A 144,179-nucleotide genomic window follows, 5' to 3' on the forward strand; every position below is an offset into this window, starting at 1 on the left:
CATTCAGATATTGAAAAGTCTTCTTTCTCTGTTTTTTATCTCTTCCATTTGTGTTTTGTGTTTTTTCTTTGTTTTTGTTTTGTTTTGTTTTTTGGGGTCCGGTCGTGGGGCCTGAACTCTGGGCCTGGGCACTGTCCCTCAGCTCTTCAGCTCAAGGCTAGCACTCTACCACTTGAGCCACAGCGCCACTTCCGGCTTTTTTCTTTTTGCTTATGTGGTGCTGAGGAATTGAACCCAGGGCCTCATGCATACAAGGCAAGCGCTCTACCACTGAGCCACCTTCCCAGCCCTGTGTTTTGTGTTTTTGACATGTACATATTACACAAATTCAGTCAAACTTTAACCTATTTGATGGATTGATTCTATATCTAAATAGTACTTTAAATTTTCGCAACAGGTGCTGGTGGCTCACGCCTGTAATCCTAGCTACTCAGGAGGCTGAGATCTGAGGGTCACAGTTCAAAGCTAGCACGGGCAGGAAAGTCTGTAAGACTCTTATCTCCAAATAACCACCAGAAAATCAGAAGTGGCTCTGTGCCTCAAGTGGTAGAGCGCCATTTGAGCTGAAGAGCTCAGAGACAGTGCTCAGACTCAGAATTCATGCCCTATGACTGACAAAAGTAAAGTTCCAGGGGAGGTAGAAGGGAAGGGATGGAAGGAGAAAATCAAAGGAAGAGGAAACAATGCTCGATAGGAAATGGACTCATTACCCTACTCATGTAATTAATACCTCTGTACAGTATTTTTACAATAAAAAATATATATGGAAAAAGTTCCAATTATTTATTTATTTATTATTTTTTTATTTTTGCCAGTCATGGGGCCTGAACTCTGGGTCTGGGCGCTATCTCTCAGCTCTTCAGCTCAAGGCTAGCGCTCTACCACTGGAGCCACAGCACCACTTCCAGCTTTTTCTGCTTATGTGGTACTGAGGAATCGAACCCAGGGCCTCATGCATGCAAGGCAAGCACTCTACCACTGAGCTACCTTCCCAGCCCCTAAAGTTCCAATTTTTAATTGCTCACTACTAATATATGAAAAGATGATTGATTTTTGTATGTTAGCCTTGCATCCTTTAATCTTGCTAAGCCTACTTTGTTCTAAAAGTTCTATATATTACTGGCATAGGACCTTTAGCCTGATATTAACTCTACATGCCTTAGAAGTAAGCTATATGGACTTGAATCTTTGAAGAACATGCTAGCCTTAAATTTCTTGTAGATTCCTATCATGAGTTGAAGATTGTTTATGTTTCTATTTTGTTAAGAACTTAAAAAAATCATAATGAATGCATATTTGAGTTTTTAGAGTGCTATTTCTATACCTATTGAAATTATCATGTTTTTCTTAACCTATTGATATGTAATTTTCTACTTGTATTTGCATTCACAAGAAAAGTTTGTCAAGTCTTCAAATATGTTACACACACACATGTGCTCGTGCACGTGTGCGCACGCACACACACACACACACACACACACACACACACACACACACACACACACACACACTTTTGTTTTTGTCAGGCTCCAGGCCACAGTGCCACTTCTTGTTTTCTAAGGTTTTTTTGTTTTGTTTTGTTTTGTTTTCATTGTAGATAAAAGTCTCACCTTCCTGCCTGTGCTGGCTTTGAACTATGATCCTCAGATCTCAGCCTCCAGAGTAGCTAGGATTACAGGCGTGAGCCACTGGCACCTGGCTCATACACACTTTTTTTTTTTTAACAATATTTTTGGCCAGTTCTGGGGCTTGAACTCTGGGTCTGGAAACTGTCCCTCAGTTTCTTTTGCTCAAGGCTAGTACTCTACCATTTGAGCCACTGTTATATAATTTTTAGATTGAATCCTGAAGAATATACAAAAGAGCTCCTAAAATTAGTATTTCCTCTCTCATTCTTGATAGTTGCCATTTTTAATCTTTTCTCCTTTGTTCTATGTTAGTCTGGCTAGAGATTTATCTATATTATTGATCCTCTCCAAAAACCAGAGTTGGTTTCATTGATTCCCCCTACCCCCAAACTTGGGCTGGGAATGTGGCTTAGTGGTAGAGTGCTTTCCTAGAATACATGAAGCCCTGGGTTCAATTCCTCTACCACATGAACAGAAAAGCAAGAAGTGGCACTATGGCTCAAGAGGTGGAGTGCTAACTTTGAGCAAAAGAAACTCAGGGACAGTGTCAACAGGCCCTGAATTCAAGCCCCAGGACTGGCACGCGTGCAAACATGTGCACGCACACATGCACACACACAGACACACACACACAAAAGGAGGAAAGAGGGAGGAAGAGGAAAAGGAAGAAACAAAGATGAAGAAGAAAAGGAATTTATACCGCTGTTAAGCATGTGTGTAAATGTTTTCAGTAAACGTGTGTGTATATGTGTGTGTGTGTGTGTGTGTGTGTGTGTGTGTGTGTGTTGGTTTGAACTCAGGGCCTGCCTAGTAAGGGACAGCTCTCTACAACTTGAATCAAAGTTCCATTTCTGGCCTTTTTGGTGGTTAATTGAAGATAAAAGTCCCACATACTTTCCTCCTTGGGTTGGGTTCAAACTACGATCTTCAGATCTCAGTCTCTTGAGTTGCTAGGATTACAGATTGTGAGCTATTGGTACCTGACTTCAGTAAACTTTTTATTCATCATTCTAGCAGCAAAGAATTATTTAGCATCTCTCCTGTCAGGAGGTCTCAGTCTATTTGAGACAGTAGTCATGCAGATGAACAGACTAAGCAATGAATGTCTGGGGCAATCAGAGAAGGCATCTGGAGAAGGAGGCATTTGAATTGGTGGCTACTACAGAAAGATAGACTCATCCAAACAAGATGAACCGTATAGTGGGAAACGGAGATGACAGTAAGGAAAAGAAGTTTTTGTGGGGATACATAAAAATGGTAGAGAAGAGTCAGCAAGGGATGAGGAAGTTTATCTGTGGTAACAAACCAAGGTCTTTCTTTCTGTTTGACAGTGAGACCTGCGCAGCTCATCCAGGGTCTAACAGGAGCCAGAGTTACAGCAATTAAATTGTCATTTGATTTATTTTTTTGGAAGCCTGTTGGAGTTTCTAGGCCATTTCACCAAGGGCAGGCAGCGATCCATGCAACATTCAAGCAGTGTGAGAAGACAGATCACTCTAGAAGGGGCTCTGTTTACCCACAAACACCTTGACAACTTGCAGTGATGGAAAAGGAGACGCAGGTAAAATGTGGATGGTTTGGCAGCAGCCACTTTGACAATGAGTCTCAGCTCTGTCACCTTCCTTTGTTCTTTTCCTTGTCATGTTTCTGCAGCTCTGTGATTGCTCTGTTTTTTTTGTGAGAATGACACTAAGGCAGGGAGTTTCAAGATATTCCTTTGGGCAGATGACTCTACCCTACCATATGTAACCCAGGTGGTTTAAAATCCAGGCACAAAAAGGAAGAGAAGTAAGGATATTGGGGTTTCTGGAAGGTCTTTGGTGAAACTCCTCCTGTTATTCAAAACTATACTCAGAAGCTGGGCATACAAGTTCTGTAGTAGAACACTTGCCCAGCAAATGTGAAGCCAAAAGTACTAGGCACAAGTCTTATTTGTCCTCATCTATTGCAGTATAATAGTATTCCCAACATTCAATAAAAACAGACTTTTCCTGAGGTTATTTTCATCTTTTCTCTCTCTTTTTAAAATTGTTATATAAAGATGATGTACAGAGGGGTTATAGTTACATAAGTCAGGTAAAGAGTACATTTCATTTTGGGCAGTGTTACCCCTTCCCTCATCTCCCCCCATTTTTCTCTCCCATCAGAACTCACAAGTTGTATAGTTCATTTTCCTTTTTTTTTTTTTTTTTTTTTTGGTTCCGGTCCTGGGGTCTGAACTCTGGACCTGGGCGCTGTCCCTCAGCTCTTCAGCTCAAGGCTAGTGCTCTACCACTTGAACCACAGCGCCACTTCCGGCTTTTTTCTTTTTGCTTATGTGGTGCTGAAGAATCGAACCCAGAGCCTCAGGCATGCAAGGCAAGCACTCTACCACTGAGCCACCTTCCCAGCCCCTTCATTTTCAATATAGTGCCCAGTGAACGCCACTGCTGTGTTGGTTATTTGCATCTTTATGTGATATGAAGTTACTCCTTATGGAAATATAAAATGAAAATGGGAATGGAGGAGAGTACTATGTAGACTAGATGCTTGCCTTTTTTTTTTTGGAAACAGTGTCTCTATAGCCCTTGCTGGCCTGGAACTCATAATCTTCCTGCCAGCTTCAATTTCCCAGGGATTTGTAAGCATGCACTATTATGCTCACTTAGGCTTGCATGTTTTTATTTGCTTAACATTGATTCTAGTGAATATTCTCTCTCTCCCTCCCTCTCTCTCTTTTCCCCCCCTCCCTCCTCTCTCCAGCTGTCCAGGAGTTTGAGTTTAGGGCCTGGTGCTTTGTCATGGAGGCTATTCTATCATTAGAGCCTTACTTCAAACCTTTGGCTTTAGTTATTTTTCAGATAAAATCTTTTTTTTTTTTTTTGCCTGAGGCCAGCCTACCAAGGCATCCCTTAACAAATAGCTAGGATCATAGGTATGCACCACCATACCTGTCTTGTTATTTTGAGATCGTGAGGTCTCACTTTTTTTTAACTCAAAGCTCAATCCTCCCATTTCCATCTTCTATGACTGGGAATTAAACAAATGAGCCACCACAAATAATTTCTTTTAAAATAAGCTTATAAATGGGCATTGGTGGTTCATGGCTGTAATCCTAACTAAAGATGCTCGGTTGAGATTCAAAGCCAGCAAAAAAAAGATTTTTTTTGGGGGGGGGGTTCCTGTTGTGGGGCCTGAACTCTGGGCCTGGGCGCTGTCCCTCAACTCTTCAGCTCAAGGCTAGCACTCTACCACTTGAGCCACAGCGCCACTTCCAGCTTTTTTTTTTCTGCTTATGTGGTGCTGAGGAATCGAACCCAGGGCCTCATGCATACAAGGCAAGCGCTCTACCACTGAGCCACCTTCCCAGCCCTAAAAAAAGATTCTTATCTCCAATTAACCAGCAAAAAACCAGGAGCTATGGCTCAAGGGTTACAATGCCAACCTTAACCAGATAAGCCTAGCCAGGGATCAAGAAACTGAATTCAAGCCCTAGTATTAGCATAATCAATCAACCAATAGTTCAATAGGGTTGAAGATGTAGCTCAGAGGTAGAATTTATGCTTATCAAGGACATTGATTCAATCCTTAACACACACACACATACACAAACATATAAAATGATGAAGTATTTTAAACTATTTTAAAAATTATTATTGTTGTTATTATAAAGGTGATGTACAGAAGGATTACAATTACATGAGTCGGCTAATGAACACATTTTCTTTCATATAGTGTCTTCTGTTCCCTCAATCTCTCCCAGTCCCTCCCTCCTGTCTCCACCCATGAGTTGTATAGTTCACTTTCATCAGGATACAGTGAGCTCTACTGCTGCACTTTTTCACCCTTTTTCCCTCGAGTTCTGTTCCTTTCCCCAACCCTTCCGACAATGTACTCTTGAATATACCATACATAAGGTAAACAAGAGGTCTCTTGCTTCCATATCTTGGAGTTTGTTTCAATAGGTACATTATTTTATATAAATATGAAGAGGCACTTAGCATTATGCCTTTGTATTTCTTAAGAGTATCCTCTTTTGGTCTCTTGTGTGTGAATATCTAGAATCCTGAATAATTTATCATACTGCAAGGTATTTTAGAACTAATTTCCACATATCAGAGAAAACAAATAACCTTTCTTTTTCTGCACAGTTTTAAAATCTTTCTTAAGAAAACAAGCTTCTATTATTTACCATAGCTAAGAAATGAACCAGCGCAGATGCCCCTCAGTAAAGGAATGGATCAAGAAAATGTGGTATATATACACAATGGAATTCTATGCCTCCATCAGAAAGAATGACATTGCCACATTTGTTAGGAAGTGGAAAAACTTGGAAAAAATTATATTAAGTGAAGTAAGCCAGGCCCAAAGAAACATAGGTCCCATGGTTTCCCTTATTTGCAATATCTAGTATATGTATGAGTCAAGCGGAAAAGATCAGATAATGTGATGTTAGGAAAATGAATCCTTAGATATGTATTTTAATGTTTTTTTCCCTTCATGCATTTGTTTCTAATGCATTTATAAGATTATCTCTTTGTAGCTTTGTATGTCCCTCCCCTACAGTATAACCCCTGCTTTCACTATATTTGATGTCAGTATAACTTGTAGAGGAGATGGGGAAAAACAAGTCATTTAAGGATACAGGTGGACCTCTTGCAACAATGAGAAGTACAAGTGGTCATGTCGAAAACGAGCTTTACAATGTTGGTGCGGGGGGGGGGGGAATTGGGGAGGATTGGGTGGGGGGGGTGGGGGAGGAGGCTGGGAAGGGATGTGAAGGGTAAACAAAGGAGGAGGCTGCAATGCTTGCTAAGAAATGTACGCATTAACCTGCCCATGTAATTGTAACCCCTCTGTACAGTGTGTTCACAAAAAATTAAAATTAAAATTAAAAAAAAAGAAAACAAACTTCTGTAGCCAGGCGCCGGTGGCTCACGCCTGTAATCCTAGCTACTTAGGAGGCTGAGATCTGAGGATCATGGTTCAAAGCCAACCCGGGCAGAAAAGTCTGAGACACTGATCTCCAATTAACCACTAGAAAACTGGAAGTGGCACTGTGGCTCTAGACGTAGAGCGCTGACCTTGAGCTGAAGAGTGCAGGGACAATGCCCAGGCGCAGAGTTCAAGTCCCACGACTGACAAAAAAAAAAGAAACAAGCTTCTGTCAAAAGTGTCAAGGAGCATTTGGAATCTTGAGAACAGTTAAAATGAGAGGGAAACATCTTCCTACTTCACTGAGACAAAAACAAAAACAAAACAAAAACAACAACAACAAAAAACCAAAGCCCTTTGGCCTGAAATCATCCAACTTTTAGGTAAACCAGTAAGCATACTTGGATATCTAGAACCCTTATAATTTTGTTGTTATTGGTAGTAGTGGTCTTGGCACTTGAACTCAAGGCCTGGGCACTGTCCTTGAGCTTTTTTGTTCAAAGCTTTTTTGCTCAATCACTTTGAGCCACAGCCCCACTTCCAGGGGTTAGGTTGTTCATTGGCGTGAGCCCCTAGCACCTTGCTAGAACCCTTATCATGATAATGGATTTGGATATTTATTTCCTCATCAGTGTTTATTGAACCCTTCCTGCAGAGCTGAAAAGTGCTAAGCACTGGTTCACTTAGAAATCATCCCTGTTCCAGGTCACTGAATATGAAAAGGCAGTACACTGAGACTGGAGAGTGCTGGGCTCAGTGATCCTCAGACAGAGCCACCGATGACAGAGACTTTGAATGAGTGCAGGGACCAGTGACTAAGGCCCAGGGATCTGTGAAAGTCATGGAGAGAAATAAACTGTCTTCCCTTTCCAAAACAAGAACAAAAAGCACTTAAAGATGTAACAGCAGTGTCTGTTATAAGTCCCTGCTCAGTGTGTCCACACAGTCTCTTTCCACCAGCCTGCTAGAGTTGAAGGGGACTCCACATGCAGGGGCCCTGGGGCTTTTATGCATGGGGACCAGACACAGTTTCTACCCTTTACCTCCTGCCTCAGCTTCTCTGGACACAGGTAATATAGCCCTCATTTAGTGATGGCAACTGAAGCCCAAAGATGCCAAGGACCTCTGCTCCACTCACAAATTACTGAGCAGTAATGATAGAAGTCAAGTTTCACTTTCAACTCAAAGTAAAGTATAGCACTGTTGGCAGCTCCTGAAAAAAGATCAATCACACTACCAGCTCAACCACAACAACCCAAATCATATCTACAAATCAAAGAGCAATATCTCATTGGTCCAACAGCTAGGTCTCTGAAGAAAGTTGCCAGTTACTTAGATCAAGATTACCTTGTGCAAGCTGAGAAGCAGAAGGGTAGATAGATATTATTGACAGTTCTGCTCCTAGACGGGATTTCTCATTTATACAATTACAAGTATTACTGATGTGCCATCAATAAGGGGAATGAGGGAGAAGGAGAATTCCTAGGATAGCAGCTAGGTGTTGTTCCCCCCAGGCTACCCTCCATCCAGCCTAATCACTTTGAAATGAATAGGGCCTGAGGGCCATGCAGTGGAAGATGCAACAAAAATGCAAAAAGAATTTCAAATTTTACTATATTGCTTTTGATATGATATAAAGGGAGGAAAGCCTGGAAAGATAAGAAGGAAGCTTTGGCTTTAAAACTGAATTGACCCATTGTAACAATGAGATTTACAGACACAACCTGGGGGGCAGAGGGAGGAGTTGGGGAGGACTTGGGGATGTGGAGAGGGAAGGGATAGCAGGGGAATAACAAAGAAGGGGGTAATAATGCTTGATAGGAAATGTACTCATTATTCATGTAACTGGAACCCCTCTGTACAGTATCTTTACAATTAAAAAAAAAGACAACTTAGTAACTTTCTACCCAATTAAAAAAAACTGAATGAAAATCTCTGCAGAAGCCTCCTAAATCTGATAAAAGGTTTCTCTTTGCATATATATCATCTATAGAATCTTTTTTCTTTTTCTTTTTTCTTTTTCTTTTTTTTTTTTGGTGAGTCCTGGGGCCTGGGCACTGTCCCTCAGCTCTCAATTCAAGGCTAGCCATCTACCACTTTGAGCCACAGCTCCACTTCTGGCTTTTTTTGCTTACGTGGTGCTAAGGAATTAAACCCAGGGTGTTATGCATGCAAGGCAAGCACTCTACCACTGAGCCACCTTCCCAGCCCCAATAGAACCTTTTGTTTGTCAGTGATGTCCAGAGGAAAGCTGGGATTGAAGGGTTAAGCAGAACTCTGAGAGGTCTAATTAACAAGATGGTGATTTTCAGAAGTAAAGATGTCGCATTTAGATTCTGATACTAAAGAATCTTTAGTGCCTTGAGCTGGGGATGTAGCTCAAGTGAGCACTTACTGAGCATGTGCAAATATCTAGGTTTGAACTCTAGCATCACAAAACAGAAAAAAAAATTCTAGTACCACCAAAAAGGGCAGGGTGGGGGGTAGTGTCTTCAAACAAACCTTTAGAATCCACAGATTTCATGATATTTACTCTTGGAAAGCTTTTAGAAAGCCATGCCTGTGTTGAGCGACTTGAAGTTTAGGAAGGGCAGCTAAAGAATGCTGAATGCCTGAGGACTTTCATTAAGGAATATGGAGGGTCGATTTTCACGAGAGAGGAAGTGAGATGAGAAGTCTGGGGGTGGAAAACAAACACTTCACACTTCAAGGTGGACTAAAATTTCTCCCTTGCCCCCATCCTCTTCTCCCATGACCCCTAAGCCCACGATGCCCCTTAGCTGAAGTATAGATCAAAGAGGACAGGTGACTTGTGACACAAAATGAAACAGCCCAGTTGTTTAGTGATCTCTCTATGCAAAAGGCCAGGTTTTACTCTGCTCATCTGTCAGTATAGGCAGGGAGTTTTCTTTTTAGTCCTGTGGCTTTTGTGTTCCGGTTGGGTTTATGTTACCTAACAGCAAAAGCAGCCAATGGTGGAAAATCTTGGAATGATTCTAATGGGAAAAAAAAATAGCTCTTTATTCTATTGACCTAATACTTTTAATTCAGAATCTAATTCTAAGGCTCAAATTCTAAGTTCAAATTCTAAGGCTCAAAGTTCTTTGCTAGTCCTGGAGCTTGAACTCAGGACTTAGGCACTGTCCTTGAGCTTTTTTGCTTAAGTCTAGCAACACGTGAGCCACAGCTCTAGCTTTCTGGTGGTTAATAGTAGTTAATAAGAGTCTCAAGGTCTTTCTTGCTCAGTCTGGCTTCAAACTGGGTTTCTCAGATCTGAGCCTCCTGAATAGCTAAAATTACAGGTATGAGCCACCTGGGCCTCAAAAAGGTATAGCCCAGGCTGGTCTTGAACTTAGGACCCCCCTGTCTCATTCCTACCACAGCTGGCTGAAGAGATACTGAATATATTTTGCAAGAAACCAAGCCAGGTTCCAGTGGCTCACTCTTGTAATCCTAGCTACTCAGAAAGCTGAGATCTGAAGATTGCAGATCAAAGCCAGTCCAGGCAGGAAAGACTGTGAGAATTATCTCCAATTAAACAACAAAAGGGCAGAAGTGGAGTTGTGACTCAAGTGGTAGAGCACTAGTCTTGAGCACAATAACTCAAGCACAGTGCTAGGCCCTGAGTTCAATCCCCAGGAACTGCACCCAGAAGAGAGAGAGATAGAGAGAGAGAGAGAGAGAGAGAGAGAGACAGACAGAGACAGAGAGACAGAGAGACAGAGAGACAGAGAGAGAGACAGAGAGAGAGAGAGAGAGAGAGAGAGAGGGAGGAAGGAAGGAAAGAAAAAGAGAAAAAAGAAAGGAAGGAAGAAAAGACAAGAAAAAAGGAAAAAGAAAAAAGAAATCTACAAGTCAGTTCAGAGGCAAGGTCAGGCTTGAAAATTCTGCACAGTAGCTGTAGTACCAATTCAGACAAATAATGTAGCTGAAGTCTTCTTTGCATTTTGTAAGACAAAGGTTTGTTACGGTGACATTTGTTTGAAGCACAGGGGGTAAAAAAGTAAAAAGTGCTCTGATGATAAAGCTGATGCATGACAATTTAGTGGAGGACGTGGTATCTTTAGGTACCTGTGTAGAAGGAAGAAAGAGACAAGGAAAGAGAAAGTTTTAAAACGCAGATTGGAGGCATAAAGTTTGCTTCATAAAGGGTCTTTAGAATGTCTTATCTTTGGGGGTCAGTGGACAAGCTTCAAGGGCTAAATGTAAGCTATACAATTTTTCCTTTTTTGTATGTAAATATCATGACTTATTATCAGATTGTAAAATTTTTTTTTACAAAGTTAAAGCTAGGCACTAGTGAACTCACACCTGTAATTGTAGCTACTCAGGAGGCTGAGATCTGAGGCTAGCAGAGGCAAGAAAGTCCTTGAGACTCTTACCTCCAATTAACCACCAAAAGCCAGAAGTGAAGGTATAGTTCCAGTGGTAGCGTGTCAGGTTGAGTGGAAAAAAGCTAAGGAGTTCCCAGACCCTGAATTCAAGACCTAGTACCAACACACACACACACACACACACACACACACACACACACACACACACACACACACACACACACACACACACGACTAGGGAGTAACTTTTTTTTCAAGTATCAAAATTTTAAAATATGTGTCAGTGGGCTCCCTCCCCTTACCTCTTAATAGAAGAAGATGTTGATGTTATTGGTACCTGCCCTCATGTAATAGTTTATCACTGACCTCCCTAATTTAAAATATAAGACTAGTGAATTTGGGGATCATAAGAGTTAATGCCTTGGGCCTTGAGCTGAATTGCTCAGGGACAGCTCCCAGGCCTAGAGCTCAAGCCCCACGACTGACAAAAAAAAAGAGAGAGAGAGAGATCTTTCATGCGATTGTTTCTAACATATTTATAAGATTATGTCTTTGTTGCTTTGTATGTCCCTCCCCCATGGAATAACCCCTGCTTTCACTATATATGATGTTGGTATATGTGGAGGGGAAGGGAAAAAACAAATTGTTAAAACAGGGATACAGGGGAACCCATTGCAACAATGAGATGTACAAGTCATTATGTCGAAAAACGAACTTTACAGCTTTGGTGGGGGGGATGGGTGGGGAGAGGCTGGGAAGGGATGGGAAGGGGAAACAAAGGAGGAGGCTACAAAGCTTGATAAGAAATGTGCTCATTATCTTACCCATGTAATTGTAACCTCTCTGTACAGTATTTTCACAATAAAAAATGCTAAAAAAAAAAAAAAAAAGAGTTAATGTCTTTCTGATGAAGTTTCTACCCACAAGTTGGATATAATGCTGTGTGTGAAGAAGAAAGGGAAATGAGACAATGGAGTGGCTCTAGTGATATAACAGTTTCCCAGCAGCTCTAGTGATATAACAGTTTCCCAGCAAGTATGAGGCTCTGAGAAAGAAATCATATAACAGAGGTTTACATTGTTACAGGTGACTGTGAGACAATATATGCGCACAGACCCCTGTCTTCGGGTAATGGTACAGGCTAATGGTCATGGATATAGTGATGAACCTTCATATTCCAAGTTGGAGTCCTGCCTCTGTTACTGGTAGGTGTGTGATTTTTGGACAGTGACTTGACCCTGCTACTGGTTCAGAGTAAATGCTGAGATGTTTGCTATGGTTCTTGAAAAGCAAGAGGCAAAACAGTGTCCCCAGGAGAAATGGCAGGGCCATTTTAAATCTCTAGTGAATTTTAGGGACTATTAGTAGGTAGAAGAAATCAGATTTAGTAAGTATGAGCACTGCCATCAGCAGCAGGGTTGGGCCTTATAGTTGGATCAGCAGCAGTAGCACTCTGACCAACTGGGTCAGAATAGTACCTTGGATGAGTACGGAGGTGGCATTGACACCAGTCCTCAAGACCCAGTAATGGATTCTGTCAGCAGAACCAAGTGTTTAGTCTGTGTTAGACATTCAGTTTTTCAGTTCTCTAGCTGTGTGAATCAGGGCTCTTGGCTTCAGTGCTATCATCCTAATGATGGGTTGATGAGGGGAGCTCCCTCCTCCACCCTTTTTTGCTACTACTGGAGCTTGAACTCAGGGCATTGAGCTCTCCCTTGTCTTATTTGTTCAAGACTGGTGCTCATGGGGCTGGGAAGGTGGCTCAGTGGTAGAGCGCTTGCCTTGCATGTATGAGGCCCTGGGTTTGATTCCTCAGCACCACATAAGCAAAAAGAAAAAAGCCGGAAGTGGCGCTGAGGCTCAAGTGGTAGAGCGCTAGCCTTGAGCTGAAGAGCTGAGGGACAGCACCCAGGCCCAGAGTTCAGGCCCCACGACCGGACCAAAAAAAAAAAAAAAGACTAGTGCTCTTCCACTTAAGCCACACCCCCACTTCTGTTTTATTTGCTGGTTAATCAGAGATAAGAGTCTCACAGTCTTTCCTGCCTGGGCTGGCTTCCAATCCGGATCCTCAAATCTCAGCCTCCTCATTTGCTAGGATTATAGACATAAGTCACTGGTGCCTGGATGGGGAGCTCCCTTTTAAGCTGTTACAATAAACAAAAGGGGGTGATCCTGGTGTTTTGCGGTATCTGAGCTGAGTGTTAAATGATAGATAGTGAGTCTTTAATACATGGTACTGACCTATGCTCATTTAAAAAAAAATCTGAATGACATACAAAGAACCACTAGGGATGTGCTAACAGATCTCTTTAACAAATGAGTGAGTTGGGGCTCAGAGAATTTGAGATAGTTGATCAGAGTCAGGCTGCTAGAGAGGGACAGATTTTTCTCTAGGGGTCCCCATTGTACTTGCCACACTCCTGGGCTGAGTTGTGTGTGTACATATGTGTGTATGTACATGTGCGTGCGTGCATGTGTGTGTGTGTGTGTGTGTGTATGAAAACAGTCCTATGTGGACTGTTATGGACCCTAAGGGGTCCCAGATTCCTCTAAATTTAAGGTGATAGGGTGGTAGCACACAAGCTTATCTTAGCACCAGGGGTGGAGACATGAATCACTGGGAATGAACAGAGCCAAGGTCTTGGCCTGTGATACAATCCCTGGATAACTCATATCTTATTACATGTACAAAATGGACAGGAAATAGCGGTGTAGTTTGTCTAGTAGCTTCTGAGTGGGATGTGCAGAAATATATGACAATACATTGCACTATATGCCATGTTAATGGGCACAATGATAGATTAGTCAATGTTTGGGTATCTAGTTATGGGAGGGGGTAGCTCTTATATTAGATAAGTGCAAGACAGTGTACCAAGACACAAGTCAAGGGCCACTGCATGCTGTAGTGTAATGCTCTCAGAAGCACACAGAGAAAGATGTTTTCCAGCTATGAGGATTGGAAGTGAGAAAGCCAAAGGTACCTTTGTCTTCCAAAGTATTCCAAGCAGGTTGATTTAGAAGGTAGAGTTTGACTAAGGCATTGTTTGAAGGATGGTTTTATTTTTATGTCTGATGTATATATGTGTGTATATATGTGCATGTATGTATGTGTTTTTTGTGCAGATCCTTGGGCTTGAACTCAGGGCCTGGTCACTGTTCCTGACCTTTTTTAATCAGGTCTAGTGCTCTACCCCTTGAGCTATAACTCTACTTTTGGCTTTTTGGTGGTTAATAAGACAAAAGAGCCTTACTGACTTTCCTGCCCAAGTTGGCTCTGAACCACAATCATCAGATCTCAGCCTTCTGAGTAAGATTATAGGTGTAAGCCACCAGGCACTTGAAGGTTGGTTTAAAAGGAGGAGCCTTAGACCTGAAGAACTCCCCACTCCTTTATGCAGTCATATAGGCTCTGCTTTCCTCATTAACTCAGTCAGGGCCCTCTGACTTAGCAATAAGGGATCTGGCCTTTGAGACACCTCCCTGACCAACAATCCTCTCTCTGTGGTTACTGGTGGTAACAGCCTTACCTTAGGTGGTGTTATGGGTGATATAGCCCTTCCTTTGGCAGCAGGAGTCAGCCTTGTCATTCCAAGAGCTCAGAACTGTCATTTCTGGGGAGGGTTCTGGGTATTATGCTTCACCTGTTCAGATCTCTGGTCTTGGATAAGTATCAGGACACACAGCTGTGAGCAAGAATGCCACTGATCTACCAAACTTTGCTCAACTATTATTGTTCCAGAAATGTATATAGAAATGAATATTTGTAGAAATATTTTCAGAAAATACAAGAACAAAAGAAAGAATACACTTAGGCAAAAAGAATATCTCACAAAAATTCCTCAAGTGACTTTTTTTTTTCCAATAGTGTAGAATTGTCTGCACTATTTCTATTGAAACCTATGTGAAGCCAGTGACTCATGTCCATAATCCTAGCTACTTAGGAGGATGGAATTGAGGCATCCTGGTTGGAAGGCAGAACAGGCAGGGAAGTCAGTGAGACTCAGAAGTGGAATTTTCATGGTACAGCATCATTCTCCAAACTGAGATCTAATGATCACAGTTTGAAGCTAATTGGACAGAAAACATCTCCAATTAACCAGAAGTAGGACTATGTCAAGTAGTAAAGCACTAATTTTTTTTTTTTTGGTCCGTCGTGGGATGCCTGAACTCTGGGCCTGGGCGCTGTCCCTCAGCTCTTCAGCTCAAGGCTAGTGCCCTACCACTTGAACTACAGCTACACTTCTGGCTTTTTTTCTGCTGAGGAATCAAACCCAGGGCCTCATGCATACAAGGCAAGCACCCTACCACTGAGTCACCTTCCCAGCCCTGTAAAGCGCTAATCTTGAGTGGAAAACAACAACGACAACTAAGCAAGAGCATGAGAGCTCCAGTTGCCAGAAGAAAAAGAAAAAAAAATTAAAAAGGAAGCTGAGAAGACTGAGATGTAAACCCACTGGGCCCTGATGACTAGGGGGTTAGAGGTTGGATGCCCCCTCAGGGTAGTAGGGAGCATTGTGGTTCTAACCCTGGGGCATGAATACCTCAGACCTGCTTTTTAAAGGGGACTCTGATTGTAGGGTGGACAATTGAGTGAAGGCTAATTAGAAGGCCATTCATTTGAAACCATTTGCTAAGGTACAAGTATTACAAAAAAAAAAAAATGAAGGTGGCTGGAAAAGGGTAGAGAGTCAAGATCTTCACTGAAGTAAAATGAGGAGGAATTAGTGACTAATTGACTTTGGCTGAAGTGTGACCCCCTTCACAAGGATTAAGACAAGTTTTAGGGAAGTACAGCTCAGCTTTTAACCTGACACATTTGAAAAGAATTACAGTGAACTAAATGTGTGAATATAATTTTAAAATATAAAGGTTCTATTTTGGGGGGTGGGGTGGGGTGACTCTGTGTGTGTGTGTGTGTGTGTGTGTGTGTGTGTGTGTGTGTGTGTGTATTGAACTCAGGGCTTGTGTGTAGTCCCTTAGCCTTTCTAGGGTCTAATACTTGAGTCACTGCTCTACTTCTGGGTGTTTATTTTGTTTGCTTGTTTTGTGATTAATTGGAATTAAGAGTCTCATGGATTTTTCCTATGGGATTGCCTTCAAAAGCTTTGATCTTCAGATCTTAGGTTCCTGAGTAGCTAGGATTACAGGTATGAACAACCAATGGTCTGGCTAGCATTTATTGAACTTGGTGCTTTACAGGTTTTTTTTGAGGGGGGAGGGTCCGGTCGTGGGGCCTGAACTCTGGGCCTAGGTGCTGTCCCTCAACTTTTCAGTTCAAGGCTAGTGCTCTACCACTTGAGCCACAGCGCCACTTCCGGCTTTTTTTTCTTTTTGTTTATGTGGTGCTGAGGAATCGAACCCAGGGCCTCAGGCATGCAAGGCAAGCGCTCTACCACTGAGCCACCTTCCCAGCCCTTTACAGGTTATTTTATTATAAAGCATTCATCATCTTGCAAGGAGGCATTTTATGTGCTTTTTCTGGAAAAGGTAGCAGAGCTAAATAAGCTGCTTGAATTATGGTAATAAATGACAAAGAGCAGAATTGAAGCCTAAGTCTGTATTCTCTGCATGAAGTCAGTGTGCATCCCAAGTCTTGGCTACAGCAAGGAACTGCTTGCTATACAGCAGGCTTTTGTGAATTATTTATAATTCTTTATGTAGTTTTGTGTGATTAAATATAATAAATATTATGTTAATATATTATATATTTATGTTTATTATATAATTAATATGTAATAACACACCTGTGTGTGTGTGTGTGTGTGTGTGTGTGTGTGTGTGTGTGTATGTGTAACTCATTCCAGAGACTGGGAGCCTTCAATGCAGGGTGTATGGGAGATGTTCATTAAATGTGTAGACATAGGAGAGCACAAAATCATGAAAGCTTCCTGGTGTTGTTAGACATAATTATACTCAAGATTTTGTATCTTTTATTTTGCCAGTCCTGGGGCTTGACCTCAGGGCCTAGGCACTGTCCTATAGCTTCTTTTGCTCAAAGCTAACACTCTTAACCTTAGCCTGAGCCATAGCACCACTTCCTACTTTTTCTGTTTATGTGATGTTGAGGAATCAAACCCAGGGCTTCATGCATGCTAGGCAAGCACTCTGCCACTGAGCCACATTCTCAGCCCTATGTGCAAGATTTTGATAGGTAGAATAGGTGAAACTTTTTTTTTCCTATTGGTACTGAGGTTTGAACTCAAGGCCTTCCTACTTGTTAGACAGTCACCACATGGCATTTCTGCTTTGATTATATTTCAGGTAGGGTCTTGATCTTTTTTGTCTGAGCCAGCCTGAACTACAATTCTCCTACTTTATGCCTCTTGAGTAGGTGGGATGACAGATGCATACTACCACACTTTTTTGTTATGATGGCATTTCACTCTTTTTGTCTGAACTGGCCTCAAACCCCAATCCTTTCAATCTCTGACTCCTGTTTAGGATTACAGGCATGGTCTTCCTGTTTGACTGGAAAAACAAAAGTTTACCTTTATGTATGATAAATAAATACATATAGAGGTCTCTGAAGGCTGAATATCTGAGTATGTGTTTAATAATATATGTATAATATAATTATAACATGATTACATATGATATTATATGTGTGTGTGTCAGAGAGAGAGAGCTATTTGGTGTTTTCTGGTAAGGTAATTAGTAAAAGACATCCATGCAACTTTTTCTTAAAGTTCTAAAATTTTCTTTTCTCCGTATTATTGTTATTATTTTGGTATCTTATATCTGATATTGCTTGAAAACACACCAAGGAACCTGTTAAAAATTAACCTTTATTTCTAATTATTTTTTATACCAGTGTGATGGAATAGATGTATGGTCACGACTGTTTTCATTAATATATCACAGGAAGATACAACCAGATATAACGGGTCCTGAAAGGTATGTTCAGGGACAAAATATCACTGAGCCCTTCCTTCATTGTTCCCAGACTTCAGGGTACAAAAGTATACATTAAGCCTGGTGCCAGTGGCTCACGCCTATAAACCTAGCTACTCAGGAGGCTGAGATCTGAGGGTTGCAGTTCAAAACCAGCCTGGGAAGGAACATTTGTGAGACTCTTATCTCCAATTAACTACCAGAAAACTGGAGATGGTGTTGTGGCTTAAGTGGTAGAGCGCTAGCTAGTCTTGAGCTAAAGAGCTGAGGAACAGGGCAGCGTAGGCCCACAATTCAAGCCCCATGACTGACAACCCCCCCACAAAAACCCACAACAAAAGAATACATAAGAGCTTGTTCAAAATGCTGGTCCCATGCTTAGAACGGATGTCTCATACCTATAATTCTGGCTACTAAGGAGGCTGACGTCTGCAAATCATAGAGACTCTTATCTCCAGTTAACCAGCAAAAAGCCAGAAATGGAAGTTAGTGGTAAAGTGCCAGCCTTGAGTGAAAAAGCTAAGGGACAGCAGCCAGCCCCTGAGTTCAAGCTCCCGTACTAGCATGCACAAAAAATGCTGATCCCATGCTTCCCTCCAGCCTTCTCCATCCAGTTATAATTTGGAAGACCTAAATTCTTAGCAGTCTCCTTTTAGGGGCAAGGACCACACCTTAAGATCCACCAATCTACTTTAAAAATGTCTGTGACAAAGAAAAAGTCAGTCTTGGCCTGCCTGATGAGGTATGAGTTGGCTGACCTCCAACTGACTGAGGGCTCTGTCAACGCCATTCCCTGGGAAGACACTCCTGTCCACACTTCATTCCACCAGGGGGACACCAAGGGAGATGCTCTCATAGATTACCCCTGAGCACCAGGTCAGGTGAGGGGAGAATAAGGGTGTGACTTACTGATCATCTTGTCCTTTCAACAGCTAAATGGCCCGACCCAGTACTGACCCTGGATGCGTGTTCCCAAAAAACATTTGAAAGAATTTAAGAAAGTTGACAGAGGAACAAGAGACAAAAATAAGCTCAATGAATATGTTGCAGTGATTGTTGTGCAAGATCTTTTAGAGACCAGGTCCTTTTCAGTCCCAAAGGGCCCCATCGTCCCCGCCATCATCATTGCTATCAATGGTGTCATCAATATTAGCCATCAATAATGACTGTTCACAGAAGGCAGCCTAGATTTATTAAAGAGCAAGAACCCAAGGGCTATTATTTGTCTCTCTGTTTCCAAGCCTTTTGAGCAAAAGGGTTTTATCCAGGCATTTCCAACGGTATCAATTTTTTTTTTTTCGGTCGTAGGTTTGAACTCTGGGCCTGGGCGCTGTCCCTCAGCTTTTCAGCTTAAGTGCTCTATCACTTGAGCCACAGCACCATTTCTGGTTTTCTGATGGATAATTGGAGGTGAGTCTCACAGACTTTCTTGCCCAGGCTGGCTTTGAACTGCAATCCTCAGATCTCAGCCTCCTAAGTAGCTAGGATTACAGGTGTGAGCCACTGGTGCCTGGCTCAAAATTATTATTTTTTTAAAATGTCTTCACAGAAATAATTTCTGTCGTGGTTACAAGCATCTTTTCACAGCAGCTCATCTGAAGATCTAGCTTTTTTTTTTTAAAGAGTTGTTAACATTTCACAATGTACATGGGCTCCTATTTATTTAATCAATTTCTGCCAGTGTAGATTTAGGTTGGTGCAGATTTTTGTGATTTCAAGCAATGCTATTGTGAACTGTGTCACTCCCTGTTATTGCATAAGGCCTTGATATAAGACTGGAAGTACAATTACTAGGGGAAAGGGCATAGCCATTCACATTTTTGGCAGCCATCTCCAACTGCCTTCCAAAAGGCTTTAGAATTTCATACTCTTTGCAATGGTACATGAATCACTACCAGATTCCTCATGTCAGTACTGGAAACTATTTGGGGAGGAAAATATAGCTTTATGATTGGGACTCTTAATAAGTTATCTGTCAGACAGGAGGAATAAAGAAGTAGAAATCATCATTAGGCAGGATTGGGAGTTGTGATTTTTGTGTCTGTCTTGGGCAACATGCATACTTTCTTTATGCTGAGATGTAGTAACAGAGGAAGGAATCTTGTTTTGATCTGTATCATGGTTACAGTGGTCTTGTTTGCTATTGATATCCTGGAAATTATTTACACTCAATGGGAGAATGCCACAGCCCACCGGTGGAGGTCCAAGCTGGGCTACTCATCTCTTTCTTAGGGAATTTCAGGATCTTGTTTAAAGATTGTCTCCTAAATTCCAGCATCTCTCCAGGATCTCTCTTTAGAGATCCATCCTCTTTCTTACCAGCTACACAGAGGCCATTTATGCCCCACTGGCCAGCTAAGGCTGGAGTCCTTCTGTCATTTACTTTAAAGACCCCTAACAAGTCATTTATTGCGACAATTAATTCTATTTATCACTGTGATTGGGCTAAGAGATGCCCAGGTGGCCTGTAAAACACAATTTCTGGTTGTGTCTGTGAGGGTGTTTCCAGAGAAAGTATTTGAAACTGTAGACTGAAAGAGGATTGCCCTTCCTGGTATGAGCAGTCAATGTGTCCAGTCCATGAGGACACAGAATGAAAAAACAGAGAAAGGACAATCTGTCTTTTCTTTGCTTGAGTGGGCCATGCATCTTCTGCCCTTGTACTTTGGAGCTCCTGCATCTGCTACTAAGGCTTTCAGTTAGTCTGAAATACACCATTGATCTCCCTCGTGCTCTAGCTTGCAGGTAGAAAGCTGCTTTTCTATCCATATTATGCATTTCTCCTATACTGACCTATGGAAAGGTTCCTGTTCATCAAATGGTTGACATGTTTAACAACTACTCTTGTTTATGGAGCATGAGGTTCACATTTGGCTCTGGGGTCAGGAAACCTTCACAGATTCAACTCCATTCTATGTAAGCAGGTATTTTTGACCTTATTTCCCCACTTTAGAAGGAAGTAGAGATGTGAGTATAAATAAATCATTTGAAGACAGTTTGTAAGTAGCAGAACTGAGTTCAAGTATAAAATCAGGCCACTCTAATACTCTTCTCAACATTCAGCTTCCCTGTGCATGTCTACATTCCTCAAGCTAGCACTGAAGGTTTTCAATGCCCATGACTACTAGTCTTCTAGCATCACCTTTTTCAAGCAAATAACCAAAGTCAGGATTAAGGAAGGGCTAGTGGCCAGGGATGGGTGGCTCATGCCTATAATCCTAGTTACTCAGGAGGCTGAGATCTGAGAATCGTGGTTCAAAGCTAGCATGTGCAGGAAAGTCTCTGTGAGACTTTTATTCCAATTAACCATCAGAAAACCAGAAGTCGCATTGTGACTGACTACCTTCCCTACCTTCCTTACTCATTCCTCAGTTTCGGCATGGTCTTTGTCTTCTCCCTCACCAATTTGTAAATTATTTGGTGACAGAAATTTTGTATTTCCTCTCTCTCTCCTTTCTCTCTCTCTCTCTCTCTCTCTCTCTCTCTCTCTCTCTCTCTCTCTCTCTCTCTCTCTCTCTGGTGGAATGATTAAAGATGGCAAATACAAGCTGGGCAACAGTGGCTCACACCTATAATCCCACACCTATAATCCTAGCTGCTCAAAAGGTTGAGATCTGAGGATCACTGTTTAAAGCCAGCTCAGGCAGGAAAGTCTATGTATGAGACTCATCTCCAATTAACCAACAAAAAGCCAGAAGTGAAGCTGTGGTTCAAATGGTAGAGCACTAACCTTGAACAAAAGAAGCTCAGGAACGGTTGGGCTCTGAGTTCAAGCCCCAGGACTGGCACCAAAAAACAAAACAAAAACAAACACCAACTAAGTCAAGTTTCTTACCTTTAAACAATTCTTGTATCAAATGGAAAAAACACAGGTGGCTTAGAAGAACACCAAGTTACCTATAGCTGTCTAATCTTTGATAAGGGAGCCAAAAAATAGAATGGAAGAAAGACAGCCTCTTCGGAAAACGGGGCTGACAAAACTGGTTAAACACCTGTAGAAAACTAAAGTTAGATCCTATATATTACCCTGCACCAGAATCAACTCCAAATGGGTCAACGACCTCAAAGTAAAACAGAAACCCTGAAAACAGGAAGGAATAGGAGAAACTCTAGGGCTCCTTGGCACATATATATGTGTGTGTGTGTGTATATATATATATATATATATATATTCAAATTCTATGCTTCCATCAGAAAGAATGACACTGCCCCCATTTGTTAGGAAATGGAAAAACTTGGAAAAAATCATATTAAGTGAAGTAAGCCAGACCCAAAGAAATTTAGGTCCCATGGTTTCCCTTATTTGCAATAATTAGTATACATTTAGGATAATCTTATCATATGGGCAGAAAAGCTCAAAAGCTATGTACATATGACCATACAAGATTATGCTAAATGAAATGAACTCCAAGATATGGACACAAGAGGTTTTTCTTTGTTGTTGTTATTTTTAATATATTATGTAATTTTTTTTGGTTTCTTTTGTATTGTCTTCCTCCTATGGTATATCCCCTGTTGTCACTGTATTTGATTTTGGTACCCTGCATGTTGTATATACGTTTATCTAATTTGGGGTGGGGAAGAGGAATAACAAAAAGTTGAAACAAGGACTCAGGATGATCCATTGCAACAATGGTACAAGACACTATGTTGGAAACAAACTTTACAACTTCTGGGGAGGGAGGAGTGGGGGAGTTGAGGGAGGGAAGTGATAGTAGAAGAACAAAGGAGAGGGTAACAATGTTCAACAAAAAATGAACTCATGTAACTGTAACCCCCCTGTACAGCATCTTTACAATAAAATAAAATTTTTTTAAAACCCGCTAAGTTAAAAATATAAACTTTCAGCTAAAGATAGCAATCTGAACACCTGTTTTGGCTCCACTCTTTCCCAAAACCTGTGTATGTGTGTGTGTGTGTGTGTGTGTGTGTGTGTGTGTGTGTGTGTGTGTGTGTGTGTGCGCGCGCGCCTGTGCACACACCAATTTGGGGGCTTGAACTCAGAGCCTGACTGTCCCTGAGCTGCTTTTGTTCAAGGTTAGTGCTCTACCATTTGAACCACAGCTTCTCCTCTGGCTTTTTGTTGGTTAATTGGAGATAAGAGTCTCATAGACTTTCCTTCCTGAGCTGGCTTTAAACAGTGACCCTCAGATCTCAGCCCCCTGAGCCACTGGCACCCAGCTTGTATTTCCCATCTTTAATTATACTACTACTACTACAACACACAGACACACACACCACAGAATCTACCAACTTGCCTTACTCAACTAAAGCAGTCAATACAAATATCACTTTTTCTCTGTGGTCACTCTTAACATGGTTGCAAGTCACCTATGACCAACCACACACCAAAAATATTAAATCCCAGAAATCCATAGTTCCTAACTTTTAAGTAACTATATAGCATATTATTCGAATCATTCTATTACTAGCTCTTGTTCTGACTCTCCCACTGTGTCTAACTTATAAATTGCTCTTTGTCATAAATCTGATAAAGAGCTTTTGTGCTTAGGATTAAAATATGGTAGACAAGGAGTGACAGCTATGTGCTATGCACACCAATAAGTGTAAACAATAAAGCCCATGGCCCTGGGATCCTGATGTATTTAAACAATTTCACAGGCTTTCTTGATGTTATTTCCTATGTGCTGTGTAAATGCACCCTCGCCCCATAACCATCCTCAATCCAGCTGTGAGTGGCCTGCTGCGTTATTCCTGGAAGACTGGGGTTCAGCTCCCTCTTCTATAAACGCAAGAGGCAACCCTGCAGATCACCAGAGCGTATGGATCCTAAGAATCTCAAGCTTCTTAAAAGTAGATGTCAGGCTCAGCTCTGTCTCTGGGAGATTCTCTCTCTCTCTCTCTCTCTCTCTCTCTCTCTCTCTCTCTCTCTCTCTCTATCTATCTATCTATCTATCTATCTCTCTCTCTCTCTCTCTCTCTCTCTCACACACACACACACACACACACACACAAGGAACTATAGGAATCTGGATATTAGAGTGTTTCCCAGGGGGCCATGAAGCTGAGGGTCACTAAACTGGCCCTGGAGAAACTTTGTGCTAGCTGATGCTTCTGATCTGACCTGAAAAAGGATCAGATCCTGTGTCCTATGTCACCAGGCCCTGTGTGGGGCTGGTGAAGGCATGCTTAAGAGGACACAGAACTCTCTGCAGCACACATTGTCATTTTCAGAGCTGTCCCCTTGAAGGCTAATGACTATGGTGTTGCAGGGTGTCTCACCCCTCCCACAGTACCCTCTACCCAGGTGTCTTCCTCTCTCTGGCCCAACCTGCTACTGTGGCAGAGGCAGGTCCTGAATGAAGTCAAGGATTTGCTTTTGACTGGTTTGTTTGCTTGGATTGTTTATTCTCTCCTGAATGAAGGGGTCTCCATTTCTGCTTGGAGCCTCCTGGCCAAGGGCCCTTTTTGGGGAAGAGTATTTGCTAAACCCTTCCAGGCTCCAGGCTCCCAGAGAGGGGGTGATGCCCTGCTGTGTGAGGAGGGGGCCTTTGTAGTGTCGCCTTGCTGTTTGTGGTTCTGGCTCTAAGGGAAGGGTTGCTCCTAATTAAAGGCGTAAATGCTTTAATCCCTGGCCTGGGGGCTTCCCATGGCGCATTAGCAGTATTAGGAAGGAAATGGATTGTAATCCCTTTAATATAAGCCTGGAGGAACTCGGGGGCTTCTGGTTTGAGAGAAGAATTTCCTCCTGTGATTTAACAATATTAACATGTTGAATTTGCATAGACAGAAAGTTGGGGCCCAGTGCTCTCTCCTTCCAGGCAATAAGGGGTGAAGTGGGAGTCACTCCTGAAGGCTTTGGGGCCTTTTCCAATAACTGTTAAACTCCTAAGGCACAAGGAGGCAAAGCCAAGAAATTGAGGGAGGCATGAGTTTATCCTTCAAGTTTTTACATGTGAGTATTGAAGGAGTAACTATTTTATTAGGGAAATGTAGATTTAGAGGCGAATACCCTCACAATGCTGGTTTAGAGTCTTCACTACATGGTATTATACATTGGTTATTGAATCCTGTTCACACATTTTTATTTTCAGATACTGGGGCTTGACTTTAGGGCCTTGGCACTGTCCCTGAACTTTTTTGCTCAAGGCTCATATTCTACCAGCCTTATACCTTGATCCACAGCTCCACTTGCTGCTCTTTGGTTAAGAGTCTCACAGACTTTCCTGCCTGAGCTAGCTTTGATATCTATCCTCAGATCAGTGGCATGAGCCACAGGAGCCCGGCCACATCTTTTCAAATAACATTTACTTTCCTATAACCATGCTTCTCCGTTCATGTTGGTTTTTATACAGCAGTTTAGTTTCTCTTACCCTACACAATTAGAACCTGAAACTCATGTGTGATTTTGAAACTTGAGGAAATAAAAACAGCCACTGGGGAGTGCTGAAGTGCCAGGATTGTTAGAGACCCCAAGTTCAAGACCGGGCAATATAGCCAGATAGTGTCTCAAAAATCAAAACAGGATTTGCTTTCTGATTTACCTTCTACCTCTTGTAAATATAGGAAAGATACTGCCTTGTATGCTGCTAGAGCAGAGCCCAAGAACCATCAACAACGTAACCCCAAGAACCATCAACAACGTAACCCCAAGAACCATCAACAACGTAACCCCAAGAACCATCAACGTAACTGTCTTGTACTTCAGAAATGCCAGAGGTTTTTTGCACCCTGAAGACTTTCCAACTTATTACAATGTAATATTTTATAGCAATCCATTCCATTAATCTGTTGCAGTGTGAGATGGAGGGAACTTGGGCATGTACAACCTAGCACCTCAACCCCTTCTAGATTCTGGGGCTCCCTGGGGTATAGTAATAAACCTAGTCTTCCAAAGTGTCTGGTTGTCCAGTTGTTCCTGGGGATTATTGAGTTTTGTTGTTACTTGTCACTGGAACCAAGAGATTTCACACACACACACACACACACACACACACACACACACACACACACACACACACACACACACACACACACACACACACACACCAATGCTAGCAAATGTGGCCCCAAAAACCTGCTGGTATAGGCAGGGTATCTTCCCTCCCTCTGCCCTCCTCTACTGTGGCTGGGGCTGGGTTCTGCAGGGCTACACCAAACACCATCTTGAAAAAATGAGACATTGCTCATCCTTCACAGTAGCGTGTGTGTGTGTGTGTGTGTGTGTGTGTGTGTGTGTGTGTGTGTGTGTGTGTGTGTGTGTGTGTGTGTGTGTGTGTGTGTGTGTGTGTGTGTGTGTGTCCTGGGGCTTGAACTCAGGGCCTAGGCACTGTCCTTGAGTTTTTTTGTTTTCTCAATCACTTGAGCCAGCTCCACTTTGGGCTTTTTTTTTTTTTTTTGGTAGTTGATTGGGGATAAATGACTTCTAGACTTTCCTGCCAGGGCTAGCTTCAAACCACGATCCTCAGATCTCAATCTCCTGAGTAGCTAGGATTTTAGGCAGGAGCCACCAGCACTGGGCTCCTGGTAGCCTTTAACACACTCTCTAACCCACCAGCAATGTCACAGTGTCATATGTCTGGAAGGTTCTTCTCTGCCCAGGAGTTGACTTACCCCTTCACTTGGAAGCCCTCAGTTTTCCAGCTGTCCTCATTGTTAGTGAAATGAGCTCCCTTCCCATAGCTTAGTCCACTCCTTCCTCTCTCCACAGCTTAGCATGCCCCCTTCCTAGGCAACCCTAGGCCCATTTAGCAAAGGCAGTAAATAAGCAGCCTCCAACCCTCTTTACCGTAGAGTGACCATCAGGTCTGGGCAGCTGCAGGGCCCCTTATCTAAAACGTGGGCAGCAGCCATAAATCCTAGTCTGCCATGGTGAAGCCCCTGACCCACAGGTCCACACCAGGGTCTCCGCCTCCTAGCCCCTTCTATCGCCTCCTAGCCTCAGTAGGTTATATAGGTCACCTCAGACAACAGCTGGTGCTTCTTCTCCCTTCTCCCTTGTGAGAAGGGGTCTTGCCGGCCCCTTTCCTGGCAATAAACCTGGATGTCTGTGTGGTTCTCTGGCAAAGTCTAATAATCCATCACTCATGGTCACCCTCCCCAGACCTGCCTCTCCCACCTTATCCAGACACCCTGAGGTTCCAATGGCTCACTCCAGACACCTGGGAACTTCTCTGTGTCATGCTCCTGCTGCTTCCTAATGACTAAATCCTGGAGCATCAACTTCCCAAATACCTGAAAAACCCACTTGCTTCTCTTTAGATCTGCTGTCATCTAGCAGATGGTCACAAACACCATGGTCTTCCAGTGACAGTCCTTCTACCTCCTGTGTAACTACTGATGTGCAACATTGTACATAATTGTTGAAATGGGGTCTCTCTAACCTTTTGCTTGGGGCTGGCCTCAAACCAAGATCTCTACTTCCCAAGTAGCTAGGATTTTCAGGTATGTTCCATTATACCTGGACCTATTTTGTCCCTCCCCCCCCTTTTTTTTTTTGCCAGTCACAGGGCCTGAACTCTGGGCCTAGGCACTGTCCCTCAGCTCTTCAGCTCAAGGCTAGTGCTCTACCACTTGAGCCACAGCGCCACTTCCAGCTTTTTCTGCTTATATGGTGCTGAGGAATCAGACCCAAGGGCCTCAGGCATGCAAGGCAAGCACTCTACCACTGAGCCACCTTCCCAGCCCTTGTTCCCCATTTTTAATAGCCATTCTACTACATTGAAAAGAGGATAGAATTTTGACACACAGCTTGAGCCAGCCTCTTGGAGAACAGAGGCCCACAGGAGCTATGGTATAAGGTAAATTCACCTGCTCACCTTGGAAGTCAATCACTGTGCATTTTGTTGACTTCCCTCTCTTGGAAAAGCCTGTGCTATGCAGTCCTGGAAAGCACCTGTACTCGTGCTGAGCAAGATTCCCTTGGCCCAGGTGTGCTGAGACACAGTGGCTCCCTCTGGGAGGAGTAAGCTAGGGCAGGGACAGGGGGAACTGACATGCAGGCGGGCTGGCTGGCCACCTACATCACAATGACCAGGTGATGGCAACAGCCTGTATTGTGCAGACAGGGTCAGAGCTGAGCTGAGAGACAGGGAAGCAGTGTTGCAGTTGCCAATAGAATTCCCAATGCCACGTCCATGGCATCGGCGGCGTCAGAAGTTGGAAGATGAAGAAGATCCTTGTGCCTGGCTAAAAGAAGGGGTAAGTTCTGTTTGTGCGGATATTGGTTCCCAATCCTGGGAGACAAGTAATTGGTGCACACAAAAAAGCAAGGAACACTGGGATCTGCTAACTGGCCACCACTCTGTTGGCCACAACCTGTTAAACACAGTGAGGGCAGGAAGTGTAGTTTCCTGGGAATAAAATGAAATTCCCAACACAAATTAAAAAAATATTGTTTTTATAAAGGTGATATATAGAGGAGTTACAAGTATGTAAGTCAGATAAAGAGTATGTTTCTTTTTGGACAATGTCACCCCTTCCCTCCACCTCTCCCAATTTTCCCCTCCCATTGCCATCCATAATGTCTGGTGAGTACCACTGCTGCATCTGTTCACCCTCTGTCCCTCCATTTCTGTGCCCCTTCCTATTGCTCTCTTGGCACACATATAAGGGTCCTGTACATATGGTACAGGGAGTTCAGGGATTTACATGTGTCTGGGCAGTGAGGCCTAGGACTTCAGGGCAAAGTCTTGCAGTTGTCTTCACCTTGGACATGCATGAGCATGTCTTAATTGTAGGCATGAGCCTACACCTCCTCCAGACAGTGTGATCTCTGGCTCAGGGGAGCCTGTTCTATGCACAGCTCAGCATCATGTCAGTGATCTGACATTGCCATCTTGAAATAGGCCACATGAGAATACTTATACCACTGGACTTGGCAGTTAGAAACTCTGGGTTTGCCAACACCAGTGGTCATTACACACTCACCTACTACTTGCCCTGCTATCTGATTCACCTGTCCAAGGGGTAAACTAATATTTGTGTTCATCCTGCCACCATGCGTTAGGCCCTGTTCACTAGTCATTTGTCCCTGGTGCCTTGGCCTGGATGAAGGTGTAATGTGCAGTGTGGGGACATGGAGAATAAGGGGCTCAGAGGACTGTGGTGGCTGTGCATGGCTGGCCCAGCTGAGAGGAGTCCTGCTTCCTCTCTTTGGGCCAACCCATCTGTCTGTGTAGGGCCTTGATCATGGCACATGTGATGTATTGACACAGGACGGAGGCAAGTTTCTGTCCCTTGTGATCAACTCAGAGTCCAGAAGTCCCAGAAAGCAGTCTTGGGAGAGGGACAGGCATCTGGGGACTCCTTTGCTCACCATTCTCCAATAAAGTTTTTTTGTGTGTGGGTGTGTGCCAGTTCTGAGATGTGAACTCAGGACCTGGGTATTGACCCTGAGGCTTTTTGTTTTTCTTCCTCAAACCACTTGAACCACTGTTCCACTGCTGGCTTTTTGGTCATTAATCAGAGATGAGTCTCATGGACTTTCCTGCTGGGTCTGGCTTTGAATCCCAATCATCAGATCCCAGGTTCCCAAGTAGTTAGATTTACAGGCATGAGCCACCAATTTAGGCTTTGAATGAGGTTTGGTTTTGCTTTGCTAAGTATTTGTAGTATTCTGGAGATTCATTTGCTTAGTTATCTATCCTGCATCTATTAGATACCTACAGTATTCCAGGGACCCATGCTGGGCTATGGGTACTACAGAGATACCTAAGATAAAGTCCTGATCTGATGTACTTCATTAAATCTTTAACCATACACCTCAATAAATGCTGCTTTGGAGGGATACAAAAATCTGTCAAAGCATGGCCATATTCCAATGGCTCACACCTGCAATCCTAGCTACTTAGAAGGCTGAGATATGAGGATTGAGGTTTGAAGCCACCCCAAGCAGCAAAGTCTATGAGACTCTAAATTCCAACTAACCACTAAAAGCCAGAAATGGAGATGTAGTTCAAGTAGTACTGTGCTAACCTTGAGCTCAGGGTCATCAAGACAGCATCCAGGCTTGAGTTCTAGCCTCACAATTGGCAAACAAGAGCAGCAACAACAACAACAAAAACAAAGCAGAGGTGAAATGGTTTAATACTTGGGAAGTAGAGAGTAAAAGAATGACAGAAATGGTTGGGGGAATGGCATTTAATCTGAGTCTTGAAGGATGCATAGGAGTTTGCTAATGGGGTGGAGGGAAATTTGAGTTTCCAACAGGAGATAAGAGCCTGTGCCAAGCAAAGGAAATAGCAGAAGCTGAAGCTGCAGCACACAGGCCAGGAGAGGAGGGATGGAGGAGCAAAAGCCAGACCATGGAGGACTCCTAAAGCCCCAAAGGGGGGCTTTGTCCTGCACAGAATGAGAAGCCATTGAAGGGCTTTAAATGGAAGAATGACAAGTCAGAGCTCTTTCTTTCTTTCTTTCTTTCTTTCTTTCTTTCTTTCTTTCTTTCTTTCTTTCTTTCTTTCTTTCTTTCTTTCTTTTTCTTTCTTCCTTTTCTTCTCCCTTCCTTCCTTCCTTTCTTCCTTCCTTCCTTCCTTCCTTCCTTCCAACAGAACTCAAACTTGGTATCTGATGCTTGCTTTCACTTATTGGCTGCTCTACCACTTGAACCATGCCTCCAACCACACTTTGTGTATTCTCTCTTGTCCTTTAGGTCCATGTAGATCCAGAAATATACCAAAGCTCCTACATGGCAGACTACAAGCCTTTTGGAAAGCAAAAATACTCCAGTGTCACACCACAAGAGGTAAGAAGGCAATCTTCAATTGTCTAGTGAAGTTATCATTATTTTCATGCAGGTATATGCACTTCCTTAAAGAATATATAACTTAGAGCATTGTTTATTTGCTTGTTTGTTTCTTTGTGCTGATACTGGGGCTTGAATTCAAGATATGGTATTCTCATTTGGGATTTCTGCTCAAGACTAGAGTTCTACTACTTGAGTCATGCTTCTAGCCAAACATTTTGCTGATTAATTGGAGATAAGTGTTTCATAGACCTTTCTATTTGGCTAGCTTTGAACTGCCATTCTCAGATCTCAGCTTCCTAAATAATTAGTATTACAAGTGTGAACCACTAGCACCTGATCAGCTTAGAGCTCTGTGTGTGTGTGTACACATGCATGTGTATTAAACATGTACATCAAACAGAAATCATGCACATAAAAGATTGCAAATAAACCAGGTGCAGGCCTCTAACACCTGTAATCCTAGTTGCTTAGGAGGTTGAGATCTGAAGATTGTGGTTCAAAGGGAAGAAAAAACCTGTGAGACTCTTTTTTTCCAATTAACCAGTTAAAACAAAAGTTGGAGCTGTGGCTTAACTGGTAGAGCATCAGCCTTGAGCAAAAAAAACCTAAGGAACAATGTATAGGGCTTAAATTCAAGCCCTAGTACTCTCTCTCTCTCTCTTACACACACACACACACACACACACACACACACACACACACACACACACACACACACACATATACACACAAGCTTGTGCTATGGCTCTTCAAATAAGACACATTCTCAAGTAAAGAGCCACTGTACACCAGGAGTGGCATCCCTAACCATGGGTTTCAACTCAGAGCTTTCTTTTTTTTGGGGGGGGGTCTGGTTGTGGGGCCTGAACTCTGGGCCTGGGTGCTGTCCCTCAGCTCTTCAGCTCAAGGCTAGCACTCTACCACTTGAGCCACAGTGCCACTTCTGGCTTTTTTCTTTTTGCTTATGTGGTGCTGGGGAATCAAACCCAGGGCCTCAGGCATGCAAGGCAAGTGCTCTACCACCTTCCCAGCCCTCAACTCAGAGCTTTCTTAAGTTCTATGGTCACCACCACTGGGAGGTTACTTATGTAACTGGAATCTTGACAACTCCAGACTTGAAATTTTTTTTTTGCAAATTTGGTGGTCATAAAATCTTTTCTTGTAGTCATATTGTTTATTTCACTATTAATTATGAACATTTCTTCCTTATTTATGGAGATATACTGTCTTGTAAAATATCTGTTTCTGTGTTTTGTCTATTTTCTCCATTAGTTTGTTCATCTCCTTCTTATTAATTTGCAGGAATTCTTCAAGTATTCTGGATTTATTTCCCTTAATAGTTATGTGTGTGCATGTGTGTAAGCTGAGATCTAAGGATACCAGCTGGGGCAGAAACGTGTATGAGACTTTTATCTTTTATTAGCCATTAGAAAGCTGAAAGTAGAGCTGTGGTTCAAGTGACAGAGCATCAGTCTTGAGTGAAAAATCTAGGAGACAGTGAACAGTCCCTGAATTTAAGCTCCAATACAAAACATACACACACACACACACACACACACACACACACACACACACACACACACACACACATACACACACACACACACGCACGCACGCACGCACGCATGCATAGATAGCGATAAAGGCAGATGAGCCACAGGCCCCCAGTTAGAAGCACAAATCTATATGTGCTCCATCATGTACCAAATTATTTCTTGTGTTTTTATTATTTATTTATTTATTTATTTATTTTTTGTCGGTCGTGGGGCTTGAACTCTGGGCCTGGGCGCTGTCCCTCAGCTCTTCAGCTCAAGGCGAGCACTCTACCACTTGAGCTACAGCACCACTTCCGGTTTTCTGGTGGTTTATTGGAGATAGGAGTCTCACGATCTCTCCTGCCCGGGCTGGCTTTGAACCGCGATCCTCAGATCTCAGCCTCCTGAGTAGCTAGGATTACAGGTGTGAGCCACCAGCGCCCGGCTTCATGTGTTTTTATTGGGCACATGGGCCATCCATTCCCCACTCCTGGAAGAACACCATCATATAGACTAAAATAATTTGAATATATAAACCAGGTGAAGGAGAAATATATATATATATATATATATATATATATATATTTGTGTGTGTATCTATATCTACATATTGATACAGATAGATCTATATCTATATCCATATACACACATAATATTTCTAAAAAGATTTTTAAATGCCCCACTGGTAACAGTGGCTTGTCCCGGAATCAGGAATCAAAGGAGGAAGGAATAGAATACAGACTGGCTTCTTTTTCCAGTGGGATTGGGGCTTGAACTCAGGGCCTCAGCCAAGTGGGCTATCACTTGAGTTGCACCTCCACCCCTAGACAATACTTCATAGGAATAACCCTTTGGTAGGAGTTTAGTTCCCCCTCAGTTGTGTATATTAATATTCAAATAATTTCAACAACAAGGACATGTGCTCTCTCTTAGAGGTGTCCACGGGAAGGCTCCCCCCACCCCATCACCTCTCTTTTCTGTGTCATTTGTTTTCACAGCAGGCAAAGCTTGACACCCAACTCCGGAACAAGGAATTTTATAGACCTCCCCCACAAATCAACCCAAGGCTGCAGGATGGGTACCCTGCCTTCAAAAGACCCTACATGACCGCCAAGGACCTGGGACTGCCTGGCTTCTTCCCGCCAAAGGACCGTGGGGCCACAGGGGGAGATGACTGCAATCCTGACAGTATCTGTCCTCTCCAGGGCATGGCATTACCGGCCTTAACCACTCCAAGACAACTTAGCCCAGGGGCTGACCTCCAGTACTACCTGAATCCCAAGTACCAGCCTGGCTCAGAAGAGGACAAAGACCACCTTCTCCTGCACAGTTCCAGCCCGCATCACTGGACAGGCAAGGTCCCCTTATTGAATCCTTTGGGACCACCGATGGCATATTACCAGTAGAACCATGAGAACAGCTGGAGAGGACTGTCCCAAGGGCCTGTGGCCATCCCATGCTACTGCCTGCCCTTGGAAAGCAGAGGGAAACCAACAATAAACCCAGCAAGATGTTCTCATGACACCGGGACTGTGGGTGTTCGGCCTCATCCTTGCTTTGCCCTGGGGTGCTGCGTCTTCTCCAAAGAAGGAGGGAGGGGTGTGGGGAAGAAGGGAGAGAGGAAGAGAGGGAGGGAGAAAGGGAGAATCCATAGATACGGAAGCAAGCTTGGCATTCTTCCTCTTAAAATACAATTTTATTGTTATTGTTAAGGTATTCCTAAGTCAGGTAATAAGTACGTTCTTTTCCTTTACCCCTTCCCTCTTCCTTCCTTCCTTCCTTCTTTCCTTCCTTCCTTCCTTCCTTCCTTTCCTTCCTTCCTTCCTTCCTTCCTTCCTTCCTACCTTCCTTCCTTCCTTCCTTCCTTCCTTCCTTCCTTCCTTCCTTCCTTCCTTCCTTCCTGTTTTTCTCCCTTTCTTTTTCTGGACAATGTATTCTTATAAAGTAACAAATGTCAAGCTAGGTCATTCATACCTGTTAATCCTGGCTACTTGGGAGGCTGAGATCTGAGAATCACAGTTTAAAGCCAGGCAGGAAAGTCTGTGAGACTTATCTCCAATGAACTATAAAAAGTGGGAAGCAGAAATGTGGCTCGAGTGGTAGAGTGCCAATCTTGAGTTTTTTCACTCAGAGGGACAGTGACCAGGCCTTGAGTTTAAGCTCCAGTATTGTCACACATTCACACCCTAAAAATCCTAAACTGGGGCTGGGAAGGTGGCTCAGTGGTAGAGCGCTTGCCTTGCATGCCTGAGGCCCTGGGTTCGATTCCCCAGCACCACATAAGCAAAAAGGAAAAAAGCCGGAAGTGGTGCTGTGGCTCAAGTGGTAGAGCGCTAGCCTTGAGCTTAAGAGCTGAGGGACAGCGCCCAGGCCCAGAGTTCAGGCCCATGACCGGAGCCCCCCCCCCCCAAAAAAAATTAAAAACAAAACAAACCAAAAATCCTAAACTGGGGAGGTATGTCAGCGGTAGACTCTTGCCTGGAATATGCAAGACTCTGGGTTTGACCCCCAGCAGTGGGTGGGAGGGGAGAGGGGAAACCATTCCTTTATTCTCCACTATGGATGATAGTATACATACTTTGGTATTATTTCCAATGTGGAATTTTCAAATGTGGAATTATTGTATCCAGGGAAACTAACTTTCAAATTTAGACAGAAACTGATGAAAAAATTTCATTATTCCCCCCCCCCCCCCACACACACATACAACATTTTGGTATGGAATTGTAACCCCTTTATACAAGTACTTAATTTTAAAAAATGAATAGCCCCCAAAGGCATTATGGTTTGTATTTCCAGCCACAGTGTATAGAGAATTCTTTCACTCTGTTTCTACGAATGGGCAAATCTTCAGAACTTTTGCCATGTGTTAGTGGAAAAATGGAATTCCATTGTTGCTTTCATTTGTATGTCCTTGGTGAGCAGTGCACATTGATTTTATTTTGTTCTTTCAAAACAAAAACAAAAACTATCTTGCTTTCAAAAAAATAAAAAAGCAAAACTACAAACCATCTGTGATTTGCCAATTACACCTGTGGTGGATAAATCCTTACAGTCAGCCATCAGCCCTTGTCCTGCTTTGTAAATGGGAGGGTCACAGCATCTCGAGGTTGGGGAGCGAGGGAGTGATTTCTGTGAATGTAAATGACCCAAGACAGAACTTGCTATGCAGCTGGCCCCCCAGAAACCTTTGCCATTGAAATTCACCCAGAAGCTCACCTGCTGGCTGCCCAGCAGGCCTTGGCCCGGGAGGAGCCAAGCCACCCCAGGCGGGATTGGCAATTACCTCCTCTTCACCCCCCCCCACATTTCATTTCCCAAGGGTCTCTCTGAGCTACACGTTCAACATCCCTGGTCTCCACACACAGTGCTCCTGCATCTCTCTCACAAACCCACTTGTTCCCTCCCCACTGCACCTGTTGCTAACTTGTCTTTCCCCCATTACAAAGTCCCTGCCAGGGAAACCAGAGTTCTAGGCCTTTCTACGGTGTCTGTCGTCCCCACGTGGCTGGTCTGAACCTACCTTCTTGAGCCAGGTATTTGCACCAACAAAGCCTGGCGCCACTCCCAACTGGGCAGACTGCCAGATTCCTCATCCCAGCCTAGAAAATGGACACAGCAGCCAGGCATCTTTTTATCTCTCCAGACCCTCGGGCAAGGCTCTGTCCTGGCTTCTAGAGATGTTAAAGGAATGGAGAGGACTCACACTTAGCTACTCTGTTGCCTGGCAAGCTAGGGTCAAAGTCCGGGGAGGAATGCTTCCTGGCCCATGTAGCCCCCCATCTAACAAGGCCCTTCCTTCCCTATGGTTCTTGAATCCTTTAATAATAAGTAACTGTGGTCTTCATTGAAACAAATGCCAGCTTCCACTCTTAACATGCATATTCAAACAACTCCATTTTCGCAGAAACTCATTGTGTGTGTGTGTGTGTGTGTGTGTGTGTGTGTGTAATTGTGTGTGTGTGTGCGTGTGCGTGTGCAAGTATTAGGGCTTGAATACAGAGCCTGAGCATTGCTCTGTACCATTTGAGCCACACTTCCACTTCCAACTTTTTGCTGGTTAATTTTGGAGATGAGAGCTTCATGGACTTTCCTACCCCATAATGTTTAGATCTCAACCTCTTGAGTAGCTTAGAATTACAGATGTGAGGGCTGGGAAGGTGGCTCAGTGGTAGAACGTTTGCCTTGCATGCCTGAGGCCCTGGGTTTGATTCCTCAGCACCACATAAGCAAAAAGAAAAAAAAAAGCTGGAAGTGGAGCTGTGGCTCAAGTGGTAGAGCGCTAGCCTTGAGCTGAAGAGCTGAGGGATAGCGCCCAGGTCCAGAGTTCAGGCCCCAAGTCCGGACCCCCCCCCAAAAAAAAAAAAAAAGAATTACAGATGTGAGCCACCCACCAGGGTCTGGTTTAAACCTTGACTTTTATATGCTACCCGTGCTTCTTTGCCGTTTTTCTTTTTCTTCTTCTTCTTCTTTTTTTTTTTTTTTTTTTTTTTTTGTCAGTTGGGCACTGTCCTTGAGCTCTTCAGCTCAAGGAGAGCCCTCTACCGACTGAGCCACAGCCCACTTCCAGTTTTCTGGTGGTTTATTGGAGATAAGAGTCTCACAGACTTTTCTGCCTGGGCTGGCTTTGAACCGTGATCCTCAGATCTCAGCCTCCTGAGTAGTTAGGATTACAGGCATGAGCCACCAGCGCCCGGCTTGCCCTTTTTCTTTCTTCCTTTCTATCCTTGAACTAAGCCATGGGAACATCCAGAGGTTCTTTCTCTACCTTTTTCTCTGACCCTATCAATCAACCAACCAACCAACCAATCAAGCAGTCATGTGAATAATACAATTGTACACACGTGTGCACCTGTGATTTTATGAGTGCATGCACATATTTGTATAACAATTTAAACCCATAATTATACCACCAAATCCTCACCATAACCCTACTGTATACAGAATTGCTCCTATTTTAGAGTTGAGGGGTTCAAAGTTGTGATTTCAAGTCTCTATTTATTGGCTTCCATGCCAATTTTATCAACATGCCGTTTTATCAACAGTATTTTCAGTAAACAGATTAGAGAGCTAAGGGAAATATGTCAACAAGAAGTAAAGCAGCAGGCTGAGGTTCCAAGGCTCAAAGCTGTCAAGTCACCTGTCACTCCTGGGAAATGCCCTGGAGATGGGAAGGACAGCAGAGCAGTGAGAATTGTTATGTAAATGTGGTGGATGGAAGGATAAGTACATTATTACAAGCTTCCTGTTATGCTGCTGAAGTTGTTTTAATGATTGTATTCTGCTTTCTCATGGGTAAAACAGCAATAAAAATATCTGCTTTGTAGCAGTTAGGCTTAGTAGGACTAAATGAGACCCTGTTATATTCTTCTACAAAGCAGAATACAAATGTGAGATCAATTAAGGTATTCTAAATGATGTTTATTGGTTTTCTTATTTCTTAGTTTATTAATTTAGTATTGGGCTGTGATTGTAACCCAGTGAATTCTTAGTATACATGTGGCCCTGGAGTTAATCTCCAGCATCTATCTGTCTGTCTGTCTGTCTAGCTAGATATATGCATGTATATACATGTATATGTACATATATATATTTATGTATCACAGAAGTATATTAAATCATCAGAAAAGAGTCTGATAACATGGACATGGAGATGCACATCAAATTGAATCTCTTTCCACATCCCCAAGGCAATAAGTACTAATATATATATATATATATATATATATATATATATATATATATATATATACAGTGTGTGTGTGTGTGTGTGTGTGTGTGTGTGTGTGTGTGTGTGTGTGTGTACCAGTCCTGGGTGTGATGATCCCCACCAAAAGTTCAAGGTATCCAAGTTACTATTCACTGGCAGAAACTTCCTTCTATTGTATCCTTGGGAACAAAAATGTGAAATCAGAAAACAGAACAAAATTATTGATAGAGGGAAAAACCTCTTGGTAAAGGGGTCAACCTCAACTCCTTTACATCCTTGCTAAAAAGCAAAAGTCCATCTTTCCCTCACTCAAGTGTGCCAAGCTGTCAGCTTTGCAGTTTACCACAAACTTTGCTGAAGTTACAACCTGGAGGCTTATCACCAGCTACACTGAGTTGCTGTATTAGTCAGGAGCTTATAATAAAAACGTTTCTGTAAAATAGACTAACCCCACCCAAGGTTGAATTTTGACTTCTGTAATCCAAGGATATGTTTTGATGTTTTGTAATCAAGTATCAATAGTGTCAATAGAATTGATAGTATCAGTCATGTTGGCCAAGTCTAGAATATGTTTTGCCTATGCTCTTGTGACTCAAGGCTATGTTTTGCTTCTGTAACCTTGCTTTGGCAAACATCACCTACATGTAACCCCTTCCTATAAAAAACCCCCATGCAAAGCAAAGCTCCAGCTCTGTGAGCTGGAGACCAATGCCATGTGGCTAATAAAAGGCTTCCAGCTAGTTTGGCTGGATATTGGTAATTCCTTTTTGCCGATCATGGGTTTGAGTCCCCCTGGTCATGGGAAGCTGGGATATTTCACTGGGGCTTGAACTTGGGGCCTGAGTGCTGGCTCTGAGCTTCTTTTGTGCTCAAAGCTAGCACTCTACCACTTTGAGCAACAGCCCCACTTCTGGTTTTCTGGTGTTTAATTGGAGGTAAGAGTCTCATGGGCTTTCCTGCCCAGGCTGGCTTTGAACCATGATCCTCAGATCTCAGCCTTCTGAGTAGCTAGGATTATAGGCTTGAGCTACCACCACCTGGCAAGTACAATATTTTGAATGCTTGAAAACTGTGGGGATATCAGTTTAAATGGGTATAGAAGCAGCTGTTTTGTTTGATAGCACATACACTTAAGTTAATATGCATTCTGCTTTCTCAGCTGGCACACTGGCTTTAAGCAGATGCCTAATATTCAGAAGGTGAATGTATTTACCTTTATTCAGCTGTTCTGAGTATGGGTTCTGATGCAAGGTCACTTTTTCTTCTTCAAGACTTTTCAGCACCATTCTCTCTCCCTTTGGGTGGGTTTGTGACCTTTCTGGGTATTGAAAATTCTCCCAGGCTCTGGGAGGCACTGGAGCTATGTACCTACACTACTGCCTTCTTCCTCTTCTTCTTGCCCTTTTTCTTCTTCCTTTGTCTTTTCCTCCCCTTATTATTATTTCTAAATTATTACTTACAGTATGGGGATTGTACCCAGGGACTTGAACATACTGAACAAGCTTTGCATTACTTGAGCTAAGCTAAGGGGCTTAGATGCGCTTTGTCCTTTGGCTACACTTTCAAAGGTAACAGCATTTAGGAAGGCAATGGTTCTTTTCAAACAGGTGGCTTCTTACCATAGCTCCCCCTTCCTGGAAGTCCCTCAAAATTCAACACCATAGAGCAGTAACATGCTGGAAAGCAGACATGCTTAGATGCTTGTCAGAGTTGCCTTTCAGTTCCCTCTGACCTTGTACTCAGTAAAGCCATGGCTTCCTGCTGGGCACCAGTGGCTCACATCTGTAAAACTAGCAACTTAGGAGGCTGAAATCTGAGGATCTTGGTTCAAAGCCCACCCCACATTCTTATTTACAATTAGCCAACAAAACATTGGAAGTGGCGCTATAGCCCAAGTATTAAAGAGTGCCAATCTTGAGCAGAAAAAGCGAAGGGACAGCACTAGGCCCTGAGTTCAAACCTCAGTGCCAGCACATCCCCCTCCCCCCCATACATACCAAAGGAACAAAAAACCTATGACCTCCTCCTCCCTCTTCTAGCCAACCATGTTCCTCTTTTCCCAGGGTGACTTTAAAACCCACTTTTATCACAGAATTCTTGGAAAATTATTGTGTTCTTAAAGGGGACATTTGTCAATCCTCAACCCTCCTTTTGGATTATATGGAAATCCTCACACCTGAAATCCAGGAACCAAGGGATGGGAAGGTGGCTCAGTGGTAGAGCACTTGCCTTGCATGCATGAGGCCCTGGGTTCGGTTCCTCAGCACCACATAAGCAAAAAGAAAAAAAAGCTGGAAGTGGCGCTGTGGCTCAAGAGGTAGAGCGCAAGCCTTGAGCTGAAGAGCTGAGGGACAGAGCCCAGGCCCAGAGTTCAGGCCCCACGACTGGATCCTCCCACCCAAAAAAAAAAAAAAGAAATCCAGGAGCTGTGTTTTCCCCAATGTCTTAGGGAATGTCTTAAACAGATCTATTTCTTCCCATACCCACCATGATAGTCTCTTCTTTACTCCTCCCCAGAAGTCTTAGATATTCTGCAACTTCCCCCAACTTTTCTCAGACCTCTCAAAGCTGAAAAAATTAAAGAAGAGAGCAACTCTGTTGCTTCAGAATGGGAGGAACTGAAGAAGGGTCTAGGGAAACATAAGAGTTGCTGAAAGTGGCTGGCTCACTTAATCACCCTATCTTTAGTGTTTGAAAGTCATCTTCCACACGAGAAATTTAAAAGCAGTTCACAGCAAAAACAGTATGGGATTTTGTGTGGTTGACTTTTGCAATGTGTTATACATTTGAGTCAGTCTCCCATTGATGTGCTTACTGGCCATGATGCATTGGAGGTTTGGACTAGGTTGAAGAAAGTTAACCTCCACCTTCAAACTACTTCTTGTGGGAAAAAGTGGTAATGTGCCACCTGGTGGTACTTACTGTAGTTGCAGGGATGGAATTTCTGTGGGGGAAGTCTTAAAACAGTGCCTTGATAAATTTTTTCCAAGCCTTTCCATTTCCTAACAAATGGGGCAATGTCATTCTTTCTGATGGAGGCATAGAATTCCATTGTGTATATATACCACATTTTCTTGATCCATTCATCTACTGAGGGACATCTGGGTTGGTTCCATAGCTTAGCTATAGTAAATAATGCTGCAATAAACATAGTATATTAAGTAAGCCAAACCCAAAGAAACATAGGTCCCATGGTTTCCCTTATTTGCAATATCTAGTATATGTCTGAGTCAAGCAGAAAAGGTCAGATAAGGTGATGTTAGGAAAGTGAACCCTAAGATATGTATTTTAAATGTTTTTTTCTTTCATGCATTTGTTTCTAATGCAATTATAAGATTATTTCTTTGTTGCTTTGTATGTCCCTCCCCCACAGTATAACCCCTGCTTTGACTGCATTTGATGTCGGTATAATTGGTGGAGGGGAAGGGGAAAAACAAATCGTTTAAATAGGGATACAGGTGGACCCATTGTAACAATGAGAAGTACAAGTCATTATGTCGAAAACGAACTTTACAACTTTGGTGGTGGTGGGGGGGGCGGGGAGGACTGGGTGGGGCTGTGGGGGGAGGATGGGAAGGGATGGGAAGGGGAAACAAAGGAGAAGGCTACAATGCTTGATAAGAAATGTACTCATTATCTTGCCCATGTAATTGTAACCCCTCTGTACAGTATTTTCACAATAAAAAATAAATAAAAATTAAAAAAAAAAACCAGTGCCTTGAAAATCTAGTTTGGGGGAAGAGCTAATGCTCCCAGAGGTGAGATGTATTCTTTGCTGGTACTCTTTTAAACCCCCAAAGACAAGAACCCTGCTGCTTCATGTTTAGGGCACCTGTTCAAGGCGAGTCAGCCAGGGTCAGTTCTCAGGGAACTACTGGGCAGGCAGGTGGAGGAGAAAGTTCAGTTGGCAGAGGCAGTGGCAGTGACATTTTCAACCTCAGCCTGTAGCCTCCTGGGAGAGCAGTGCTAGTCTGGGCTCATGAATGTATATATGAGTTGATCTCTAGTGTCAGGCTACTTCGTCAGGCTATTAAGCAGGTTCTAGTAGCACATAGATAGATGAGGGATAGAAGGGCTGGATTATTAAACTCATCAGAAACCAATCAATTCTACCTGGTTGGGAAGCATTTTTGTTCACTGTTCTTTAAAAGTATGGTGAAGAGCTGGGAAGGTGGCTCAGTGGTAGAGTACTTGCCTTGCATGCATGAGGCCCTGGGTTCGATTCTTCAGCACCACATAAGCAGAAAAAGCTGGAAGTGGCGCTGTGGCTCAAGTGGTAGAGCGCTAGCCTTGAGCTGAAGAGCTGAGGGACAGCACCCAGGCCCAGAGTTCAGGCCCCATCACCGGACCCCCCCCCCCAAAAAAATATGGTGAAATTCACTGGGTGCTGAGTAGTACACTGGAAACAGTTACTCAGAAAGCTGAAATCTGAGGATCCAGTTTGAAGCCAGCTGGGGCAGGAAAGTATATGAGACTTTTATCTCCAATTAACCCCCAGAAAGCCTGAAGTGGAACTGTGGCTCAAATAGTAGTGTGTTATCCTTGAGCAAAAAAGCTCAAGGACAGTACCGAGGCCTTGAGTTTAGAACCCACCCTCCCCCAAAAAAGTATGGGAAAATTCAGTAAGGGAAATCAGGACTTTTTATGTGAGATTTTGTTACTAGTTCAATCTCATTACTTTGTTATCGGTCTATTCTGGTTTTTATCAGTCTATTCTGTATGTCCCAAGATGAGGAAAGATTTCTGTTATCTCATTGAATAGGTTTTTCTATGCCTGTGGTCTTTATTTCTTCACATTCAACTATGCAAATATTTAATCATTAAGAAGTCTTCCCAAGTGGCTCAGTGGTAGAGCACTTGCCTTGCATGCCTGAAGCCCTGGGTTCGATTCCTCAGCACCACATAAGCAAAAAGAAAAATGCCAGAAGTGGTGTTGTGGCTTAAGTAGTAGAGTGCTAGCCTTGAGCCCCAGGACCGGACCAAAAAAAAAAAAGAAGTCTTCCCAAAATCCTGAATGCCTTCTTCCTCATTTTTAAAGTTTTCTGTCCAAATGAGATATTTAGACAGGCTTCTCTTCATGCTCCAATATTTGTTATTCTAACAGACTTAGTATGTCATTGAGGGTTCCAACTGAATTTGTATCTAAGTTATTGAGCTCTTCATTCTATGATTTTCTTTTATTTTGGTGGTATAGGACTCAAACTCAGGGCCTTGTGTTAAGTAGGCAGGCACAGTCCATGATTTCTGATTTGTTGTTTTTTCAAATCTCTCTGATGAATTTCTCCTTCATATCCTGAATTATGTCTCTGATTTCATTTAAGTATTTATCTGTATTTTCTTGGATTTCACTGATCTTTTGGAAAATCATTCTTTTAAATTTTTTATTAGGCATTTCATATACTTCATTATTTATGGAATTTGTTACTAGAGAGTTATAATATTTAGCAAGTGTCTTATTGCATATTTTTATACTGAGACTTATACTTTGCTAGTCCTGGGGCTTGAACTCAAGGCCTGGGCACTGTCCCTGAGCTTCTTTTGCTTGAGGTTAATGCTGTACCACTTGAGCCACAGCCCTACTTCCAACTTTTTCCCAGTAGTTTATTGGAGATGAGTCTCAGGGTCTTTTCTACCTAGGCTGATTTCAAACTGCAATCCTCAGATCTTAGACACCTGATTACAGATGTGAGCCACTAGCGCTTACACTTTTAATAGAATGGATAGTTACTTTTATTTGTTGGTTGTGGGGCTTGAATTCTAGGCCTGGGCGCTGTCCTGCAGCTCTTCAGCTCAAGGCTAGCACTCTATCAATTGAGCCACAGTACCACTTATGGCTTTTTCTGTTTTATGTGGTGCTGAGGAATCAAACCCTGGGCCTCATGCATGCGAGGCAAGCACTCTACCACTGAGCCACCTTCCCAGCCCATATATATTTTTAAACATAGCAGAAGCTTGCAACCCTACTTGCTTCAGTTCCATGTGCTGAATTACAAGTATGTGCCACTTTAATACCTTCCTTCCTCCTTTTATTGAAGGGCCCTCTTTCTATTTTACTGACTTGTCATTTGATGCTGAGTTTGTTCCAGACAAGTAGCATATAATCTCCCTGTCGGCTCTTTGTGATGTGTAACTTTGGTCATAGCAAATACTGAATCAGTTAGAGAAACTGACCATCTCTGTGTCACAGGAAAATGAAGGCTAGACATCAGACTGTGTGGGGTACACTGTGTGGTTATTCCCACGTCAGTGGCGTCCCCTAGTAGGTAATGGGAATTTCCTCAGGCACTGCTGCTATTTGTTTTGTTACTTGAAAGACAGGTTTCTGGTCTTAGCTGCCCCAGTGTCAAGTGAGGTAAAACATCTGTTTTCTGAGTAGATGCTGACAAGGTCCAGGTGCTTTACAGGGAACACAGCTCCCTCTCAGTGGCATGCACACCAACCAGTCTTGGGGCCCAGGTAGGGGTGGTGACAGCCGTGGCTGTTGTCCTTATCTGCTGCTACTGTGAATGGGCCTGACCAGGACAGAGAACTCAGAAGCTCCTCTATATACATTTCTGGGACTAAAGAATGGCCAGGGGCTCCTCTTCCCCACAAGAGAACCAGCAAGAGTGGGTCACAGTAGGACAAAATTCCTCTTAGAGGAGCCAGTGAGAACAGAATGAGGCTGGCTAAACTGGAGAATTCTCTCCAGACCTTCTTAGACCACGTGTGGCCTGGAGATGGTGGACAGATGGGATGACAGCGTTGCTTTATGTCATCCTACGGTGTCTATGTGGGTGGGGGAGTAGTAGAGATATCATTCTTCCTTCTCTGTGATAGGTGACCCAGGGCCCTGATAGGTGGCAGACACCACCTAGGGACTCTAAGTCCTGCCACCCATGTGAACCCACATGATTGGACACATCCCTGATCTTTAAGAGCAGGCTCCCCAAGATGGCTTCTACTCAGCCACCTTATTCTACCCAAACTCCCCAGGATTTGCAATGATAAGTACAAGTCTTCTTCTTTTTCCTATTTGGCTATTCACTTCTGAGGGCTGCAGATGCCCTGGGGTTGTACCTATAGTCCCAATATGCAAATATGTAGCCAAGGACCATGCTTTACATTAGACTGTGCTGGATCACAAGTAGCTTTGTCTTGTGAACCATAACAATGAATGAGGGAGGCCAACATGTACCAGAACTACTAGCTGATCTGTAGCTTGACAATGATAAATGTAATTAGTACCAAGTGCTAAAAGCAGAGGCCAGTGTGTACATGGGGTGTTGGAAAGATGCCAGTCTAGCAGTAGAGAGGGGGTTAGGTTTGGAGTCAGTAGACATGTGAGAAGGCAGCTGTGGACTTGTCAAGTGCTGCTGGTCCAACCCCTTGTCTCCCATCCTCAGGCTGACTTCCTGAAGGTGGCAAGCAAACTGTATCTAAGATTAAAAACAACACAAGTCCTAATTATAACATGTAAGGATTTGCAAAACTAGATCTCGTGGTATAAGAGAGTATACAAAACACTGACTGTGAATCAGATTTACGGGTTTTGTCCCAGTTCTGCTCTTGCTGGCTTTGTCATCTTGAGAAAATCACAGCACCTTTCTGGACCCGAGTTTGGTCCTAAGTAGAATGACAATAATAATGGCTGTCACACTAGCTCCCAGGGCTGTGGTAGGGGGTTGTGAACCTTCAGAAGGCTGAGTGAAATGTTCTGAGAAGCTTAAAGAGGAAGAGAATAGCAACTGGAAATCTCCATTTTAGGACTCCAAAATAAAAGCCAATCATAAGTAATTTAAAAAACTTTTATTAAATCATTTAGACTTGAAAGAAGTCATCATAGTTAACACACTTAACGTGCGTTCTGTACACCACCAACCCAAATGGATTGATTTCAGAATTTTTTTATAAATAAAAAATAAACATATTTACAGGGAAAAATAAAAACATGTTAGAAGTGAAATGATTAATCTATAATCAGTTTGGGGATGAACCAACCTACAGCATTATGTAGAAAACTTTTAAGATTTTATTATGTCAAAAGTCCATAGTTGAAAGTTAGTTGTAATAGATGATCCATTTTTTTACTAGTTTCTTTCCTCCTCAAACCAGAATTTTGACTGATTTCCATAAAAAGCTTCATTTTCCCTTTATTGGTGGTAAAAGTACAAAAAGCTCTTCAACTCTCCCTAGAACCATCTAAGGAATAAAGCTATTGAATGCTACAAATAGGACTATAAAACTACAGACATAAACTGTCATACAATTTGTGCTATTTGTCCTCCAAAATAGTGCAGATTCATTGTCTCTCCAGGGACAAAAACGGAGTCAGCTTCTTAGAAATCGGTTTCAAAAATCATGTCTTGAAAGCATGTTTCTAGAACAATATAGTTACTATATGGAGGACTTGCATTCTCCTGTACTATAAAAATATTTCCAGTTTAAATTTCTTTGTATTTTAAGGATTGCTTCTACTTCCTAGGTAAAAGGTGAGGGAGGGCTCTTATAGTTTGGCCAGCTAGCCTTAGGAGATAAACAAAGAATAAGGACCATGTACTGTTTAGATAGTCCTTTCCTTTAAGTACAGCAACATCAAGAGTTGGCTCAAATTAGGGTAGGCCCTAAAATCCAGTTTGATTTGACTTAGAAAAAGAAGTCCAAATAAAATTGAGCAAAGTAGCTGAGTCTCAGTGGCTCATGCTGTAATCTTAGGTACTCAAGAGCCTGAGATCTGAGGATTGTGGTTCGAAGCCAGCCCAGGGAGAGAAATCCACGAGACTCTTATCTCCAATTTAACTGGCAAAAAGCTAACAGCGGTATGAGTCCAATAGTAGAGAGTTAGCCTTGAGCAAAAAAGCTAAGTGAGCGCATGAGGCCCTGAGTCCAAGCCCCTGTACTGGCACAAAAAAAAAAAAAGAAAAATTGTGCAAAAACCAATCTGGAATGCCACCTTCCTCAGAAGTGGCTGTCCTGTCACCTGCTTGGGTTGCTTGCACAAGTGAAAGCTAATTGCTGGGCAAAGGGCTGTGAGAGGTGCTGGACTGTCTGGAATGTTTTGTTCCCGATGAACTCATGGAGCGGGAGCGCTGTCTGAGCACTGTTTTTCCTGGAATCTCCAAGTCTGCAAATACAGCGTTTTCAATGATGTCTGTGGCTTCAGGCCGTTCCGTGGGGGATGGGGAGAGCATGTCTTGAACCATCAAATACTGAAATATAAGATTTGTTTTGTGATGAAAGGGCCAGATTAGTAAGCACTGAAGGCTCTTAACACCTTTAACACCTTCAAACCCAGCAAAAATGTCTGTATATAAAGTTTGCAAACTATATAGTTTCTGATTTGACAGATCAACTTTGTCATGAAAGCCCAACTCAGACATAGTTCAAGAGAATGGCTGTGTTCCAGTAAAACTTTATTATACAAATGGGTAGCACGCTAGATCTGATCTACTGGTCCTACGATGCCAACCTCTGCTCCAAATGAACATGGACAATTTGGGGCAATTGGTGTATTCCTAGCATATACAAGTTAAAAATCATATCTTTGAAGCAAACCGGTCATTTCATTTTAAAAATAAATTCAGTTGGGTGCCAGTGGCTCTCACCTGTAATTCTAGCTACTCAGAAGGCAAACCTGGGCAGAAAAGTCTCTATGAAACTCTTTATCTCCAATTAACCACTCAAAAACTGGAAGCGGCACTGTGGCTCAAAGTGGTAGAGCATTATCCTTGGGCAAAATTGCTCAGGGACAGTGCCCGGGCCCTGAGTTCAAGCCCTACAACCGACAAAAATAAATAAAATAAAAACAATCATCTATTACTGAATGTGTCTACAATTATTTGATAAGATTTTAAGTTAAAAAGTAACCATGCCACAGAGCAGCACCCGGCACTTCCTCTTGATTTTCTAGAATAGTTTGGAATGTTACCATGTATTTGAGCCATGCTGAGAATAGCTTCATCCATTTTGAAAGATAGAATATTTCTTTATTAAAACATACTTTGTAGATTAGCATATCTAATTATATTATAAAGTATTTGGTTTCAGTGCAAGCTTTCCTTATACTTACAATACTGAAAGACATTTTGACTTTTCCCAACTTGTTCATATACTGACTAATTTACTTTATAATTCAATTTATTTAAGGAAATTCAAGATTGACCAATGTATAAATTTTAAAATGATAGGTTAGTGGGCATATGTACTATGAAAGCTGTAAAAAAAAAAGACAACTTTAGAAGTTTATTACATATAATTTTTTTACCTTCAAGACCAGCTTAATTTTTCCATCTTATTCTTCCTGTGTGGTATAACCCTTGATACCCATAATCAACAGAAATTAGTGTCTTTCTCTCTTTTTTTCCCAGAAGTCTTTTTTTTTCTTTTTTTTAAAGAGCTCTAGCAAGTTCACCAAAATAAAGAGATCAACAGTCTGCTCCTAACCCTGACTGCTTCTATGGGGTACTGGAGGGACCCAGCCTTATTCAAGCCCAGGGTCAGGACTGTTGAAGCAAAGTCGTTTAATAAAATTTTAAGCAGGCTGAAACCCCTGCAGCTGGACCTCTGCAGGGCCCTGGGCTGAGAAGGGTCTAACGAATGCTGTTCTTTAGGGAGCCTGATCCTATATTCTTTAGTCTTTTGTAGCTTTATATGTCTTTTTTTTTTTTAAACTAGGGCTGAGAACCGAACCCAGGGCAGGGCCTTGGGTGCGCCAGGCGGGCGCCCTTCCGCTGGGCTAAACCCCCAGCCCCCTGATCCTATATTCTTTAGACCTTAGCTTCCCTATCTTCTATAAATGAGAAAACTGATGAGTTAACTGCTAAGGGCCCTTTAAGTTCTTGATATTATTTTAAAGAGAATGGGATGAAAACATACATACCTCATGAGGATATTTCTGAGTAAATAGTGGTGGAAATTTAAGATTTCTTACATCAGTTAGGGTCTAAAAAGAAAGGAAAGTGAGATTTAATTTTTACATTTACTTTGACTTGGGGCTCTATTTGAAATTTTTTTTTTTTTGTAGTGCTGGGGACTAAATCAGAGGGCCTCATTCTCTCCCACGGAGATATACCTCTTAGCCTAGAATGCACAGAAAACTCCAGAAATTCTGATGTTATCTAGTTCTTTAGTCTTTACCTTTTCTTTCTCCACTTATTGTACAGACCACTTGAGTTCTTTCTAATTAGATATATGAGTCCTTTGGTTCTGTATTAGGACTTCATTCTCACCTGGGCACTGATGGCTCATACTTGCAATTCTTGGTCCTCAGGAGGCTGAGGACTGTGGTTTGAAGCCAGCCTGGACAGATGAGCCCATGAGATTCTTTTGTTGGTTGTGGGGCCTGAATTCTGGGCCTGGGCACTGTCCCTCAGCTTTTCAGCTGTAGACTAGCGCTCTACCACTTGAGCCTCAGTCCCACTTCCGGCCTTTTCTGCTTATGTGGTGCTGGGGAATTGAACCAAGGGCCTCATGCATGCAAGGCAAGCGCTCTACCACCACTGAGCCAACTTCCCAGCCCCGCCCATGAGATTCTTAATTCCAATTAACCAGAAAAAAGCTGGCAGTGGAGCTGTGGCTCAAGTGCTAGAGTGTTATCCTTGAACAAAAAAATTCAGGGACAGCGCCCAGGCCCAACCCCCATAAACAGCATAAACAAACAAAAACCCCTAAAAATCCTTCTCTTCTGCTAAGGTCGGAAGTCAGCAGAAATTAAGAAATGGTGATAAGAGCATAAACTTTGAAAATTGGAAGGTAAGTGCCAGGGACAACAATCGGCAGTGTAAAACAACTTAGGAAGGATGTTGAAGAACATGACAGGCTTACATTTTTGTTGGTGTTGGTTCTAGGGCTTGAACTCAGGACCTGAGTGCTGCATTCCTTAGCTTTTTCACTCAAGCCTGGCACTCTACCACTTGAACCACACCTTTACTTCTGGTTTTCTGGTGGTTAATTGGAGACAAGCACATCTTAAGCTACCAGCACTGATAGACTTCCTTTTTTTTTTTTTTTTGGCCAGTTCTGGGGCTTGAACTCAGGGCCTGGGCACTGTCCCCGAGCTTCTTTTGCTCAAGGCTAGCACTCTATCACTAGAGCCACAGCATCACATCCAGCTTTTTCTGTTTTTGTGGTAATGAGGAATCAAACCAGGGCTTCATGCATGCTAGGTAAGCTCTCTACCACTGAGCCACATTCCCAGCCCGATAGACTTACTTTTAAAAGACCTTTAGTACTGTCTTAAAATCTATGGCCATACTTTACTCTGAGAAGGAAAAAAAACAACAACAAAACAACGGCTCTGTAAGTTACCAGCTTTTAAGTATAAGAGTGGGTGGTAACTGGTCCTCAAGATTTTTGTTTTTGTTTTTGTTTTTTTTGGCTATTATGGGTCTTGAACTCGGGGCCTGCCATCTTTATGTTCAAGGTTAGCACTCTACCACTTTGTGCCACAGTGCCACTTCTGGTTTTCTGGGGATTAATTGGAGATAAGCCTACCTGGGCTGGCTTTGAACCGTGTTCCTCAGATCTCAGGCTCCTGAGTAGCTAGGATTATAGGCATGAGCCACCCATGCCAGGCCTCTGGAAGAATTTTATGGCCAAGTGCTATCACTAGTTCATCCCCCTACTTTTACTACCATGTTGTTCTCCTGGTTTTCACTTACTGTAAAGGCATTGAGTGCAAGATATTATTAAATTATTATGAATTTAAGCCTAAACAAGGTATGACGACAAACCAATTGATCCAATGAAACATGTGTTTTGAAAACTGAATTTTAAGTAAAAGCTAAGAGTCTTGTTCACATGGTCTCTTTGCTTCTAGTCAGTCTGCTGGCATTATGAATAATCATTTTCTTTTTCGATTTTTCTATGGACATCATGTTTTATTTATTTTGCAGTACTAGGGATGGAACCCAAGGCCTGCCGTCTGCTAGGCAAGTGCTCTTCCACTTGAGCTACATTCCCAGCCCTCTTGTTTATATTTTAAAGTTCTTTCATAACTTGTAGATAGTTTTCTTCTTCAATTTGTCTGAAGAGGAGGATACTTACCCTGACTCTCTCCATCTGAGTGCTAAATGGGTACAGCAATTCAAACAGAATCAGGCCTAAAGAAAAGATGTCCACTTTATGAGAGTAGTTGTTTCCATGAATCTGAAATACCACATAAAAGATATTTTAAAAACTTAACACAGAAATAGTACAACTCTGAGTATAGCATTACTGAATGCTGAAGTTTACTTTAGCCATTTCTTGGTTTAAATACAACAAAGAGTTAACCTATCCGGAGCCCTTTTCACTCCAGGAGTAATTACACTACTCAGCATTTCAGAGGGAAAGCCCAGGTATGGCCCAGAGATATGCATCAGTAAAGTCAGCCAGCAGAAACCTGGAGCCTGGTGTGCTAAAAAAGTGAGACTGAGCCAGAAGAGAGCTCAATTCCCCCTGAGGTGAAGATTTTCAAAGCAAATGCTATCTCCAGCAAATCTCATTTCTAATCATCCTCATCCTTACCCATTTTTATGAGAAAATCTTCATTACTCCAAACCACTAATCAACTGGAGTTAGCCTTCATTATGGCACTTAATTACGGACTGCTTTGCATTCCTACTTGTATTTTTCATGTGTATATCTCTTATTCTACACAATTAAATGATAAAGTCCTAGAGAGGAGAGATCTGCTTCTATTGTATTTCTGTCATTCAAGCATTGGGCTAAGTATAGAGTGAGGCCCCAATAAATACTTGTTAAGTGAACAAATGAATCACAACTCAATTACTCTATTAAAGAAAGCCTCCTTCAAATGAAAAGTGACCTCGTGGTGACTCAGTAGAGCTCTTTTATTGGTGACATTGTTTTTAGACAGGTAACAACATTTTGGTAAATAGCTTAAGAAGGGGGACCCATATGGAAACTCAGCATTTCTTGACTGGGGAACGGAGGTGAGGTGAAAGGTTTAAGAGCTCATTATACCTTCTTCTCTACCTGTCTCTTGGTATCTACCTCCCGGATTCCTTCTATGTAGTAGCCTGGCTCTGCTCACAGAACAGAGGTCTTAACCTGAGGTTCTAGTGACCTCAGCTCTGTCACCCTCTTCACCTTCCATCTCTGTGGTTCAGGAGAATATGGTGAAGATGATGCCTACAAGGGTACAGTGAAAAGCACACCCTCACGGCCATTCGGACAACATAAATGGACACAAATTCATAAGGAACCAGATTGTAAATATTTGTCTCCATGTAATAGTCCATCTAATCTTTTCTATCCTAGTTGAGATGACAGAGATTTGCATGCAGGGGTAATTATCTCAGTGACAATTCTGACAGGAAAATTTACAAAATTTTACAAAAGTAAAATACTTGAAACAAATTCTGAGTAAACTGCTGAACTGAGTTAATGTTACCCAGTCAAGAATATTTTTCAGAATTTTTTTAAAAAAACATTGATTTTATTTGCAAGACATTGACCATAATGCATTGTACTCATAAACTGACATGTTGAATTGTAACCCCTTTGTACAACTACTTAATAAAAATGTTTAATAAATAAAATTGTTTAATAATAAAATGCTTATATATTACTACTGTGACCAAATTTTATGGAACAGACTCTCAATTGTGTCTCCAATAGACTAAAATTGCTCTATATAAGTTGTATATTTATACAAATAACTAACCATTGTAAATATTTTAGAGATTTTTAGTAAGTGCCTTTTTCTTTACCTGTCCATGCATAAAAAAACAAATTAATACATAACAAGAAAAACTATCATTAAATATATTTAGTATAATGTTAAATATTTTAGGACTTTTGTTTTTCATGTAGATATTTTAATTATATTAATTATACTAATTCATGGGTATTAAAAGATTTTACCTAATGAATACCTGTAGAATTCTAGGCATTGTTTTATGTAGTAAAATAAAAAAGGCAAGTTGGATCTCAATTCTGATAGCTTCTATTTTAGAGGGCTTTAAAAAGACAATTTCAGAGAATTTAAAATGTCATGAAGGTTGTACTGTGTTGCTTATGTAATGAAGAAAGGCACCTAAAAAAACATTTATATCCAAACAGAACTTTAATAACTTCTAAGGACTTCATTTTCTTTTCTTTTCTTTCCTTCCTTCCTTCCTTCCTTCCTTCCTTCCTTCCTTCCTTCCTTCCTTCCTTCCTTCCTTCCTTCCTTCCTTCCTTCCTTCCTTCCTTCCTTCCTTCCTTTTTCTTTCACTCTGGGTCTGGACACTGTTCCTGAGCTCTTTAGCTCAAGGCAAGAGCTCTACCCCTTGAGCCACAGCACCACTTCAGGTTTTCTGGTGGTTAACTGGAAATAAGATCTCAGCCTCCTGAGTAGTTAGTATTACAGGTGTGAGCCACTGGTGCCCAGCTTTTCTTTTTTCTTGAAAGTGGCACTGTGGCTCAAGCGGTAGAGCACTCCCCTTGAACTGAAGAGCTCAGGGACATGCCCAGGCTCAGAGTTCAAGCCCCATGACTGACCAAAAAAACCCCAAAACCCCACAAAAACATATATATGTTAGTACTGGGGATTAAACCTGGGGCTTTGTAGATTGCACTATACTCTCCCACTTCAAGCCCTTTTTTTATGGTTTTTTTTTTGGGGGGGGGGTCGGTTGTGGGGCTTGAGTTCTGGGCCTGGGCGCTGTCCCTCAGCTCTTCAGCTCAAGGCTAGTGCTCTATCACTTGAGCCACAGCACCACTTTCAGCTTTCTCAGTTGTTTATTAGAGATAGGAGTTTCTCAGCCTTTCCTGCCTGGGCTGGCTTTGAACTGTGATCCTCAGATCTCAGCCTCCTGAGTAGTTAGGATTACAGGCATGAGTCCTCCCCACCCCCACCCCCGCACCCAACTTATGGTTTTGTTTTTGAGATGAGTTTTTCCTAACTTGGTGGACTGGCCTCAAACTGCCTCTACCTTCTAAGTAGCTATGATAACAGAGGTAGGCCACTATTCTTGGCAACTTGAGTTATTAAGGAAGGTTTTTAAAAACCTGCCAGCAAACTAAAACAAAAACAAAAATAAAATAACACAAACAAAATTAAAAACAAAAAACAACAGTAAAAAAAATCCCTCTAAAACCTCTATTGCATTATGATTACAGAAAGACACATTTTGTTTTCAAATACATTGACATTTCTCTGTAACCTAACAATGTGATAAGAAGGCACATCTCATTTTAACTTATCCATCAAGTAAATGTTCAAATATATGTAGGCCAATTATATAAAAAACCTAATATTTTTTTTGCCTAGTTTCCCTTTTTGGCTTTAATTACCGTATTATTTGGTTTTAGCACTACTTTAGAAAGCTTTGTTTCTTTTGTATATCCTTTCCTTTTTATTGTAGGTTGTATTTATCTTCTGTAGTGATACAGACATATTGTTAAACTCCATTTGCTGAATGTATGTTTATCAAAAACAAATCCCTACTCTTTCCTTGTTCTTACCATCTTTCATTTCTTGATCTCTGATCATTTAATATGTGCATTAATTCAGCTTATTATAATACCTATATTTTAGATTATAAGTATTTTTACCAAAAACATTAAATTTCAAATTGACATCTATATTCATAACAGCCACTGGCACATATCACTTACTGATTTTTGTTTTTTGGTTTTTTTTTTTTTTTTTTTGGTTGTGTTGTTTTGTGCCAGTACTGGGGCTTGAACTCAGGGCCTGGGCACTGTCCCTTAACTTTTTCCGCTCAAGACTTGTCCTTGCCACTTAAGCCACTCCTCCACTTTTGGCTCTTTGCTGGCTAATTGACGTTAATAGTCTCTTGGATTTGTCCACCTGGTCACTGCTGCAGTGGCCCAGCAGTTTGACTCTCCCAAATAAACTCTTTTCTGCCTGAACTGTGTGGAGGTCTCCCTTCGGCAACCCTTATATTTTCAAACTGCCGTCCTCAGATCTTAGCCTCCTGCATATCTAGGATTACAGATGTGAGCCACCAGTGCCTCGCTTGAATTTTGCTTAAGACAAAACAAACAAACAAAAAACCCCCAAAACAACAACAAAAAAATTCCCCCCCCCCTTTTTTTTTGGCAAGTACTGAGATCCAAAGTATGAAATCATTGATTTAAGCATGATCAGTTTGTGAATATCGTTACTTTGGTGGTGGCCAGTTCTACTACTTTAAGCTCTCAGGATCCCCCATTCCTACTGTTTCTGCAGTCCCCTCCCAGTTTATAGAGCTTGTCCTTTGAAGCCTCCTATAAGTCTACCTGTCTTGGTTTCTGCATGTCTATGTCTTGCCATGGTACAGCCTGGAAGGTGCCTATTAATTAACATAGAGGGCAGCTCAAGAATGTGCTTCTGTTACAACAGTTTATACAGTCTACACAGCATATACTAGAGTTGGGTTTGAGAGGAGGCATTCAAAGTCTCATTCTACATTTCTTGCTAGGTTTTGGTTCAGAGGGCAAGGCCATGTTTTACGCATTGTATTTTCCTTACTCCATTTCCAACTCAAGTTAGACGTATGTTGCTTGTGGCACACTACTTTCCATCATTTTCAGATGGTATGTAAATGGGTATTTTAATGAGAACAAAGAAAAAGATTCATCTGGAATATCTAGCTTTTTGCCCAGTCTGGAAGACTCACCTGCTCTGGACTCATATATAGTTTGGTCCCTACTTGTCCTGTGTGTGTGGCATAGGCTGGCATTGGTGTCAGAACCGTCTGCTCTTCTTCATCCTGGTCCATTGCCGTAACTAATCCAAAGTCTCCAACCTTGACTACATCATCCATTGTGAAGAAAATGTTGGAAGGCTAGCAAAAACAAAATAGACAATAGTAAGTATGTATAGACAAAGAGAGAAAGTACTGGATATTATTTAAGTGACTGCAGAAAATATATGAAGGTAGAAATTCTATTTCTCTTTTTATGAAAATAACTTTTTTTCAATGCCAGACAAGTACTATGGGTAAAGAAAAGGGAAGCATAGAAGAGAGAGCTGGATTTATTATCTACTTAAACCCATGGAGATTCACAACCCCTTGGGTCTAGCATTTTTAATCCCCAATCTTAATGGTCTGTGTACTTTCTCTGGGCAATGTTTTCTACATTTTTTATTTAAGCCATAATAGCTATATTAATCATTATAATAGCAAATGCATATGTAGCACCTGTATGTAATGTGTTGGGTGCTATTCTTTTTATTTTCTTTTTTTGTTGTTTATGAGGCTTGAACTATAGGTCTGGGTACTGTCCCTGAGCTCTTCAGCTCAAGACAAGTGCTATGCCACTTGAGTGACAGCACCATTTTTGGTTTTCTGGTAATTAATTGTAGATAAGGGTCTTACGGACTTTCCTGTCCTGGCTGGCTTTGAACCTTGATCCTCAGATCTTAGCCTCCTGAGTAGCTAGGATTATAGGTGTGAGTCACTGGTGCCCAGTTGGGTGTTATTCTAACCAGTTCATTTCTATTAACACATGTAGTACAACTCGCTCACATGAGTACTATTAGTCTCCCATCTTACAGATTTGGAAACTGAGGCTCTGAAGTTAAACTAATTACCCAAAGTTATTCACCAACAAACTGTAGATCCAGGATTCAAACTGAGGCTGTTTGGCTCCTAGGAAAAGACCTTGTGCTTTACTATCATGTCCAACATTTAGCATCGGGAATTACTATCTGATGATGAGTGCTAACTAGTCTTGGTTTGTGTCTAAGCAGAAGAAACAGAAGAAACAGACTATCAAAAGAAACAGATTATCAATATCAGAACTCTTAACCAGCACTCTGTGCTGTCATTTGTACAACACATATGCCAAGCTACTGACTTAATTTTGTTTTTGTTTTCCTTATGGGGCTTGATCTCAAGGCCTGGGCACTCACTGTCCCTGAGCTTTCTTGCTCAAGGCTAGTGCTCTACCGCTTTGAGCCACAGCTCCACTTCTGGTTTTCTGGTGGTTTATTGGAGACAAGAGTCTCACAGACTTTTCTGCCCAGGCTGGTTTTGAACTGTGATCCTCAGATCTTAGCCTCCTGAGTAGCTAGGATTACAGGCATGAGCCATCTGTGCCTGGCTCTTTGTTTTCTTTATTGTCTGAGACTGGGACTTGAACTTTTGCAATCTGACACTCTACCAATTGAGCCACGTCTCCAATCCCGTGAGTTCTAAACTTCCCTATAAAACTACTTACAGAATATATCTAGCCAAATGACTCACAGGTTCTTCAAACTCTATGCCTGACATGAAGAATGTCATCTTTTCATCAGTTTACTCTATCTTGCAGGTACCACAACGGAGCTATGAAAATAAGGAGAAAGGAAGCTCACAAAATTGAGTTTCATCGTGTTTCAAATATTGTCAGAAAATGCCACTTTGTTCTCTATTTTTGTTCTCTATTTTTAAAATATCATTCTACAATTTTGACTTTGAGGCAATGAAATTATATAAAAATAAAATCTATGGTAATAACCAGCACTTTTTCCACAAAGAATCCTGTGCCAGAGATCAGAAGAGACTGTACTGCCTTCATCTTTTCTCTCTACTCATTTTCTGATGGCAGTTACTTATGGAAATCAGCAGACAGCATGTGTTCCACTATCAGATGTCTTCTGACTTTACTTTCTCTTCTTTCTGTTAGGCAGTGCCACTGGTATTTAAACCAAGCCATATAATCCCACTCCCTGCCCCAGAAACGGGTTTATAGATGGCCTTACATCCTTGGTTTACTGAACAGAACAAGGCCTAGGACTTCTGACCAATGTGCTCCTCACATCCAAAATCTCTTTAAAAGGTTTAAAAGAAAAATAGGCAAGCCCGGCACTGGTGGCTCCCGCTTGTAATCCTAGCTACTTAGGAGGCTGAGATCTGAGAATTGTGGTTCAAAGCCAGCCCGGGCAGGAAAGTCCGTGAGACTCTGATCTCCAATAAACCACCAGAAACCAGAAGTGGGGCTGTGGCTCAAGTAGTAGAGTGCTAGCCTTGAGCTGAAGAGCTGAGGGACAGCGCCCAGGCCCAGAGTTCAAGCCCCAGGACCGACCAAAAAGAAAAAAAAGAAAAAGAAAAACAGGCACACTTGAGGATCCCTTGCAGCCATCCTGAGGCTGTATGGGGAAAGCCTGCATGAAAATGGAAATAAGAAATGTGAGGAGAGACTCAAGGAGGATACAGTAGTAAGGGCCAATAAAGCTCTTTCTGGATAAATCGGTATTAACTGATGAGCAGTTGGACTATGTTGAACACTGTACTGAGGTGAACAAAACTGACATGGACTGGCACAGGTGGCTCATGCCTGTAATCCTAGCTACTCAGGAGGCTGAGATCTGAGGATCATGGTTCAAAGCCAGCTGGGGCAGAAAAAGTCTGTGAGACTCTTCAATAAACTACTCAGAAAAACTGGAAGTGGCTCTGTGGCTCAAGTGGCAGCACTTGAGCACAAAGAGGCCCAAGGCAGTGCCCAGGCCAAATTCAAGCCCCAGGACTGGCAAACAAAAAACAAAACAAGCCTGACACAGTTCATGCCACCAAGGAAACAAGAGGATAAATAAACCAGGTATGAAGAGAGAGATAGGAAAGAAATACAGGATCTCTCAGAATACAGTATATGAGAAACTAAGGAAAGAGTGAACGACTAGAAAAAAGCCTGAAGAGGCAGGAAGTAAAGGGTAGATGGCAAAATGTGACCAAAATAAAAGACAAAGGAAAGCCTAGAGGTTTAACATTGAGCTCAAAGACTTAGATCAGAAGCTAGTAAAATGTATAGGCTTTTCAACAGGGTTAGAAAAATCTTAGTGGCATTTTTTTTCCCCCAGCACACAAGAAATCCTTAACGTGTGTTATATTTGGAAAAAAAATGAATGTTTTTGATTTCTAGAAACACTAAGGAAGGAAGAAATAAACCTCAAGGAATTTTTCTGGTGTACAAACAAGTATCAAAAAAATCTTTACACAACATTGTATCAAGTAAATATTTACCAACATCACATTTACATTATAAAATCAGACTATTCACTATTAGTTAAAAGCAAAATGGATCTTTTTCAGTCTGGGATATGTGGATGTGTGCAACAAGCATTAAGACCTAAGAGAATCAGCATATTACCTACTCGTTTTTCACCAAATAGAGAATGATTAGCATATAAACCTATTCTGCTATTAGTGTCTCAAGTTAAAGGATCATGGTTCTGCTTTTCTATAAGTTGTCTTCTCTATCCAAAATGATTCCTCTCTAAACTTTTCATTCAGTGTAAAATAATTCCTGGTAATCAGTTTGGAGCCACATAAAAATCACTGAAAGCACAGTAATTATGTAACGAACAATTATACTGGAATCACTTCTAATTCTTATCTCTCCTATCTCCTTAAAATGTACTCACCAACTTGAAAATCTACCAGCTAATTTTAGAAGAAAATAATCTTTGTTCCAACCTCTACTTTGGTGCTTGAAGCAAAAGACTGTGGTAACATAAAATACAATTTAAAATACTTCCAATGGGGCTGGGAACATGGCTTAGTGGTAGAGTGCTTGCCTAGCATGCATGACGCCCTGGGTTCAATTCCTCAGTACCACATAAACAGAAAAAGCCAGAAGTGGTGCTAGCCTTGTTTCAAGCCCCTGAACTGGCAAAATAAATAAATAAATACACCTTCAATTATATGGCATATACCAATAAACATAGGTCCTTGAGAGGAAGAGCATGGAGGATCTTGGGGTGAGGCTGGCCCAGGCAAAAATGAAGACTCTATTTGAAAAACAAATTATAAAGTCAAAAGATTGAAGGTAGGGCTAAATTGCTGGAGCATGTGGCAAGCCTGTTCCTAGCAAGTGTAAGGCCTAGAGTTCAATGCCCTGTTCAGTCAAAAAAGCCCCTCAAACAACAAAAACTAAAAAAAAAATTAAATTAAAAATATTTCAATCCAAAGCTGTCAAGAATTTAAATTACTTTCATCAGAAAAATATTTATACAGTTACTATATACCTATTGATTATGCTCATAGCACACAGAATATGGCAGAAATTAAAGTTCTCATACTTATTTTCAGAAATAAATACTTTAGAAATGCCATGTAGTTTAGTAAGAATTTTATGCAAATTAGCACACAGCATGCCTACACTATTTAATACTGTATTCAATAAAAGCAGAATATAAGGTTTTAGAACTACAATCATCTGGGTAACCATTTGTTAGCTTTTCTCATCCACCTTCTCCCTCAAAGCTTAAACAGTTCTGGGGGACAAAGCATGGTGATCTGCTGCACCAATTCAGAGCTGGCTAGTACAAAGACTCATTTTCTTTCCACTTGGGACCCTTTCACTACCTCTGGAGGTTTTTGTGGCAGGGTTATTCACAGTCATAGAAAGAATATGGTTTAACTGCTTACAGTGGATTTTTTTTTTTTGTGCCAGTCCTGGGGCTTGAGGTCCTGGGGTCTGAATTCATTTCACTTCAGGCTTTTTTGGTGCTTAATTAGAGTTAAGAGTCTCATGGACTTTCTGGCTCCAGCTTGATTCAAACTACAATCTTCAGATCTCAGCCTCCTGAGTAGTTAGGATTATAGGTATGAGGTACCCTTACTCATTGTGGATTTTACATAGAGACTTTTCTTTTGACAATCAGAACTAAAAGGGATACTCTTTACAATAAAATGAACATAAACATAGTGTACAGAAGAATGAATGGTTTGTCTGAGGGTACAAGAGACTTAGTCTTGAAGCAAGCCTGTCTTAGGCTTTTGCTCCAGATGCCTTTACTCTCCGCTGTTCTTGTAGATCCTTCAGTGAAAAACTGACAAACACTGCAAGTACAGCTTTGACCCCCCAAATATCAGACTGAAACCCCTGTGTGATATTCCACAGTTACAGACCTTGAGGTCCCTGTGCATGAGTCCTTTACTGTGTAGAAACTCCACTGCCTCTGCGATCTGTAGGAAGATATGCAGACATATGCTCCTCTCTCTCTCCTCGATGGTACACCGTTGGTTCATCCAGTCTTTGAGGTTTTCCTTTCTGCACAGCTGCATCTGAATGTACAGATACACCTTTGGTGAACTGGGCTGAAGCTTATCTGTTGTGTTCTTAGTGAGATCTAAACTTAAAGTAGTGGGTCTTGGAGGGGAAAGAGACAATGTAGCTTCAGAAGATTTGCTGCTGGAATACTTGAAATCAGTTAGTTTATTAGCATAATGGTTGCCAATGTGTAACCGGTTAATGTTGAGATCTTCTTTACTGGATGCATTATCACAGCCAGAATCTTCAAACACTATGGAAGAAGAGGTTCTCTCCCTTGACCTTACATAAGGAGAGGCTTCAGAAGGGCAAAGTTCAAAGGAGTGCCCCTCATCACTGCCATCCATGGTACCATCTTCTACATCACAGTCTGTCAGGCAACTGTCCTGGAGGTTGTGTGCTGCATCCACTGAGCCACTGCCATCTCCTTGGTCTGTTCCTGAGAGCTCCAGAGGAGAGAACTGGCTCTCAGATGAACTTGTCTGGCCACAGGAAATCCCCACTGAAAAAGACCTCCTTCTCTGAGGTGAAGGAGCTATGATTTCGATATGTTCTTTTGTAGAGAAAGGATCCATTCTGCGAATCTTAACGGATGGTGCCTCCATTGGGCTAGGAGAGCTGAGTGGCCAGTCTGTGCTAGAAGTGAGATAAAAACAAATGATTGAGAGGGAATCTATGTGGATTAAGGTACCTGAGAGCCAGCCTTTGTTTAAAAAGCTTCAACTAAGCTGGCAGTCAGGAGCTTATGCCAGTAATCCTAGCTACGCAGGAGACTGAGATCGGAGGATGAAAGTTCCAAGCCAGATTGGGTAGGAAAGTCTGTGAGACTCTTCTCTCTAATTAACCATCACCCAAAGAAAAGCTTCAAGTATTATCAAACCACTGACCAAATGACAAACAGAAATAATATATAGACTAAATTAAACATGTTATATGAGACAAAGAGCATCTCACCAAGGTCTTCATTTGAAAGCTTAATTTTATACCTGAAATAGTTATCTGGGGCTGTGTTGCTTGATTATGTAGCTCCTGTACAAATTAAAATGGCTCACTGGGCCTTGAGACAAAGGGCCACTTTGCTTGGTTCTTGAGTCTATGACAAAGGTCACTGAAACAAGGTGCTTCTGGGGGATCTAAAGTTGCAGAGGTTTTACTTCCATGGTTTGGGAGTCAGTCTGCACATGCTGCCTCTTTACAAACAGCTTTTTTTTTCTTTTTTCTGTCAGTCATCAGGGCTGAACTCTGGGCCTGGGCATTGTCCCTCAGCTCTTCAGCTCAAGGCTAGTGACCTACCACTTGAGCCACAGAGCTACTTCGGCTTTTTTTCTGCTTATGTGGTGCTGAGGAATTGAACCCAGGGCCTCAGGCATGCAAGGCAAGCACTGAGCCAACTTCCCAGCCCATGTAAACAGCTTTTAAAAGGCAGCCTTCTTTCCTAATGTACACTACAGTCAGCAGGGAGAATGTTTTCAGACCACTAAGTTTACATATTTTTAACTGAAATTAGTTTAAGACTATTTAAAAGTGTAAATTGTTATCTGCTAAAAAAAAAAAAAACCAACTTTATATAAACTTGAGAAAACCCACCATGAATCTCTCAATCACAATTACTAAAACATTACTGATAATAATTTAAAAAATCATGTTCTCAGAAATGAAATGAAATCTCATTTAACAAGTGGCTGGGAAGCTTTTCAAACAATGATAGAAAATTCTATTTTTGTTTCCTAAGGAAAAAAGTAGCAGGAAGATAGTAGGAGATGATACTGTATTTGGAGGAGCAAAAACTAGTCTGAAAAGAACTTAAAATCAATGTCTAACTAAACTACCTTTCATCTTTCAGCCAGATTTCATCCATCCTTTCTTGCCATTTCTCTGGTGGTGTTTCCAGCCAGGCATTAAAATATCTCACAATTCCTGGGTGTTCCAGCTTGGCTAAGGCTTTAACTTCTCTCATTACTTTTTCCCGAGCCAGTTCCCTAAAAAAGAGAAAATAAGGAACGTCAAAAGTTGTCCTTATCTTGAAAAGTACTCATACCCAATAGCAAAAACAGAAGAAAAAAAAAAAGATATTGGAGGTCTCCCTTGAATCTAAACTTAGAAACAGATAAGTCAGCCTTAGGCATAATTCTAATAAGCCACATATTAAGTCCTGGAATAAGTGTGTGTTCTCTCTCTCTCTCTCTCTCTCCTTTATTTCCGGAAATAAGTGCTATAAACACACACCTATTGCCTCATCCAAAAAAAAATTTCTTGGCTAAAAATCAATAATCATACCCTTAAATATTTGCTAATCAATAGTATCCACACCATCAAGTTTCTACATTCCTATCAAGTAAAAAAAAAAAAGCCAAAAAACATAACTATGATTTCTGGAGACTGAACATCATCTAGAATAAACAAGACCCTTTCACAGGGATGGGAAAGAAGTGTTGCTGAAGGCCCATCATCTTAATCAGAATACTGTTCTCAACCAGAAATTCTACTCTGATGAAACTACTCAAGGGAAATAGATGTGGTGAAAATGTTCTATACAAACTCCAAGGTTATATAAAAGATAAACTGCAGCCTGACGCCGGTGGCTCACACCTGTAATCCTAGCTACTCAGGAGGCTGAGATCTGAGGATCGAGGTTCAAAGCCAGCCCAGGCAGAAAAGTCCGTGAGACTCTTATCTTCAATAAACCACTAGAAAACCAGAAGTGGCGCTGTGGCTCAAGCGGTAGAGAGCTGGCCTTGAGCTGAAAAATGCAAGGACAGCGCCCAAGCCCAGAGTTCAAGCCCCATGACCAACCAAAAAAAAAGATAAACTGCAAACTTTTCTTAAAATTACAAATTAGAAACCACATTGCTTAACAATAAGAACTGGTTAAAAGAAAATATGGTATATGTGTTTAGTGGATTACGAACCAGACATACTTCGTTGCTTTTTTTTTTGTCGGTCGTGGGGCTTGAACTCTGGGCTTGGGCACTGTCCCTCAGCTCTCCAGCTCAAGGCGAGCGCTCTACTACTTGAGCCACAGTGCCACTTCCGGTTTTCTGGTGGTTTATTGGAGATAGGAGTCTCACAGTCTCTCCTGCCCGGGCTGGCTTTGAACCGCGATCCTCAGATCTCAGCCTCCTGAGTAGCTAGGATTACAGGCGTGAACCACCAGCGCCCGGCCGTTGTTGTTTTTTAAGATAGGATCTTGTTATGATATAGTCCAAGCTAGTCTCAAGCTAGTGATTTTCATGTCTTAAAACACCTAAGTATTGAGATTATAGTCATATGCCACAATGTCTAGCTAATAAGTCATACTTTTTCGTTTTCTTTCTTTTCTTCTAGGACTGAGACCAGGACTCAAACTTGGTATCTGACGCTTCCACTCTTTGGCTGGCACTCTACCAACTAAGCCACATCTAACCTCTAATAGGTCATACATTTAGTGAATTTTTTTGTATTCATATAAAATTCTCTTAGTAATGTAGGAAAAAAGCAATAGACAAACTTGTACAGTATTGATATTAGGCAGATTTATTATTCGAAAAAATCAAAAGAAAATATTCTAAAATGTTAATAGTAGTTATTACTGTGTAGAGTATATAATACTAATATTTTGTCTGTTTTGAAGTACTAGGGTTTGAATTCAGGACCTGGAACTTGCTAGGCAGGCACTCTACTACCCTTTTTGTACTGGTTATTTCTGAGATAGTACCTTGCTTCCTACTGGGTCAGCCTGGAACAATATCTTTTTATTTTCTGCTTTTTGTAGCAAGGCTGACAGGTACATACCACTATATCCAGCTATCATTGAAAAAGGAGTCTTGTGAACATTTCTGCACAGCCTAGCCTGGAAATGAACTTTTTCTAACCCCAGCCTCCAGCTAGGATTACAGGGATAAGTCATTAGCACCCAGATTTTTTGTGGTTATTGTTTTTGGATTTTTTTTTTTTTGGCTGGGCTTGGGGCTTGAACTTTGGGCCTGGACACTGTCCCTGGGCTCCTTTTGCTCAAGGCTGGTACTCTACCCACTTGAGTCACAGCACTACTTCTGGCTTTTTCTGTGATTAACTGGAGATGAAAGTCTCCTGGAATTTACTGCTGTCTGGCTTTGAAAACTGTGATATTCAGATCTCAGCCTCCTGAGTAGCTAGGATTACAGGTGTGTGCCTCACTATTGTTTTTTGTTTTTTAAGATACATGTGCCTCACTATTTTTTTTTTTTTTTGGGTCCAGTCATGGAGCCTGAACTCTGGGCCTGGGCGCTGTCCCTCAGCTCTTCAGCTCAAAGCTAGAGCTCTACCACTTGAGCCATAGTGCTACTTCCGATTTTCTGAGTGGTTTATTGGAGATAAGAGTCTCAAGGACTTTTCCTGCTCCGGCTGGCTTTGAACCACGATCCTCAGATCTCAGCCTCCTGAGTAGCTAGGATTATAGGCGTGAGCTACCAAGGCACCCAGCTCTCTCTCACTTGTTTATGTGCCAGCATGAAGTGAATGGCTTGCTCTACCACATATTCTTTGCCTTGAGGTGTTGCCCCACCACAGGCCCCAAATCAATGAAGCCATTTGACCATGAGTTGAGATGTCTGAAATTGGGAGCCAAAATAAACCAGCTTTCTATGTAGGTTGATTTATGTCAGAAATTTTGTTATTGTAACAGAAAGCCAACTAACACACTGTAATAAACAGAAATTATTTTTATATGCTGTGATTTATTAAAGTCTGTGGTACTTATACATTCCTATGGAAAATCTTGAGTTGCTAGGAATAAAAATGAGACTATTTTAAGTAAATACAAAACAATCTAGATTAGAACTTTCAGAAAACTTATTACTTGTTAGCACTTGGAACTAGCTTCTCGACTAGTGGCTATGCAATACAATAGTAAGAACATTGCCCTATAATTAGAGCATGCAGTACTAACTCCATATATATTAAAAGTACTATCCATTACCTATTGGGGAGTCTGATCCTCTTGATAGCATAATTGCAGTCATCTACTTTGTTTTTGGCTTCAAAGACAACTCCAAAGCCACCACGACCCATGCACTGGATTGGTTCAAAATCTGTTAGGTAGCTTAAAAAAAATAGGTAAAAAACTTAAAGGTTTGCCAAAGTTTTAAATAGTACAACAAGGTATAATACATTCCAATCTTAAATTGCCATACAAAAATGTATAAATAAGGTAAACTGTCAAAACTTAATTTCACAGGGAAAATAAAATCAAAGGAGAAAGGGTGAAAGAGTAGAGCAGTGGAGCTGATTGGACACTGATGAAAGTGAACTGTTCAACTTGTAGGTGGAGATGGGAGGGAGGGAATCGAAGACACTGTAGGAAAGGAAATGTACTCATTACCTAACTCATATAATTGTAATCCCTCTGTATAGCACCTTTTTAACAATAAATTAAAAAAAATTTTAAACTTTGTTTTCTTATGAATCACTTGTCAATTATTTCTCCTTATAATAATAATCATACTGTTGATTTTGTCCTATCCAATACTTACCATGATCTACTAAATATCATATTCGCAATTCTTTAATCTTTTTTTCCTATGGTTGTGTGTGTGTGTGTGTGTGTGTGTGTGTGTGTGTGTGTGTGTGTGTGTGTGTGTGTGCACGTGTGCACGCGTGCCAGTTCTGGGCTTGAAATCAAGGCCAGGGTCCTGCCTCTGAACTTTTTTTTCAACATTAGTGTTCTACCACTTGAACCACAGCTCCATTTCTGACTTTTTAGTGGCTCTTTGGAGATAAGAGTCACAAGGAGTCAGGTGCTGGTGGCTCACACCTGTAATCCTAGTTACTCAAGAGGCTGAGATCTGAGGAGCCTAGTTCCAAGTCATTTGGGGCAGGGAAATCCTTGAGACTCTTATCTCCAATTAAACCACCAGAAAACTGGAAGTAGAGCTGTGGCCCAAAATGGTAGAGTGCTAGCCTTGAGCACAAAAGCTCAGGGATACCAACTAAGACCTAAGTTCAAGCACCATGACAGACAAAAACAAAAAAACGAGTCTTAAGGACTTTCCTGCCCACCCTGGTTTTGAACCCTGGTTTTTGAACGGTGATTCTTAGATGGCAGCCTCCTGAGTAGCTAGGATTACAAGCATGAGCCACTGGCACCCAGGTCTCCATACATTTTACACCCAATTAAATATGTAGGGTTTTTATTATTTATGTATTTGTATTTTTTTATGTTGGCACCTCATGAGTCAGTATGCTCAACACTTAAGGTATTCAGAGAGAAGCTAACTCACTATCTGTCTCTTATTGTGGACCTCTGCATGGCAACCTATTTCTCCTTTTAGTGCCTGATCTCAAGGACTTACACTGTAGAGTCCAGTCAGTTTGCTCCATGCTTTCTCACATTTTCAGGAAATTTGCTCCTACCATTTGTTCTTTGCACTTAATGAAACCCTATTCTTCCTTCATCAGGCATCTCATCATCCCTGTAAAGCTTTCCAAGGACTGTGTCTTAATGTTCCCTTATTACTGTGTATCTAGCACTTTGAACTACTCAGTTCATCTCACTAATTTGCAGCTATTTGTATGTAGCTTCCTCATCTCACTACCACTGCATCATGGGGACCATGAATGCAAGAATAAATTCTGGTTTCTCCTATATGTTCAGAACCTGGGCAAATCAAAGGTGTAAAATATGTCTGTTGAATAACTATATGAATCAATGTACACTTGTGTGTATGTTATGGATTATTCCAGCCACACTGAGGAAGGAGGAGAATTAAATCAGATGGTATCTCTTACAATGATACATTTTGGGCTTTATGACTTGAACATTTATGCTAATTTAGTAGTTGCCTCAGCTGGTTAGACAACAGAGTTCAGGAGAAGATATAATAGATCTCAACCTTCTATGGACCGATTACCTCCATGGAAAATGAAAAATAATAATCAGTATTCCTAAAAACAGGTTAAAGTACCTCAGTACAAATCCATCTTCCACAGGCAAAAAAAGACCATCAAATTCATATTCTCATTTTGAAGGGTCAACTATCTTCCTGTATCTTTTTTTTTTTTTTTTCAGTCATGGGGCTTAAACTCTAGGCCTGGACACTATCCCTTAGCTCTTCAGCTTAAGGCTAGCACTCTATCACTTGAGTGACAGTACCACTTCCAGTTTTCTGGTGGTTTATTGGAGATAAGAGTCTCACAGATTTTCCTGCCTGAGCTGGCTGTGAACTGGGATCCTCAGATCTCAGTCTCCTGAGTAGCTAGGATTACAGGCATGAGCCACCAGTGCCAAGCTCTGTATTATATCTTCTGAAAAGAATTAGATCTTATACAATGATTATAGACCTTTATACAAAAGTATCAAGCCAGCCACTGGTGGCTCACAATTGTAATCTTAGCAACTCAGGAGGCTGAGATCTGAGGATCGTCTTTCAAAACCAGCCTGGGCAGGAGAGTCTGTGAGACTCTTATCTCCAATTAACCACCAGAAAACCAGAAGTGGCGCTGTGGCTCAAAGTGGTAGAGCACTTGCCTTGAGTTGAAGAGCTCGGAGACAGCTCCCATGCCCAGAGTGCAAGCCTCACAACTGACAAAAAAAAAAAAAGTATCATCTTGCCTAGTATCATCAGCTGATTAATGACAAAGCTGGGACTTGAATTCATGACTGAATCCATAGTTCATGTTCTTAATAGTGTCTAGGAAATCATAGGCACAAATAAACAATACATAAAATTATTAAAATCCTTTTTTAAACAAAACAAAACAAAACTGGAAGCTGAACATTGGTGGCTCAGTGCAAGTCCAAGCTATTCAGTAGGATGAAATCTGAGATTACAGTTCAAAGTCAGCCTCGACAGGAAAGCCTGTGTGACTCTTATCTCCAATTGCCCACCAAAATGGTGCTGTGGCTGAAGTGGTAGAGCATTAGCATTCAGGGGTAAAAAAAAAAGCTTAGGAACAGCACCTAGTCCCTAAATTCAAGCTGTAGGACTGGCATAAACAAACAAAAATAACAAAAATAAAACACAAAACAAAAAAAATAAAAACTCTTGCAAAACAAAACAACACACAGATACACACATTTAAGCCCATTTCAATTTTTTCTTTTATTTTGGTTGTGAGCCTGGAACTCAGGGCCTGGACGCTGTCCCTAAGCTTTTGTGCTCAAGGTTAGTACTCTACCACTTTGAGCCATAGTTCCACTTCCAGGTGGTTATTTGGAGATAAAAAGAGTCTGAAGCCTTTCCTCCCTGAGCTGGCTCTGAATCACAATCCTCAGATCTGAGTAGCTAGAATTACAGGCATGAGCCACCAGCACCTGACCCATTCCAATTTTAAAGTACAGCATTGTAAATCTCTTGACATTAGCCTTGAAATGCATCGTTACCCGTGATGCCATGTTCATCCACCTTCACCTCAGACCCAATTCAATGTGACCTCATTTATCATGGCCTTTTAAATCATCCCATTCAGACCATTAGTTCATGGATTATTTTCCTTTAAGAATTGTCCCGTGCACTGTTGTTTAGAGAAAGCACTGAATGAGCAATGACTGGCTTTGGATTATGTCAAAGGAGTCATTGGTTCCCTTGTTCTTTCCCTCCCTCTGCCCTGCTGCTACTGAGAGCTACTGACAGGTTAGCCAGCATCTTCATTAGGAAGGGCACTTTTTATGTCCTTAGTATTTGTCACTTAGTAAGTTTGGTTTTATTCCTGGAATTCACTACTCTTCTTACTATTTTCCATTAGTTGGCTTGATAGAACAGAAAATCTTAATACACACATTTGTAAAAAATCTTTTGTCATAAAACTATTATTCTAGATATTTGAAAGTCCCATATCACATAAATGATCTGAAATATGCAATTAAAACATACATCTTCTGAGAAATCAACCAGACCACCATCTCCTATACCACATGGCATAAAAGATGACATTTTATTCCTGAGTTACTGTAACAGCTTCTTTGATTTTACTTTGAAACTACATGAACTGTTTACCTTTAGCTGATCAATTTCCCTTGTGATTAAAAAACAACAATGGCATGTTCTATGAGTATTTTCCTTTATCTATCTACTCCCTATTACAGACAGAAAAACATGAACTTAATTTGATAATTGAGATTCTAAACCCAAATAACACTTTATTTTAATCCTTTTTAGGATTAAAACTACTTTTATTTATTTATTTTATTTTATTTTTTTGCAAATCTTGGGACTTGAATTCAGGGCCTGGGCACTGTCCCTGAGCTTCTTTTGCTCAAAGCTAGCACTCTACCACTTGAGCTACAGCACCACGTCTGGCCTTTTCTGTTTATGTGGTACTGGGGAACTGAACCTAGGGCTTCATGTATGCTAGGCAAACACTCTACCACTTAGCCACATTCCCAACCCAAAAGTACTTTTAAGTTACTTAAGGGTTAGTTCTATTTGCTTAGGTACACATAAATAACAATTTAAAAAATGTTAGTTTAGAGGCCTCTTCATGATTTAAATGCTTGCCATCAGAACCTATAACTTGTAGAGATGTTTCATAAAACTCTTACCGTGATACATATCCCAAGTTTTTCAGATCATTCCAGCTACTGTCACTGCCTTCGCCATTTACAGAATCATATTTATTTTCAGTTTGACACTGAGTTTCAGATTCCTTCCTTTGCTGACAAGAGAAAAAATAAACTCACTACCAGAACAAAGCTGAACTAACCATCTGAGGTTATAACATTGAAAAGTAAGTAGTATTGAGAAAAATAAAGAGCATTAGAAGAACACAAAATACATCATCTCCCTTTAATAAAGAAAAAAGTTTATCTTCCCATTGCCACCACATTGAGGGAATTTTGTTTCTTTGTAATGTGGGTATGTTGGTGTAGGGTCTAATACATGACTAGATAAAAAGGATAGTGCATACCTGTAAGTATGAATGCAGACTTCTGGGCAAGACTTGATTACTTTATTTCTCAAGACTCTATAGATGATTTAAAAATATTGCCAACAACAAGACACTGAATTTAGTAGCCTCTTCACTAGTATTTCCTATGATTTTTCAGAGGATGTTAATAGTTACTATGGTCAGGGCAGGGTACTGTGGTTCACTGATTCAGTAAGTGATTCTTTCAGCAAATCTTTACAACAATCTGGTTATATGCCAGATGCTGGGAAGATTAAGGCAAACAGACAACTCCCTGTCCTTTTGCTCTCTGCCTATAGACAGAGAAATTGGAACTACTTATCAAATAAGTGATCATTACTTTAGTAAGGAGAAGACAGGGAAGAGAATCTAACTCAGAGTAAGGAGGTTAAAGAAGACTTCTCAGAAATATGACAACTAATTTCAAACTTAAAGATGATAGTTAGTAATGTAAAAGAGAAGGGAGAGGAGTTCAGAGGATGAGCACTGTTGGACTTGGGGAGAGCATGATTTCAAGAAGGACTGAAACAAGTTCAATATGGCACTGTGCGTGGGAGAGAGGGGAGGAAGGGATCAGGGTATGGTGAGAGATGAAGATAAAGCAGGCAAGGTATGATCATTCAGAACATTGAATGGTTCTAAAAGGTTAGACTTCATTCAAACAATAAGGAATTAGTAATTAGAAGTTTTGAAGTCAGGAAATGCAGATGGAGAGGACTAAGGGCATGGGGACCAGGTAGAGACTATTTGAATAATTCAGAAGAGGTATGATGCTTATATCAAAAAAAAAAAGAAACTGGGATGTGGAGAAGACAGTGTATCTGAAGATAGGAGAAAAACGACACAATTGATGAAGAGTGAGGGAGAGAATGATTTTTGGCTAGATGATGGAATATAATGGAACAATCCACTCAGAGAAAAATGATAGAGGACTATGTTAGGGATAGGAACAGGACTGGAATGAGGACAGTATAATACATTGTTGATTTGCACTATTTGTATAGCTCCTACTAGACAGTTGACAAAGAACATGATCTGGAGTCAGGCGCTGGTGGTTCATGCCTGTAATCCTAGCTACTCAGGAGGTTGAGATCTGAGGATCATGGTTCAAAGCCAACCTGGGCTGAAAAGTCCCTGTGAGACTCTTACCTTCAATTAACCACCAGAAAACTGAAGGTGGAGCTGTGGCTCAAAGTGGTGTGCTAGCCTTAAGTAAGAGAGCTCATGGACAGCTCCCAGATCCTGAGTGCAAACCCCACAACCAAAAATTAAAAAAAAAATTAGAGTTTATAAGATGATTGGAGCTGGGAAAATAGGGGCAATTTTGTGGAATGAACAATAATTTGTGTCCTGAGGTATAACTGATGTGACCAGGAGAGCATAGAGCCAAGGAAGCCAGGCAAGAAAAGTCAAAGTGTTTGATATTATTAAATACAGAGGGGTTTCATGAGATGATGGGGAAGTGTTTATGACATGGAACAAGGCCATCTAAAATTTTGGCAAGAGCTGCTTCCATGGAATGGTAGGGATGGAAACCATACTGTGGTGGGTTGAGAAGTGATTGGAAGTGAAGAAACAGGTATGAGAGACAGCTCAATCATCAACAGACCTCATATGTGACAATGGTCCTGCTAGATTATAATCAAGCTAAAACATTCCTATATATATATATATATTTTTTTTGGGTCCGGTCGTGGGGCCTGAACTCTGGGCCTGGGCACTATCCCTCAGCTCTTCAGCTCAAGGCTAGCTCTCTACCACCTGAGCCACAGTGCCACTTCCGGCTTTTTTTTCTTTTTGCTTATGTGGTGCTGAGGAATCGAACCCAGGGCCTCAGGCATGCAAGGCAAGCGCTCTACCACTGAGCCACCTTCCCAGCCCAAACATTCCTATATTTTTATTGGGTCTTTTCTCATGTCTAGAAACACAAATACTTACCATTGGGTTCCAACTGCCTATGATATTACAAAGCAGAGGTATATACTAGATAATTTTGAAGCCTAGGAACAATGAGCTATATCATCTAATGGAATTATGTCCTTTACATCCTGGAATTATATTCCTTTCTGCAATGTTTTCTACTGTCTGATGTATTTCTCAGTACAGTCTCATCACTAAGTATGTACCACTCTACAAGCAGCAATGATTTCACAATAAAACTTAAGTACATTTACCCTTTTCCCTACATAATAACATAGTTTTCTGTATTTCAAATGCTTTAAAATATATTTGATTATAAAAGAACATGTCTGCTGGGTGCTGGTGACTCACAACTATAATCCTAGCTACTCAGGATGCTGAGATCTGAGGACTGGGGATCAAAGCCAACCTTGGCAGAAAAGTTGCTGTGACACTCTTGTCTCCAAATAAATCGCTCAAAAACCATAAGTGGAACTGTGTCTCAACTGGTAGAGCAATAGCCTTGAGCACAAAGAGGCTCAGGGATAGAGCCCAGGCCTTGAATGCAAGTCCCACAACTGACAAAATATAAAATAAAAAAAAAAAATCATGTCTTACTCTGTGAGGCTGAGGGTGGAAAAGTCTGCGCACAATAAAAGTTGTGGCTACGATACAAAACAGAATAGTTCCAACGATTTCCTTCCACCAGTGTAAGAGAAGAACAGGATCCTTTTTACGAATGTTCTTGCCATAATTTGGGTTGTCGAAGAATCTAACCGTGATTTGTGTGCTCCGTTTGTTTCTTTCTCTCTTATAGTATGGTAGATAATAACCATTATCTTTAAAAAAAAAAAAAATTAAACGTTTTTCATTTTCAGTTATACCAAACGTACCCATCTTTAATTGTTAAAAACAATCTAAATTCTGTGCCTTATATTAGTAATTCTTTTCTTAAAGTATCATTTCTTTATCTTAAAAAATCTCTTTAGCATATATCAAATATCTTCCTTTGCCTCATTTTTTTCTCTTTTCTTAATATAGTCATTGATCTTTTACAAGCACCTTATATTTTTTCTTTATATGAAATGGTAAGACTATAAAACAATTTTGAGATTCACTCCATTCATTACATACTTATTATAATGAATTCTTCCTTTCCTTTCCTTTGTCCTTCCCCTTTTACTATCTTCTTCCTCCTTTTGTCATTCCCTTTGTCCTTCCCCCTCTCCCTTCCCTTTCTGGTGGTACTAGGGATTGAATTCAAGGCCTCCAGCCATGCTTTCAGTTTATTTTTCAGACAGTCTCACACTTTTGCTGACAGTAATCCTCCCATCTCTCCCTCTCAAGTAGCTGGGATTACTGATGTGTACCATCACACCTGGCCCCACAATTCGATTCTTTAAGAATTAGTACTAATGATTCTTTCAAGATGGTTTGTTCTTTTTTTACTTGGGATCAATAAAATACTAAATTTTACAATGCATCTTTCTTAAAAATTTTAAGAAAACATCCTTATGATGCTCTCTGGTTCAATTTTCAATGGCTATAAGATGAATTCTGTCTTCTGTTTTGTAATATACAATTCTCTCTAGCCTTGTCTGTTGATCAGTTTCAAATGAAGGCTACTATTTCTAGTTCAGAGCCTTCTGCTTTTAAAATATTGATTAAAATTACATAATAATTTTCTAGAATCTAAGATAATAGATGAGGAACATGTGTTTTTATCTTATATAGATCTGAGGATTTTTTTTTTGAGACAGTCTCTCACTACATAGACCAGGCTGGCCTTGAACTTTCAAACTTGAGCATATGTGAAACATTTTGCTGTTAAAAAATTTTTCATATGTGACCATTTCCTAACTAAAAAAAAAAACAACAAAAGAAGAACCAAACAAATAACCCCCCCCCCAAAAGATCCTGCTGCTTACTTCACAATAATTTACTTCATGCTAAATTTCACCTATTTTTAAACTTTTGCACTAATTTGAGTAAAAAAAGTTAAAATATCTTCATTTTATAGTATTTTCATGTAGCTCTATTGGAAATACGTTTTTCTTTATTATGTAGACAATTATATACTTTATACCACAGAGGCTGAGTTAATGACAAGAAGAGTTACTATTTATTGACATATATGATGTGCCAGGCACAGTAATAATTGAGACTTTACATCCACTATCTCATTTACACTTTCTAAGAACCCAATGGATACACAGTAGAATTCTCATTCTTGTTTTACAGATAAGAATGAGACACAGGGAATTTAAGTGTGCCCAACTTAGTATATGAGAAAACTGAGACTTTGGAGCTCCTATTCTTAGTCACAACCCAACAAAACTGCCCTCCAAAATATTTTTCTATTCGCCAATCAACTTCCCTTCATTTGAGTTCCATTATTTAATTTCAAGTAATTTAGTAAGATAAATAAAGCTCAGTATTTTCAATCAAGAATAATCACACTGGGCTGGGAAGGTGGCTCAGTGGTAGAGCACTTGCCTTGCATGCCTGAGGCCCTGGGTTCGATTCCTCAGCACCACATAAACAAAAATGAAAAAGCCAGAAGTGGCGCTGTGGCTCAAGTGGTAGAGTGCTAGCCTTGAGCTGAAGAGCTGAGGGACAGCGCCCAGGCCCAGCGTTCAGTCCCCACGATCGGACCAAAAAAAAAAAAAGAATAATCACACTTACCATAAGGATACTGTAAGATTGAAAGTGCCCCATTACTGTATTCTTCATGAGAAAACTTATCATTGCTAAGACATTTGTCAAATTCATCAGAACCTACCAAGACAGGCGTTCTAGATGGAGAATCTAAAAGACAATGATAAAATATTAATTGTGATGACTTTAATGAAAATGTATATGTTCACTCTTTGAATAAACTGGTATCTCACCACAGTTCAGCTCAAAGATATAAGATGTAGGTTGCTGCTATTGACAATCTTACATAGGCTATGAAGATGGGCATGGTAGTGCACACTTGAGGTCTCATACTTGGAAGGATGAGGTGAGAGGAATTATATAACCAGCCTAAGTAACATAGTGAGACCCCATCTCAACATAAAACAAATAAATATAGAATAAGTAATTTAAAGCATCAATTAAGGTGGAAAGCCAAGAAGTAAGAGCAAGTTAAGCCCTGTTTGGAGAGCTGAGAGAAGTCTTAAGACATTTGGAGGCTGGGTATGTGACTGGAGGATGGTGGTTGTTCTGGGCTGAATTCAGTCTTTCTGAAATTCCTATGTTGAAGCTGTGCACCAGTTGCTTACACCTATTATATTAGATACTCAGGAGGCTGAGATTAGAGGATTGAGGTCCAAAGCCAGCCTGGGCAGGAAAGCCCAGGAGGTTCTTATTTCCAATTAATTACCAAAAAGACAGAAGTGGAGCTGTGGCTCAGTGGTAGAACACTACTCTTGAGCAAAATAGTTCAGGGACAGTGTCCAGGCCCCGAGTTCAAGCCCCAGGACCAGCCCCAAAAATTTAAAAATCCTATGTTGAGGTTCTAACCCTTAAATAGTTTCAGATTGTGACTGCATTTGGAGACACATTTTTTAAAATTAAATTAAATTTTTTTTTTTTGGTCAGTTGTGGGGCTTGAACTCTGGGCCTGGGCATTGTCCCTCAGCTCTTCAGCTCAAGGCTAGTGCTTTACCACTTGAGCCACAGCACCACTTCCTGTTTTCTGCTGGTTAATTGGAGATAGGAGTCTCATGGACTTCCTGCCTGGGATGGCTTTGAACCATGATCCTCATATTGAGATATGAGTAGTTAGGATTACAGGTGTGAGCCACAAGCACCCAACAATCTTTATTATTTTTAATAATAATTTACTGAACTTAAAAGAATGGACTCTGAGTATTTTTACCATAAAGAAGCGAGAAATGGTTAAAAAGAAAAAATTTTGTATATATTCAAACTATAAAATTTATAATATATTAAAATATCCCATGATATCTCACAAATGTGTAAAATTTTTATGTTCTAGTATGTTATCTAAAAATAAATTTAAACTTAAAAAAATAAAAAAAGAAGCAATTGTGTATTAAAAAACAAAAAAAAGTTATGGAAAGATCACTAAAGGAGAGGGCAACACATTGTTTATATTCAACTCACTTATATCTCAAATAATATGATATGCTATCTAGATAATTTTTACCCAAAATATTATTATAAATATGTTAAAAGCTAAACTTTATTTTAAATCACTACAAATTTTTCTAAATTGTACAGAATTAACATTCATTTCTGGGCTGGGAAGGTGGCACAGTGGTAGAGCGCTTGCCTTGCATGCCTGAGGCCCTGGGTTCAATTCCTCAGCACCACATAAGCAAAAAGAAAAAAGCTGATTCAAAACTTTTGTGAGGAAGATTAAGGCCAATAAAACCTTTCAAAGTTAAAAAAAAAAAAAGCTCAAGTGGTAGAGCACTAGCCTTGAGCTGAAGAGCTGAGGGACAGCGCCCAGGCCCAGAGTTCAAAACAAAACAAAACAAAACAACAACAACAAAAAACATTCATTTCTATAGAAGCAACTGCTGTTTCCCAGAAAAAATGCTCTGAATGACAAAATGCATTATTAAATATCTGTAATGCCTTCCCAATTTATTGGTAGAATATAAAGTGTATAATAGTGCTTATGTCTGCAATATTCAAATATGAAAAGACAGGATTAGGTCCATAAACATTTTAGCAGTAGTTGTGAAATTTATGATCACTTACGAATTAAGGGCTTCCACTTGATTGTTGGCAAAGGAATAATTGCATTCTCATTATTGACAGATTCCAAGGCTTTGGGACTAGTTGGAAACTTTTCTGAAATTCTGACTGATGACTGCAGATACAGCTGGCCTCTATACATTCCTGAATCAACCAGAACATTGCTGATTAATAATTGTTCATCAACTATGCAAGATCGTTTTTAAAAGGTTCACTTTTATTGGATATGATTAACTCTACTTACTTTTTTTGTATGTATATGCTCATAGAATAGAAAAGCCTGGAGCACTTGAATTTAACTTAATGGTTACTAATGTTTATCTGAATACATATAATTCTAGAACTATAGCTAATCATTCAAATACTCTCATACCACATGTATGACACTTATTTCTTAAAATCCTTGCTTTTCATGGAGTCTGAATTCTATGCTGGTACCAGGGTTTGAACTCAGGACCAAGTATTTTCTAGTATTGTTTGCCTGGCTGGTGTTCTATTACTTAAACCACTCCTCCAGACCCAAACCCTAATTTTTAAGACAAGGGTGGGAGAATAATAAACATGGAAATACAAATGGAAATACAAATTATAGACAGTATATATTGTCTTCAAATTGTAGACAGACATATTAAATAATTTTATATCACGTTGTACAATAAGAACATTTCTAAACCCTTCTAATATAGATATGAGATGAAAAGGACAAACTATAATTAAGTTTCAGAACTGGATAAATGGAAACATAGCAGAAATGGAAATTAAAATATAAATTTAAGGGCTATCTAAATCAAAGAATAGATTAAGGAAATAAAACCATGATAGGTACTTCTAAGTAGGAAGAAATAAAATAACAACACAGTACAGCTGTCAGTATGCCAATGGTACTATCATTCTGCAAGTATTATACTCACCCAAGTACACACTATTTTCTGTGGCTCCCCGAGCAGCTTCTACAATGTCTTCTTCATCTTCCAAAACTTCTTCATTAGATGCGTAACTTGTATCATCAAAAAGACTAATGGGAATAACTTTGCCATCCCTAACCAACCAGGCAGATGCAATTGGAGTACAAAACTAAACAAAAATGAAAACAAATTTCAAATAATTAAAGCAGTATTTCAGTAGTGCTAATTCATAAAATACCAATTAATTTTTTTTAAAGCATAGAGAATAAGTTGAGGACACAAAATGTTAGTGACTTCACTCCACCAGTAAGTATGATCAAAGTAGGAGAGGAGAAAACATTTATAAGCTCTCAGTGGGTGTTAGATACCTGATACTCCCATTCCAGATGTCCTTCCTTCTTACTAAATGCCATAACCTTCCAATCAGCAACTGAGACCTTTATAATCACCGTGTCCAGCATGGCAGCCTCCTGTTCTTCCACATCTGAAATAATTTTAGTATCTTCTTTGTTTCCACTGGGCTTAAAGGTGCTTTCAATAAAGCCAGCTCTAGTTTCCATGTCTGGAATATACCGAAGTTCAAAGTGGCCAACACTGAAATTCCACCTTAAATTTACAAAGGTGTGTTTTAGAAATTTACACTTAAATAAAGGGACTAAGTAATACAGAATACTTCTAGACTAAAGAAACAAGCATTAAAATTTTGTGATGAAAAATTGAACAAATCAATATAAATTTCTGGCAGAGGGTGTCTTGCTGATTCGTGCCACAAGAGGGCCTGTGAGAACCCTATCTGAGACTAGAAAAACTGGTTCTTAGAGTTGTGGGCAGACAGACAATGGTACGGATCAGATGTTTTTTTCCCCAAAATTAACAAATGTTCACACTTACAAGTCAGAATGAGTCTCTTCAACACAAAGTCCCCTTAAAACGAGGTGGCATACACTCTGGCTTTTGAGTGGCTGATAGAAAATAAAGAGTTTTATGGACTTTCCTGCCTGGGCTGGCTTTGCTCTGCAATCCTCAGATCCCAGCCTCCTAAGTAACCAGGATTACAGATGTGAGCCACCTGTGTCAGGTCTTACCATGTCTCTTAATAACCTGAGCACATTTCATTCAAGTGCAGAGAAATGAACACATCCCTATTAACCAATGTAAAAAGCCAGAAGAATGAATCAACTTTAGCATCATGTGAAAACATGGCCTTGAAGATGCAACTTCAGCTCCCCTCACCATCTTACCTCCAGTATCAGATCTCTAAGTTGTGGCGAATCATCTACTCTTTCCTAAGTTTTAGTGCACTGCTAATAAAGTGATAGTAAGGATTCCTCTATAGTTAGTAAATAGAAAGGTCACTTAACTATTGCCATTATAATGTCTTATCATAGAATGGGTTAAGAACTTTGCCATCTAGTGAAAAAAATATACTTAAGAACATGGTTCTTGGAACTACACTCTTTCTATTCTGGTAGTTGAATTGTTAAATTGTACTTTTGCTTTTACAGTGACTAAGTTCCCACTGAACACTCAGAACCCTTAAGAAAACAAAATCCCATCAGGATAAAGGTCAGGCTGTCAGCACATGCAAAGCCCTATTCATGGCCCACCAAATGTGGAAAGAATCAATGAATTTTTAACTGGGTTTGAGGAAACAGTTTTCAGGAAAAACAATGGAATCATATTGCATCAGACTGGGAAAAATCTGAGTGACTGGTTCACTTTCAAAAGATAAAGATGAGATCTAAGGTTATTTTTACTACTCAGGCAATTTAAAACTTTAATATTAAGTTTAAAAAATGTGGCACATGATAGAGGATTGGAATATCTTATGTTTTAATCCTATCTTTAAGTGTAGAAATTACATAAGGAATTCATTATCTAAAGAAACAAAAAGTAAGAGACTAAATAAGTGAAGGAAAGTAAAATAGCAGTCCTAAAATTGGAAGCTGGGGATATAGCTCAGTGGTATAACACCTGTCTTGCATATGTGAGGCCCTGGGTCCAATGCCTAATATTGCAAAAACGAAATAGTAATAAAGACCCAAACTATGAAACTATAGAGAACTACAGAGTCACGCAGACCAACTCTCATACATGATTGTTGTCTTCTGCAATCAAAGAATTTGGTGCCATGAAAAGCATCATTAATCTCATCTCAGTACTGTCATTCTTTATACCCACTTCTCATTGCCACTACGAGGTCCGACAGCTCTCACGGTTTTCTGGGTGCGTTGCAGCAGCAGAATGTCTTCTTCTTCTTCCATTTCATCACTATCCCATCGGCGACACCCCAGAGCTGAGCAGATATATCTCACCTGAAAAGGCAGATGTAAACTGAGCAAAGGACATAAGCCACAGGAGATCAGAGACATTAAAAAATGTCTAGAACTTTTAAAAAAGAGGAAATTAAGGAAATGTGCCCAAGTAGAAGTGCCTATTAAGAAATATCATGATTAACTCCTAAGATTTACATCATGAAAGTCAATCTCACAGTTTCCATATAACAAAAGTGTGTGGTTAAAAAAAAAACAAACACCAAAACTGAGGGGCTGGGAAGGTGGCTCAGTGGTAGAGCGCTTGCCTTGCATGCATGAGGCCCTGGGTTCGATTCCTCAGCACCACATAACTAGAAAAAAAAAAAAGCCAGAAGTGGCGCTATGGCTCAAGTGGTAGAGTGCTAGCCTTGAGCTGAAGAGCTGAGGGACAGCGCCCAGGCCCAGAGTTCAGGCCCATGTCTGGACCCAAAAAAACAAAAACAAAAAACCAAAACTGAACCTTTTCTAATAGCTTTCAAACTTAGAATACCTCCAAAATATCACTGAAATAACAAAGAAGACTCATATTTTAACCCAAACTTGTAAATCCTTACAAAGAAAGTATATCTGCTAGAGTATCAAAATTTTGCAGTAGCACATCCAACAAGAACCAGATGATGGGGTTCAAAACTGTTATTTTACAGACGAGAACATGAAAGCAAACTTCAATCTTGAAGTGCATGCTTGCTCAAAAAAAAAAAGATGGAATTATCATAGCCTTTTCAATACAACACAGATACAGGTGGGTCAAAAAGGCAACAAAACACTGCAAGTGCAAGAAGGTGCTATGGGCCTAACAGTTAGCTGAGGAATAGTTCAAGTTAAAAATCACATTATGTTTCCTTATTTAAGAGTAGTTTATAGCCAGGCGCCGGTGGCTCACGCCTGTAATCCTAGGTACTCAGAGGCTGAGATCTGAGGATTATGGATCAAAGCCAGCCCAGGCAGAAAAGTCTGTGAGCCTCTTATCTCCAATAAACCACCAGAAAAATCGGAAGTGGCACTGTGGCTCAAGCGGTAGAGCGCTTGCCTTGAGCTGAAGAGCACAGGGACAGAGCCCAGACCCAGAGTTTAAGCCCCAGGACCAACCAAAAAAAAAAAAAAAAAAAAAAGAGTAAGATTATATACAAAATATTCACATACTAAGGGTTTAAAAGACTTTTTTGGGGGCTGGGAAGGTGGCTCAGTGGTAGAGCGCTCACCTTGCATGCCTGAGGCCCTGGGTTCGATTCCTCAGCACCACATAAGCAAAAAAGAAAAAAGCCGGAAGTGGCGCTGTGGCTCAAGTGGTAGAGTGCTAGCCTTGAGCTGAAGAGCTGAGGGACAGCGCCCAGGCCCAGAGTTCTGGCCCCACGACCGGACCCAAAAAAAGACTTTTTGGTCATTTTAAAAGGACGATTTTAATAATGAATTTGCATTGCAAGATGCAATCTTAGAAGCAGATCCTATTTTGACTATATCCCAAGAAAATACATCTGACCTGGGAAGTTTCTGAGCCTTTTTAAAGGCCTAGTTCTCTCATCCGTAAGATGAGTTTAAGCTTTCCCTTTGGATTATCTTTTTATATGATCATACCAGATAAACCAATGAACTGGGATATCATCAGGGTTATTATTTATCTTTGCAGGGTTCTACCCTTGTCAAAATATGAATAAATCTTGTAACCCTTAGTAATACTCTGAAGCTTCAAAAATAATGTATGAGGGGCTGGGAAGTTGGCTCAGTGGTAGAGTGCTTGCGTCGCATGCATGAGGCCCTGGGTTCGATTCCTCACACCACATAAGCATAAAAAAGCCGGAAGTGGGACTGTGGCTCAAGTAGTAGGGTGCTAGCCTTGAGCTGAAGAGCTGAGGAAAAGCACCCAGGCCCAGAGTTCAGCCCCCATGACCAACAAAAACAACAACAACAAAAATAATGTATGAGCTGGGTGCTGGTGGCTCAAACCCATAATCCTAGCTACTCAGGAGGCTGAGATTTGAGGATAGTAGTTGGAAGCCAGTCTAGGTAGGAAAACCCAATAAACTAATAAAAAAATTGAGAAGGGCTGGGAAGGTGGCTCAGTGGTAGAGTGCTTGCTTTGCATGCATGAGGCCCTGGGTTCGATTCCTCAGCACCACACAAACAAAAAGGAAAAAGCCAGAAGTGGCGCTGTGGCTCAAGTGGTAGAGTGCTAGCCTTGAGCTGAAGAGCTGAGGGACAGCGCCCAGGTCCAGAGTTTAGGCCCCATGACCTGACCCCCCCCCCAAAAAAAAAATTGGGAAGGGGTGTTGTGGCACAAGTGGTAGAATGCTAGCCTTGTATGCTATGAGATTCAGGGGACAGCACCCAGGCCTAGAGTTCAAGCCCTAGGACTGGCAAAAAACAGACAATAAAGTATGAAAAGGGCACCTGACACAGATCACATTCATTCTCTCCCTTCTACTATTTCTGACATTGCTTTTTATTCTTTTCTTAGATAAATTCAGTTTCCCCTTTCTATTTTACTTTTTTCTTGTTAAAACAAGTGCTATCCCCAGGAGGAAATGATAATAAACCTCAATAGTATAGTTTCAAAAATTATTTCCTCTATCCCAACTTATTTTGATCTCCCCCAAATAAATACATTTTTACTCACCTTTCCACTATATGCACTGAGTCCATATGTAGTAAGGGATTTTCCTCCAACCAAAACAACATCATCTCCAAATTTATAAGAAGATTCAAGAAGGGATTCAACAGTGAAAGGAACAGTTTCCATGCTCTCCCGGTCTCGGTCCCACTGAAAGAGGTCTCCATCCAGGGAAGGAATTATCATTTTATTCCCAAATACCTAAAACAAAAGCTAACTTTGAAAAGGTCCATAACATTAAGAGTAATACTTAAGAGCCTGAATCTTCAGTATCATATACTCCAGCCTCCTTCTGAGGAGCAGATGAAGAAGCTGGGTCCATCAACCAAAAGTGATTTTAAAAAACATCTAATTACTCCTTGGGCCTACATATAACAGTTCACTATGGTTTATCTCAAACTCTGATGTGAGCCAAGAGGACCTCTATGGTAGATAAGTTTCCAAAAGAGAGTTTAGGAATCCAATAATGTCAAAAGGTTACTGTTGTTCTTATAGCTATTCACATATTCAATGATTTTTTTGGCAAATGGATAGCACATACAGTATTTTCTAGACCTATTTTATCTAGTCAAATTATGGTCATGGACTTGAACCCAAGGAATATAGGTTTGGAGATGCTGATTCAAGCAGTATTCCTTTCCTTCTTTTATTTATTTTCTCAAATCTGCTATGAGCTAGATGGCTGAGAACTAAGCTTCCTGGGTTTATGTGTCAGTTGTTCTTGCTTCTTTAAACAGTCTTTATGAGGGTCAACTTATATACCTGGTACAGTCTTGATGGTTAGCCCACTGTGCAAAACAAAGAAAAGTCACTGCTATTGTGTCAGAAGAAACAACGTAAGTAAGTTAATACAGCCTGTTAGGTGATATATACCACAGCAGGAAAAGTATAACATGAAAAAGGGGCCTGGGAAATGTCAGGGTGAAGTGGGGAAGAGGCTGTCAATAAACAGCTCGTGTTAGATCCTGCTGAGAAAGTAACATATGGACAAAGATCTCAACATGAGCAGGTAAACTATGCTGATGCTGGAAACCAGGCTTTTAAAATCCTTAGGCTGAAGTGTACAGGTCACAATAGAAGAACCACAAAGAAAATAAACAGACTGAGAGGAGATGGTGGAGACAGGAAGTGCAGACAGAGGCAGGAATTAGCTGACAGCGGCTGGTCAGGCCTGGGATATTAGTGGAAGTTAGAGCAACAGGGCTTCATGGTGGATTCTCTGAAGTGCATAGGGCTGTACCAGTAAAACACAGATACATACAGTATGAGAAGGGAAGGTTAGAGTTGGAAAAATTAGCTTTTTGTAACCAGAAAGACTGGATTAGGCAAGAATCAGCAATTATGTAAATGCTAATTACAGGTAGAAATGTTGATGAGGAGTACAATATTTACACAGGCTTTAAATGTCTCCCTATAGATTATTACTTGTCAGTTATAAGAAAATAAAACAATGGTATTGTGTGTGTATGTGCATGTGCATGCATGCGCACGTGTGCCAGTTTAATTCAGGGCTTGGTCACTGTCCCTTAACTTTTTTTGCTCAAGGCTGGCACTCTACCACTTGAGCCACAGCTCTATTTCTGGGGGGTTTTTTGTGTGTGATTAAGGTCTGACAAACTCTCCTGCCAAGGCTTCCTTTGAACTGCAATCCTCAGATCTCAGCCTGTGAGTAGTTAGGATAACAGGTGTGAGCCACTGGCATCTGGCTGCAGAATTCTACAGTGAACATCTCAGACAATACTTTTACTAGGTAGTCAAAATTAATCCCATCCATTCAAGATAGCAGTGCTCCCTTTAGGGAGATATACCATAACTTATGTTGTACTTCTAGAAGTTAACTTGATCAGAGTGAACTGTCAGGCAAGCACAAGAATGATGAGGTGATGAGGTAACTTCTATTTTTCTTTAATAAAAGAGCAGCTAGATTATTCTCCAAAAATATCAATGGTATAAAAAAAAGATGAAGGCTATGGGAACCAGATCAGAAAAGGCTAATGACATATAAATGATGTAAAGACTAGATGCTGAACTATGGGTAGAAGATGCTATAAAAAAACATTATAAAGGCTTTATTATCATAAGGCTGAGTATAGTGGTGCATGCCTGTAACCCCCAAACTCAGGAAGTTTAGACAGGGAGGATTGTTGATTTCAAGGCCAGTCTAAGCTACATAGCAAGTTCTAAGATCGACCTTGGGGGAAAAAAAAAGGACATTTATTAAATAATTTGACAGAACTCAAATATAAGGAGATTAAAGAACTGCAATGTTTTCAGGAGTAATATTCAACACACATATTTATGTATATTGAATTCATTTCCAAATGTTTTATACAAGAAGTGTCAAGGTGGCAGACATACAAGGAGTGCAATGACTAAGCAAAAGAACACAGCACATTTTTAATAACTTCTTTAATAGTTACAATTATTCTATGCATTGGATATAGACAAGTTTTTCAGCTGCTTCCTATCAGTAAATTATGTTTTTATTATTTACTTTATTGTTATTGTAACGGTGATATACAGAGGGATTACAATTACATGAGTTAGGTAATGAATATATTTCCTTTCATACATTTTCTTTCTTTTTTTTTTTTTTTTGTCGGTCATGGGCTTGAACTCTGAGCCTGGGTGCTATCCCTCAGCTCTTCAGCTCAAGGCTAGCACTCTACCACTTGAGCCACAGTGCCACTTCTGGCCTTTTCTGCTTATGTGGTACTGAGGAATCGAACCCAAGGTCTCATGCATGCAAGGCAAGCACTCTACCACTTAGCCACCTTCCCAGCCCCTCTTTTCATACATTTTCTGTTCCCTCTCTCCCATCTCTATCCATGAGTTGTGTAGTTCACTTTCATCAGTGTCCAGTGAGCTCCACCACTACATTTTTTGGAACACAGTGCATGTAAGTGATAAGTCAAACAACTAAGTTAGGGCAGGCAAATCTGATTGTCTATTCGTATCATTATGATTGCTGTAACTTTTCAGAGTTGCTGTAATTATTCAAAGTTACAAAGAAAGGAAAGGTACTCAACATCAGATGCCACTGGTTCATGCTAGTAATTCCAGTTACTAAGGAGGCTGAACTCCAGAGGATCTCCAGACAAGTCAGAAAAGTCCAAGAGATTCCATTAAACAAAAGCAAAAAAGCAGAGCTAAAGTTGTGGCTCAAGTGGTAGAGCACAAGCCCAAGAAAGGTACTTAAGCCCCTTGCAAGAGTTCTATAATTCAATGCAGAAGACTATACCATTAAATTGAAAGTCTATCACCATTCTGGCACTGAAAAATTTCCACTTATACTTCTTAATGAAAAAAAAAACTTAGTATATTTAACAAGTTCTCAAACAACATTGACATGGATCTCATTATTGTTTTAGCATTACTATTTTATCCTTTATTTTCTCTTATTTCTTGATAACAGAAAAGATTTTTAAAAATTAGAACTTTTTATCTTCTGTATAATGTTCAAACTTGAAGTTGTCATTAAAACAAATTTACATCACAACATTCATACTCTACAACAACAGGACACAGTATTTACCTTATTATCTTCCATTTTGAGCTACATTATCAGTTAGAGAATCAAGTATTTATAATTCTCTATCTTCCACAGTATGTTAGGATTTCTATATTTACTAGAACTGTAGATTCAAATTATGACAAAGTTAAAAAATAGGTGTTTCAATTGTTTGATCAAATCAGCAGTAATACCAGGTTAAGTGCAAACAGGAAAGCAGGTATACAAGGAAAGAAAGGCAGGTATAGTGATCTATGGTCAGCAGAGAACATTTATTTCGAATTGTTTCTCCTTCCACCAACAATCTCTTTTTCCCTAAAGTGGTAGTAGATCCTTAGGGAACAAAATGGCTCTTAGCTACAAAAAGCAACTGTCAAACTAGAAGGGGACTAAAATTTTTGTCCTCTTTGAAGAATAATCCACACATCTCCAAAAAATAAAAAGAGAGTGACATTGTCCAAAAGGAAATGTACTCATTTAGTTTTTGGTTTTTTTTTTAAACAAACTATTTTTTTTTGTCTTTTCATTTTTGGCACTAGGGATTGAACCCAGACACTGCACTGGCCGGGCAAGTGCTTTGCCACTGAGCTACATCCCAGCCCAAGAAATGTACTCTTTATCTGACATATGTAATTGTAAACCCTCTTTATATTGCCATTATAATAGCAATAAAAAATTTAAAAATAAAGAAACTTCAATTAAAAACAAACATAATTTAAACAACCAAGAAGGTTTGAGATGACTGAACATATTGAGCAATTAGCCTTAATTTAAATATTAAACCTCATCAATATTAACTGAATAAACACCAGACATAAAATAACAAAAAAATTATGATTCAACATTGAATCATTATGTCATACTTATGGATTATGATTTTTAGAAGTTCACTTTTAAATAGCTACTCTTCATTAATTGGCTGTTGATGAGTCATACACATGGCTGCTGACCTTTGCACCAATCTCAGTAATGTGTCAGGCTGCATATGTGAAAGCAGATGGTGTTTTTCCTTGAGAGCCTGGGAAGCGATATATATGTATGCAGTTCAGGTAGAGAGATGACATCACCTCTCACAATAGCATTACCTCATCCTCTAAGTGAAGGAATGAGTCACTCACAGTCAGCTGCAAATCTCTTGGTAGAAAAAAAATGTAGGTTATGGTGATGCATTTTCACATTCCAGTGATTTGTCCATGTAAACAGTTATTTGTTCTGATCTGAGGCTCTGCATCTCAAAGTAATTAAGGGACTTGCTTTTCCCTTTGGTCATTTAAAAAAATATAAAGTCTCATGTTTGCCTGTTTATTTCCTCTCTTTGTTTTTCCCTATTTGCAATTTTAAAATATAAAGTCTGCTACATTGGCTAGCAAACAGTACCAAGGATTTGTAGTCTTCGTGTAATCACCACCCAGTTTAGTCAAGCAATTCAATTTCTGTTCCTTAACAAAATCAAGTGGAACAGTGAATATGAAGGGGCACACATAATCAGGGATTGCTATGTAAATTTAGAATATGAAAATATTAGCTCTAATTTTCAAGAGGAAGAAAGAACTTTGGAAAACAAGAAGTACTGCTACTAAAATGAATACCATCAGTAATAAAAATGCCAAAAGTTCCTCGTTCTATGAGAAAAAGAATTGATTTAGTTCTTATTTTCTATGCAACCATTGTTCCTTCACTTACACCCAGACACATAAGCACACATACAAACATATGCACATACATTTTGGATAATACATTCAACTTTATTTTTACTATGAAAAAGTTCAAGCATATAAAATATTTTTAAAAAGGGCTGGGAAGGTGGCTCAGTGGTAGAGTGCTTGCCTTGAATGCATGAGACCTTGGGTTCGATTCCTCAGCACCACATAAGCAGAAAATAAAAAGCCGGAAGTGGTGCTGTGGCTCAAGTGGTAGAGTGCTAGCCTTGAGCTGAAGAGCTGAGGGACAGTGACCAGGCCCAGAGTTCAGGCCTCACGACCGGACCCCCCCCCCAAAAAAAAATGCCAGATGTTGGTGGCTTGTGCCTGTAATCCTAACAACTCAGTCAGGAGGCTCAGATCTGAGGATTCAAAGCTGGCCCAGGCAGGAAAGTCCAGGAGATTCTTTTTTTTTTTTTTGTCAGTCGTGGGGCTTGAACTCTGGGCCTGAGCTCTGTCCCTCAACTCTTCAGCTCAAGGTTATTGCTCTACCACTTGAACTACAGTGTCTCTTCTGGTTTTCTTTATATGTCTTTTTTTTTTTTTTTTTAAACCAGGGCTGAAAACCGAACCCAGGGCCTTGCGCGCGCCAGGCGGGCGCCCTTCCGCTGGGCTAAACCCCCAGCCCCTCTCTTCTGGTTTTCTGATGGTTTATTGGAGATAAGAGTTTCATGGAGTTTCCTGCCCGGGCTGGCTTTGAACCATGATCCTCAGATCTCAGTCTCCTGAGTAGCTAGGATTACAGGCGTGAGTCACCGGCACCAGGCTGGTCCAGGAGATTCTTTTCACCAATCAACCACCAGAAACCCAGAAGTGGGACTATGGCTCAAAGTAGTAGAGCACTAGTCTTGAGCAAAAGGGTTCAGGGGCAGCGCCCAGGCCCTGAGTTCAAGCCCCATGACTAACCGACAAAACAAATAAATAAAATCTAAAAACACCAATATAATAATCTTTCATGTATTTATCTAATTTTAACAATTATCAACAGTTTATCAATTGTTTACATATTCCACAGTTTCTTATTAGGATAAATGCACTGAATATTCAAATTTGTCTCAAAAATTAAATTTACAATGAGGAATTCAGTCTACATATTACATTTCATATGGCCTAAGACAGACCAAAGGAGGTTACTTTTACCACCCCACCCCTACCCCTTACCAAGAGACTCCTTTAGACTCAAGAACTAAGAATTCACATTCTCTTTCCTATACAATTTCCCACAGTCAAGAGTTTTCTTTATTTCTTGTATTTCCTGAGTAGTGTGATTCGATGTGGAGCTTCGATATATGGTCAACTTTTTTGACAGGAACAGCTCACAACTGTACTACTTACTAGGTGTAAGGAAACGCCCAACAGGCCTAATCTCTGCCCTCGAAGGCAGCGAGGTGAGGCACCTCCCACTTCCAGCCTCTGATATAAAAAGGGGCCTCTAAAGCGCCAGAAGACGCCATTTTCTCTCTTTCCCCTTGAGAACTTGGCCTTGTCAGCTCTGCTGGCAATAAATCATTCCTTCTTCCACGTGGTCTTTTGGGTTACTTTTTTGGTTTACTTCCTACCCGGGTTTACATTTTCTCCTTCACTAGGAACTTCCTACCATATTATGCATCTGTAAATCTTGGGCCAAATTCCTCCAGTCACTGTTTCAGTAAGTAAAGTTTTATTAGAATACAGCTGCACATAAATTCATTTGTCTATTATCTAAGGTCACTTTCAAGGCCTTAGTTGCAAGAGACCATATCACTCTCCAAAGCCTAAGGTATCTACTATATAGCCTAGATAAAAAGTTTGATCACTCTTGTGTTATATTATGAGGTATCATATGTCTGTTTGACTTTTAAATTAATTACTACCAATCTGTGGATTCAGGGGAGTCAGACCGATCCTTCCATTCAGAAAGCTCCATATCAATTTTTATAACCATATTTATATTAATGATCTACTATTCAATTAAAGGCAACAAAATAGTGATTTCTAATTCTATCACATTCCTCCTTAGCTTGAATTTTTCTATCAAGAAAAATCTTTACTCTGCTTTGGAAACCAGATTTGTATAAAAAAGCATTTTTGCAGTTAGTAGCTCAGACATTACTCTCAATCCCAAAGTTGCATCTGGAAGTACCATGCACAATGAAACTGAAAACTGAAAATGGCCCTTTTGATTTAGTGAGACCAGTGTTTTTCATATCCAGAAAGAGGGAAAGGGAATTTACAATTACAGAAGCCACATTCCATGCACAAGCTAAGAAACACTTTCATTTAAACAGAAGAAAGGGAGAAGAAAAAATGTGGCAAAATACAGACATGCCAAGGGTTGACATAAATGAATTAATAAAGATCTTGAAGAAAAAGGATGGAAAACAGCAATTACCTTAGAATATTTTCTACAGTGGCCCATGCCCCTACTTAGCTGCTGAGCCCATCTAGGATACTATAAAACTCATGCTTATAATGGTGATTCCAAGAAACTAAGCAATAAAAACTCAGCAATACTAGGAACTTGTAAAATGCATGAACAATAAATATTTAACTGAAAGTGCAAAAAGGTGTTTGTTGATTTTTTTGTTATCTGAGAACTATCTTTTTCCAGAACAATTACTATCCAAGAGATGTTGGTTGATTTGCAAACTGATGTGTGCAACATATATCCATATATAAAATCAAGGCAATATGAAATCAACACAGGGTGCTCATCGAACCTCACCCAGCCTCATTATCTGGGTCCCTGACTCCACCCACCATTCACTAAAGAATAAACATTAACACTTCACTGTTGTTGGTTTTTTTTTGTTGTTTTTTTCAGGTCTGGTCATGAGCCTGAACTCTGGGCCTGGGCGCTTTCCCTCAGCTCTTGAGCTCAAGGCTAGCACTCTACCACTTGAGCCACAGCGCCACTTCCAGCTTTTTTCTTTTTCTGCTTATGTGGTGCTGAGGAATCGAACCCAGGGCCTCATGTAGGCAAGGCAAGCGCTCTACCACTGAGCCACCTTCCCAGCCTGTGTTGTTGGGTTTTTTTTATATAAAATTTCTCACATTAACTTATTTCATTTGTCATAATCACTCTTGACAACTATTTTCAAAGGTATGTACATTTGTCTCTTAATTCATGTTTGCACCACTTTGGGTATGCACTAGGCTTCCTGATTTAACTTATTCCCAATTCCTCCACAATCAAAAGAAAAGATGTTTTTTGGGTCAGTTGTGGGGCCTGAACTCTGGGCCTAGGTGCTGTCCCTCAGCTCTTCAGCTCAAGGTTAGCACTCTACCACTTGAGCCAGAGTACCACTTCCGGCTTTTTCTGTTTATGTGGTGCTGAGGAATCGAACACAGAGCCTCATCCATGCAAGGCAAGCACTCTACCACCGAGTCACCTTCCCAGCCCCATGAAAAGAATTTCTGATGTTCTCTTTTGCTATGAGATTTTCAATGGGACTAATGAATCATGATGTTGTCTCAGTGTAGCACTTTCCTTATAAGCTAGTTTTAATAGTGAAAGTATTTCTATTTAAAAACTTTTTTTGTCAGTCATAGGGCCTGAAAAACTTGTATAAAGTATTCACATCTAGTAGCAAATAGAGAAGCTGGAAGGAAAGTGATCAAATCCATATAGCCCCATTAATACCAATTCATTCTTTTTTTCTTTTTCTTTTTTTGTTGTTGGTCATGAGGCTTGAGCTCTGGGCCTAGATGCTGTCCCCCAGTTCTTCAGCTCAAGGCTAGCACTCTACCACTTGAGCCACAGCGCCACTTTCAGTTTTCTGGTGGTTTATTGGAGATGAGAGTCTCAAGGACTTTCCTGCCTTGGCTAGCTTCCAAATGTGATCCTCAGATCTCAGCTGCCTGAGTAGCCGTCAGCACTTAGCCACTCTCTTATTTTCAAATGCTAGATTCTCAGTTTGGTTATCAGTCAATTCTCAAGGTAATGGATGTTCTTGGTTAGTTCAGACCTCTCCTCTGAAAGAGTTCAAGCCTCAGTACTGACATACCAATGAATGAATTAATTAATTTTAGTATTCTGGTGGTGGTGGTGTGTGTGTTTAAAATTTTCATTTTTTTTTTCTGGTCCTGGGGCTTGAACAGTACCCTTGAGTCTCTTTGTACTCAAGGCTTGCTTGCACTCTACCACTTGAGCCCACAGCCCCACTTCCATTTTTTTCTGAGTTTATTGGAAATAAGAGTCTCATAGACTTTCCTTCCCTGGGCTGGCTTCAAATTTCAGTCTCCTGAGTGGCTAGGATTATAGGTGTGAGCCACTGGCACCTGACTTATAATTTTCATTCTTAATCCCGAGATATCTGACTACTTTTAAGTCATCATGTCTTATTTTATTCTATGTAAAATATCAAAAGAAAAGAACTTTTAGAAGTCAAAGATCTGCTCCAAAGGTAAAGACAAAGGGAGAACAGACAGAAAGGTTAATTATGACATGCAAATTATTTATTTCTCTACTATGGATCTATTATACCCATCTAACAACAGAGCCTCAAATCCCAGCACATGGAAAGCTGAGGCAGGAGAATGACAAGTTTAAGGCTGATGCCTGGACACCCTAGCAAGCCTTTTTTTTTTTTATTAGAAAGGAAAAAAAAAGCTTCAAAAAGACTAATTAATGTGGAATAGTTCAAATGGCTACCATTTTTTTTGGGGGGGGGAAGGGGTCCAGTTGTAGGGCCTGCACTCTGGGCCTGGGTGCTGTCCCTCAGCTCTTCAGCTTAAGGCTAGCACTGTACCACTTGAGCCATAGCACCACTTCTGGCTTTTTTCTTTTTGCTTATGTGGTGCTGAGGAATTGAACCCAGGGCCTCATGCATGCAAGTCAAGCACTCTACCACTGAGCCACCTTCCCAGCCCTGGCTAACAGTTTTTATCAGAAATTCCAAATCAGCTCTAAAATTCTTTGATTATAACATAGAAAGTCTGAAAGATTACAAACCACTCATCAATCACTTAAGAAAATGAACACATAGCTGGGTGCTAGTGGCTCACGCCTGTAATCCTAGCTACTCAGAAGGCTGAGATCTAAGGATTGCAGTTCAAATCCAGCCCAGGCAAGAAGGTCTATGAGACTTGTAACTCCAACTAACCACCAGAAAACTGGAAGTGGCTCTGTGGCTCAAGTAGTAGAGTGCTCACCTTGAGCTGAAGAGCTGAGGGACAGCACCCAGGCCCAGAGTTCAAGCCTCATGACTAATAGAAAGAAAAAAAAAAAGAAAAGAAAATGAACACAAAGGAAAATTGAGCAGTAATAATTTCCTATATTTCAATTCTTTAGAATGATATCCTATACGTAGGACATAAAATAACTCTTATTCAAAACAAACAACTGCCCATGCCACTAAATAATTGACTAAATAAACAACTATACTTTGTGATTTAATAAACATTGTTCCACATTTGTTGTATTGTGAAAATACTGTTTATTTCCTTGAAAATACTAAAATTATTATAATGGGGCAATAAAAGGAGCACTGATAAAAGTACAGGATCTGAGCTGGGAATGTAGCTTAGTGGTAGAGTGCTTGCCTAGCCATGTATGAAGTCCTGGGTTCAATTCCCCAGTACCATATAAACAGAAAAAGCCAAAGTTGGTACTGTGGCTCAAGTAGTGGAATGTTAGCCTTGAGCAAAAGAAGCTAAGGGACAGTACCCAGGCCCTGAGTTCAAGCCCCAGGACTGGCAAAAAAAAAAAAAAAAAAGAAAGAAAGAAAGAAAGAAAAAAGGATCCCTATAAATCATTCCTTAGAGACTAGGGAGGAGGGATTGTGGTTAACAGCTAGCTAGATGATCTATAGGAGGGCATATGCTATCTTTTAGCAGATCTAGTTATTAGAATGCATTCCAAGTGACATGCTTAAAAGAAACCCAATGACCGCCCCCCCAAAAAAAATGCAGAAAGAAAAAGAAAAAAAAAAACCTACCCAGAAATGGTTTTGTGTTTACCATCTTCAAAGACTGTGAACTGACCTCCAGAACAAAGAAATACCAAGTAGATAATGTAATTTAATTCTCTTTCCTTAAGTCAACCTACAACATGCCATAAAGAAACTTAACAGAATAGCTTTTAAAATGTATCTTTCATACTCATGATGAAAGAATAATGACTTTAATAATGATCTCTATCTTTACCTAAATTAATATATATCTATAAAGTAGAAAAGCAATGTCTATTTCCTAAAATATAGGGTTAAAGCAATTTCTCACTTGGCAATACACATGCTAAAATAAATTGTCTTTGTTCACAGCTTTAGCCAAGCTCCAAGGGACTAATAAAATTAAATCAAAGCAGAGTTTCATGTCCATAATTAAAAGAAAAGTAGTTAACTAAAGCAATTATTTAAATACTGGCTTACTACATAATTGACAGTCACTCTTCAAAATAGACTGCCATTTTAGATAACATAGACTCAAAATGCCCTATGTTTTGTATACTAATGTACACGTAAGATACAAATGTATTTAAGGTCCAAAAGGATAAAAGGTTGGGCCAGGTGCAATGGTGTCTGTCTGTAATCTCAGTCCTGAAGCAGGAGGAAGCAGGAGGATATAGAGTTGGAGTCCAGCTTGGAAAACATAGGAAAACCTTGTATAGAAAAAAAACTGCACTCCTCTAAGGTCACAGTTGAGAAGAAGGTAGGCTACAGAGCAGAGGGGAGGATGGAGAAACCCTTCACTGTGTTTGTCTGTTTCTGCACCTGTCTGAAACAGAAAGGCTTGTCCTTGGGGGGAGAACCATGCCAAAAATAAAACAAAACCCCAAACTCTAAGTATAGACGTAACAATAGTTATTTGTTCTTTTTAAAAGAAAAAGCAAGGGTGTTTTAGCAGAAAATGATAGAGGCATTTGTCTAAGTATAAATTAGTATATACACACAAATACAATGTACTTCATAAAGGAATTTTTAATAAAGATAAGAAAGACTCCTGCATTCATTATTGTGTTCCAAAAACAACACAGTTGAAGAATACTTTCTCTACTGAGATTTGATAAAGCCTAACCACACAACCCCTAAAAAATATTAAGCAAATTATTTATTGTTTATTATTAATCTTAAGGCAAGCAGTGAGGAACTACAGGGAAATATCTCAGTGCTTTATCAAGGGTTGAATCTGCATTTAAATTACTAGAAGAAAGCAAATCAACTTTCATCTCGGGAGGTCCTTCTGAAAATTAAAAGCAAAATTCTTAGCTACTATTAAGTGTCAATAATATTAGGCTTAGTATCTAGAGCACACCTGTTACAGCACCCAGGATGATCATTAGCATACCTTAGTTTCACCATTCATTCTAACACACACAGGCACACACACACTCATCCTTCAGCTCAATTTTGTATCAACATTATTTTGAGGAAGTTTGTAGATACTTTGTCAAGAGGAAGGAGTGGTAAATGAGATCTATGTCGCTAGGCACCTCAACTTCCCTGCAGAAAGCAGTTCCTTCAAAATATGATACAAAACACTTGTTCTGAATGGCACTGTCAATCTCTCTTATTTGCCAGTAATTCTCATGGACATAATAAAACACCATAAAAGCAACAGAGCACTTCATTTTATAGACCTTTTGGGTAAGAAAACATTAAGGACTGTACCAGCAAGCAGAGAGGCAATAAGATAGGTGCCTAAAGGCCATTTGCAATGAATGTATGTTCCCCCTCTCCCCCTACATACTTGCATGTTTAGTAAAAGGGGAAGTTGAAAAATTTGAATGTTCAATCTTTAGAGATTCCAATCCAATTCTATAATTTTATTTATTTTGTTGGTATGAGTTTGAACTCAGAATCTCGAGGAGGCATGCTTCTGTAGTAGAGACATGCCTCTAGCTGTTTCTTCCACGCGTGCGCGCGTGTGTGCGTGCGCGTGCTGTGTGTGTGTGTGTGTGTGTGTGTGTCCTGGAGTTTGAACTCAGGGTCCCGTTGTTCAAGGCTAGCACTCTACCACTGAGCAACAGCTCTACTTCTACTTCCTGCTTTTTTTGTGTGTGATTAATTGGAGATAAGAGTCTTACTGGCTTTTTTTTTTTTGAGTTCCAAGTATATTTTAGATATGAGACCCTTGTCCATTGTATGGCTAGTAAAGATCTTCTCCCAATCCGTGGGCTTTCTATTGATCTTGCTAGCTATGTCATTTGCCCTGCAGAAGCTCTGCAACTTTATGCAATCCCATTTTGTCCAACCTTTCTTTGATTTGTTGTGTTTCTGGGTCTCTATTCAAAAAATTTCGGCCTGAGCCAAGGAGACCTAGGGTTTCTCCTATTCCATCCTGTAATGTTTTCAGAGTGTCTGCTTTGAGTTCAAGGTCTTTGATCCATTTGGAGTTGATTCTGGTGCAGGGTGATATATAAGGATCTAGCTTTAGTTTTCTACATGTAGTTAACCAATTTTGCCAGCACCATTTACTGAAGAGGCTGTCTTTCTTCCATTCTATTGTTTTAGCTCCCTTATCGAAGATTAGATGGCTATAGGTCTGTAGGTTCATTTCTGGGTTTTCAATTCTATTCCATTGGTCCTGAGGTCTGTTCTTATGCCAATACCAAGCTGTTTTGATTACTATGGCTTTATAGTAGAGTTTGAAATTTGGTATTGATATTCCTCCAGCAGTGTTCTTTCCACTGAGGAGCGTTTTTGCTATTCGGGGTTTTTTATTGTTCCATATGAATTTTTGGATTGCCTCTTCTATTTCCTTGAAGAATGAGGTTGGAATTTTGATAGGTATTGCGTTAAATTTGTAGATAGCCTTGGGAAGTATTGCCATTTTCACGATGTTAATCTTTCCAATCCAGGAGCAAGGGAGGCTTTGCCATTTTTTTAGTTCTGTGTTGATTTCCTTTTTCAAGAACTCAAAAAATTAAACCCCCCAACAACAAATCCTCAAAGAAACAACTGCCCAATAAATAAGTGGGCGAAAGACTTAAAGAGAAACTTCTCTGAAGAAGAAAGAAGGATGGCCAATAGACACATGAAGAAATGTTCAACATCCCTAGCCATAAAAGAAATGCAAATCAAAACAACATTGAGATATCACCTCACCCCAGTTAGAACGGCAAAAATCAAGAACTCTAACAACAACAGATGCTGGAGGGGATGTGGACAGAAAGGAACCTTACTTCATTGTTGGTGGGAATGTAAACTTGTTCAACCACTTTGGAAAGCAGTATGGAGGTTCCTCAAAAGACTTCACATAGACCTCCCCTATGACCCAGCATGTTTACAAACAAGACCACACTAAAGCTACCAGTACAACAATGTTTATTGCAGCATTATTTACCATAGCTAAGATATGGAACCAACCCAGATGCCCCTCAGTAGATGAATGGATCAAGAAAATGTGGTATATATACACAATGGAATTCTATGCCTCCATCAGAAAGAATGACATTGCCACATTTGTTAGGAAATGGAAAAACTTGGAAAAAATTATATTAAGTGAAGTAAGCCAGGCCCAAAGAAACATAGGTCCCATGGTTTCCCTTATTTGCAATATCTAGTATATGCATGAGTCAAGCGGAAAAGGTCAGATAATGTGATGTCAGGAAAATGAACCCTTAGATATGTATTTTAATGTTTTTTTTTCTTTCATGCATGTGTTTCTAACGCATTTATAAGATTATCTCTTTGTTGCTTTGTATGTCCCTCCCCCACAGTATAACCCCTGCTTTCACTATATTTGATGTCAGTATAACTTGAGGAGGAGATGGGGAAAAACCAGTTGTTTAAGGATACAGGTGGACCTGTTGCAACAATGAGAAGTACAAGTTGTCATGTCCAAAACAAGCTTTACAACGTCGGTGCGGGGGGGGGGGGGGGGAAGATGGGGGGGAAGGAGAAGGATTGGGATTGGGGGGAGGGGGGAGGCTGGGAAGGGATGTGAAGGGTAAACCAAAGGAGGAGGCTGCAATGCTTGGTAAGAAATGTATGCATTATCCTGCCCATGTAATTGTAACCCCTCTGTACAGTATGTTCACAAATAAAAAAAAAAAAAAAAGCAAATGCTCCCATCATGGACCAAAAAAAAAAAAAAAGAGTCTTACTGGCTTTCCTGCCTGGGTTAGGTTGGAACCTTGATCCTCAGATCTCAGCCTCCAATGAGTAACTAGGATTATGGGTGTGAGCCACTGGTACTCAGTTACCTGGTTAATTTTAAGATAAGGTCTTGCTTCCTACCAGGGAGACTATCTGGACAGGATTGTGATTCTCCTATTTTAATCTCCATTACTGCTGGGATGACAGGTACACACCACCCCCATTAAACTTCTTTCCACTGATATGGATTCTTATGGATTTTTTTGACCCTGGCTAGCCTGGAGCCACAATTCTTCCAGTCTCGGCCTCACACAAAGTTAGGATACAGGTACATACCACTATATGCGTTATATATTGAGAAGAGGTCCTGAGACCTGCCCTTCTGCCTAGACCGGCCTCAACTCACAATCTTTCCATTCTCAGCCTCCCAAATAGCTTATCTTGTAAATTTTTGAAGGCAATGAAAGCTCTACTGAGCTAAATAATTCAGCTAGTTTATATGGTAAGTTAATGGAGGAATAATGACCAGTAGTAAAGTTTCCAATTCCTCAATACCTTACAGCCTAAAGAGTTTCTATTGACTTTAAATTTTTTGTGTACCTATAATCAATAATCAACTCCTTAATCAATAATAATTCCATTTTTTCTGCCAGCTTCACCTAGCCTTCTTTTTTACATAACTCTTTCCAAGTAAACACTGAGTTTGATAGAGGACATTAACTATTTCAAATGTTAAGGAACTTTCCAAACTATTGTACCACATGCATTTAGAAAGATATTATTATTGTATGCATCTAGCTCAGCGAATTTCAAATGGCAGTTTTGGGTCCTTTTTCCTGGAATTTCTAGATGCTGTCTAGCATCCTGCTGAATACAGATGATTCAACTCAAATACATCCCACTCTCCTCAGTATGATGTTTATAACCATTCTTATAATAATATTCTTATCATGTACTCTATCAGCAATTTTCTATGTATAGTCTGTGGGTCCCTGAGGAAAATAGAAGGTCAAACAGTTTTCCCAAAAAGGTATTAATGGCCTTTCACTGTGTTGCTATTTGCTGATAGTGTAAAAGCAATGTTGGCTAAAACCACTGATGCCTTAGCAAGAACTAAGAACCAAACTAGCAAATGCTGTGTTCTTAACTGTCATATACTTGCAACCACAAATGAAGAAACAACAGATTATTGCACTTGATGAGCTGGGGATATGTATCAGCAGAATAGGATTTGTCTAGTGTGCTGTACAAGGTCCAGAATTCCATCTCCTGCACCATAGGATAAAAAATAACCTAACAAAACACCACCTCTAAAATATTATCCAAGTATGGTGATTCATGTCTTCAATTCCAGATACTGGGAAGCAGGAGCATGAGTTTAAAGCCAGTCTGGGTTACAGAATGAGATTATGATTCAGAGATAAGGAGGAAGAGAGAATCTTCTTACTGCATAAACATGATCGGTTTTGATATAATGAGATTAACTTTTGTTCTTCCTCAGTACGTGTCATTTTATTGTTTTTTGTTTGTTTTGTTTTTTGCCTGTACTGGGGCTTGAACTAAAAGCCTGGACACTGTCCCTGAGCTTCTTTCACTCAAGGCTAGCACTGTACCACTTGAACCACAGCACCACTTCTGGCTTTTTCTGTTTATGTGGTACTGAGGAGTCGAACCCAGGGCTTCATGCATGCTAGGCAAGCACTATACCCCTAAGCCATATTCCCAGTCCTCATTCTACTATTCTTCATGACTAAATAGGATGTATGTACTCAGCACTTCTGCACATAGTAAAGCAAGCCTTGAGGAGAAGCACTTCTGAGACTGAGCTATGAACTAAACTAACTGCTATTGTTCATGAGTTCTATTTCTGGTCAACAACCAACTTAGAAAAATTATGGTTATAAGGTCTGGATATGTGACATTTTCTCAGAAATAAATAATGTATACTTCTCACTTCAAAGAAAACTGGCAGTATTTGTAATAAAATTCAGGTTCTCAAGTGAAAATTAGAATAGAAGCTTATTTACATGTCTGCCATGATAAGCTTGAAAGCTTTTCAGTACTTAAACAAAAACAGACTTTCTGATGAAATCAGCAGTGAGAGTGAAAACTTCATTTTCTGTGGATGTTCTGTAAGGAAATATGTCAATATATGTGAGGTTAGTAAACTCAGTAAATCCATATTTTCTAAGTGACATTAGAAAATCACATGAGGGCTGGGAATGTAGCTTAGTGGTAGACTGCTTGCCTTGCATACATGAGGCCCTGGGTTCAATTCTTTACGACCACATAAGCAGAAAAAGCTGGAAATGGCACTGTGGCTCAAGAGTACTAACCTTGAGCTGAAGAGTTAAGGGACAGTACCCAGGCCCAGAGTTCAGGTCCCACAACCAACCAAAAAAAAAAAAAAAAAAGGAAAGAAAATCACGTGTGAGTAAAAAACAAGACAGAGCAATGGATTTTAATGGACTACTTCACTTTATGGTTTCATAATCCACAGCACAACTAACCTTTAAGAAACTTTTATTTGCTTTGGTATAGTATCAAAACAGAAAGTCCAAAATTCTTTGAAAAATGGTTGCTAAAATACTTCTCCTCTCTTTCCAACTACATATGTATGTGGCTGGATTTTCTTCTTTATAGAATTCATCCAAACAACAATACAGCATTTTTAATAAAGAGAAAATAAATTATCTTCTATCAAATCAGATTTAAAGAGATTTGTAAATTTGTAAATTAATGTAATTTTTCTTGTTTTTTTTTTTAAATAGTTATTCTTTTTTTTCCCTCTCTGGTAGTACTGGGTTTGAACTCAGGATGTCAGACCTACTATGAAGCATGCTACCACCTGAAACAGACAGACAGATAGACAGATGGAAACACACACGTACATACATATATCTACACATATACACACAGAATCCTTTTTGGATTATTTTTCAAATAGGGGCTGATGTTTTCATCAGCTTCAATTTTCCTTTTTCAAAAATGAACCTGTACATCAATATCAAAAGGTTTATGAGAATTACATGTGCATAAGGAACATCAAATATCTATTATAATACTGGAACAATGTTTTCATTAGCATATCTACATACTGAACAAGAACTTGGAACACAGTAAAATCTAGGGAGCCTGTCATATTGTCACAGATGGCTCAATGCCTTTAGATTTTCTATTTTTTTTCCTTCTGTACAGTAGAAAATAAAAAACGATGATGTAAGGAAATCTCAGCATTCTTCTCTTGCACAAAATGTAGTCAACGTTTTTTACTTACTGCTATATAGGTGCAAAGTAAAAATTTAAAATATACTTGCAATTTAACATTTCAAACCATTCTATCCAAACAAAACATAGTTGGGCATGGGTGGGAAGGTGGTCATTTAAACAAAAGATGACTGACTAGCAAATCACACAAAAAAATTAAGAACTAGAGACAGTAAGGAAAGTTGAACTTTAAAATAGCTAATGTTATTTGCTGGTACTACTAGCTGCTTGCAATTTAAACACATTCAGTAGCACTTGGGTTATGTGTAACTATTTATATTCTACTTTTTTATACCATGCAAAGCTTGTGTGTCTATGCTTCAGTTTGCAAACACACATATGCTTTGTATCATAACAACACACTGTAAAATTACCTCAGATATAGGCAGCTTAAAATCTTCTTTGCTGATCATTCTTTATGTCTAATTTAAAAATAAAGCAAAACATGCAGACCTAAGCATAATCCCACAGGAATACAATTAAATGCCTAGCTAGAGTAATAAGTCATTTGAAAACTATTCAAAAAATTTTAAATAATTCACAAATTAATATTTGTTTAGTAATTCATAATACAACAGAAGTTAATTATTTCCTAAGATAGTTCAGCATAATGTCTGACAAACAATGGGCATCTTAGATAGTGTAGTCAGGACTTAGCACAAAGCCAATGTGGAAATTTGACAGAGCTGTTTCCCTAAGTACCTGCTGGGTGCATTAGCAGGAACTCAGGCTAGGTTTACTGGAAGACACAGTGAAGTCTTATTTCAGATGGCAGGAATTTTGCCATCAGAAAGTTCCATCAAGATGAGATCATTCTCAAACTATAAGTTTTTATCTTTTCTAAATTTAATGCCAGCCAGGAAATCTTTCAAAAAAAAAAGGACTGATGAAAGAAAAAAAAAAAGACTACCATAGGTAGTGTCCTACAGTTGGAACAACTTGATGTGGTTGGTGGAGGACTGAGAGCATTATGTTTTCTTTCAACTGTAGCAGTCACAATTCAAAATATAAGACATTTAAAAATAATCCAGAGGGCTGGAAAGGTGGCTCAGTGGTAGAGTGCTTGCCTTGCATGCATGAGGCCTTGGGTTCAATTCCTCAGCACCACATAAGCAGAAAAAGCTGGAAGTGGTGCTGTGGCTCAAGTGGTAGAGTGCTCACCTTGAGCTGAAAAGCTCAGGGACAGCACCCAGGCCAAGTTCAGGGCCCACAACTGATTTTTTTTTTTTTTAAATCTAGACAATAAAGTTCTGAAATGGGAGACTTAATTCATTAACATCAATACTGAAGGTGAGGAACATAAACTTACTTCCTTTGGTCCTCCCCCATCTCAGCAGGAAGGCAGGAAGGTCCTCACTTTATTGATAAGGCACTCTAAAACTCTGATGGACAGAGTCTTTAAGTGACAGAGGTGTTTTACTTTTAAATTTTTAAAAATTGTTATTATAAAGGTGATGTACAGAGAGGCTACAGTTCCATGTCAGATAAAGACAGAGCTATTTGGAAGTAAGATTCGAATCTATACTTGTTCCTCTCTTCCATTCTAGAGCTCTGAACTACCAAGCACAAATTTTCTATAAATATCTGCATTTGTCCAGAATTACACTCTAGAAAAATTTCAGATGAATTATGCCCAAAATTAGGATGAAAATGTAGGGATTAATAATTGTATGGGACCTAACAGCATGGATTTCTAACTAGTACAACTCAGTATGTTTTCATTTTTGTCACATTATTCCTAGAAATCTTGTAATAATTGTAAGATGATCACATTGTACTTCAAGTAATATGCTATATTAATATAGCAGGCAATATTCCTCAGTTACACATTTGTATGATTTTTTTTTTTTTTTTTTGCCAGTCCTAGGGCTTGAACTCAGAGTCTGGGCCCTGTCCCTGAGCTTCTGTTACTCAAGGCTAGCACTCTATCACTTGAGCCACAACACCACTTCCAGCTTTTTTTGTTTTTGTTTGTTTATATGGCAGTAAGGAATCGAACCCAGGGCTTCATGCATGCTAGGCAAGCACTCTACCACTAAGCCACATTCCCAGGCCCTAACTAACTTATTTAAGGACCATAACAATCCTAAGGAGCAGGTGCTATTACCAACCCATTTGACAGTAGGGAGACCAAGGAACAGAAACCTTCATTTTTCCCCACGTGGACACAGCCTGTAAAAGTTAGACAGGCTTTATAAGAAAATACATCAGTAACTGCTTATTGTAACTAAGTTTTCTAATCATCTAATAGAAAATTCTTACCTCTGGCTTGCTAAGGCTAGATGAAACCAAGGAACCAGATCCCACGTCTAAATCCCATTGCTTTTTACCATGATCCTCAGCATCCAAGGCAGCGATACGTCCATCTAAAGTGCTGATAATTACTAGTGACCTGTAAATTGGAGAAGGAATAGGACAAAATTAAAAAGATCGCTAAGATATTATGTACTAATTCCACATATTTTAAAGAAAACTAGCCCCTATGAAGACCCCTATTGTATTAGGGGCTATTGTCTATCCTTAGGGCAGGGCAACTTCAATAAGTTTATCTATTCAAGTCATTCATGAAAGCTTCAAGATTCCTAGGTTTTTGTTTTCTCTCTTTCTTTCCCTTCCTTCCTTCCTTCCTTCCTTCCTTCCTTCCTTTCTTTCTTTCTTTCTTTTTCTTTCTTTCTTTCTTTCTTTCTTTCTTTCTTTCTTTCTTTCTTTCTTTCTTTCTTTCTTTCTTTCTTTCTTTCCTTCTTTCTTTCCTTCTTTCCTTCTTTGTTGTACTGGGAAAAGCTTGATCTTGCACTTGTTAGGCAAGTACTTTGCCACTAAGTTACATCCTAGCCCCAGATTCCTAGGTCACCTCTCCTTCCATGCAATAATCACAAGGAACTCAGCATCCCCATCTGACCTCTTCTTCTTCCCCTTCCTGGTGAAAGCCTCCCTTTGAAACAAAGACCCACCGCAAATGTTAACTTCACTTCCTCTTCTAGAAACCAGATTTTCCCAGGGGTTTTGCTTCCCTACAGAAGAAAACTTCCACTCATAACCCATTGATCCCTGGGTTCAGTGCACTGTTTATCTCCTGGACCATTTTCTTTCTTTTTTCCCTCAAACCACCGAGGATCAGACAGTTCCAGCCATTACCCCTCCTAGAAGTTGCATGCTTCCATTCCTGGAAAATTTGACCTGCTTGTGACGGTCACTGCCTTACATACTCTTGCCTCAGTTCTCTGGGTTTTCACTATCAGTCTACCTTGCCTCAATCACTCCTGTGGTCAGCCTGTAGACTTTGTCATTACCAATAGCAAATGCCATCCTCAGGTACAATTTACAGACCAGCTCATCTCCTCTACTTCCCCAACTCCAGCAAACTTCTGATTCTACCAGAAGCTATAAACTGGATTCTAAGACCTATCTTCACAATTCTCATGTCCTCACTTGAGAGAGTGAGTGTGTGTGTGCGTGCAGATACTAGGACTTGAATTCTGGGCTTGCTTTTTTGTTCAAGGTTGGCACTCTACCACTGAAGACGAATCTTCAATTCTGGCTTTTGGCTGGTTACCTGGAAATAAGAATCTCATGGACTTTTCTGCCCAGGCTGGCTTTGAATTGTAACCCTCTGATTTCAGCCTCCTGAGTAGCTACAATTATAGGCTTGAGCCACTGGTACCCAGCTTCATTTGTTTGTTATCCAATTTTAAGAGCAGAGCTCTTCATCTTAAGCACTACTCTGTGTGCATCCCCAACTTCCTGTGCTCTCTCTCTCTCTCTCTCTCTCTCTCTCTCTCTCTCTCTCTCTCTCTCTCTCTCTCTCTCTCTCTCTGTCTCTCTCTCTCTCTCTCTCTCTCTCTCATGTCACACTCACTTGAATGGCAGAACATCAACCCTGGTCAGACCTTTCTCCATGATCTCATCCTTGTACCTCAATGTAGCTGGAGAAAAATGTTAACTGCTGACTGGTCTCATTTTACTCATGACCACTAACCTGGAAAAGGCTAACAGTGATGCTCAACAATTTGAACTAATGAACCAGGTTAATTACTCATTGCTCCTCTCTCCTCAACCTTGTGATACCAGCTCCTCCAAGCTCTGGAATGTCAATGACTGTGCTTTCCAATTTACTGAGGAAAGCAGAAACAATCATAAGAGGTTGCTTTCTACCACATCTACCCACTTACCAGCAGTTGGAACCATGAACTCTTCTCCCTCTTGTGAGTGCTAGTAAACTGTCCTATAGTCTCATCCACTACTAACACCTCTGCTGAAGTAACAGAGCTCTCTCTCCTTCATGTACATATGAAGAACAACTCCTGCAAATGTCTCCTCTTGCTCCCACATCATCAGCTATTCTCTTGCCTAAAGCATTCCTAGCAACATTTGCTATAGATTGAATGCCACTCCCCTGAGTGACAGTATGAGGCTGAATGTTGGAAAGTGATTAGTTAAGGAAGGTAAGGCCCTCATAATAGTAGTGTCCTTCTAAAGTGACCCAGCCAGATGGGTGTGATGGTGCCCATCTATAATCCCAACTAGGTAAGAGGATTATTGTCCAAAGCTGGCTTGGACAAAACTTGAGAGATTCTATCTGAAAAACTAAAGCAAAAAGGGCTGGAGGGGTGGGTGCTGGTGGCTCATGCCTATAATCTTAGCTACTCAGAAAGCTGAGATCATGGTTCAAAGGCAACTCCTGGCAGGAAAACCCACGAGACTTTTATCTTCAATTAACAACCAAAAAAGCAGGAAGTAGAACTGTTGCTCAAGTGGTGGAGTATTAGCCTTGGACAGCTCCTAGTCTTGGAGTTCAAGCCCAGGAGCAGCACAATTAAAAAAAAAAAAAAAAGAATTGGAGGTTTAGCTCAAATGGTACAGTGCTTGCCTAGCAAACCTAAAGCCTTGAGTTCAAACCCACTATTGTCAAAAGTGGGGGGAGGGGGGAAGAGGGGACAAGACAGAAAGTCTTTTCCTTTTCTACCACCTGAGGACACAGATAGACCTGTGAGAAGTGGGTCCTCACCAAGCATAATAAATCAGCAGGAACCTTGATCTTTGTCTTTCCAGCCTCTGGAACTGGAGGAAATAAATTTCTCTTGTTTTTAAGGCACCTAATCTATATTATTGTATTATAGTAACTTAAATTATTTTTAAAAGCATTCAAATTTGCTACCATTTTCCTTAAAAACCAAACCAGTGGGGCCAGATGTTCAAATCTGTAATTTCAGGACTTGGGAGGCTCAGGCAGGAGAGTTATGAGTTTGAAACTAAGTCCTTGTTAAAAACAACAAAATAAAGCTGGGCACCACTGGCTCATGCCTTGTAATCCTAGCTAGGATCTAAGTCACAGTTCAAAGCCTGCCTGAGCAGGAAAGTCTGTACATTGTCATCTCCAATTAAGTACAACAACAACAAAAAAAGCTGGAAGAAGAGCTGTAGTTCAAGTTGTAGAGTGCTAGCCTTGAGTAAAAAGGCTCAGGGAGGGCTGGGAAGGTGGCTCAGTGGTAGAGCGCTTGCCTTGCATGCCAGAAGCCCTGGGTTCAATTCCTCAGCACCACATAAGCAAAAAGAAAAAAGCTGGAAGTGGTGCTGTGGCTCAAGTGTTAGAGTGCTAGCCTTGAGCTGAAGAGCTGAGGGACAGCGCCCAGGCCCAGAGTTCAGGCCCCATGACCGGGCCCCCCCCCCCCAAAAAAAAGCTCAGGGACAGGACCCAGTCCCTGAGATGAGCAACAACAAAAAAAGAAAGAAAGAAAGAAAGAGAGAGAGAGAGAGGGAAGGAAGGAAAGAAGGAAGGAAGGAAGGAAGGAAGGAAGGAAGGAAGGAAGGAAGGAAGGAAGGAAGGAAGGAAGGAAAGAAGGAAGGAAGAAAGGAAGAAAGGAAGGAAGGAAGGAAGGAAGGAAGGAAGGAAGGGGGAGAGAGAAAGAGACAGAAAGAAAGAAAGAAAGAAAGAAAGAAAGAAAGAAAGAAAGAAAGAAAGAAAGAAAGCATTACAGACAGACAACAACAAATATTTCATTAATAAAAACAAAAAAACCTAGATCAAACTCCTCTCCTGCCTCTAGCTTCTAAACTTGCTTATCTTTGCAACAAAACTTCTTTGAAAGGTTGCTACATATTTCATGTCTCCAAATCCTCTCCTCTTTTATCTGGAACTGTTTTATAATCAAGTCCCCCCCCCCTACTGAAAATTCCCTTGGAATTGCTAATGACCTTCACAGTGACAGTTCCTGAGAGTCAAGGCTCAGGTCTCAGTTTCCTTGACCATTAGCAGCACTTGACTGGATACATCTCTATTCCATGAAACACTCTTTATATGGTTTCCAGGATATCCTGCTCTCCTCACATATTTCATGTCTTTCTTTTCTTTTCATTCCTTTCCTTTCCCTTCTTTTTCCTAGCTCAATTTATTCACAGTTCTATTTTCTGGTTACTTTTCAGCTTTCTTCTCTCTTAAAATAGTATCTCTATGGTGTTAACTTTTTTTGGTGATCTCATCCAGTCTCATAGCTTTAAATACATCTATTTGATAACAATTCCCAAAATTCTATCTGTGGTTCCAACTTTCTCCTCTGAAGTCTGGACATACATGTCTAGCTATCCCCCACATTGAGGCTGTCCACCTCAAAGTTTACATATCCAGAATCAATACCTCCTAGGGATCCCTCAATTCTTCAAACATATGGCATGATTCTCCCTTAGTGTCTTTTCAGTCTGGTACATGTACTCTGACAAGAGTAGTGTCTCCATAAATTACATGCTGAATGAATGACTATTGGTTCTTAGAATCTATGAGGTTTATTTTCCTACTTTAAAGATCAGGCAAATTCCAAAAGTGTATAGTTATGTTCCTATTTAGGATTACAACTTTATCTCTTCTGTTACACTTGATGTACAATGTATATAAATTCAAAGTAAACTCATAAATTCACAAAACAATCAGTTTAATTACAGAAAATAATAATAGTGCTTTTTGACTTGGAAGAAGGCATACTGAACAACTCATTGAGCAAAAACACCCCCTTGTCGGTTGTGGGGCCTGAACTCTGGGCCTACGCACTGTCCCTCAGCTCTTCAGCTCAAGGCTAGAGCTCTACCATTTGAGCCACAGCACCACTTCCAGCTTCTTCTGCTTATATGGTGGTGAGGAATCGAATCCAGGGCCTCATGCATGCAAGGGAAGCACTGTACCACTGAGCTACCTTCTTAGCCCTGACCAACCACTTTTGACAGTTGGATTTCTTACTTTTGCCTTGCTTTAGTTTAGAAGGGCATTTGTTTGGATTATTCCACAGCAAGCACCGTTGCAAATCTTTCCAGCTAGTCTCAAGGAATGTTATCAGTGATTCTGATCTACCAGATCCATTCCCCTTACAAGCTTCCTTGCAGTAGTCACGCAGGAGCCATCTCCTCACTCTGAACATTCATTCTTCCCTGCTTCCTGTAAGACTAGCTCCTCACAGATCCCCACCTGTCATCCTCATCATCCAACAAGCAGTACCAAGAGGAACTGCAAAGCCAAAACCCACAGACCAATCTCTCCTTGTGAGCCCCTCATCTACACAGCTTTGCAGTTTACCATCCCTGTCTAGCTAGTAGCTCCAGCAGGATCTACCTTTATAACAAACTATTAGAAAAGTTAACTTCTCATCCACAACCTCTTCCTTATAGTTTTTTTCTCCATTTACAGCATAACCATTTGTTTTGTTGCCTAACATTTAAACCAAATATCTACTTTACTTACTTCCTAATTCTATCATACACTTTTTCTGAAGCTGCTCTTTAAACTGTTTTTCTCCTTTACTACAACTCCTCTAGCTTAGGACAGATTCTCATTTAAAAGGCTCTCTGACATATTTTCCTGCCTCATGTCTTTTTCTTTTTCATTCTTTCAACCATTTTGTTTCTATAGAAAATTCTGATAAACTTCTGAAATTCTCTTGTGTCCACTGAGAGTGCACAATGGTTGAAAATGGGAAGTAAAATTTTTCACAATTGTGCTTCAGTGGACTTTGTTAATCTCATTTTCTGCATCTTTTGCCAACCCAGTATCCTTTCTCATACCATGGCAAAACAGAAACAGACCCAGACCCAGACAGACAGACAGACAGATAGACAGACACACACACACACACTTCTAACTTTTTCAACAAAGTTCCTTTGTTCATCTACATTTTGCCCTATTCTTAAAACATTTCATTTACCAAATAAACATTGCTTATAATACATTCTTCATCTTTGCAGGAAATACTTTTAAGATCACCTATCGGGCTGGGAAGGTGGCTCAGTGGTAGAGCACTTGCCTTGCATGCCTGAGGCCCTGGGTTCGATTCCTCAGCACCACATAAGAAAAAAGAAAAAAGCAGGAAGTGGCGCTGTGGCTCAAGTGGTAGAGCGCTAGCCTTGAGCTGAAGAGCTGAGGGACAGCACCCAGTCCCAGAGTTCAGGCCCCACAACCGGAGCCCCCCCAAAAAAAAGATCACCTATCTAAATATTAATGAATTCTACAATTATTACCTAAAGCTTGATATAATTCTTGTTCAAAGCTTGACTTTAGGTTTTTGTTTTATTGATTTATATATTTTTTTTTAATTTTAATTTTTTTTTTGGTTGGGCATGGGGCTTGAACTTGGCCTGAGCACTGTCCCTCAGCTCTTCAGCTCAAGGTGAGCACTCTACTACTTGAGCCACAGCACCACTTCTGGTTTTCTGGTGGTTAATTGGAGATAAGAATACCACAGACAGCCGGGCACTGGTGGCTCACGCCTGTAATCCTAGCTACTCAGGAGGCTGAGATCTGAGGATCGCGGTTCAAAGCCAGCCCGGGCAGGAGAGACCGTGAGACTCCTATCTCCAATAAACCACCAGAAAACCGGAAGTGGCACTGTAGCTCAAGTGGTAGATCGCTCGCCTTGAGCTGAAGAGCTGAGGGACAGCGCCCAGGCCCAGAGTTCAAGCCCAACGACCGACAAAAAAAAAAAAAAAAAAAAGAATCCCACAGACTTTCCTTGCCTGGGCTGGCTTTGAACTGCAATCCTCATATCTCAGCCTCTTGAGTAGCTAGGATTTTAGGCGTGAATCACTGGCGCCCAGCTTGATTTATTTTTTATTTTATTTTACTGTAAAGATGCTGTATAGTGGGGTTACAGTTGCATGAGTAAGGTAATGAGTACATTTCTTGTTCAACCTTGTTACCCACTCTTTTATTGTTCTCCCCATATCCCTTCTCTCCCTCACTCCCTTCTCCCCCTCGAAGTTGTAAAGTTCATTTCCAACATAGTGTCTTGTGAGTATCATTATTGCAATGGGTTATCCTTTGTCATTCTTTTAATATTTTGTTATTTCCCTTCCCTTCCCCAAATCAGATAAATATATACAAGATACAAGGTACCAGAATCAAAGAGAGTGATTGCCAGGGACAAACCAATGGAAAAAGAAAAATGGAATAGGATAAGAAGAAAAATATAGATACAGTACATTGGTAACAACAAGGTCAACAACCAAAAAAAAAAAAAAAAGACCTGTTGTTTCCATGTCTTGGAGTTCATTTCAATTAGCATCATTTTGTATGGTCATATGTTCATAGCTATTGAGCTATTATGATTATCTACCAGGACTATCCTAAGCAGATACTAATTATAACAAATGAGGGAAATCATAGAGTCTATGTTTCTTTGTGTCTGGCTTACTTTACTTAATATGATTTGTTTCCAAGTCTTTCCATTTCCTTATGAAAGTGGTGATGTCACTCTTTCTGACAGAAGCACAAAATTCCATAGAGTATTTACACCACATTTTCTTGATCTATTTATCTATGGAGAGGCATCTGGATTGGATCCATATCTTAGCTATAGTAAATAATGCTGCAATGAACATAGTTGTGTTGGTAGCTTTAGTGTGGCCTACCTTGTGGTCATTTGGATAAATGCCGAGGAGTAGGATTGTTGGATCATAGGGGAGTTCTTTGTTTATTTAGTCTTTTGAGGAACCTTCATACTGCCTTCCAGAGTGGTTGGACCAGCTTACATTCCCAGAAACAGGGTAGTACTGTTCCTTTCTGGCCACATCCCAGTTAGCATCTATTATTATTTGTTTTCTTCATAATAGCAATTCTAACTGGTTTGAAGTAGAATCTCAATGTGGTTTTGATTTGCATTTCTTTTATGACCAGTGATGCTGAACATTGATTTATATATTTTTGTGTGTGTGTGCCAGTCCTGGGTTTTGAATTCAGGGCCTAGGTTCTGTCCCTGAGCTTTACTGCTCAAGGACAGTACCCTACCACTTGAGCCACAGCTCTACTACTGGTTTTTTGGTGGTTAATTGGAGATAAGTCTCATAAACTTTCCTAGCCCAGGCTGGCTTTGAACCATGGTCCTCAGATTTCAGCTTCCTGAGTAGCTAGGATTACAGGCATGAGCCACAGGTACCTAGCAGAAACTTAAAACTGGCCTTCTTATTAAACATTCAAACCCATGACATCATTTTTAGAATGCTGACAGTCTCATGAATCCCCACTGTATGTCAGTATTCCCCTTTGCAGATCCACAGAAGTCCAGGAGCTCTGACTTAGGAACTACTGCTCTGTGACCTGACTCGGAGGAAGTCCAGGAGCTCTGACTTAGGAACTACTGCTCTGTGACCTGACTCGGAGGATGCCATTGCCTGTACTATCCTTAACATTTTTTTACATTAGGGATTCTATCAGTTGACACTTTCATTCTCTTCCCTTTAGTAGTACTTAGAAGATACATGTTATCCATTGTAGATAATTGCTCTTCAACACAATTATCTTCTTATCAGACATGGAACTTCTCCAGAAAAAAACATAGTCCATTACAAGTATTAACAGCACTTAGCTTCTAAGAAAATACAATAAATATTTACTGAATGAGCAACTGTGGTAAGACAGATATTAGCCACATAAAACAAAAAAAAAGAGACTGAGAAAGATATGAAAAGATGTGACTTGCCTAAGATCATACACCAGGAAAGAATGAATAGGAATGGGAATGCATGATTCTTAACACTATTGTAAGTTTGCCTTAGTGACTATATTAATATACTATATTAACATATTATGAAACATTTAATTCCTTTCAGGAAATTCATCAAAGTGTCATTTATCTTGTAATTGCTCTCATTATGCCCCTAACTGAGCAGAAATGACTGTATGCCAAACGGATACGTAATTTTTATAGAACTGTTTATTTTGACTTAAGTGACCCAGAACACCTACCTACTTAGTTATATTTATTCAATTCCAGTAAATATATGCTAAATCTCTTCATAAAGTAATATTAATGAAGGTCCCTATCCTATAGAAATGTCTCATGTGAAAGAAAAGTGATTAGAGACCATCATCTAAATTGAATACTTTATTATTTAATAGCTGCTTATTTAAAAAATTTCACATTTCTTTCCTTGGGGAAAACATTTTATAGAGTGAAAATGTGATTTGTTTGAATCTGATGTTAGAGAGAGAAAAAGAAAGAAAAAGAAGGGGGGACAGGGGAAGAAAAGGAGAGGGAGGGAGAATGTGTGCATGTGTGTTTGGTGTAGAATCCTCTACCCAATCAGATGCTTCCACTGAAGGAATCATATTTTCATTTTAAAACAAACCAGTACGAATTAGATTTTACTTCCTCATCCTTACTTATTAAATTTCAAAACAAACTCCTATATTTAAACATACAAGACACGACATGCCTCAAATTAAAACAAATAATAGTGCCCCAAATTGCCAACTATAGTTAAAAAAAATCACTTTGGCATATCAACTAGATCTTGAAGAAACACAATCTAATTTTTCAATGTTATAGGATCACATGAGCATGACATACCCTTTTCCTGGTAGATTAAAACATTTTTGAGACATAATAATCCAAGCACTAGAGAGACTGAGACAGGAAGACTGTGAGTTCGAAGACAGTCTAGGCTACAAAGTGAATTTGAAGCTAGCCTTGGCTACATAGAAGCACTTCTACTTTATTCTGTGAAAAATATTTAATCTTTATAATTTTATAAGCAGAATGTGATTTTTTGAAAACCCACATTTCATTGGCTCTCTTCATGTGAAGTTTTGTAATTTACAAGTCTATTGGTGGGGGGAGGGAGGAATCCTGAGGATTGAATCTAGGGCCTCTTGATAGTAATAACATGGTTTACCACTGATCTACATTCATAATCCCTTTCTATGCTTTAAAATAATTTATAATATTTATAATTAACATGTATAAGTAGTTCTCTCTTGTAAAAAAAAAAAAGCAGGTGAAGTTGCCAGGCAATACTTAGGGAATGAAAAGCCACGGTAACTAATAAAGACAGGTCCTTCTGTAAAACCTAATAGCACACAGAGCTGAGAACAAATAAAAAGAAGTCTAGTCTCTGTCATATATACAGAGTCTAGGTATCAATTAAAGCCAATTGTAGATAGGAACATATTCTACTACTGGCCCAAAGCATTTGTTTTCACTTTTAACTTCTTTGAAAATTATGTATAAATTCTTCTTTAAGTGTGATTTTTAGTTAACCTGAATAGATTAGCTTCCTGCCAACATTATGTTGAGATGCTATGTTATTCAGTGTTCCTGGCAGTTAAAAAGCAACAAATAATTAATTATAAACTTGAAATTCTGAGGAATTTGGTGATTTCTCTCCTACGTTTCCAATTATTTCAGTTTGTAAAAGGACAGAAAAAAAGTAAAGAAGAGCTGGGCATCAGTGGCTCACGCCTGTAATCCTAGCTACTCAGGAGACTGAGATCTGAGGATCATGGTTCAAAGCTAGCCTGGGCAAGAAAGTTGGTGAGACTCATCTCCAGTAAAACACTAGAAAACTGGAAGTGGCTCTGTGGCTCAAGTGATAGAGCTCTTGCGTTAAGCTGAAGAGTGTAGGGACAGCGCCCAAGCCCAGAGTTCAAGCCCCAAGACGGACAAAAAATAAAGATGAATTAAATTATATTTGCAAAGTATTTTCATGTTGTCTCATTTAATCCAAATATTCAGTTTACAGATGTACAAACTGAAGAAGCATCAGAGAGAAATGTCAAATTTAGTGATACTTTTGTTAGAGAATTAGAGACTATAGACAAAGGAATGCAAATGCATGTGATATGTTAGTAAGATAAAACCCTTTCTTTACAATTTCTGAGGTTGTCAGAATGTCCTTAACATGAGATACCAAGTTCACTATGTGAAACCCAAGTAATAGTTGGCAATTTGCTATTTGTGTTGGAGCTGGAAAACTACTAACATTAATTATACCAGTATCCAGAAAACCTGGTGAGATGAGATTAAAGCTTTCTTCCAAACTTTTTATATATTAGCTATCACACTTAAATTTCAACATACGTAATGTTTAACACAAGTTTGCTACTAGAAAAGCAAATTTATTTTAGCTACTCTTTTGACAAAAGTTTATTCACTCAATCACATGCTTGAAATTCATTGAACACTCTGAATGAAACCAATGAACCACAGAAATTCTATTGATTTCTTGATTTATTAATTTAATAGTGCTGGGGATTGAACCTAAGTGCTGTGTATACTAAGAAAGCATTCTATTGCTTGAAGTACACCTCTAGCCTTCTGTTTGATTTTGTGTTTGAAACAAAGGTTTCACATCTACCTTTGCTGGGGTTGGTCGCAAACTCTTGAGCTTGCAGTTTTCCTCCCTAGTGCTGGAACTGGAATTATAGGTATGAATTACCATAATCTGTTCAAGAGCAAGAAATACTACTAGAGGAATTAACTAGAGAGTCCTATCTTACTTTTTGAGCATCAAAAGGCAATGGTGTAAAAATGTAGGTTTGAATTCCTCACCTCCCTCCTTTTAACAGTTTTGCATGTACTGGAGTTCTACACAGCTGTTTGTAATAAACGCTTGGTTAATTCTGTCCCCCCAATTCTTGAAATAAACAGGATACTTGTCTATTATTATAGGACAGCTATTTCCTGGGCTTTGTTTTTAAACAGCCCTTAGAAAAATATTTTATAAACTTGGCATATTTACCTTTTATCATTTGTTGATTATCAAATTCCTCACTCAAGGTTTTATACTATCATAACATCACACTTCCAGGCAGACTGCTTGCCATGTACATCTTCTCCAACTACCTTCACCTCTTTGCCTATTCCTGTCATTTTTAATCTACTCCTCCTCACAGAGGTGGTCACTATCTTTAAAATTGCCTCCAATCCATGAAGAAAGAAGGGATGAGACAGAGGACTGACTCTTTAACCTTTTGTACATTATCTCTGTAGCTCTATTAAAATTCTTGTTTAATTGTGCTCACTACTGCATCTTTCTTTCCACCACATTCCCAACCCTCCAGTCTTCTTTACCTCCAACCTAGCCAGCTGTATTTCTGTTTTTGATTTTGGTGCAAAGGCTTCCCTAAAAGTAAGGAATTTCCTTTTTTCTCATGGATGTCTTTTCTTTTCTCTCTCACCTTCAAATATATACTCAGACCTCCCCTCCAGCCCCACTCACTCATTTCAGCTTCTACCAGATGTCTCCCTCTGGATGACCTGTTTGTACTACAGGTAATCAGGCCCAACACCAACTTCTTACCTTTTCTTCCCTGCTCCCCTAAACTTCTTGATCTTCCTACCTGTGCTGTCATCTTCTGGCCATCCAGTGTCAATCTTTTAGACAGAGGTGCCAAAGAAGAATCAACTCATTTGCCAGGAACCAAGACTTTGCCTGAAATATTTCTCAGATCTGTCCTGTTTCATACCATGTAAAAATGAACTGCTCTTATACTTCCCTTCTGTAATTCTTATCCCAAGTTTTTAGCACACACGGTTGCTACAGAACTATTTCTTTAGCATAATTTTGATCAGGTCTGATAGTCAAGATGGTCTACATAACATTTCCAAGATTAATGTGCATGTGAACCAGAGTAATCTTGTAGAATACAAAGACACCATCTGTGGGTATGGAATAATACCTAATTCTGGAGATTGAACACATTCTCAAATGATTATAATGTTACTACTATAAGAACACACTCTCTCTCTCTCTCTCTCTCTCTCGCTCGCTCTCCTCTCTCTCTCTCTCTCTCTCTCTCTCTCTCTCTCTCTCTCTCTGTCTCTCATAGCCCTGGCCTATTTTTCTAGCCTCATCTTTCAAGTCTTCTTACCTAGCATTCATATCTGTATTTCTCATGTATACCCAGGTCATATCATACATACATACATATACATACCCACACATTCACACACTACAAATTTACAGAGATAAAATGTTATTTAAAATAATTTCCAGCCTTAGTGTCTCCTGCTGTTTCACGTCTAATGCCTATCAGAATTCTACCTATTTTTCAAGGACCAATTCATTCTGTCACAGCCTCTTCTTATATTCTAACCTACCAACCCCACAAGCCCCATGAACGCTACCAAAACAAGTCACCCATGATTCTTAAAAGTACACTGTTCCTGCTCTGTAATGCTATTAGAGGTCTCCTCATTCACTGTCACTGATGGACTGACTGCACATTCCTCTGGGAGGGCAGGTAGGCAGGCAGGCAGGCAGGCAGACATTATCTGCCCAACCTCTGTAACCCCAGGGTACCTTGGGCTCTTGTTAGCATCAGTTGAAGTAGATGTGTGTACTACAAAACAAAAACAAATACCAAGACCTTCTTACTCTACTTCATGTAATTTACTTTGAGCAGCTGCTCTTTAAGTTTCTTTAAAATAAACAAAAGCACCCTCCCGGGTTACATATTAGCTACTTAAAGAAATTTGAACATGAAAATTCAAATGCTACCCAGAGAATTTGTTAGTACTTATGTCTACAGCAGCCTCCAGACAAACTGAAAGGCTCTGATATTTAATTAAAAATCAAATATAACTTGTTAGAATCTAGTAGTTACTGCGCCTGAGCTTTAGAAATATTTTCTAATCCACATTCTAGACTTGCTTGATTTAATTTACCTAATGTTTATCATTCTATACAGCAAATCATATTCTCCCAAGCTAAGACTGGCTGTCTGAAAAATACCATTAGCATGTGTTACATTTGCATCCGGAAAGTGCTTCAAAACACATACCTCGAAGTAATATGTCTAACACGACTAAGAAATTCAACCAAACCAAACCTATATTAAATGTTTACAGAGTAAACTCCTTAAATACCAAAGATCTGCCAGCGTTCAAGAACCTAATCACAGCTCTTAAACTTTAGTGTGTTCAAGAATTGCTTCACGCCACCTCACCCCAACCTCAGCGCTTGTTAAAACATACCGACTGCGGGCTTTTGCTCCAAATACTATCTGATTTAGGGAGGGAAAAAGAAATCCCAGGGTGGAGCCTAGAAAACGACATTTAACCAGCATCATCTGGTGAGTCTGTGATGCAGGTGTTACTCAGATCTCAATGACTGAAATACCGATCCCAGTGCTGGTCCGGGTGCACTATGGAGACGTATTTGGAGGAAAATCTAGACATCTTTCTCAAAACAGCTGTCACCACGGCGTAGGGATAATAAGGGGGGTGGGGGGGGACGACCTCCTCGTGTGGAGGATGAATAGAGCCCGAAAACAAGGAGACGGAAGAGTGACATTTCTTTGCAACCTCTGCTCTCCATTCTCCAGGCGTCCTTCCTGAACCTTTCTCCGAGGATGCCCCAAAGCAAGGACCAGGCAGCTGAGCCCAGGACGCAGGGCAGGAGGGCACCGCGGTTCCTCTCCTGGTCACCAAGTCCCGCTGCCCGAGAGGGAGGACGCCGACCCCTCTCGACTCTCCCGCAAACAACGAGGTGTACCCGGGCCCCGCGACCCCTCACCTGCCGCGCGGCCGCAGCTCCGCGTCGTCGTCGGGCTCCGACCCCCGCGACTCGGGCTCGCCGGCGGCGACTGGCAGCACCTCGGCGTCCTCGACGGTCACTTCGGCCGTAGCCACGGTCCCCGAGGCCGGCACTCGCGCCGCTGAGGTGGGGGCAGCCGCAGCCCCTAGGCCAAACGCCGCCTCGGTCGCGGGCGCGGGGAGGTTGCGGGCGCGCCCCGCGGCGACGCTCCCCGCCACGAGCCCCAGCAGCAGCTGCATCAGGAGCAGCGCCCGCGCCAGCGGCCCCGGGCGGGTGGCGCGCTCCATCAGCGGCCTGCCCAGCACGCGGGCATGGAGACGCAGCCGCCGCCGGCCTCTCTCACCTCTCCGAACTCCCGCGACCACAGCGAGGAAGCACTAGTGACCTCGACTCCCAGACCTCAGGAACAGCCGGACGCGCTCCCTCAGCCACGTCCTAGCCCGGTTTCTGCCACCGCCACGGCCACCTGAGTGACACTCTCCCGCGGACATCGCCCATTGACCAGACGGGCCGCGAGTCTGCTCTCCGATTGGTTCACAATCCTGCCACTCTGGGGAGGGCGGGCTGTTCCCAGTTGTCAACATCACACCTACCAATCAAATCGTAGTTTTGTCCCGTCTAAGCCTTGCCCTCTTCCGGATGCAGTTACCAATGAGAAATGCCCCTCCCCGGAGTCTTGTGAGCTGACCGGGAGGCCCTACAGTTCCCGGAACAAGTTTACTGGGACAGATTGGCTATGCCCGTGGATGCCTTCGCCTCTCAAAGGGAGGTGCAAGAGAAGGCTTGAAGCTTATTGGTGAAAATGGATGTCACTCAAATCTCTGAGACCACTGCTTCTTGATTGGTTGGAAGCCGCACTTAATACGTGGCCAATTCTGACTGTGAAGAAGAAGGTCCCCAGTGGAAGGGGAGAGTGGGAGGCAAGTCCCTAGTGGCGGGGAGGCGGCCGACCTTAAAGGGACTGCTTCTGTGGCTCTTCCAAAGCCGAGTCTTTAGAAAGGCAAAAAGGAAGCAGAAAGAAAGAAAGAAAAAAAGTGACCCTACAAATTGTGTGGTCCTTACCAGGACTACAATAGGATGGAAGGATGACGCAGGTTAAGGAAATAGCCTTACTAATGGCTAGGTCAAGGTTAGGAAATACAGCTTGTGAAAGCAATAATCTATACAGAGATAATCTAGTGTATCTTATAGGCCTCCTGCCTCGTTATAAACGGAAAGGAGACCGGACCGCGTGCATGTATGTAATTTGCCCAAGGTCACAAGTTAACCTCAGAAGTGTAACTAATTCAAATCGTCTGACTGATCTGTCATTCTTTGCCAAGCCATGCTTGCTGAAAAGAGAGTTTACGAACACTTAAAGTGGAGAAAGTGTGGGGGTTTAGCTAAGGCATTTGAATTCATAACAGCAGTCAAGACCCATGAAGAGCAGCATAGTGGAACAGTAAGAAGATGCATCCTTCCTTCAGTAGTGTGTTTAGAAGAACAGAAGAAGAGATTTATCAAAACACTGGGAAGATTTTTTAGGATGTTGGCATTTTGTGACATACCTACATTATTCTACATCTACATGCAATCATGCTCTATTTTCTTCCACCCCAAAACAACAAAGATTCACTTTCCCTCTAGCTCTTACCACCTTTCTTTGCTTTTCTGTACAGCAACTAAACTCTAAACTTCTTGTCTTCATTTCCCTTTCTCCCATCCCAGCATTTGTACCCTCTGCCCAAACTGCTTTTACTGAGGGCCCTGTTACTAAATTCAAAGAACAGTTCTCAATCTTTATTTTAGCTATATTTGACTCAAGAACTTAGTTTTTCCTTTATGAATTACTTTTCTCCCCACTGTTTCCTCTTCTTCCCCATAAGGGGGGTGGGGGTTAGAGATAATCTTCAAACGTCCCTCCTCCCCCACCCCATTCACTCAGGATAAAGCCAGAGTCCTGAAACTTACCCAGTGTTTTTTTGTTTTGTTTTGCTAGTCCTGGGGCTTGAACTCAGGCCTGAGCACCATCCCTGAGCTTCTTTTGCTCAAGGCTAGCACTCTACCACTTGAGCCACAGCATCACTACTGGCTTTTTCTGTGTATATGGTACTGAGGAATTGAACCCAGGGCTTCATGGATGCTAGGCAAGCACTCTACCACTAAGCCACATTCCTAGCCCTCCCCAGTGTATTAATTTCCTAGGATTGCTACATCCAATATCACAGAACAAGTGGGCTAAACAACAAATTTATTTTCTCACAGTTTTGGAGGGTGGAAGTCCCAAGGCCAAGAGACCAACAGGATTGGGTTCTCTGATGGAGTTCTTCTTAGGCCATTCCTTGCCTCTTCATCGAACTTCCCCCTATACCCCTGCATTCTTTGATATCTCTTTTATTATGAGGATATCAGTCACTGGATTAGGGCTCCACACTATGGCTTCATTAAATGCATTTGCCTCCTCAAGTTATATTCTGAAGTACTGGTGTTGGGATTTCAGTACAGAATAAGGAGGGAGGGAGGACACAATTCACTACATAATACCTGGATGTGTTCCCTCACTTCATTCAAGGCTTTAGTACCTTCCCAACAAACCCTTCTGTTCTATCTTATTTAAAATGAATTTATATTCATTTCCTGCTTTATATTTCTTAGTCCTCAAATGCTACATTTTCATATTTGCTTTATTAGATTATAAACATTACATTCGTATATATGTTCTGCAATTATTTGTTTATTGGTGTATCCCAAGAGCCTAATATGAAGTAAACATTTAATAAATATTTGTTGAATGAATGAATACCTGAAGATAGAGGGAAAAGACACAGAGGGAAGGAGGAGATAGCAGTTGGTAGATGGAAGGAGCTCATTGGGGATGTAAGATCCTAGAATATCTTGAAGGAACAAGGACATCTCTGTCTTCATGTTGACAGCAGAAGTTAGGGGTACCCTATAGAATGCTATTTTAAAATATAGAGGAAATAGAGCTCAAACAAATTGACACTATCCACTCAACAAGGCAGGAGATAATACCTCCCTCTTTATTGGGTGATAATAAGTGATATGGTAAAGGTATCAGAAAATTGATACAAGATGAAAAATGGTTGTTAACAGTTTGCAATGGCTTGCTTTAAATCATCTAGTGCATTTATGTAGTAGACATGATCTTCATGGGTTTGTAGAGTTTTCAAAAAATGATCATGGCTCACTTGGGAAATGCAAAACCAAACCTATGAGAAATAAGAAATAATGACAATGCCAAACGATGGTGAGGATATAGAGAAACTATGAATCTATGGAGAGAAATTATTTATAGTAATATAAAGTAATACTGGGAATTTTCTTAAAAATTGAAATGTGGGGGCTGGGAAGGTGGCTCAGTGGCAGAGCGCTTGCCTTGCATGCCTGGGGCCCTGGGTTCGATTCCTCAGCACCACATAAGCAAAAAGAAAAAAGCCGGAAGTGGAGCTGTGGCTCAAGTGGTAGAGCGCTAGCCTTGAGCTGAAGAGCTGAAGGACAGCGCCCAGGCCCAGAGTTCAGGCCCCACGACTGGACCCAAAAAAAAAAATTGAAATGTGGGGCTGAGAAGGTGGCTCATGGTAGAGTGCTTGCTTTGCATGCATGAGGTTCGATTCCTCAGCACCACATAAGCAGGAAAAGCCGGAAGTGGTGCTATGGCTCAAGTGGTAGAGCACTAGCCTTGAGCTGAAGAGCTGAGGGACAGCGCCCATGCCCAGTGTTCAAGCCCCATGACCAACAAACAAACAAAAAACCCTTGAAACGTGTAACTACCAAATATGTATACTGAAATGCTTATAACTCAGTAATTCTATCCGTGGACCTTTATCCCAGAGAAATGAATACCTATATTCATACACTCACAGAAAGATGATCATGGTATGGCTAAGGCTATTAATATAATCTAGTGAATTAAGATTCTGCTTGTAAAATAATGTAGAAGTTTTTTTAATTATCCTTAAGTAATTGTACAAAGGGGTTTCAGTTCAGCATATCACTTTTAGAAGTTTTGCTCATTTATTTAACATTCAGGGAATACCACATAGCCATGAGCATGCAGTGGGAATACAAATAAAAATGAACAAAACAGATGTGGTTCCTGCCTTTCTGAAACTTAAAACCACCATAGAGAGACAGACATTTATGATTACACACATATAAAAGGAAAGATAAGGTACTGATATGAGTTGGGGGCATGGCTCATGTGGAAGGGAAACTGCCTAGCAAGTTCAAGGGCCTGAGTTCAAACCCAAGTACTGCCAAAATAATAATAATGGTACAAGGAGAAGATAATGATGGAAAATTTTCTCTGTTATAAAACTTGCAGCACTGTATTAGTTAACTACGATATAATAATGCAGTGTAAGAACAACAAAAATGTAAGCTCTCCCTTCATCTGAGCTAGCACAGCAGTGGTAGAAACCTAAGCTGAGTGGAAATTGGAGCATTATTACTTCTACCCAAATTTGGTTGGCTAAGAGCACGCCTAACTTCAGTGAGGCTGGAAGCCCTGTTCACTTGTGCAGCAGTTACCATAAGGCATTTTAGTCAGCTGCTTAATTATCCGCCTCCTCCTTAGACTGATTTCCTTAGGGCAGGTGTTATGCCACACACAACTGCCTCTCTAGGGCCTCACAGGAAGCCAAGGGTACAACAGGAACTTTGATCTTTACATCTCTCCTAAGTTTTCTGCCTTTAACACCCAATTCAAGTCAATAACTAACACCATAGCTCCTATTATTGGAAACCTCAGAAAGCTTCAACTACAATTAACTGACATATCCTACAAAGTAAACTCAGCATATATAATACTACCCAATAAGCATGAAAATATAAGGGCTCCAGGGAGAGTGAACTGGTTCTTCCATCTGCAAAATATCAGAGGTCAAGGTTGATCTTCAGAGGTGAAGTGAGAATTGCATTGCCCTAGAATGGAAGGTAAAGGGAATGGGCAGAAATTAGAACTGAAACTAGGATCAGAGACCAAAATTTAACTGAGAAGTAGGAAGACAGGGAAGGTGTGAACGACTGCTTTGGAAACCAGCTTGATGGAGGTAGGACAGAGCCTCACACAGCACTGAACTTACACAAATCCAACTAGATACATCTGGAAGAAGAGAAGGAGCAAAAGGCAATGGTGGAAAAAAGCAAGGGGCTGAAGCAAGGACATTTATTTAAGAGAGAAAAAACATTTCTTAAGGTTTTTTTATTTGCCACATAAACTGTACAAGGGAGGATTTCATTGTGACAATTTTCAGTCGTGTGTTTGAAGTTTTTATCATAAAAATATAATATTAATAATTATTAACAAAGTGAAATAATTTTATTTTTGTTTTTTTTGGGGGGGTCTGGTCATGGGGCCTGAACTCTGGGCCTGGGCACTGTCCCTTAGCTCTTCAGCTCAAGGCTAGTGCTCTACCACTTGAGCCATAGTGCCACTTCCGGCTTTTTTTTTCTTTTTTGCTTATGTGGTGCTGAGGAATCGAACCCAGGGCCTCAGGCATGCAAAGCAAGCGCTCTACCACTGAGCCACCTTCCCAGCCCCATGAAATAATTTTAAAAGGGAATGTATTTCAGCTCATAGACCACTTCCTCATTGTCTTCTTTTCTTTTCTTTCATTCTTTTTTTTTTTTTTTTTTGCTAGTATTGGGCCATGAACTCAGGGCCTGGCACTGTCCCTTAGTTTTTTCACTCAAGACTGGTACTCTACCACTTAAGCTGTAACTCTGCTTCTGGCTTTTCGGTGGTTAGTCAGAAATATGAGTTTCACAGACTCCTTCCTTGGTTGGCTTCAAACCCTGATCCTCAGATCTCAGCCTCCTGAGTGGCTCAGCTTACAGGTGTAATGCCTAGCTTAGCTTTCTCATTTGCATCCTTGCTGCACAGTAGCCCATTGCGTGGTTCCAGTTCTGTGTACATTTACTTCACTATGCTCCTTACCCTCATCTGCTTCTCAGCTGAACTCCTGGAGGTGTGTCCCAAATGGCTACAATAAGCACCAACCTGAAAGTGCTGCATGCCAGCTATTCCAGATTAGGTGGAAAATACAGTGATTCTGGAGGACATTGCACTTGAGGCAAAATGAGGTGGGACAAACCATAGAAACAAGGGAGATCTAGAGGTAGAGCTGCCTAGAAGCATCAGTCTGCAGTGGACAGAATACTGTATTAGTCAGACTTTCATTGCTGTGACCAAATACCATAGAGAAACTGTGAGGGAGGAAAGATTTGTTTGGACTCTGGGTTTCACAGGTTTTGTTCCATCATTGTGGCAAGGAAGAAGAGAAGAACAACTCATATCAATGTCAGCCAGGAAGCAGAGAAAGAGAATGGCTTTTTCCCTCTTATATTCCACCTGGACCTCTAGCTTAAAGGGTGTTGCTACCCACACTAAGCAGAGGTTTTTCCTCTTAGGGAATCCTACCTGGAAAGAGCCTTATACCCAGTCTCCTAGGGTACTTTTCAATCCATTCAAACTGATCATCAAGACTGCTGGCTGTGCAAATTAGCTCATGCCTGTAATCTCAGGTACTTGGGAGGCAGAAATAGGAGAAATATGGTTCTAGGCCAGTGGAGGAGAGAGGGTAACTTACCAACACCCTGTCTCTTGAGAACAAACTTGGGGGGGGGGAGTGCTGGGAAGGTGGCTTAGTGGTAGAGCGCTTGCCTTGCATGCATGAGGCCCTGGGTTCGATTCCTCAGCACCACATAAGCAAAAAGAAAAAAGCCGGAAGTGGCGCTGTGGCTCAAGTGGTAGAGTGCTAGCCTTGAGCTGAAGAGCTGAGGGACAGTGCCCAGGTCTAGAGTTCAAGCCCCATGATCTCCATCAACAACAACAGAAAAATAACAAGCTGGGGGTGTGGCTCAAGTGAAAGAGCACCTGTCTAGCAAGTATGAGTCCCTGAGTTCAAACCCCATGCTGCCAAAAAGAAAGCATTAACTATCACACGCATTCCTCTGCCAGGGTTTCCAGGAAGTTGGGAAAGTGAAGGAAGTAAATGACATCACTAAGAAACAACACGGCTGTCTTTTAGAGTGTCTCCATTCTGTGGTGGAACTTATGCTATTTTAGGATAATTGCATCTAAGACTTCAGAGAATGTTAGTCAGGATTCTTCTGTGGCAAGCCACCAAAACCACTGTAACCAATTTTAGAGGAAAATTTAAAAGACATTGTTGTTGAAAGGATATGAAATTACTCCAGAATTAAAAGAAGAGTGTTTTTGTTTGGAGGTGGTCTTTCCAAGTGTTCAAGTATTGAAAAGTATCTGTAAAGTGCTGGTATTGAGGTGCTCAGTCCTTCAAGAGGCATAGCCTAGTTGGAAGTCTTTAAATCACAGGTAGGTTGGGGGCTATATTTGATGGGGACTAAGGTAGTTTTCCTGGGACTCAGTTAGGTCTCACAAAAGCCTGAGCTTGACCCTTGAATTACTGGCTGGCTTTCTGTCTGACAATGGGATCATTGCCTCTTGTGCATTCTTCTACTATTATGATGCCATCCACCATGAGGCCCTCACTAACTGAGAAAAAGCAGACACCAAACCCTGACTCTCCAGAACTGTAGGCGAAATAAGCTTCCTCTCTTTAAACACTACTCCGCCTTAGGTATTTCATTACAGCAACACCTGAAAAACTGAAAGAAAATAGGCAAATACCAAGAACAAAGCAATCAAGGCTTAGGGGAATGTGGGAAACAGAATCTAATGGAGAGTCCCTTTCAGAGCTATATCACCAAAAGTGAAACACCTCAATTATTTTCTTCCCAGAGTCATACTGTCACCATTTCCACTATCTGGAGAGGGTTATGGTTGATGTAGCTTGGAATTTCAGGACCATTTGTAATTAGTGAGGACAGAGTTCTTAGAAAACTGTCCTCTTAGGACTTTTCACAGAGGGTGGGGGAAGGGTGTGTTTCTGCAAGAAAATCAAGGTTCCTTTAGCAGCTAAATAGAGGATGGATGGTGGGCAGATAAAAACAACATATGTCCACTTCTAAAAAGAGGAAGGCTTCTAGGTGGGTAACTGTGGACCTGGAGTTCCAGGAAGACTGGGTAGACCCTAGAGGATAACTCAGGCCCTTGATTTTCTCTAAGTAGGTGTAGCCTGAGAAATATGGGCTACATTAGAGAAATCCAGGAAATATGATCGTCCTACCTTTTCTTGTCCAACTGAGCTTTTAACACTTCCTGGAATTAAAAGAAATACATATATACACTTATGTGTAATATATTATAATATATAATACTAATTTACATATAGTTTATACATAATAAACGAATAAAAAAGAACAGGATGAAAAGTGTCATAGATAGTAAGACCCACAACCACTGATGAGAGCTCAAGACAATAGCTTTGCTGCCTTCTCAGGGCAAGGAAATCTCCATCCACTGTCCTGCTATAGAACTGTGGACTTTTGTTCCTCCCTGTTCACCTGCATGACCAACTGCTTTAAAGGCTTATTCTTCCTGTTGAGAGTTGTTATATTCTGGTGCTGAATTGTGACAGTATAAAATAGTGACACTCTTGATTATAAAAACCAAGAGTATAGGGACTGGGAAGGTAGCTCAGTGGTAGAGCGCTTGCCTTGCATGCCTGAGGCCCTGGGTTCGATTCCTCAGCACCACATAAGCAAAAAGAAAAAAGCCGGAAGTGGTGCTGTGGCTCAAGTGGTAGAGCGCTAGCCTTGAGCTGAAGAGCTGAGGGACAGCGCCCAGGCCCAGAGTTCAGGCCCCACAACCGGAACCCCCCCCCCAAAAAAAAGAACAACAACAACAACAACAACAACAAAAACCAGAGTATAGCCAGGTACCAGTGGATCACACCTATAATCCTACCTACTCTGGAGACTGAGATCTAAGAATTACATTTTAAAGCCAGCCCAGGCAGGACAGTCTATGAAACTCTTATCTGCAATAAACTACCAAAAAAAAGCCAGAAGTAGAGCTGTGGCTCAAGTGGTAAACCACTAGTCTTGAGCAAAAAAGCTCAAGGAAAACACCCAGGCCCTGAGTTCAGGCCTCAGAATTGGCACAAAAACCCCAAAACAACAACAACAACAACAACAACAAACACCAGAGTCTGTGTGTGTGAGGGGGGGGGGTAGGAAGGGGAGGGAGGGGGAGAGAGGGAGAGAGAGAGAGAGAGAGAACTATGGAATTTCCTTTTTTTTGTTGGTCATAAGGCTTGAACTCTGGGCCTGGGTGCTGTCCCTCAGCTCTTCAGCTCCAGGCTAAGGCTCTACCACTTGAGCCACAGTACCACTTCCAGCTTTTTCTGTTTATGTGGTGCTGAGGAATTGAACCCAGGGCCTCATGCATGAGAGGCAAGTACTCTACCACTAGCCACCTTCCCAGCCCTGGAATTTCCTTTTGGGGTATCTGTAAATACATAATAAAATAAATTGCTAGCTAGACACCAACTTTGAAATGAATTTTCTGGATGTCTCCACCCTAAACACTTTTGTAAATCTCTTAAGAGTAAAAAATGCAAAAATTAGACAATTTAATGTTTTTTAATTTTGATGCCATTTGAGGAGACATTGCATAATTGCATCAAAGACCTGAAACTTGGTTGCTGAGATTTAGCGATGGGTGGCTGTTATTATTGTTCATCAGTCTTCAGAAGGATCTTAAAAAAGAAAGTGAAACAATTATGTATGTTAAATTATGATAAGAAAAGGAATAGCATGAAAAGTTTCTGGAAGGAGAATGTATAGTAACTCAAAGAGCTCTAGCACAAGGAGGTGCCAGAGGTGCAGGAGATGACCCTGTTCATTCCATTCTTGCCAAGTCACTGTGGTTTCTTTCTCAGCTCTATTTCTTCCTCTTTATTTTCCTCCACCCTCTCTTCTCTTCTTAACATGTCTATGTTTATTTTAGTAAGACCCTGCTCATTTAGTGAACTCAAAGAAAAGGCTGTTGGGAAGATTGTGAATTCGGGCTGATCTAAAATTTAAAACATCATCCAATGTGTTACCTCTTGATTCAGAATCAGTGGTTTTCAGAGCTATAGCTCAACAACTTTGGACAGGGAGTCAGGAGATGAAGAAGTTGAAGGGGGTGATGTGAATAGTCCCTCCCCATCATGGCTCTAAATTTCCCTCCCCTTCACTGCATATGGGCTCCTCCTTGACAGCATGGTGACTGATTATGCTGTCCATTCTTCTCCTTACAGTGGGTAAGGGTTATTGAGCCAGGGAATAGACCACATTCTGTTACAGGAAGATAAGGAAGCAGATAACTTGGAAGTTCCAGGCTCTTATGTACTACTGGCACAGAGCAGACTCTCAGTAAATATTTGACAATACATAGATGTGAATAACTGAGTAACTAGCACACAGGATGTTTGCCTGGACTTGTTCTGGAACTGAGAATAAGGCCCCTCTTCTCAACACTGTTCATCAGTGTCTTGTGCCTTCCTGAACCAACCACATTTAGTGTAAAACATATGACTGAGTGCTGATCTAACCTTAATTGCTGTCATTTCACCAAGTTTGTACTGCATCTAGAAACACAGGCTCTCCTTTGCTGTTGAACTTTGAGGGAAGATCTATTCTTTTTCAGCAGGCTGAACCTCCTGAAATCCTCCATTCACTTGGAAAGCAGCTCCCTCCCTCCAGCTCTACAAGCAGGAAATGTATTCTGGTAACAGTAATAAACTTATTGATTGGCTTGGGAATTACTTCCAGTAGAGTGACAGTCACCAGACCTCCTCTTTTGCTCAGAGGCCAACTTGTGATACATTTATTTTCTGAATCATGAGAGGCAGATGTGGTGGGGCTTGCTGATCATGGATGGGACAGAAGAACTGCAGGGTTTTATTTACTACTTTATTCTGGAAGAAAGGTCAGAAGGGAACAGTGAAACCAGAGAGAGCCATCTCTGAAATGGCCATATCTAACAAAATGGAGGCAGACTGGGAGTTGGTGGCTCACACCTGCAATTCTAGCTACTCAGGAGGCTGAGATCTGAGGATCATGGTTTGGAGCCAGCCCAGGCAGGAAAGTCCATAAGACTCTTACCTCTAATTAACTCTAATTAACTACCAAAAAAAAGCTGGAAATAGAGCTGTGGCTCAAAGTTTGGTAGAGTGTTAACGGTGAGTACAAAAGTTCAGGGACAACCCCCAGACCCTGAGTTCAAGCCCCAAGACTGGCACAATAAGCAAACAAGCAACAAATAGATGGTAGAGAATTTTTTTCATTTTGCTTTGTTCTTTTTGAAATAGGGTATTGTATATACAGCCCATGCTGACCTCAAACTTGTTACATAGCCCAGGCTGTCCCTGAACTTGAGATCCTCATGCTTCAGACTCCTGAATGCTGTGGTTATAGGTATACTTTACCACACTGACCTTTGTTTTGGATCATTTTTTTGTTTTCTTTCTTTTTGTTTCTCTGCATAGCCAAGACACATGAACAACAAAATCTACAAGAGGGAAACTTTAGGAAAAATCATTTGGATGTAAAAATCCAGCTCCTATTGCTAGGTCTTAGTTCAGAGAAGTTTATCAGCACTATAAGGGCCTTGCAAAACCTGGTAACTGTACTTACTTTTTTTTAAGATCTAGAAGGACAAGAGCAGGATATAAGACTTCAAACATCACAGCAATGCTAATAGTCTTTGATAAACAAAAGATAAAAATGGGCTCTACCAATGGTGAATCTGCCTGCCAAAGAACACCACGAGCAGAAATGATGGTACATACAGGTGAAGGGAAAAGGGATAGAGTACAAAGGGCCTCTCGTGTCAGACTAATCACAAAAAATGTAGAGCGTTCGAGTGGAGGAATGATGGGAAAAAATGAAGGAAGATTGCAAGTAGTTCATGCATTCCATGAAGCATGAGATCAAAGACATGCTTCCTAAAAAATGATCCCATGGACAAATAGGCTCAGAAGCCTGTTCACTCCAGTCCTGGGATTTCCTAATGATTTATAAAGTACATTTGTTTTCATGTCTATGAAAAGTCCAAATAAACATACATTACTCTACTTTAACCCAGAGTGGGAGCAAAAAGAACAGTATATTGCTGAAAACTGTCTTCTCATTTTCTATCATTTCCCACAACAAAACAATTACCTTTCCTCAATACACAGACAACTTCAAAATGAATGTGTTTTCTTTTTTGGGGGGGAGGGGAGGGAGGGTCCAGTCGTGGGGCCTGAACTCTGGGCCTGGGCTCTGTCCCTCAGCTCTTCAGCTCAAGGCTAGCACTCTACCACTTGAGCCACAGCACCACTTCCAGCTTTTTTCTTTTTGCTTATGTGGTGCTGAGGAATCAAACCCAGGGCCTCATGCATGCAAGGCAAGTGCTCTACCACTGAGCCACCTTCCCAGCCCTTGAATGTGTTTTCTTTTACCCATCAATTTAAAAGCAGGAAAATCTAACTAGCATGCCCAAATCCCATTGGCAAGTAACCTCAAAATACAATTACACCAACTAATTAGAAAATGCAGCCAGGTGCTGGTGCTCATGCCTGTAATCCTAGTTACAGAGGAGGCTGAGATCTGAGGATCATGATTCAAAGTTAGCTGGAGGGCTGGGAAGGTAGCTCAGCGGTAGAGTGCATGCCTTGCAAAGTTAGCTGGAAAGTATGTGACACTTTTATTGACAATTAACAACCAAAAAGCCTGAAGTAGAGCTCTGTCTCAGTGATAGAGTGCTAGGTTGGAGCACAAAAGCCCAGGACAGTGCCCAGGACATGAGTTAAGCTCCAGAACTGCACACACCCAAAAGGAAAAGAATATAAGAAATTTCAATGTTTCTTGCCTCTAACAGAAACTCTGTACTTCTAGAGATTCTCCACTGCATATATTCTTGGAATACCATTTGTAGAGCCCCTGTCCATTTTTTGTTCATGAAAGACTACTGGCATTTCTGTGATACTTGAAGTCGTATCCTGCTCTTAACCTGCTGTGGTACACAAAAAAATCCTGGATTTTGAAAAAGAAATAAGTAAGAATATGAGGGGAAAAGGGTGAAAAAATGCAACAGTAAAGCTCACTGGACATTGATGAAAATGAACTATACAACTCATGGGTAGAGACAGGAGGGAGGGACTGGAAGAGAATGAGGGAACAAAAGACACTGTACGAAAGTAAAGATACTCATTATCTGACTCACGTAATTGTAATCCTTCTGTACATCACCTCAACCATACATTTTTAAAAATTAAAAAGAAAGAAGTAGACTTATCACGTTATATAAGTCCCTTATAGTTCTGAGAAACTTCATCTGAACAAAGACCTAGCAATAGCTGGATTTACATCCAAAAGATTCATGGAAGATTAATTGCTGGTTATAGTCAATAGCAGGAAGGCAACCCACCAATCATCCAACACTTGGTATTTGAAAGACCGAACAGAAAGCCTTTTGGGAAGAGTTTGGGGTCCAGTGTATACTGGGCAAAGGTGAAGAGGGCAAAAGAAGAGCACCTGTTGGTCCACCTCTTTGGGATCAGATAGGGCAGATAATTTTTTTCTCACATTTATCCCTTTTTTTTTCTTTATTGGTGGAACTGAGGTTCGAACTCAGGCAGGGCCTCTACAACTTTGGTAACACCCTTAGTCCTAGTATATTTTAAAAATAAAAACCTTTTCCGGGGGCTGGGAAGGTGGCTCAGTGGTAGAGCGCATGCCTTGCATGCCAGAGGCCCTGGGTTCGATTCCTCAGCACCATATAAGCAAAAAGAAAAAAGCCAGAAGTGGCACTGTGGCTCAAGTGGTAGAGTGCTAGCCTTGAGCTGAAGAGCTGAGGTATAGTGCCTAGGCCCAGAGTTCAGGCCCCATGACCGGACCCCCCCCCCCAAAAAAAATAAAAACCTTTTCCCATTGAAGAAATGTATATTTATCTTATTTTTGTACATCACATTGTGCAAAGTACTTTATTTTCAGCACCTCAAACATTTATCATTTCCTTGTGATAGGAGCATTCAAAATGCTCTCTTGAGCAACTAATGTAAATAAACAATTGTGTTAACCAAGGTTAGTTTACTGTTATCCAAGATTAGAAATTATTCCTCCTATACAAATAGACCATGTGCCTGCTAACCATTTTGTCTACATTAACCTTTGTCCCCTATTCTTTCCAGCTTCTGATGACCACTATTCTACTCTCTACTTGTGTGAGATCAATGTATTTAGCTTCTACATTTAAAAGAGAATGTGTATTTCCATCTTTCTGGGCTTATTTCACTTAATACAGTATCCTCCAAGCTCATCTATCTTTCTGCAAACACCAGGATTTCATTCTTTTTTCTGGTCAGTCGTAGGGCTTGAACTTGGGGCCTACATGCTGTCCCTGAGCTCTTTATGCTCAAGGCTAGCACTGTACACCTTGAACCACAGGACCACTTCCAGTTTTCTGGTAGTTAATCAGAGATAAGAGTCTAGTGGACTTTCCTACTCAGCCTGCTTCTAACCACAATCCTCAGATCTCAGTCTCCTAAGTAGCTAAGATTATAGGCATGAGCCACCAGCCCTTGACTTAGGATTTTATTGTTTTCTGTGATTGAATAATATTCCATACTATATAAAGGGGCAATTCTTGATCTACTTATTGCTTGATTTGCTTAGATCTACTTATATTCTCAGTCTCAGATTCACAAATTTTAATTTATTTTTAATTTTAATATCTTGGGTTTTATCTACTATTTTCCAAATGTCACTTCTTTCCCCTTTTCTGTTTTTTCTTTTCCATTTTTCCTTTTAGAGATATCAATACACGTATTTCTGAGCATCTGCTGTAGAAAAGATATTTTTAAAATTGATGTAAATAATATAAAGTTAAATTTGAAAGAAATGTAAGCAAATTAGGAATGATAAGAAAAGATACAGCCACTAGAGTGTCTGGTATATGAAATGAGTCCTATGAGCCCCTTATCTCCAATTATGCACCCCCTCATAAAAAAAGAAGCCAGAAATGGAGCTGTGGCTCAAGTAGTAGAGCACTAGCTTGAGCAAAACAGCTCAGAGACAGCACCCAGGCCCTGAGTCAAGCCCCAGGAGCAGCGCACAGGTGCGCGTGTGCGCTCGTGCGTGCACACACACACACACACTACAGAAAAGAACTCACAATAAACTATGTAACTCATGAGGACAAAATAAAGCACTAGAAAGAAAATAACACCAATAAGCTACATCATTTCATTCTAGAAAATAGAGACAAACATGATACCTGAGCTAATGAAGATTCCAAACCTCTTTTAGCTACACTCTTGCTCATCACAACAAGAGATTTGTGGAGTGAGGGTTGATACAACCACAGTGCCTGCAGCCTCCATGAGAGCGACTAACTCATCATCTCCACCAGTAGCAAGGTGTAAGTGAGGACCAGTCATATGCTCTACCTTTAAGCTTTTGAGTGCTTTTCTTGCCAGTTCAACAATGTCTGTGCCTACACATCCATGACTGGTGTTGAAGAATATGAATGATGAGTTAGCCTTCTGTGAGCAGGAAACCATGTTTGTCTTGGTCTCTCCAGAAGCCTTCCCAGCTCAACCACCAGCCATTTTGTATTTTGCTGAAACTCAAACAAGCAACAAGCAAGGAGAGAAAAGGTTGGCCAGACAGACATGAGATCCCACCTTCACTGCCATCCAAACTCTGTTATTTCTTATATGAACTTTACTTCAGGCTGACCCAAAAATCAACAAGGTCAGGCTTATCTTTATAGACATCAAAATCAGGTCCCTCAGGGGACGAGTATTGCATATGAGATGACCACTTCTCTAAATTTGAAAGAGGCTGTTCAGTATTACTTTGTAATTAGTCCAGACGAAATGCAGGTTCTCCCACGGGTAGTTGGATGGCAGCCCATCTACCTTTTCCAGCTGCTGCCCTTCTCAGGGTGGTAACACCCCTTCTCAGGTAGATTCTGCCACTGTCAGGTGATGTTAGGAGCATAGCTGTGAGTCATTAGCACGGGATGCCTGTGTCTGTTCCCATTCTGTGGTTGGTCCCTGCCAGATCAAACACACTGGCACCCAGGCAATGGGCCATGGGGCCCTAGTCTTGTTTATTCTGGCAAGTTTGTATAGTCTTTGAAGCAGATCCATGATGGATTTACTGGTGGTATGTGGCCATAAATTGCTGGACTTCATTGAAGAACTGTACAAGGGACAATCCTTTTGACCCAGGCAATTGTCCTTTGCTGAACCTTCCTTATTTTGAGCATTTATTTAGTGGCTGAGCTTAACCATAGTTATGTACATGCATGTCATAGTAGGAAGAAGAGCTATGTAATTCATGAATTCCTTGGCCTTGGAAGGGTAGATTGTTTAAGATTGACAGTCTGTATAGCTGAGTAGGTTAAATTTTTAAAATTAAAGTAGTTGTATAAGTGGAGTGTTTTTTTTTCTTTTTTTGGGTCTGGTCGTAGGGCCTGAACTCAGGGCCTGGGTGCTGTCCCTCAGCTCTTCAGCTCAAGGCTAGCACTCTACCACTTGAGCCACAGCGCCACTTGCAGCTTTTTTTTTTTCTGCTTATGTGGTGCTGAGGAATCGAACCCAGGGCCTCATGCATGCAAGGCAAGCGCTCTACCACTGAGCCACCTTCCCAGCCCCATGGGGGTGTTTTTATTAGACTTAGCTGTCTGATTCACTTCTTTTTACCCCCTCCAAATTTTATTAATTTTGACTTCAGTCCTAGGTCTTGAACTCAAGTTCTAAGCACTCTCCCTCAGCTTCTTTTGCTCAAGGCTCTACCACTCGAAACACAGCTCCACTTCCTGCTTTTTGGTAGCTTATTTTTTTTTTTTACACTGGAAATAAAAGTCTCATAGACTTTTCTGCACAGGTTGGCTTTGAACCTTGATCCTTGGATCTCATCCTCCCGAGTAGCTAGAACTATAGGCATGAGCCACTGGCACCTGATTCCAAGCTTCATTTTTGAGGCACTCTCCATATGTTCAATCCAATAGTGAAATGGGATACCTGGACATGCAAGCTGAAGATAAAGATCTCTGTTTCTTGGAGCTCTTGCTTTTGCCAGCAGAATTCTCATCATTGTTCCTGAATCTGGGGCTTCCAGCACTGCAGTTCTTACTCTGCTTTGTCCCAATCCCCAGGGGCCTGGCATGCCATCCATGTGGCATGCTGCAGCTGGGAACACTGTCTGGTCCCAATTTCATACTCCCGTTCATTTCAAAGACTATAGCAATTGTATTTGGAGATTCTGTAAGAAACTCTGATACTTTCCTGTTCAGTACCAGCATCAGACTAGACAGAAGGGAAGGTGAATTAATGGATAAGACAGTGAGTGTACACTTCAGGATTAAGTGTTTAATATTTTATTTTCCCCTCATTTTTCTATGCAGTTATTTGTACCCATGGATTCTGCATGTGAGGATTCAACCAATTGCAGATCAAAAATATCCAGAAAAAAAGAGATCATATCTGCACTGAACATCTATAGACTCTTTTCTAGATACTATTTTCTAAACAATATAACAAGTATTTAGATGGCATTTACATGGTGTTATGTATTATAAGTAGTGAGAGGTGATGGGAGGATTGGGTAGGTTCGAGGACAATGTGATGCCATTTTATACAAGGGTCTTGGCATCCATGGATTTGTGTTTCTTAGCTATGAAATATGGGTGAGGTTGTTTTGGGGAACTGTTCTGGAAAGAGATTTTCTCATATGCAGCAGGTAATGGTGTTGGTGTGGAGTTCTCACCAATCTGATACTATGAGTGTGATTCAAATAGCAATTTGCTTTCTCTATCCAGCTTAGTCGGGTCCACTCTGCCTGTCCAGCCAGGGCAGTCATTTTACAACACTGGATAATGTCCTTCCTCCTTATAAGTCCTTCCCTTCCCTCCCTACTGCCACCACCCTCCTCCTCCTCCTCTTCCTCCTCCACCTCCTCCTCCTCCTCCTCCTCCTTTTTCTTTGTGGGGTTTGAACGCAGGGCCTGAGTGCTGCCCCTGAGCTTTTTTGTTCAAGACTAGTATTCTACCACTTTGAGCCATAGTCACTTCTAGTTTTCTGGTGTTTAGTTGGAGATAAGAGACTTCCCTGACCCTGCTGGCTTCAAACCAAGATCCTCAGATCTCAGCCTCCTAAGTAGTTAGGATTATAGGCATGAGCCACTGGCATCTGGCTTCTTTTTCCTTTTTCTTTTTCTTCCTTCCTTCCTGCTTCCTTCTTTCTGGCTCTCTTTCTTCCTTCATCCCTCTCTCCCACTTTCTTTCCTTTCCTTCCTTCCTTCCTTTCCTTCCTTCCTTCCCTTCCTTCCTTCCTTCCTTCCTTCCTTCCTTCCTTCCTTCCTCCTTTCTTTTTTCTTTCTTTCTTTCTTTTTTTCTTTCTTTCTTTCTTTCTTTCTTTCTTTCTTTCTTTCTTTCTTTCTTTCTTTCTTTCTTTCTATCTTTCTGGCTCTCTTCCTTCATCCCCCCCTCTCTCTCTCTTTCCCTTTCTTCTTTCCTTTCTTTTTCTCTTTCTTTTTTCTTTCTCTTCTCTCCTTCCTTCCTTCCTTTATTTTTTTCTCTTTTTTCCTTTATTGTTCTGCTATTGGGTCTTGAATCCCCAGGCTGGGTACTGTCCTTTAACTTAAGGCTGGCACTCTACCACTTGAAACACAGCTGCAGTCCTGGCTTTTGGTAGTCAATTGAAGATAAGAGTTTAGTGGGCTTTTATGTTTGGACTGGCTTTGAATCTTGATCTACAGATCTGAGCCTTTTGAGTAGCAAGGATTACAGGTGTGAGCCACCAGAGTATTTCTTTACAAAAGAAAAAAATTCCATACCAAGGCCACAAGACCTTACATGAACTGTCCACTACCAGACCCACCACAGCCCTGGCCTCCCACTCATCCTACTCTTTTCCTTCTGCTCTAGTAGTCACACTGGGCATTTTCTTGTGTTTCTAACAACACGTTAAATTTCATTTTATTTCATGGTCTTGGCATTTAACTCCCTGTGCTGACAGGGAGTTTCCTTCCCTCAGAATGTTGGATACCTGCTTCTTTATATTCAGCTAGGGCTCAGTTCAAGTGCTACTTCCTCACAATGGCTGCTAAAGCCTAAACTAAAGCTCCTCCTCTCTGCCAGGTTTTTCTCCACCTCATTCGTGGGGGTTTCCAGGCTTTCATGACTCAGATTGCTTATGGACATTGTCCCAGGCTACAGAGGGCAGGTTTAGGTGCAGCTAACATCAAGACACAGTGTCCTGGTTGGCTGCTCTCATGACCACACAAGCTCAGTGACAAGACAGAAGAAAAATCATTCTTAAGTCTACTCTCTCTCACACGGAGCTCTCCTTGGAGTAGGAGGAAGAGAGATATTATCTCTACATTAGGGTGGCCACCAAATGTCCCAGCTTCCCAGGATTTTGTGATACCAGAAAAATTGGGACAAGCTGGCCATAGAATGGCGAGGTTTCTTAAGGTCAAGCTGATTTGTAAGTCAAATTAAACCACCTTTGTCTATTCAGTTTTATTCTTTTAAGCTTTGCTCGGGATACTTTAGTAACACCTTATGAAACTTCACATATGTTCAATAGGAAAGCATCCAGAAATAAGCATACACACATTTTATAAGCAAATGTGCAGCCTGAACATTTGATGGTACTCTGGTCCTAAGTACTAGATACACAAACTGGGTAAGTACTTGTTAGACCACTGAATGGAGTTTAACTAAGAACATTACTGGGTCATTTTCAAAACACCAGGGCCAGAAAATCTGGTGTTTGAAAATGACCCAATAATCTTCCTTCATGGAAACAAAAAAAAACTTCATAATCTAAATTTTAGTAGTAACCATTTCCTCTCGCAGCCAAATTGGCCAGTCAATAGAGAGGAAGGTCTGCCACCTGGTGGCCACTCTTAGCTTTGCTCCGCGGTAAACTACAATTCCCCTATTGGGTGAATTTACTGGGCACAGAATTAAAGAAGGTAAGTCACCACCAGGGCCTGGCTATGATGCCATTTTGATATTATCATACAGGGGAAATTATATAGGACATAACTTCTGAATTTGTCTGTGAAAAAGTAATCTAGGGCTATGAATGTGGTTTAGTGGTAGAGTGCTTGCCTAGCATGTATGAAGCCCTGGGTTTGATTCCTCAGTACCCCAGATAAAAAAGCACTCTACTAGGGCTGAGAAGGTAGCTCCGTGGCAGAGTGTTTGCCTGGCATGCATGAGCCTCTGTGTTCCATTCCTCAGTACCAGCCCTAAGTGGTGCTATGGCTCAAGTGGTAGAGTACTAGCATTGAGCTGAAGAGCTGAGGGACAGTGCCCAGGCCCAGAGTTCAGGCCCCACGACTGACAAGAAAAAAAAAGCACTCTACCAGCTTCTTTTTTGCTCAAGGCTAGCACTCTATCATTTGAACCACAGATTCATTTCTGGATTTTTTTTGGGGGGTCCGGTCATGGGGCCTGAACTCTGGGCCTGGGCGCTGTCCCTCAGCTCTTCAGCTCAAGGCTAGCGCTCTACCACTTGAGCCACAGCACCACTTCCGGCTTTTTTCTTTTTGCTTATGTGGTGCTGACGAATCGAACCCAGGGCCTCAGGCATGCAAGGCAAGCGCTCTACCACTGAGCCACCTTCCCAGCCCCTATTTCTGGATTTTTATTTATTTTTTATTTTTTATTTTTGCTAGCTAATTGGAGAGAAGAGTCTTTCTCACTCTGGGCTAGCTTGTACCTTGATCCTCAGATTTCAGCCTCCTGAGTAGCTAGGAATACAGATGTGAGCCACTGCTACCCCTGCAATTTTATCTCCTTAAACTCTCATCCTCTACTTATTCCACATACACACAGACATTTATAATATGCTCTCCAAGAACAATTGGAGTCACAACTATAAACATAAAATAAAGTATTGTCTGGGGCTGGGAAAGTGGCTCAGTGGTAGAGTGCTTGCCTTGCATGCATGAGGCCCTGGGTTCGATTCCTCAGCACCACATAAGCAGAAAAAAGAGTCAGAAGTGGCATTGTGGCTCAAGTGGTAGAGTGCTAGCCTTGAGCTGAAGAGCTGAGGGACAGTGCCTAGGCCCAGAGTTCAGGCCCATGACCGGACCCTCCAAAAAAATAAAAAATAAAAAAAATGAAGTATTGTCTCAGCAAGGCAAAGTTACTTCTGCACAAGATGGGTGTACTATCAGCCAAAAATCTGGCAAGCAAGCACACAGCACACACAGTCTGCTATGTATTTATTCTTAACACAGCAGGCCCTACCCCTCTGCTCAGACTGGCTGAGCTCAGGTTCATGATCTGCTTGGGATTAGTGAGTTTGAATAGGGTAACATGTATTTACATAAGGTAGTTTTGAAATAAGATGGACAGTTTACAAGTAATCTCAAAATAAATCCATACCCTCTTCTATTTCTTCAATAGTCTGGGGCATGTCATAATTCCATCCCGAGAAGAAATCAGTTTAAGACAAAATCTTATATTTCAAAAATCCTTTCTTATCCCAAAGGAGTTCCTCTTTTCCTTAATATCCAAGCCATCAGGCTTACATAATACACTTTGATAGAAAAGATAGTTTTTCTTAAACTGACCAAAAAATCCATATGCATCCATGAAGCTAGTCCTGCTTGGAACTCAAATTCACAGGCACAAGTCCAGGAGCTGGTAGATCACAACTATAGCCCTAGCTATTCAGGAAGTTGAGATATGACAACCCTGCTTCAAAGCCAGCCAGGCAAATAAATCCAAGAGTCTCTTATCTCCATTAACTAGCAAAAATCTGAAAATGGAGCTGTGACTCAAGTGATAGAATGCCAGCCTTGAGTGAAAAGGCTAAGCAAGAGGCCTTGAATTCAAGTCCCAGTGCTGAATTGTAGATACACATATATACATGCATGTATACACATGCACACACACACACATCCACATATACACATTCAGAGATATAGAACTACTCTGGGTGGAAAATGCAAGCAAAAGTCAGCAATGTGCTTCTGACACAAGTCCCTAGAAGGGAACTGGTTTGGAGTTGGCATGAACCTGAAAGATATGAGAAATTACTAGACTAAAGCCAGAGCTGCCACAGTGGGAGTAAGTCTGGGAGTGCCTGATCAGAGGAGACTGCCAGCACAGTGCCACCTCTTCCTGCCCTCAGTACCAAGTCAAGTAGAAAGTGAGTTGGGAATTGGCTCACACCACCAATGAGTGTGGCTTTGGGGATGGGGGGAACCTGTCCAATGTGATAATTCCCATCAGTCAAATTAGTGAGGCCTGGGGTTGACACAAGAAGGAAGTAGCCTAGAAAGAAGGGGGAAATCAGGGGTCTCAGACTATGTGGAGACAAGAGATCAGCCCCACTTGCAATCAGCATTTTCTGTCTACCTGCTGCCCTGGAGATTTGGCTCAAGTCTTACAAGTGCAGGGAGGGTATTCTGGCACTAGGTCAAATCCCTAACTATTGTCCAACCCATTTATACTTCAAAGAAAAACAACTGCTCTGGAGGAAAGGGAAATCTACCCACATCTTCACCAAGGGAGAACTACAATTTCTTTCTTTCTTTCTTTCTTTCTTTCTTTCTTTCTTTCTTTCTTTTTCTTTCTTTCTTTCTTTCTTTCTCTTTCTTTTTCTTTCTTTCTTTCTTTCTTTCTTTCTTTCTTTCTTTCTTCCTTCCTTCCTTCCTTCCTTTCTTTCTTTCTTTTTCTTTCCTTCCTTTCTGGCTGTTGTATTGTTGATATGGCTATATCATCTTTTTGTCTATTTTGTCTCTTGTTGCACATACCTTACTATATTATCTCTTTCACTAGAATATCTAATATTGTACCATATACTTTATTTCCCTTTCCAACTCTGCATCTTCTCTGCCTTTTCCCACTGTGCCTTCTTTTTTTTTTATTACTTATTATTGCCTATAACATTACTTTTTAGGGAGCAATTTTTTTTTCTTTAGTGGGCTTTGGACTCAGGTCCTCATGGTTGCTCAGCTGTCATTCTACCACTTGAATCATGCTAATAGCCTGGCTTTTTGCTGGTTAATTGGAGATGGAATCTCACGGACTTTTCTGCCCTGGTTGGCTTAGAAACTTTATGTTTTAGGTCCCAGCTTTCTAAATAGCTAGGATTACAGACACAGCTACCAGCGTCCAGCAGATGATTTATTTTTTCCTATTGAAAGCATGGTAGTTTATTCCTATATGGCATCCTCTATAGAAATGGTTCTCAAGATACGATCCCCAGGCCAGCATCATATATGGGCATTGTTAGTAAAACCAATCCTTAAGCCTTTCCCTAGAGTAGCTAAAACAGTTCTGAAAGTGGATCTAGAGATCTGCTTTAATAAACACTCCAGATTCTTTCTAAACATACAAAGTCTTGAAAACAGTACTTTGCAATGTGAGTGTAAAGAATCTACCAATAAATACACTAATATGGAAGCATCTTACAAATACAATGTTGAGTGAAGAAACCAGACACAAAAAAACAGCAGATGATTTTTTCCCCAAGATTAATTATGGTGTAACTTATTATGGTGTAACACAGATCTTCAATACACTTGGTAATTTTCCATCCACTGACTCCCATCCCCCTTTTTGGTTATGAACCCCCTCTTGTCCATGTTGTCACAGTCCAGTTGTCTCTGTCCCCCATTGTATGACTGCTGCATTGGCCTCTGTATCTGTCAGCATGGATGATCCTAAGTAATTTGCCTTACCATCCATAATAAGTGTCCTGAATAGATTTTTTTTCTTTAATAACATCAAATGCTCAGATTTGTTTATTATGAAGTTTCTAGTAGTGGTTACAGTAGACACTGAACCTGGTCTGGGAATGCTTATACTGTCCAAACACCTTCAGGATAATAATTTGAGAATGCCAGCAACTTGTTTTGCTTTTGTCTTCCCTGAAATAACTATAATAATGCAGCAGCCTGCTTTTCTACCAATGGTGCTTTATGTCAGGCCAGGTGCTTTTCCAGGGGGAGAGAACAAAGGTAACTAGCTCAGGTCTATTTCCTTCCTGATTCAACTCCACCCCCACCCAGCATTGGCCTACTCCCTCTCCCTGAGTTCCTCCCCTCCAAGCTCTAGCTGCATCTGACTTCAGGGAGACCAGGTAGGAAGCAGTTACTGCAAATTAGAAATGCTGTACTGGACATCCAATAGCTTATGGCGAGTATTTCTTCATACAGGGAATTACAACAGAAGGAGAAACACTAGGGATGGTGTTATCTTGGTTGATTTTTTTGGCAGTTGAGGGGCTTGAACTCAGCCTGGGAGCTGTCTTTCAGCTGTTCAGCTCAAGGCTAGCACTCTACCACTTGAGTCACAGCACTACTTCTGGTTTTCTGGTAGTGTATTGGAGATAAGAGTCTCACAGGCTTTCCTGCCCAGGCTGGCTTTGAACCCTGATCCTCAGATCTCAGCCTCCTGAGTAGCTAGGATTACAGATGTGAGCCTCTGGCGCCTGGCTTGATTTTTTAAAACAGGTTCCTTAGTGAAAGTATTAAATGTTTTAACTGAATGTGGGCCATTAAAAACAAAAACTGTTCTGAACCTTGACTGAGATCTAGTAGTGGTGAATGTGGGGAGATGAAGGATATAGAAAGGAGCCATGGGCCACGTCCTACATCCATTTATTCTGCAAATGATAGGATCCATGAGTGAATAAAAAAAGATGAGTTTCTGCTTGTATTTTAGAAGGGGAAGCTCAAATAAGCAAAGAAACTACACAGTAAGATGACCATATAATAAGAACATATAGGAAGTGGTGCTGTGTCTCAAGTGGTAGAGCGCTAGCCTTGAGCTCAAGAGCTCAGGGACAGTGCCCAGGCCCAGAGTTTAAGCCCCACAACCACCACCACCACCACCAACAAAAACAACAAAAGGACACGCACAGTGTTTAAGGGCTGGGAATGTGGTTTAGTGGTAGAGTGCTTGCCTAGCATGCACGAAGCCCTGGGTTCAATCCCTCAGTACCACATTAACAAGAAAAGCTGGAAGTGTAAGTGTGGCTCAAGTGGTAGGGTGCTAGCCTTGAGCAAAAGAAGCTTGGGGACAATCCCAGGCCCTGGGTTCAAGCCCCAGGACTGGCAAAAAAAAAAAAAAAAGGGAGAAATAGAGTGCGTGTGGGGTGGGGGGCAAAGGCAAAGGGAGGGGGAACAAAAAGGTCCCATTCTGCCACTGTTCATTAAAGCCCAAGACTTGGGAGGCAGTGACAGGAGAAGAACTTTGTTAATAAGCTGGCTGGGGAAATAGCGGGTCAAACACCCTTAGAAACGTGGGCACTGGTGGCTCACACCTGTAATCCTCAGGAGGCTGAGAGGTGTGAAGCCAACCTGGGCAGAAAAATCCCCAAGACTCTTATCTCCAATTAACCAGCAAAATATTGAAAGTGGAGCTGTGGCTGAAGTGCTGCCAGCCTTGAGAAAAAAAAAAAAAAGCATGAGGACTTGAGTTAAAAAACAACAACAAAACCACATTTAGTGACTATCTTGCCCTCTACCCGTGTTAAATCTTTCAGTGATTTTTTTTACGAAGGAGGAATAAGGGTCTCAGATAGGCAGACATCAGAATTGGTTATTAATCTTGCTTTTACCAAAGTCAATGAGCATGTCAACTCTGTGATTCTAAAAAAAACATAAATGAGCCAGGCAACAGAACATCATATCTGTAATTCTATCTACTCAGGAGGCTGAGATCTGAGGATCATGGTTCAAAGCCATCCCAGACAGGACAATCCCCGAAACTCTTATCTCTAATTAACAATCAGAAAACTGGGAGTGGTGCCTTGGCTCAAAGTGGTAGAGTGCTAGCCTTGAGCTGAACTGTTCAGTGACAGTGCCCAGGCCGAGTTCAAGACCTATGACGAATGACCAAAACAAAACACCATAAATGATCAAAAAGATTTGCTCATTCATGTCTGGTTTTTGTTATGGCTTTCATCTTGCCACTGTTTTCTTCCACCTAAGGTAACAGTCTAATCAGAGGAGGAGAAAAAAATCTAGTCACAGGGATAAAA

General features: G+C 40.8%; 2 protein-coding genes across 3 annotated transcripts; one reads left to right on the forward strand and one right to left on the reverse strand.

Annotated features, from left to right (window-relative positions):
* Nucleotides 1-27,801: 27,801 nt before the first annotated feature.
* Spmip9 (sperm microtubule inner protein 9) lies at nucleotides 27,802-33,532 on the forward strand. Of its 2 annotated transcripts, none has more exons than XM_070019570.1 (3): nucleotides 27,802-27,928; nucleotides 30,378-30,470; nucleotides 33,007-33,532. In XM_070019570.1, exons 1-3 carry the CDS (start codon nucleotides 27,854-27,856, stop codon nucleotides 33,412-33,414), a joined length of 576 nt encoding a protein of 191 aa, XP_069875671.1. In that variant the 5' UTR covers nucleotides 27,802-27,853; the 3' UTR covers nucleotides 33,415-33,532. The 2 variants fall into 2 exon arrangements, with proteins under 2 accessions (XP_069875671.1, XP_069875672.1); XM_070019571.1 differs by having other exon boundaries at nucleotides 33,214-33,532.
* An 11,959-nt stretch (nucleotides 33,533-45,491) lies between these two features.
* Eif2ak3 (eukaryotic translation initiation factor 2 alpha kinase 3) lies at nucleotides 45,492-118,744 on the reverse strand. The gene is made up of 17 exons (XM_070019650.1): nucleotides 118,237-118,744; nucleotides 103,729-103,858; nucleotides 82,976-83,170; nucleotides 80,228-80,361; nucleotides 78,415-78,652; nucleotides 78,053-78,215; nucleotides 77,145-77,285; nucleotides 75,114-75,236; nucleotides 73,047-73,267; nucleotides 70,165-70,277; nucleotides 65,605-65,727; nucleotides 62,498-62,647; nucleotides 60,527-61,304; nucleotides 55,310-55,477; nucleotides 50,742-50,843; nucleotides 48,577-48,639; nucleotides 45,492-46,906 (listed from the first exon to the last, which is right to left on the reverse strand). Exons 1-17 carry the CDS (start codon nucleotides 118,542-118,544, stop codon nucleotides 46,706-46,708), a joined length of 3,351 nt encoding a protein of 1,116 aa, XP_069875751.1. The 5' UTR covers nucleotides 118,545-118,744; the 3' UTR covers nucleotides 45,492-46,705.
* Nucleotides 118,745-144,179: the final 25,435 nt, after the last annotated feature.

This window comes from Dipodomys merriami, unplaced genomic scaffold (assembly GCF_024711535.1).
Source record: "Dipodomys merriami isolate MVZ:Mamm:240054 unplaced genomic scaffold, mDipMer1.0.p SCAF_136, whole genome shotgun sequence".
Classification (NCBI taxonomy): Eukaryota; Metazoa; Chordata; class Mammalia; order Rodentia; family Heteromyidae; genus Dipodomys; species Dipodomys merriami.

What these genes read in the sequence shown, in the direction of transcription:
- Eif2ak3 (XM_070019650.1), bottom strand. Translation starts at nt 118,544, where the DNA reads ATGGAGCGCGCCACCCGCCCGGGGCCGCTGGCGCGGGCGCTGCTCCTG. An exon ending in CTAGCCTTAGCAAGCCAGAG is followed by an intron (nt 83,171 to 103,728) that starts GTAAGAATTTTC and finishes CTTTTGTTTTAG; the next exon opens with GTATTTGGGAATAAAATGAT. An exon ending in TCATGCACAGGGACCTCAAG is followed by an intron (nt 55,478 to 60,526) that starts GTCTGTAACTGT and finishes TGTTTTTGCTAG; the next exon opens with CCTTCCAACATTTTCTTCAC.
- Spmip9 (XM_070019570.1), top strand. Translation starts at nt 27,854, where the DNA reads ATGCCACGTCCATGGCATCGGCGGCGTCAGAAGTTGGAAGATGAAGAA. An exon ending in GTGCCTGGCTAAAAGAAGGG is followed by an intron (nt 27,929 to 30,377) that starts GTAAGTTCTGTT and finishes CTTGTCCTTTAG; the next exon opens with GTCCATGTAGATCCAGAAAT. An exon ending in CCAGTGTCACACCACAAGAG is followed by an intron (nt 30,471 to 33,006) that starts GTAAGAAGGCAA and finishes TTGTTTTCACAG; the next exon opens with CAGGCAAAGCTTGACACCCA.